At 33.5% G+C, this 144,179-nt stretch overlaps 13 protein-coding genes and 1 pseudogene across 15 annotated transcripts; 5 read left to right on the top strand and 9 right to left on the bottom strand.

Annotated features, from left to right (window-relative positions):
- Positions 1-767: 767 nt before the first annotated feature.
- On the bottom strand, positions 768-1,727 carry LOC115704427 (peptidyl-prolyl cis-trans isomerase). Its single transcript, XM_030631634.2, has one exon. It carries the CDS (start codon positions 1,584-1,586, stop codon positions 1,068-1,070), a length of 519 nt encoding a protein of 172 aa, XP_030487494.2. The 5' UTR covers positions 1,587-1,727; the 3' UTR covers positions 768-1,067.
- Positions 1,728-7,850: 6,123 nt separating this feature from the next.
- LOC133033095 (uncharacterized) lies at positions 7,851-25,141 on the bottom strand. The gene is made up of 32 exons (XM_061107676.1): positions 24,914-25,141; positions 24,636-24,809; positions 24,277-24,372; positions 24,013-24,082; positions 23,727-23,860; positions 22,149-22,289; positions 21,911-22,068; positions 21,539-21,707; positions 21,367-21,465; positions 20,853-20,930; positions 20,713-20,772; positions 20,416-20,573; positions 20,029-20,230; positions 19,362-19,481; positions 18,954-19,039; positions 18,764-18,868; positions 18,102-18,200; positions 17,474-17,562; positions 17,214-17,362; positions 16,755-16,898; positions 16,522-16,629; positions 15,888-15,998; positions 14,960-15,064; positions 14,742-14,852; positions 14,428-14,606; positions 13,874-14,321; positions 12,369-12,476; positions 12,113-12,171; positions 11,236-11,620; positions 9,005-10,522; positions 8,684-8,891; positions 7,851-8,600 (listed from the first exon to the last, which is right to left on the bottom strand). The coding sequence occupies exons 1-32, from the start codon at positions 25,019-25,021 to the stop codon at positions 8,500-8,502; spliced, it is 5,880 nt and encodes a 1,959-aa protein (XP_060963659.1). The 5' UTR covers positions 25,022-25,141; the 3' UTR covers positions 7,851-8,499.
- Positions 25,142-30,363: 5,222 nt separating this feature from the next.
- Positions 30,364-32,714, bottom strand: LOC115717429 (uncharacterized). The gene is made up of 3 exons (XM_061107735.1): positions 32,672-32,714; positions 31,751-32,575; positions 30,364-31,610 (listed from the first exon to the last, which is right to left on the bottom strand). The coding sequence occupies exons 1-3, from the start codon at positions 32,712-32,714 to the stop codon at positions 30,364-30,366; spliced, it is 2,115 nt and encodes a 704-aa protein (XP_060963718.1).
- Positions 32,715-33,427: 713 nt separating this feature from the next.
- On the bottom strand, positions 33,428-39,180 carry LOC133033094 (peptidyl-tRNA hydrolase, chloroplastic-like). Its single transcript, XM_061107675.1, has 8 exons — positions 38,766-39,180; positions 38,582-38,666; positions 38,167-38,234; positions 38,024-38,074; positions 37,822-37,895; positions 35,984-36,042; positions 35,833-35,909; positions 33,428-33,814 (listed from the first exon to the last, which is right to left on the bottom strand). The coding sequence occupies exons 1-8, from the start codon at positions 39,036-39,038 to the stop codon at positions 33,701-33,703; spliced, it is 801 nt and encodes a 266-aa protein (XP_060963658.1). The 5' UTR covers positions 39,039-39,180; the 3' UTR covers positions 33,428-33,700.
- Positions 39,181-42,368: 3,188 nt separating this feature from the next.
- Positions 42,369-44,366, bottom strand: LOC133033093 (proline-rich protein 4-like). The gene is made up of 2 exons (XM_061107674.1): positions 43,759-44,366; positions 42,369-43,510 (listed from the first exon to the last, which is right to left on the bottom strand). The coding sequence occupies exons 1-2, from the start codon at positions 43,910-43,912 to the stop codon at positions 42,702-42,704; spliced, it is 963 nt and encodes a 320-aa protein (XP_060963657.1). The 5' UTR covers positions 43,913-44,366; the 3' UTR covers positions 42,369-42,701.
- A 2,730-nt stretch (positions 44,367-47,096) lies between these two features.
- Positions 47,097-50,032, bottom strand: LOC115704397 (translocon-associated protein subunit alpha). Its single transcript, XM_061107783.1, has 8 exons — positions 49,684-50,032; positions 48,941-49,108; positions 48,791-48,840; positions 48,434-48,523; positions 48,160-48,237; positions 47,868-48,071; positions 47,545-47,616; positions 47,097-47,403 (listed from the first exon to the last, which is right to left on the bottom strand). Exons 1-8 carry the CDS (start codon positions 49,751-49,753, stop codon positions 47,353-47,355), a joined length of 783 nt encoding a protein of 260 aa, XP_060963766.1. The 5' UTR covers positions 49,754-50,032; the 3' UTR covers positions 47,097-47,352.
- Positions 50,033-72,550: 22,518 nt separating this feature from the next.
- LOC115717420 (uncharacterized) lies at positions 72,551-73,143 on the bottom strand. The gene is made up of 2 exons (XM_030646408.1): positions 72,720-73,143; positions 72,551-72,612 (listed from the first exon to the last, which is right to left on the bottom strand). The coding sequence occupies exons 1-2, from the start codon at positions 73,141-73,143 to the stop codon at positions 72,551-72,553; spliced, it is 486 nt and encodes a 161-aa protein (XP_030502268.1).
- A 1,942-nt stretch (positions 73,144-75,085) lies between these two features.
- Positions 75,086-79,064, bottom strand: LOC115704391 (protein XAP5 CIRCADIAN TIMEKEEPER). Of its 2 annotated transcripts, XM_030631602.2 has the most exons (12): positions 78,842-79,064; positions 78,666-78,731; positions 78,518-78,582; positions 78,248-78,360; positions 77,744-77,819; positions 77,572-77,648; positions 77,429-77,490; positions 77,201-77,332; positions 77,048-77,101; positions 76,418-76,483; positions 75,726-75,800; positions 75,086-75,370 (listed from the first exon to the last, which is right to left on the bottom strand). In XM_030631602.2, the coding sequence occupies exons 1-12, from the start codon at positions 79,010-79,012 to the stop codon at positions 75,320-75,322; spliced, it is 1,008 nt and encodes a 335-aa protein (XP_030487462.1). In that variant the 5' UTR covers positions 79,013-79,064; the 3' UTR covers positions 75,086-75,319. The 2 variants fall into 2 exon arrangements, with proteins under 2 accessions (XP_030487462.1, XP_060963745.1); XM_061107762.1 differs by having other exon boundaries at positions 75,086-75,800.
- A 15,500-nt stretch (positions 79,065-94,564) lies between these two features.
- Positions 94,565-98,723, top strand: LOC133033089 (transcription factor bHLH121-like). Of its 2 annotated transcripts, none has more exons than XM_061107671.1 (6): positions 94,565-94,819; positions 95,209-95,330; positions 95,657-95,784; positions 95,885-96,364; positions 96,453-96,635; positions 98,598-98,723. In XM_061107671.1, exons 1-5 carry the CDS (start codon positions 94,722-94,724, stop codon positions 96,609-96,611), a joined length of 987 nt encoding a protein of 328 aa, XP_060963654.1. In that variant the 5' UTR covers positions 94,565-94,721; the 3' UTR covers positions 96,612-96,635; positions 98,598-98,723. The 2 variants fall into 2 exon arrangements, with proteins under 2 accessions (XP_060963654.1, XP_060963653.1); XM_061107670.1 differs by lacking the exon at positions 98,598-98,723 and adding an exon at positions 96,848-96,990.
- Positions 98,724-98,821: 98 nt separating this feature from the next.
- Positions 98,822-101,949, top strand: LOC133033090 (triosephosphate isomerase, chloroplastic-like). The gene is made up of 9 exons (XM_061107672.1): positions 98,822-99,054; positions 99,618-99,644; positions 99,926-99,995; positions 100,390-100,513; positions 100,753-100,837; positions 100,947-101,079; positions 101,199-101,372; positions 101,473-101,555; positions 101,662-101,949. The coding sequence occupies exons 1-9, from the start codon at positions 98,851-98,853 to the stop codon at positions 101,716-101,718; spliced, it is 957 nt and encodes a 318-aa protein (XP_060963655.1). The 5' UTR covers positions 98,822-98,850; the 3' UTR covers positions 101,719-101,949.
- A 1,341-nt stretch (positions 101,950-103,290) lies between these two features.
- Positions 103,291-105,955, top strand: LOC133033091 (triosephosphate isomerase, chloroplastic-like; annotated as a pseudogene).
- Positions 105,956-106,083: 128 nt separating this feature from the next.
- Positions 106,084-107,042, top strand: LOC133033092 (uncharacterized). Its single transcript, XM_061107673.1, has one exon. The coding sequence runs from the start codon at positions 106,382-106,384 to the stop codon at positions 106,808-106,810; it is 429 nt and encodes a 142-aa protein (XP_060963656.1). The 5' UTR covers positions 106,084-106,381; the 3' UTR covers positions 106,811-107,042.
- Positions 107,043-107,653: 611 nt separating this feature from the next.
- LOC115704384 (uncharacterized) lies at positions 107,654-108,333 on the bottom strand. Its single transcript, XM_030631595.2, has one exon. It carries the CDS (start codon positions 108,203-108,205, stop codon positions 107,804-107,806), a length of 402 nt encoding a protein of 133 aa, XP_030487455.1. The 5' UTR covers positions 108,206-108,333; the 3' UTR covers positions 107,654-107,803.
- Positions 108,334-117,550: 9,217 nt separating this feature from the next.
- Positions 117,551-143,977, top strand: LOC115704341 (CO(2)-response secreted protease-like). Its single transcript, XM_030631551.2, has 11 exons — positions 117,551-117,705; positions 126,868-126,980; positions 127,085-127,182; positions 127,361-127,510; positions 133,086-133,200; positions 133,334-133,853; positions 135,424-135,524; positions 135,853-136,080; positions 142,432-142,549; positions 142,668-142,845; positions 143,151-143,977. Exons 1-11 carry the CDS (start codon positions 117,616-117,618, stop codon positions 143,711-143,713), a joined length of 2,274 nt encoding a protein of 757 aa, XP_030487411.2. The 5' UTR covers positions 117,551-117,615; the 3' UTR covers positions 143,714-143,977.
- The last annotated feature ends 202 nt before the right edge of the window (positions 143,978-144,179 follow it).

Genomic DNA, 144,179 nt, shown 5'->3' with positions numbered 1-144,179 from the left:
AATAAACTATAAACCCAATAAACGAATATGGTTAAGCTTCACTACAAGGAAAAAAAAAAACCAATCCACAAACCTATCCAAATATATGGAAACTACAATACTCTAGTCCTTAAACGAAATAGAGGCAAGAGTCTGAAATAGAAAAATAGGCTATTTGGACCTATGGTCATTTTAGGACACACCAAATGCAATGTAAAAAATTTAAGCAAAATATCCCCATGAAAATCACATGCAGAAATGAAAATGAAAGGACTCCATATAGAAAAGATTAAAACCACACAAACACTATAGATTTTTTAATTTATTGGGACATGGAATGGCCACAAACAACCCATTATGCACATTACTGACCCACACTAGAGGTCCCATCATAGCACATGGAGCATGAACCCTCCCACAGCGATGGGGGCTCGCCACATCTCTAATAACATTGGCTATAAATCGTACCACCAACAATGGTGGAGCCTTAATAAAGCATACATATTACTAAAAAAAAATTACTATTTTCTTAGAACAGATTCAAACAGCTTAGGACAACAACACCATTCACCCGTATTCAATATCAAAGTAAACACAACCAATCGTCCTACCAACACTAAAATTGCCTTCAAATACTTCGTAGGTTAGCTTAGAAAGAATGAACTTGCTCAAATTTTGGTACCAAATTAACTTATTTAGCTTGGTTTGAGATCATAAAAGAATATAAATAGAACCCATTTTCAATCGTGAATCATACCCTTATCAACCACAGAACAGAGCAAAGCATATAACAGAAAGGACCTATTTTCTTTTTTTTATTTAAGATAACGGTAATAAAAGTCTCAGAACCACCAGACCCAGATAACATAGAGAGCAAGAAACGAAAGAAAAAGAAAAAGAAAAGAGAACAGTATTCATGTGGTCTCAGTAAGAGAACCCGTTACCGCCATAGTCACATCCCATAAACCTAAAACAAGATAGGGAGATAAAAAAAGAAAAGAGAAAGACCATTACTATGCTGAAATTAACTATTTGCTGAAAAGACCGACCCACAATAGACTTTGTTTAGACCTCCATGGCTGAGAAATCTAAGGGAGCTGTCCACAGTCAGCGATGGTCACTGGCCTAGAGGTCCTACCACTGCTGGAGCCGACCTTCTCGATGGCCTTCACAATATCCATACCTTCAACGACTTTGCCGAAAACAACGTGCTTTCCATCGAGCCACTCAGTCTTGGATGTACAGATGAAGAACTGAGATCCGTTGGTGTTAGGACCAGCATTAGCCATGGAGAGAATGCCGGGACCAGTGTGCTTCTTAACGAAGTTCTCATCGGTGAACTTGGAGCCGTAGATCGACTCACCTCCGGTACCATTTCCAGCGGTGAAATCACCTCCCTGGCACATGAAATCGGGAATCACACGGTGGAAGGCGGATCCCTTGTAGTGCAAGGGCTTTCCGCTCTTTCCAACTCCCTTCTCTCCGGTGCAGAGAGCACGGAAGTTCTCAGCGGTGCGGGGAACGACATCGGCGTAGAGCTCCATGACGATCCTTCCGGCTGGTGCGCCACCGATCGCCATATCAAAGAAGACCTTAGGGTTTGCCATTGAAAGATTAAGGGTTTAGCTTTACTTGGAAAATTGTTTTCAGTGAAAATGAAAGAGATCAGAGTTGCTAGGGTAAGGGCCTAGGGTGCGTGGACGAAGACTTATATAGCGGTCACCGCTGCGAATATCTATGGGGGTTTGATTTTCAACCGTTGAATTAAGACACGTGGCAATATCGTAAGCAAGTTGATTCAACCGTGGTTGGGTTTGAATTGTTAACTAGGGTTAGGTTTTAGGATCCGAGGGGTAAAGATGGGTATATGCTTTTGTCGCTGTTTGATTGGATAAGAGCCTTCATGGGTACAAATTGAGATAAACCGACGTCGTTTAGGAAATAGTGGTCGACTCCTTCCTCGGCCATTTGGGTAAAAAAAAAATTAATAATTTCATAAAAAACACAAAAAAAAAAAAACAACTGAAAAAAATTAGAAAAATACCATTGTATTAAATTTTAAATATTTTATTATTTTTATAATTTTATATACAGAAAATACTTATTAATTTATAAATAATTTTTTGTTATTGATATATTATTTTTTTATTATTACTTTAAATGTTATTTCTTTTATTGAAAAATACCAATATAAAAAAAAAATAAACATAATGTAAAAATAAATTTTATATATTTTATGTAATTATCATGAGAAAAAAAAAAAGTCTTAAGCTGCAGGCTTTTATCACCAACATTTTTTTTTTTTTTGAGGGAGCTTTTATCACCAACATGTCGCTCTCTCTTTTTGGATATTTGATTGGTTAAAGTGGACCTCACTTGGTCAGATCTAACGGCTACTTTTCTCAGGAAAAACAAAAATAAAGAAATAAAGAAAACTCTATAAAGATCTGGAATTTCGGATCACGGTTTTTTTTTTTTTAACAAAAGATCAAAATACTAAATATGAAAAATCTAATCAAAAATATCAAATGTTCATTTAATGGTACATAAGAAGCGGACAACTCATTCAAATATTCATTTGTCTATTCAGCTAAAAAGAAAAAAAAAAAATACTCATTCACTCTTTTTTCTATTATTTTTTTCTTTTGAGAGTAATAATTCTTTCATTATTTATATTTTTAAGAACTTGTATATACCTTTTAAAAAAATTGTTATAAAATCCTTTCAATTACTTTCAATTTCAAAATCCTGTCCAAAACAAATGGTGATTCAATCATCATAAACATAGATTTCAAAAAAAAAAAATCATCATAAACATCAATATGGCCTTAAAAAATAATTTTTTAAATAATTGTAATCTCTTAAATTTTATTTTTTCTAATTAACTTTTAATTATATTATATTTTTCATATACACCCATCTTCAAATTTTCTATCTTAAAAAAGAAGTATGAGGCAGCGTTTTAAAATCATTCAAGATAATTTTATTTATTTTTCTTCAATTCTTTCCTTTAACACTTTAAAATTACTTAAAATACTTTTATCTAATTTTTTAATTTTAATTCTTTTTATAATATTAATTGATTAATTAACTAAAAAAATACTTATATACAATTTAAAAAATTTCTTAACTAACTAAAATAACAATCCGTAGCAACCAAAAAATTATTATTATTAACAATTAAAAAATATATAATAAAAAGAATAGATAAATTCTTTAAAATAATAAAAAAAAAAGGATAGGTAGCAACCAAAAAAATATATTTTTATTATTATTATTAAAAATAATATATATGTGTATAATAAAAAAATGGTATTTGGAAGCATTAGAAAAATATCTTTAACTAATTAATAATAAATAATATATTATAATTTAAATTTTAAAAATCTCTCTAATTACGTCTATCCCTAAAATTAAGATAAAAAATAAATAAAAAATGTCTACCCCTAATAATTTCATAGTATTTCATATTTGTTTGTAATTTTTTTTATTCTCCTAAACTCAACTTTTTTGAAAAAAAAAAATATTTCTCTTTTTTTGTCATTAAGTATTCTTTTTTTAACGACTTAAATAATGATGCAAATAGTTGGAAGATAGTCCGATCTCATCAAAAGGGGTGGCAATTTATATTCATGAGTCATGCCATTTTAACACATGTATTACAAGTATATGGTGTTAATATTGTGTCAAAAAATAAAATCTAAATACGACGCATGTAACCTGTTTATAAATGGTGTAGTGAGATACGATGATGACAATAATGAATTTGAATATAGTAGCAACTATAAGTGAGATACGGTGATGACAACAGTTTGAATTAATGTAGTCCCGACTACAAGATAATGATTCAACAATTTTGAGATCATATAGATGGTCATTTTTATATAGATTTATTGATTATTTTTGTAGGCCTTAATTTTGTATAAGGATTTTTCAAATTTTCTTTTTTACTATAATGCTTGAAGATATATATTTATTTTCTTTATTTATTAAATAAGAAATTGTATGATGATTTTTATTTTATTTTATTTTGTTACATTTCTAAATGAAAAAAAAAAATAGTAAAATAATTACTCATATTATTAAAAAAAAAAATCAAAATTTGAAATTTGATATATATCATTAAATAAAATATAATTGCACGTGCGCTGGTTGTTTCCTAGTTATGTATAAAGCTAAGATAAAATATCATTCTAAAATCATTCCAATTACTTTTATTTATTCTCCCATGAATTTTCTTATTTTTTTAAAAAAAAAAATTATTAGCATTTGACTTGACTTCGATAAGCTCTTTTTTAGTTTATAAAAATAAAAATAAAAATCCTTATAAGTGTGTTTTGATGATAAAATAAAAAAAAAAAAAAAACTTTTTTTCAATTTATAAGTCATTTTGGAAGAAGCTAGGATTTGTAGTTTCTAAGAATTTTTGAGAAACTATTTTTAAAATTAAAAAAAATTACATTATTCATAATTTACTCACAAAAGATCTTTTTTTTTTTAATTATATAAGTTATCCCAATTTTTACACAAAGTGACGTGACATTTTTCTAAGTGACATGTGGAGAATATTTTAAGCCTCAGACGGATAGTACGGTCCTCGGTATGTCGTCCAGAGTGATTTATTATCTAGAAATAACTTATCCAAAGATTAGTATGGAACATCCGCACAGGGTGAATGAAATTGTCTGAGCAGCTTCTAATCCGAACAGGATAAATGCGGTTGAAGCAAAGCTTTAGTGATGCTTTCCTTTTTCATTTGTCAATTGAATATCTATTTCAGTAGAATTTTCACACGATGTTGTTGTAAAGTAGGAAAGTAACCAAATTTCTCCTTTTATTTCTTATTTGTTTTGGGGAACCAAATTAATATAATGTTTTCCCTATAAATAATGGAGTCATTCCATTGTTCAGGGATCCGAGATTATATTTCCTAGAAGAACTCTTATGATGTAAAAGAATTGTAAGGTTTCTAGGGAATTCTTAAGAAACTTACTTAGCCAGCTTCTTGTGATCTTATAAATTCTCTATAGCAATACAATTAAAGGGAGTAGGCTACTATAATAATCACATGGTCGAACCTCTATAAATCTTTGTGTTCTTATTGTTAAATTATTAATTCTTATTGCTTTAATTGACTTAGTGTTATTGGGTAAAAGCGAGACTGTTATCTAAAATTTTATACAGGGTGATGTGGCATCCATCTGGGTGACACATGGGCCAGATTTTGTGGCTCGAGCAGAAGATTCTTCTCGCAAGGAACTGTGCATAGAGATCTAATGCTCAAAGTGAGAAGGAGCTGAACGTTCGAACAAGGTGTACAAGAATATATCCGATCATCTCCATCATGAAGGCGGTGCACATATACCAACCGAGAGGTCACGAAATTTGGATATCTTTAAAGATATATCCTATATATTATCAAGCTTGTAAGACACAACAATATCTTTAAATTCATGGGATAGATTCGTAGTAATGAAGAAAAAAAAACCTACTTAGTTTTTCATTTTGATTATTGTAATTATAGGAAGTAAACAGATTTCTCATTTTATTCCTTATTGATTTTAGGAAACTAATTTGATGTAATTAATCCCTATAAATAGTGGAATCATCTCACTATTCAGGGACACGAATTTTATTTAGAGAAACACACTAGAGAAATCTTATTTAAGAGTAAAATACTCAGAGATCATTGTAAGAGCTTTCATGATAGATCAAGGTCTTCTTGTTTATCTACTCACAAGTCAATACAACTAAAAGGGAGTAGGCTATTACCATCATCAAGGAGACAAACTTCTATAATTCTAGTGTTCTCTTTATTTTACATTATTCATATTTGTTATTTTAATTATTCTTAAATCACTTTAATTTAACTCACTGTTGTTGGCTAAAAACAAGGTGAATATTTTGGTACTTTCATTGAGAGCAAAGAAACACAAGTTTTTGTTTTAAGTCTTTTCAGGACCCAAAATGGTTGTAACAACACGAAAGGAAAATCAAACTAGCACTACGGATCTAATGGCTTTAGATCCAAACGTGCAGACACCTATAAACCCCAGAGATTGAGCCAGGACAGACCCTGATTCGACTAATTCTCAGCCAACAACATGCCCACAAACAGTAGGATAAGGAGTGACTACCCCTCTGGCTGGGTTCACTCTAGGCGTGCAAGAAACTGGAACCACTAGTACTCGGACCAAGCAAAATGCTCCCGATACTAGAATCCCATCTGCTATAAATCAAAGGTCAATCAGTGATGACACCAAACTACAAAACTTACGAGCTGCAGTAGGGAAAATACGAGGCTACAATAACACTCTTCATTACGATCAGCAAGATACTAGAGCAGCTATAAATTTTGCTTTTGAAGAACAAAGATGACAGTTCGAAGAGTGGAGGAATCGAGAGATGATAAATCATGAGAGCCAAACAAGAAGTGATTGGCAATCATTCTAGACAAGTCGCGATACTAATCAGGAGATCCTATCAAGTCATTGGCCAACAGCCAGTAGTAGATGCTTACATTCTCATTGGGCCACAGCACAGGCTAGAAGGGCGTCTAGTTGAACACACATTAATGGGTCGTCCAATCTGAGGCCACATAGTTGAACTGTGGACCACACAGTAGACGAGCAAGTTTTTCCAACTCGTTACTTATGAGGGAATGATCAACATAGCATCTGTCCTCAGACGGAAATGCTGGGCCAACCCCTTGCTCACAATAGCCAAGCACGATGGCCTCTGGGCGAATCAGTCTTTGACCGATTAGGCAGCGTGCCCGATCACAAGAATGATCTGAATCGTAGAAGAAGATTAGACAGACAAGAAATTCCTCCTACCGTTCAGCCAAATAATACAGATTACTATGTACCTCACTGACCAAGTTCTAAGAGATCCTCATGTGATACAGGTCGACGAACAGACAGGTCAAGTTGATCTATTGGTGCAAACACAGATAGATCAACTTAAGAGCCTCGTTCAAGACCCGGTCGACCCAAAACTCACAGATCTAGAACTTGACCGGACTAGAGGATCGTAAATTTTTTTCTAGACATTACACTAAATTATAGTCTTTTTGCTCTTACTATAACTAAGAACTTTTGATCATATTCAAAAATTTGTTGACGTTAGGGTCCTAATACAACCTTTTACATAACGCAGCAAATGTAAAGTTTGATGTGATAATTAGTCAAAATACATAATTCAAAATTATATAAACTTGGGCTTTCTCTTCTCCCTCTCCCTCTTACAAATCATGGACTAAGGTTGAGTTGGAAACAAATTAAAAATGGTTAATTAAGTCCCACAAGACTGCCCATGCAAAACTTTTTCTCCGTAAAAATAACTAATGTACGTATTTCATACTAAAAAACCTACTAGAAGAGAAAGTCTTTCTCTTCCACTTTTTTTATCTTTCTCTATTGCTTACATCCACAAAGATAGAAAATAATATCCATTCTATTTCCTTCCACATCTTGAGCATTATTCAAAAAACTCAACCACTATGCCAATATTAACAAAGTTAAAAGGGAGTAATTACAGAAATACACAAATTAAAGATAATTAATTATTCTGAAACAACTTTTTTGATGATGAGATTTGGATTCTTAATGTTGATAAACCTTTAATTAATGGAGAGAGAGAGAGAGAGAGAGAGAGAGAGAGAGAGGAGGGGGACAACTGAAAAAGGTTTCACAGTAATAATAATGATTTTCATAATATAGGGTACCCCTAATTGGTATCACTTATGACCTCTAATATCACAGAAAGCATGAGGGCATCTAAAGTAGGACCAACTGCTACACCAAATAATTAAATGAATTTCAGCGATAAAAAATAATGAGAAATTTTAAATTTTTACAAAAGAAGAAATCTTTCAAAAAGAGCAGCCATCACATCAGATTATTAAAAATGCCATGCGTTTTAAAAAATAAAAGAAGCATTTTTACTGGGCTGTTGTTTTTTTACACGGCCGTTGAGAAACTTGAAATTAAATTTCATACCTTAAACAATATAGTTTATAGGAAAAGGATTAAGATTAATAATGATAGACCGACCAGTCAATGCAGTTATATGGAACTAGCCTAATAGTCTCACGCCACAGCCCCCACTATCCACTAAAGATAAACAACCATCGGCCCCTCACTCTAACAAAGGAAAATTTTAAGAAAATAAAATTAAAAAAGGAAAAGGACGAGAGAGAATTTCGACCACATAAATGGACATAAGGGGCCAGTCAAACAATAGTTGCAGATTTGCAGCATAGGTTGGACCTATTTTTGTCCAAAGCAAGCTACCTAATTATCACCTTTGGAATCACAACAAAGAACAGCTAATATGGAAAATGCCACCATTATAATTTGTAAGAATAACTTATTGGGGTGGAAGTGGACCCAAATTTCTATACATTGATTTTCTTTTCCCCATATAAAGATTTTAAAATTCCATTAAAAAAAAAATATATTCCTATAATCTTTTCAGCCTAGAGACTAGAGTACACCTGTGTCTACAACAATGCGATTCTCACATAAGCTCCTCGGTCTGTAACAATCCAGGATAGACAAATGATATTATCTGTTTCAAGGACTTAACTGAGGATTTCAGGAAAGCGTGTCCTTCAGTTGCTGCAAAACAATGAACCAAGAAAAATGAGAAATATAATGATAGATAAGGAATTAAACTTGTCAATGGAAAGAAGAGAATTTACCTCTTAACAACTTCTTCACTCCCTTAGAAAAATCTTCAACACGTCCTAGCACGGGTCTCATGCCACATATCTGTAGAACGCAAAGTTCCAAGTACAAGGCCATCTCCATTATCTGTAGTAATAAGCAACACGCATTCTGTATTTCTTTTTTAATCTGGTTCAATTTGTTGGCTTCGCATAGCTCGGCAACAATGCTGATTGCTTGATCCTGCATTGTGTACAACAAAGGGTGTTAAACTATTCAACCTTAAGTTCAAAGCTTCAAGTACATCCAAAGGGTTATAACAGTACATGTGTTAAGAATTAAGACAGGAATGCTACCTGTAAGCCGTGTAAAATACCAGGCATTGGAAGCTCAGGAAAATGAGCGAGATCCACATAACCTACCTCCTCTGCCCTTCTAGCGGCACCATCAACTTGCAAACATAGAAATTTCAATAGTAGAAATGAAATTCTATATATCTCTAGAGAAACAACATCAGAGAAGTACGTTTGTGCAGCATGATTAGCACTTTCGGCTGGTTGACTTCTGATTATGAGAGATGTTGAAGTTGTAGAAACAGCTGAAAATTTTGGTCTCGAGACACAACCAAGAGGTGAAAGGGCAAACCATCCATTTTTGCTGTTCATAAATGACGGCTTATTGCAGTTATCAAACTCCTCTTTTAGGACAGGAGGACATAAGAGTGGCGCATTGATACTGGAAGAGTCTCCTAGACGTTGAGATCCTTTGCTAATGAAGGCTAAAAGATGGATACTTTGTTCTCTCAATTGGGAATCCATTTCTTTGATGGCCTTAACCCACGATTTCCAGTGTCTTGCAAGAACACACATTAACATGATAGTATGCTCAGTTTCCTTGAGAGCTGATAGAGAAATTTCTGTTCTTTGAGTCCTAGGTCTTTTTTTGTCATGATCATCAGAAGGAAAGTCTGGTGCACTGAGATAATAAGAAATAATATACCCTTTCTCTGAGAATAAGTACGGTATCACATTGTCTAAAATATCTCTACATGAAGGACTGTCTCCTAAGGACTCAACCATAGCTGTAATGACAGCCAAAGCAAGGCCCCAAACTTGTTGAGGCTTCTCCAACTTGTCAGTTGAGATAGACAAAGGTCTACCATCCATGTACTCTGTAAACAAAAATCTCAAGGATGAGAGAAAACCATAATTAACAAGCATCTCAGCACCTTCCCTAACACGAGCAAGGGTCAAAAAGAACTTCATAACAACAGGGACAGATGAAAAGGAACTCTTGTCCTGAAGTTTCAAAATAACATCGTTCAGCTGGAGGTGAGACTGTATAACGGGGAACCATGAGTTGGGTGTCAAGAAATTTCTTAGTATCAAGTCAACAGTTGTCAGGGAGAGGGTGCAGTGATCAGCAATGACTATACAGTTGCAAAGAATGGGTAGTAGTCCCAGACACACATTAGAAATTTTAGCCATGTCCTCAACAGATTCCTTATCTATCATGCCACCAAAATGTGAACTGAGACAACAAAACTCCACTGTCGAGAGAAGCAATACAAGTAAAAGCTTAATTGTTATGTTAACCTCAGTAGCTGATGGCCTGAAGTCACACAGTACCCGAAGGCCAGAACCTGCTGTTTTCAACAAATGTACACAAACAGAGAAGTTGAGGCTTTTATGTGCAGATCGCAAAAGATGGAGAAGCAGTTCTGATTGGGCTGAAAGAAAATGAAATGTGTCTTCAGAGCCACTGCCTCTATATGGAGCTAATGATTCCACAGTGTCCCTGAAGCACTTGCATATGTGATCTATACATGTTCGAATAAGTTCATTAGAGATCCCTCCCAATGTGGCATTTTTCTCCTGCAATAACAGAAAATAAGTCATATGCTTAAAAAAATTATGGGTTCTAAAATGAATCAAATAATAAAACTATACACAATATAAAACCCAAGGGAGCAATGCCAGGTGGCATACTTGAAATTGCTACCACACAGGGAAAAGATGTATTATTGCACACAACAAACATTTACATTTTCAGGTTTAGGTTTAGGGGCCTCAACCCAAAAAACATCTCCGGTTCAGGTCCATAATTACTGAAACATCAGTTTAAAGATGGGGACATTTGAGTAAGAACAGCATTTAAAATGAGATACTTTTAGGGTAGATCCCATCTACGCTCGTATCTCATTTAAAGGATAAAAGTAATAGAATACGAAGCTCAAACAGGTGCTAAACTCTAGAACTTTATTGCCGAAATATAAAGTAATTATAAACAGTGATGCATACATGTATTCTCAGTCAATTATGCCAATGCAGTACTGATTAGTGTTGACTAATGTACAGAAATTACTGTAGAATCCTTAACCAATGCAAAGAAATATCACAAAACTTTCAGTTACTACAAACTTCAGTAGATTATGAATCTACATGAATTAATTTCAAAGCAGATAAAAGTAAAAACACTAATTCAACCACCACCGAAATATCCCTAACTTTTAAGAATGCAATTACAGCAGCTACAGACCCTAATTTCACTTTAGACATGCAACAAGACAATCAGACTGATAACTCACATCATTCTCATAGATGGTTAAGACAGTTATTAATGATTTCAATGCAGCAAGCTTTGAATTTCTAAGCAACACCGTCGAATTTGCCCACATCATCTGAGACAGCATTCTTTTTGTGATCTCTTTAGATGTTTTCCACTTCAAATAGTCCCAAAGATCTGACCCCAAATCAGCCCGTACACGCTCGGGATCAAACAAGTACACATCTTTGTAAGTTATAAGAAAGTCATTGTCATACTTATGTTGGTAATTGTGCATAACTTTTGAATCAACCAGGTATTCAGAAAGTTCTTTAAATGGCCCAGCGCTAATTTCACGACCCTCAAGCTCTCCTTCAAGATGATAATAAAGATCATTAAGTATCAAATTATTTAGTTCCTTCCCTTCACTGAAACAAGAAAATGATTAAGCATATAAGCATCTCATATATAAAAGTAAATAAAGTGTACAAAAATTATGAACATGTATGTGCAAATCTAGATTAAAAAAAAATGCATGATTGTGGCAATGGTTAGAAAAATATACAGGGGTTAGAAGCGAGACAAGGTGTGGAAACATTTTTTACTGGCAATGAAGTATATGAATTATAAAAAAAAAGAGATTGCATATCATGTGGTAAAACATGTGAATATCATAGCATACAATACATAAAGTAGATCTAGGCCCACTCATTCTCTCTTACAGTGCTGACCCAACTGGGGCCAAGTAGCACTGCTCCAACCATATCCAGAACCTTTCTAAGGGGGTTTTCACAGAACTAATTCTGTAACTGCAATGATTAAAATCCTAGTAAATGATTGCCAAGGATTTATCACCAATTCCCAACTCGTTAAAAAAGCACACTTTGAACACCGAGTCAAAAATAACAAGGACAGATTACCTATAACCACTCTGTGAATATTGGGCTAACAATTCAGAGAAAGCAGGATGACTTCTAAGCTGCAAAATAGGGAAGAAAGAAAAAACATAGATATTATGGAACCTAAAAATTTCGAAAAACTGAAAGAGTTAACATTTTATGATTATAATTAAAATAAGCCCTCAAAGAGCTTAATACTTCACAACTAATTTTGGACAGCATGGCTGAAGTATTTATCTAAACTATCTACACCGGTCATAACAGGGGAACAGCAAACCTTTTTAGACATGGTGCTGATCTTCTGAAGTATTGATACAGATAAGCTTCCAGTATCACCAGCAGTTACTTTCTCAATCAAATGCACTGTAACTAAACTGGCAGAAACCTGCAAAGATTTACTAGATAAATTTATTAAAATGCCAATAATCACATTAAAGGATCCATCTAAACTTAAAATCATCTCCAAACATATAGTCGCAACAAGTCTCCAATGTACATTTTTAAAAGAGTTTTTGGCGGCTTAACTCTCTAAACTATCATTTTTAACCCTCCAAATTCAAATTTTGGTGGTAAAACTTTCCGAACTACTGAGCCATTAGCAAATTTAAGATAGCATCCATTTACCACAGTTAAGTGCTAACATAGACTGCTTATGTGTATACTTACACGTGGCACATTCCTATTGGTACACCTAATATTATTATTCAAATTTAAATGATAATACAAAGTTATAAAATTATAAATATACATAAATAAATAAAATAAAATGAAAACAAACAAACAAATTAAAAATTAGATATTAAAAGAAAACAAAAACTAAAAAAGAAAAAACAAGCTGTGTTTTCTCGAGGACCCATCTCTTTCACCCTCTCTCTTCCACCTCCCTCACTCATCTCTGTCGGATAGCCACCCCCGCCCGCCGTCGCCGCCGCTAAACCAGTCGCTCCTCTTCTATCTCTCTCACACTCTCCTTCTCTCTCTCTTTCATTATTTCTTTCTCTCCCTCTTTTTCTCTCTCCCATTATATCTTTCTCTCATTCTCACGAGATTTGCATCCCAGATCTGAAAGGACCATCAATGTTGATTGTTCTCGATCTCATTATTTGCTTGTTCAGTTTTCAGGTTGGTGACTTGCTGAGGATGGCGATGAAGACGATGACGGCCGTCGTGACCTCGGCGAGAGCTCCGTCATTGGACTAGATCAAGATGAGTTTTAGTGTGTTATCAATTTCTACCTGAAATTTCCGTAAGAGAGGGACGTTGCGAGCATCAAGGAGCCCACACAAGTTCAATTTGTCTCGATAACCAAACAAATTTTGTTATTGTGTAAGCTTACATTGTGATTTAGATGATGAGTAGTGAGTTCAAAATTAAATAGGTTTAGTGTAACTAGGGTTATTATTATTATTGCTGTTTTATTTATTTAGTAAAAGAGAAAAAGAATATGGAAAATAATGAATTGAAGAAAAACAATTTTTTTTTAATTTTTCTAATTTTGAAATTATTTTTATAATTTTTAAATAATAATATTAGGTGTACCAATAAGAATGTACCATGTGTACAAGAATATACACATACGCAGTCCATATTAGCACTTAACTGTGGTAAATGAATGACACCTAAAATTTGCTAACGGTTGAGTAGTTCGGAAGGTTTTACCACTAAAATTTGAATTTAAAGGGTTAAATGCAAGTGAAATGATAGTTCAAAGGATTTAGCCGCCAAAAACTCTATTTAAAAATAGATGATCAAGTAAAAAGCAAAAGGGGTTAATATCGTTACCTCTGCATGATAAAATGATTTGTTATCATAGTCATAAGTAGTAAGTAACTTGATCAGATTAACCAAGACAGAACCGTGACACCATGTTGATAAAACATCTCTATGATCATATAGATTTGCAGCTTTTGATTTATCAGTGCTTCCCTTTGACTCAGGTACTTGTTTTTTTTGTGACTCCACCTGTGACAACTTTTTTTGCAGAAACATGTCATATGCCATTATTTCCATTATGGAAGATTGACATTGATATCTGTATGCCTGATTTAGAGCTTCCATCTCAGTCAGGCTATCAGGCAAAGAATCCGGAGAAGTTAGTGGAACACATTTTGACAATTGCTTCCAGAACTTCTCAGAGCTTTTCAACCTCGCCAATATATTGATATATTGGGCCGCCCTTTCCCACAATGCCTTTAAAAAGTTGAGCACATTAAGCAGCACAAAGGGTTTGCTGTAATAAAGAATAAACCAATCAAAATATGTAACAAAATAGTTAAAAAGCAACCCGGCAAAATTGAAGGATAAACCAGGCTAAGGATGTCTCTAGAAGAACTTACTTATTGATATGACTATCAGAATTTACAATATAACAAAGTACTGCATCTACAAGACTTGAATCTTTAGACTCTACTGCCCCAGAGGAAACCTCAATTGCTGGCAGCTTCCCACCACCAGCATTACTTGCTTGGACGTCCATATTCTCTTTATTGGCAAATACAGCAATAAAAAAAGCAGGCTGAATAGAGCAGAAGGTTCAACATAAACAGTTAATCAGAAAATCCGAAAAAAGAACAACTGAAAATTACCCAAGAGCGATTCACCTATTGACAGCAGAAAACAGATACACATGTCAAAAAGTAACACTGCACACCTGATAACGAGCAGCAGCAGTGAAAAGATTGACAGTAGCAACAAATAAGTCTTCATTTTCTTCAGATTGCTCGAGTAGAATAAAGCTTACAGAATCTTTCAGATCAGTAACCTAAATGGTGTATTAATAAAAAATATTAAATTAGAAACAATGACTCTGTCATTTAAATATAAAAATTAAAGATCAGTAAAGAAAATGCAGATTCAAACATGCTAAACCTGTTTATCATCCAAACCAAAGCTGCTTGCAGAAAAATATGCTGGCAAGAAATCTGCTGTCATCAACAGCATTGAAAGTACTTTAGTTGCGCCAATCTGTATACCCTGCATGGATAAGCTAGAACTCCTTAGTAAAAATTTCCAACAATGTAGGTATAGCCACTGTTTACATACAATCATAAAACTAAAAATGGAATCAAAAGCATACGGTACAGGCAAGATTTCCATTTTACATGCATAGACCTTCACTTTTTAGTATCCCCACCAATTGAGGTCAAGCACGATGGAACAAATAACAAAATAAGACAACTGCACACACACACAATGTAAGTCTTCCTCAATCAGCAGAAAATTACTACTAGTGATTTTCACAGAATCAATGAAGTTTACTTACGTTAAGAAACAATGATTTCCGTTCGTGTTAAAAGCAAAATTTGATTCCAACAAAAAAGATACACACCAAAACCCTTCTTTTAATATCTACTGTCCAATGGAATAGTGTGATTCAAGTTTATATTGCTTTCCTGTAGCTAGGCAGAGGAAGCCTAGTTCAATCTTCTTCCTCTTTAATAAAAAATCATAGTTTCATTATTAAAGATAGAAACAAATATATATATATATATATATATAATGAAAAAAGAGAAAGAGGTCAATTGTCTTAGACTAATCCCTCCCCCGTTATGTTATTGAAAACCTATATATATAATATACAATTTACATACACACTCCACAAAATGTTGGTGATGAATAGTATGGGTCATAAACTGAAAAGATCAAACTACCACAATGGAAAAAGAACACCAAAAAAGTAAAAGAATCTTCAAGTGTTGTATTTGAATGAATAACTAGCAGAGAAGTTCCCCTCAGATAAGAGGAAAAAACATTGTATGAAAAAAACTTCCAGTTCAAGCACCAAGAGAATACTTACAGGATTGCGAAAATAAGATACCAAGGAGACAACAGCAGCAACTACAGATATTGGTTTTGTTGCAGATGACAATACTGATTGAAGAAAGATGGGGAGGCTGGAAGATGTATCCTGAAAAGTAAAAGAACAGGACATCATCTCTTACAATTACAAAGAGAGACTTATGTAAAAAAATGTACATAATCACCTAATCAACCAAAATCATAAGAGAGAATCCTATAAACAAATGTGCATTTTGCAGATTAAGACAAACAAAATTTTCATTTTCTGGTCCTAAACAAATAGTAGGTAAAAATATCAGAATATAATTACTCTTCTTTGCAACAAAGAAGGTTACTAATATGCTTTACAGTATACCCAAGAGTAACTCAAATGTTTAGCATGTAGTTTGCTTCCAGAATGGCTGAGATTCAAATCCCCCCATGAGCACTTCTCATAGCAATTGTTATAGTTTCACACACCTGTTAATACTGTAAAGTAAGGTGGAAAACCCGGTTTCAAAATTGGGCCTGCTAAGCAGGTCTGTGGGTTTTTCATCATATATCAATAGCACCAAGAATTGTAACACCTGTGTTACTAATTTCCAACTTGGTCAAAGAATAGAAAGTAACTCTTTGTTTAATTAACAATGTACCTTGGGAAATTTGGCAAGCACATTGTATAGAATCTCCAAAACAGACGATATAGCAAGTGATAAACCTTCAATTTCCATAACATCAAAGAGACGGCTAACATGAAGTTTCTGCGAGACGGAGGGAAAAATACAAGACAAAAGAAGAACAAGATTACAGAAAGTATAAAGCTCAAATTAGTGAAGAAAACAAAATTAAATAGCAGACTCTGACCAAATAGAATCAGCATTCAGACCTCCAACGCTTGTGAAGTCGTGCAAACAATCCGAAAAAGAGTACTATGGATTGAAGAATCAGAAAGTAACATGTCCCAGATGACCCCAACCAGCTTTCCAGAGTATGATGTCATCGCAATGCCTTTTTTAATCAGTTCAAGCACCTAAAATATTTTTTGAAAAAAGGAGAGAAAATCAGATTGACCTGTCAAGCACAACCTGCCATAGAATATTAACCTCCAATGTGTAGAAGTAGAACTATATAAAACTTGCAAATCAAATAAAGACAACTATAAATTATAAATAATGGATAAAATTGAATTTATTATCTTCAATAATATATCATTTTTTAAAAAACAAGTTAAATAATCTAACTGCATTATGTTTTCTATACTATTGAGGGACAAAGATAATAATAAAAAAAAAAGGGATGGAAAGAGAGAACCAATTAGAATTCAATGGTAAAACTCAAGGTATACCTTCAATGTTATTCTCCAGCGACTATGTTTCACCTTGAATTTCCAATATTCATGGTTTACAAGGACATACTGCAGAGAAAAAACAACTAATGCAAGAACAGTGTCATTCTCAAATCCCGTTTCCATCAGCTGCATTGTGAAATCCAGCACTGCAACATTTTACATGGCACATCACAACATGTACTACTTTGGTGTCCACACAATATAAAGCATCATTGACCTGATCACATGAAACATTAATTGCATACTCCTACACATACCTGCTGTAGTTAAGAAGCAGTTATTCTCATTCTGCTCACAGTCAATCAATAGCATTGTTGCCAATTTTCCAGAAAGCAACCACGATCCGCTAGAAAAATAAGGTAATATACTTAGACCACAATCTCCATTTTATAACACAGATTTTACGTTTACCAAGACAAAGGATACACATACTGAAAATAACATATATCATCTGCCACTCACAGGGAGCAAAAACTAAGAATTTTTAACCAGATAGAAAAATCTATGAAAATACAAAAGAAACAACACACAATTGGGAACCAATGGAGAAATTAAATGTACTGATTAAATAACATGGAAATAACTAAACTACTGAACTGCCTGAAGTAGAATTAACAAAAAAATGCAAATTTCAGAAAATGGATAAAATAAAGAATAACGTAAATATTGAACTGTTGAACTTCCTGAAATGAGGAACAACAATTGAAATAAAAAAAAATGTAATAATACAGGTTCATTTCACATTATGCATTAGACCACTATACAGAAAAATATGTCGAAGTCAATAAACAAAACTTTTTTTTTTCAAGTCAACATGCAAATTGATGGCATACATCCAGTTCAGAATGGAAATGCACATTCAAATCATAGAACTTAAGGCCTTACCTCAAGGAATTATTAGAGCCAGTATCAAGAATATTTGTATTTAAAGCCACATCAAATAAATTTGCCTTTACAGCTGCTGCAGCAATGTATGAAGGGCAACTGACCAAAAAACAAAAAACAAAAACATATTCATTCATTGTAAAAGTCACCATAATCAGAAGCAAGGCCTCTGGCAAGCAAACTATTTAAGTATATGCCAAGAGGCCCAGAAAATAATTTAAAGCCACGAAGTTCCATGGTTTGTAGCATTCACATCCCTACAGCCTTACTGAAACAATTGCATCAGTAAATCATATGAAACAAGCTGGTGGAAAAATACAGCTACATCTCTATAACAAGCAAAAAAAATCGCCAAAATCAAATGACATGGTTATGATGCTCTTAGTGACCTTTTTTTATATTTGTTTGATCTTAAATCAAACAATGTTCTAGATGAACTTAACTACTATCCTTCCACAGTGAGCATTATGTTTTTAATTACAGTCATTGGTAAAACAGCTAGCATATGGTGTTCACTTTAAAATGCTCAATCAAATTCGCCCCGAACTTCATGCAAAAAAGAGTTATATATAAGTTCTACAGCTAAAATGAGATTAAATGAAAAAGAGGAGAAAATACAACATAAAAAGAAAGAAAAAGCAGTAATATATGAACTAGTTTACCATTTCAACATCTTTGCCAAGATGTTGACACCTATGGCCATTATAGCAGCACTACCAGGATTAGGAGATAATTTCCTGACCAGAGTGCAGATGATCTCAACAACCCTGGGCAAAAGATAAGAGAGAAGAACATTAACGTAGCAAGAAACTAACATAACACAGTACATAGGAAAAAAAAAACAGTACTTACCACACTCGACTTTCCAATTGCCCACTCAAAGCAGTTTCTTGAGCATGAAATGAGTTGCCAATGTCCATTAAAGCAAAACACACAGCCTAGAGCAAAAAGGAAAAAATATAAATAAAAAAGCAAGGTAAACTAAGAAATTTATACAAAATAAATAAATAAATCAAACAAGCCTATCAAGAAAAGGAACTCTTGATAAAATATTAATCAAAACACAACATATTGAAGATTCCCATTTGTGTCAATTCCAAAGAGCAGAAAATAGTTAACAGACCTTAATCCCTACATACGGTAAAATAAAATCCAAAAGAAAATGCATGAACAACCAAGAAGTAAACTAATCACATGTCACAAGTTTTAACAAAAATCCAGTAGGGAACAAGTAAATTAAGAAACACTGGATTTTATCACCTCATTAGAAGATATCATCTGATTAAGAAGATCAAGAGTAAGTAGAGCTTCCTCATTGCCATCCAAATAAAGCCCCTGGGCTAGACGCAGCAGCAGGACAAGCACCCCAGAATGTGTATACTGGACCAAAGATGCATCCATTAGCACAAAAAAGAGTAACATTAAAAGCTCAGGATAAATATTCATTAGATTAGAACGTGCGTAAGTTCCTGATCCCTCAAAAGTAGTTTCCTATCATCATGAATCATAGCACTCAAAATTATCTAAGCTATGTTTTATCCAGGGTGTACCCTACAAAAGAACAAGACACAATTTGTCCATAATTCGTCATCAATAAGACAATTTTTCCATTTATTGATTTCACTTTCATTTTAAAAAGGATTGCCAATAAATCTTCATCAGCAACAATCTACCAACTTCCAAAGACAGAATGCATTCTTACTACAAATGTATAAGATAAGAGCACAAACAAGTGGAGGAAAAGATTTCTTTCGTACCACATTGAATATGTTTCCACCATGCCAAATTTGACACATTTCCACGATACCAAATTCAATACTCATTCAGTAGAAAACACAAAAATACATATCATCTCATTAAAAACCAGCATTTGATGCTAGAAGAAAGAAATAGAAAAACAGATTAGAGAATGCAGTTGCACCATTACCTCCCATCGTACAAGTGCAGTATTTGGACCAATTAATTTCAAAATATGTCCACGAGTGCTACTAGGGATCAGCAGACCTTCAATACCAGGGACATGCAATGGAGCACGTGTTTCAACAATTTGGGATGTGGCATCCACCAAGGAATCATCTGTAATCTCAAACAAGGATGAAATGCCCACTGACTTATCAAGAAAGTTATACCTGTTCACATGAAGGACACAAAATTTGCAAGAATTACGTGACAATTGAATAAGAAGACACATCTTTATATTATTTCAAAAGTATCAAAAACCATTAGTACAAACATTACCAAAAGAAAACCAATTGATGAACCAATCTAATCAAAACCAATGAGATTACTAGAAAAAGCTAATAAAGGAACTTACACACATTCTGCTGGCCAAGTTCCTTCAGATAGGGATGATAAGAGGCGAATAAGTTCCACAATCCGAAAGGGGAATTCACCTTCTAGGCTACAAAGAAGACACCGAATAGGACCATCAACAAAACTTTCTCTGTCCCAAAACTGAATGCAAAGTGATTCCTGAAAAATTAAAGAGCATCAACATCCAATTAGAAACTACGAAGGAAAAGAAAAATATCAAATTTAATAGTATCACCAATGAAAATTCAACAAAATAATCAATGAATGACCCTGAAACACAATCATCATGCAGCCAAACCTCTCCCCGGTAAACTTTGCAGAGAATATCCAGTATCAAATTAAGAGTACTGTCTTCCAGCTGCAACATAGACAACAGAAAATATTAAAACAAACTAAAATAAACACCTTCAGCTCATTCAAGATAATTAAAGTAACTACCTGAATATTGATCTCATAAGATGCAATAAATGCAGAAATAAATGTTCTCAATACACCTCGATAACCAGCAACAGGTCCCTAAGGAAAGAAACAAAGTAAAAAAAATATCAGACTTCAAACTAATATCAAACTGCTTAATAGAAACTCAAGTGAGGAACTAAGGTTGTGTTTGGTTGGGAGGAATGAAAACATATGGATAGGAATGGAAATAGGAATGAAATAAAATTTAAATGCATAAAAAAAAATTAAATTTTTTCTCATATTGCATTAGAATAGTCTTTCCTTCCATTTCAAAATAAAATAGTCATTCCACTAAAATGATGGAAAAATCATTCCATTGGAATGACATTCCAATATTATAAAATGCAACTAAAAAAAGGAATGAAATGAAATTTGATTCCTTTCCATTTCATTACCTCCAACCAAACGCAACTTAAGAGAGAGATTTCTCATATTAGGTAACTAACACAGTTCAACTAACTAAGCAGAAACTAGAAAGACTAAGATAACTTACATCTGACTCATTTAATAAGTAACTCTCAAGGATCTCAAGAAAAGATCTCAGTGAAGCAGCTTCAAAAGCTTGACGAACATAGCTAATATGATCAATCTCCTGCCAGAAACAGTGTTAATTAAATATTGTAACAGTATAGTGCAGAGGGGAAAAGAAGCCAAGAAGAGCATACCATTAGAACATTGTTTTCTTCTTTTCCTGGAAGTGATGAAATCAGACAAAGAAACACTGCCCATGTTAGAATTAGTGGGCCTGCTTCCTTAGTTTCAAAAGCATTAAGACTTGACACTATCGTATCCATCTCTTGGACATCAATCAAGGAAAAATGAGAAGAAACCTCCCTGAAGAATAGTGCGTGCATTTTACATTAAAGGAAGAACAGGTGAAAAAGAGATGGATAGTATTACTTTTATCACTTCATATAGTTATAGATGTGTCCATTAAATTGAACATAAATTTTCTACTTTATTTCTAAAGATCCAATACAGATAGAACAGTACTATCACAAAAACATTGAAGGTGAAACTAATGATCAGCAGAACACCTGAAAGGAGTTTCATCATGGACCATCTGTAAAAGATTTTCCAAGTCCAGAGTTTCTATTAGGACAAGTAACAGTTGGATCTTTGCTTGATAAGAAGACTGTATTGCTTCAGTTGAAACTTCCAGCTTTCTTAAGTTATATGACCCGGACAAAATTCCCTGGTGAAAGAAAGTTTGGAGCAATGATTAAGAATAGAAAAGCTTTAAGAAGCACTTCCAATACAAGAATGACAAAGTACCTTGAAAAGTGAGCACAATGTTTTCCACCTCTGACCGTTGCAAATACAAAATGACTCATAATAAGTGAGGAAAAGAATGTCCAAAACCAAATAGTCTTCAATCAGCGTCTCCTCAGCCCACAAGGTGAAGAGGTCAACATCCTATGAAAATTTTCACAGGAAACTTAGTGTTAAAAACCTTAACTAAGATAACAACAAAAATGATATGAACAGGAAATTATGCATGTTTCAGACCTGGCTGCAACAACCAGTGGCACCATTTGAAATTAAATTTAATCTGGGATAGGATAATGAAATATCACCCCAGTAATCTCAATAACTATCTCATAATTTTCTCAAATCTCACAATATGGTAGCCTTCTGCCACAGTTAGTAAAAATCTTTCACAACCCATGTTTTAAAACCAATTTCATTTGAGGCGTGAAGAAAGGTAGTAAAACTTGTTGGATTTCAAAACCAACTTATGCATAGGTTTTGATTGGGGGGAACCTTTTTTCTCCCCTGTTTTATCACTTAACTTGGGCTTAAAAAATGGTTTATGTTTTTATTATATTTTTGTGGGCCACTAGGCTTGAAACAATAGAAAATTAAGAGAACTAAAAGCAACTAGTAAGACAGTAAAATAAAAACAAAATACAGAATTGTAGACTTTTATATTATGTCTAGTTTTATCCTAGGCTACTAAAATATTACAGTTTTTGCTTTCTTATTATGTGACTTCTATAAACTAAGGTTAAGCTTTAAATCTCATCATTGATTATTAATTTTATATTTTTAAAATTTATGATTTTGAATGGTAAAGACTTACGCCTCAATCCTATGTTTTGATTTGATTAAAGAGATCACATTTGATCCCAATATAGATTTTTTCAAACCTTGCGCAGTACCAATGATAAGAAATTATAACCGACCGCCAAATTCGGTGATGACGTGGAACCGAAAATTCGGTTACGGTCTGGTCGGTTTCGGTTTTTATGAACACCCCTAGCCTAAACTTACCTAGGAAATTTAAGAATCTAAATAACATAGTATAAGCAAATGCTCTTTCTAAAATTACTACTCGTGAAAATCCAATTATTGCAAATATTGTAGTGTTAGACAAAGAGCCTAAATAAAAAATAAATAAATAAGCAAATTGTTGCAAGAGATGGCATCCTAGAAGCTAGAACTAAGGTACATATAGTAAATTATGACAGAACTTCACCAAAGTTTCAGTGGCCTAAATTTACCAAGGACATTTAAGAATAAAAATAACATAGTAACATTTTCAAAACCACAAACACATATGCTACAAAAAGGAGTTCTTGAAGAGTCAAGAATAAAGTTTATCCACCAAACACAAATTCATTATTGAAAGTTAATTAGTATAAGTTTGAAGACATGCTACAAAGAAGAGTTCTTAAAGTGAAGAATAAAGTTTATCCACCAAACACAGATTATTGAAAGTAAATTAGTGTAAGTTTGGAAAAGTGACACCTGAAGCTTATGTTTCAAGGCTTCATTTGTATCATTTTATTCATCATGTTGTAAGAAACTAAAATGGTGAAAATACATCTTTTCTTTTCATAATAAATATACCATTTGGGCAGGGTGACTAGAAGATAGAAGCTCTTGGAGAACAGAGACTAGTTTTTCTTCTAAACCATCAGAAATCAGGTTTAATGCCTCCTTCCATATATCGGCATCTTTTCGAGAGCCGTTTCCTAGAGATACTGCATAAAAATATGAGTTTAAAAAGTAGTGTTTAAGTTAAGCTGTAGAGGGTCTAGCACTAGTTGAAGACACCCAAAAGAAAAAATAAGTCTCTAAAGATAACAGCTGAGAACTTAATAATTAAATCACTCATCATTTATAACAAACTTACAAGCGTGCATGAGAATCCTCCTGGTACACTTCAGCAGGCATTGTCGTTCAATGTAGTATTGTAGCAATGCCTAACACCAAATAAACAAAAAAAAAAAAACAAAACAAAACATAAAAAGTAATGCAATTTCATGAGAGGAAAAATCCATTCCATTCACAGAGAAAATTTTCCTTAGAAGAGAAGAGTCGAAGCCCCATTCCGCTAGACAGGATTTGAAAATGAATTTGATAAAATAGAAAGGAAAAAAAAAAAAAAACAACTAACCACGTGAGGAAACTCTTGAACTATAGAGTCGAGAACTACATTGTACTTCTCGAAAGATCTTTCGACGAGGATATAAGACTGAACCTCATCTAGACACTGTAACAGGAAAAAACTAATTAATCAGATTGTACATAAAAAGAAAAATGATCATAATAATAACTCATTTACATTATTAAAAACTTATATTTTAGAAGAGTCAAACACAAACCCAGAAACACACTTATTTTAGAGTAAAATGAGGGAGGAAGAAGTTGAAGGAAGGAAAGGGATGAGGGATAATTGGATGGATTTAGGCAGGGTGGTTGTGTCCAAGGATTTAGTAGGGAAAGATGTGATTAAAACTGCAATGTAGAACTTACCAACAAGGGACTAATTTGCAAAGCTTTATCTTTCAATTCAGGCTGAATTTTCAGCTGGTGTGACCCAATTTTTAGTTGCTGAGAATTCAAAGCCTCCCTGGACTTCTCATTTGGAGGTTTGAAGCAAGAAACGGTGTCGACAAACCAATAGTGATTGTCCTTCAACTTCTTCACCTAAAAAAGAAAAAGAACGAAAAAAGAGAGCAGCAACCAAGTTGACCACAGTTAGAACTTACAAGAGAATGAAAATGAGAAAGATAACGAAATGAGAGAGTTACCAGAGAAGGTGGAAGATCAGAGGAGGGAGAGGCTTGTTCAATTTCAGTGAGGAGTAGAGAGAAAGGATCCCACCAAAGAGAGGGGTCGACAGACTTAGGGTTCGCCATGGATGGGTCTTGAAAAGCTTCGAAAAGGTAAAGCCCTCTCTAGTCTCTGCTCACTTCAACAAGGGTTTTTATTTCTATGGGTTTCGCGCTTCCGCGCCTCTCGTACGAAGTTTTGTCAAGGAAAACGGTAACAAAGAGAGGGTTTTATCAAACCGCACAAAGAGTCGGCACCGCATCACACTGCATAAAAAATACTGTTGATTTTGCTTTTAGCCAACGTCAGTGGGTCAATTATTAAGCAATTAGAAATGTAATAAAAATAGAACAAAAACCAATAAACGATAAAAAAAACACTAGATTTTGAAGAGGTTCGGTCCCTTTAATACGGTAATAGCCTACTCCTCTTTGATTGTATTAATTTGAGAACAACGAACACAGTGTTTTCTCTCTCAAATCTCTTACAATGAAATCTCTGAGTAATTCTCTTAGATCTCTCTCTAAAACGATTCTTTCGATCCCTTTTCCAGTGAAGCTAGATCACTATTTATAGGGGCTTCATGCATGAGTGAAGGTTTCCCTTTTGATTACAATATCTATAATAGAAAAGAACATTCATTACATAAATAGAATACACAAAATAGGGGATTGAGACAGCCTGCCGTATCCCTCTAACTCAATCCCATGATTGTGGGGATTGTCTTCGTGCTTAGACTACACGATATCATTCTGAAGTAGTCAAGTCCTTATGAATAGTTTGGAAAGCCTAACTTGCTCTATGTTCGGGTAGTCTGCCCTTTACCCTACTCGGGTAAGTAGACGTTATGCGTGCAGATGTGCTACATGAAGTCTGTTCAGGATATTCATCTCTGCCTAGATGCAAGGAATGCTGGACACGTGTCACTTTGCATGTCTTTGTCATGTCATAGTGCAAAAAATGGGATAACATTTGCCTCCCAAGTCTGCGCGGGACCTTTGAGGTCGCACGTGGACTTTACTCGCCCTGAATCCTTATTTGAACATGTGGCACGTGTTTGAAGCGTCTGTTGGCGATCCGATGTGACTCTGACCAAGGGTCTCTTCAATTTTCAGCTCATTAATGCTGATTGACATATACATCGAACCACGCTTAAAAATTAGCATATGTTTTAACAGTTACCATTCAGGTAATTGAGTGTTCCACGTACATTTTTGGGAGGAATTCGAGGCATTCAAATTTTAAAATGATAATTTTACCTCACTAATTAGCTTATAAATAGGGCAGTTAACGCAGATTTTTGTTAACTAAATTTGAGCTTCACAATAACGATTTCACACAGAAAAAATAAAAGCTATAAAAATGAAAGTATGAACACAAGGTTTTTTACGTGGTTTTGTAGTTAAAATTCTGCATAGTCCACGAGTCAATCTTATTCAAATTTCTGATTGTTTTCTCAGGACCTCTTTTGTATGAGTTTTTCTCCTCCCTTTTTTGATCTTACTTGCCACTATTTATAGTCATATAGTGAGTCGTTAATTACAAAGTTGACTGTAATCTTTTTACCACAATCATCCCCTAGAATCATGGGATTTGATTACATATCACGCTAAGTAAATGCAGTTTTTATTTAATATTCACACAGCTGTGAATATCCCGCTTTTATTGGACCAAAATGAACGCGTATTAAAGATATACGGTAACCTTATCTCATTGGGATGCCTCGTTGGGAATGGAGCTAAGTTAACTCGGATGGCGAGCCGGAGCTCGTCATATATCTTCTCGAGGTTCATATTGCTTTTATTTTAATTCTGACAACTACAGTTTCTGGTGTCGAGATGATCTTTCTCGCATGCATGCCCTCTTACAACGAGATGGACGCCTCGCTTATCTATCACTTTGATTCACCCATCTGCTTATACTTAGTTTGTATATGTGTACTATACGCTAAGTATTTCTGTTGTCATTATATCTCATCCACGCGACGAGGTTAATGCCTCGTCTTGCACACTTGCAGCTACATGGTTTCTCATCGAGGCACAAGTCAACAATTAGTACATTTTTATCTCGCATAAGACTGTTCAGCAAATAAATTATAAACATACTCTGCAAATTGTGTTTTTAACGAGTTATTCCACGTCAAGTGTAATTGCAATTACGTGTTTGAGTTCTTTATTCTTCCCAGCTTGACACGTATCTTCCTCTGATGTGCTCGCAGAATTTTGGGTATAACAAGGGCTAAAATCCCTAATCAACCACTTTTAGCCATTTTTATTTTTGAAGAATCAGAGCAAGAAATCCTTTCCTCTCAAATCCTTTGAAGAATCCCTAGGAAACATCGATCAGTATCATCCGAGCAACTCTAAAGCTTCAAACAGTGAGTAAGTTCTTCGTTTCTTTCCTCTTTTATGCTTGAATATTTGATTTTTTGGGTTTCCATTGTAAAAAACTTGATAGTTCTTGAACTTGTTCTAGGAAAACCATTGAAAACTTAGGTTTAGGAATGTGAGATCTTGACTATGCTTACCCATGTTGCTTGATTATGAATGTGCTTTGATTTTAATTCCACGGTATTCACATTCACTTACCCATTCGGGGCTTAGTGAAAATCAACCCTTAATTCGTGATTTTGAAATTCTAGATTGTAAACCTCAATACCATGCAAAATTTCTATTTTTGATTTCTTAACTGGACCTGGTCGGTATAACCAATCTATTTGTGTTCGTTATCCCAGCCAAACACTCATCTTGTGTCCTACCTTTTGTAGATGAACTCTGGTGAGTTTTGGGGAAGCGAACATCGAATCGACAAGGATCTTTTCCAACTTTTGTGCAAGGATCATCCTCGTCTTTGTGCTAGTCTGTCCTCATCTAGTGATGGTCTTTCCAATTCAAGCTTTGAAGATTGGGAGATAAGCAGCGAGCACACACCTTCTCCAGAACCCGAAGTGCAACACCATTTTTACCCCAGCCAGATCGAAGGTGAAGGCTACGGACGTTTCATTTGGGAGCTCAGGAAGGGGTGGAGGCGATATTTACCGTTCAGTTGGACATATATTGTCCGACCAAATATAGTTGATACCTTACCCATAGGCCGTCCAAATTCTACTGCTGCAGGTACGCCCATTGCTACATTCGTTGTAACTATTGCCAGACATATCGATCAGGCTTCGTCTAGGAATAGGATGATGGCTCGCACTAAACAGACAGTGCGAAAGTCTTCTCTAACTCACCCACACGTAGCTCGGCTTGCCACAATGTTGAGTGCAGAGTAGGCCCGACCTGCTGCTGAGGAGGAAGACATTGAGGGGGACGCTGAAGTCCAAGAAATGGATGATCAGGGCGAGGTCCGTCCTGATTCTCCTTCCGAAGTTAAGGAGGAAGGTGCAACTCGGAGGTTACCCTTTGGTGGCTTCAATGAGGACGGACAACCTGTGTCCGAGGCCGGTAATTTCCTGGAGGCCACTAAAGATTACGTTACTGAGGAATACACCGAGGTCGTTTCTCAGAGAAGACAAGGTGCAGCAGGAGTTCGGTGGGTTTCTCTTCCATCCATAGTGACCCAGACAAAAATGAAGATTTTTCAGAAGCACGGTTACTTGGGGGATGTCGAATGCTTCCTTCCCTCTCCAAACCACCGGGCAACCAATCCAAGAGAGGGGTACTGCGCTTGGTCGGGCGCTCACACTAAGCAGGGTGTTATGCTGCCCTTGCTTCCGTACTTCAGGAGAATTGTGGATTACTACCATCTCTGCCCGACCCAGTTCACTCTGAAGGGCCTCAAAAATTAATCTGCCATGTTCATTCTTTATGCCTCACATGTATGGGACGAGCCATCCCCGCATGACACTAATTGGCCTTTTGATCTAAAATCAACTGCCTCTTATACCAAGTTAATTTTCTAAATATTTGGATGAATTTAGATCAACTCAAATTGATATTGATACCATACTTTGCATTTATAGAACATAAAAAATATAAAGGTAATATAATAATACAATCACAACCTTACACGTGATTTTTAATCATTATAAATAAAGAAAATCTTCTCAAAATCAGAGCTAACAATATTAGTGGGACAACTGTGATTGTTGCCTCTGGATTGCTTCATTCCAATAAACTTGGGGACACCTCATAACAATAGGGACCATTCTACACCTCATCCTATAACATTTGGTTCGTCAAAATCTCGTAAAATTTAACATGGAAATATTAAAACTTGAAATAGTCTTATAAAGGTCTAAGAGAAATAGAAAGCAAACCTTAAAACCAATCCTATAATTTTACATTGATTCTAAACCTCACTGCAGAAAATGAAGAGAAATCCAACCAATTTTGAAGCGCTAGATGGAAAGATAAAAAGACTTGTATTTTTCCAAAGTGGAAGAAATTAGTGTGTGATTAGTTATTAACCAAAATGGAATTAACTTTGCTCTATTCTATAAGGAAAAACCTCCTTCTTCAACAAACATTTCCTAAAACCCAAAAGATACAGAGAATCTACCAAAGCAAACATGTTGAAGAATCGAAAGATGACTCATTTTAATCATGGGGAATTTTTACCATAGTAATCAAGTTATAACTTGATTTTAATCATTTTCCCAAGAGGCTTGCTTCGATGTGACGAGATTTAAATTTGTAACCCATCCTTATTATATTTGCATTGATGGATTACAAATTCGCATCTATCATTACGGATGGTTTAACAAATAGCACTCCTTTTTAAAAAAATTGAAAAAAAAAAGGCTTATTTGTGTGGCAGGTCCTTAAACTATGTAAGCTTTGGCAAATTAGTCCCCAAACTCTTTTTTTTGGCAAATTGGTCCCCAAACTTATACTCTACTAGCATTTATGATCCTCTGCCGTTAACAAGCTTGTTCATTGTTAGTTTTACTGCCTTTTCTATTTCCCTCCATTTAATGAAGGGTAGTGATTGGAATTATAAAAAATTTGAAGTAAATTTTAAAAAATCAAATATTATTATTATTATGTTTTCACTTTAAATAGAATATAATAAATTGTTTAAAATATGATGTAATTACATATGGGTTAATTTTTTTTTTAAGATGTAATTATTTTATAAATTTTTAAAACAAAATAAAATTAATAGTTTAGAATATATGTACATTTTAAATTAAAACAGTTATATAAAAAAAATATTACTAAAATATAGTTGTTGAAACATGTATATGTAAAACACAACAGAATGCTCATCCAAAATAATAGGTAAGAGAACCTATTGAATGTCTTGACATCAATCATACTAAACAAACAATAACGATAATTTTAAGCAAAATAAAAGAAATCTAGCCAAACATGCATAGACTGAATCAAGTTTTCATACAACAAAATATTAATGCATACTCATAAGTCATAATAAACTAACACTGAATTGGATCCCTACTTTTAAAGCTCAACTTTGGTGAGATTTATCCTTGTCTACTCTTTTTAGTAACTTTTGAATTTGGCTTGCCACATGTCTTGCTGTTATGACCAGGCTTTCCACATTTTTTGCAGTGTATTATAGTGCCAAACTTTCTCACTTTATTACTAGCAGGAACCTCACCAGCTTCACGGTTTCTAGCTTTCTTGGGACGTCCAGGTCTTTTCTTTACTAGAGGAAGTTTCAAAGGATGTGTTCTTGGATTTGGCCATGATTCTGGGCCATTTGTACCTTTGATTATTTCAGCATAGGTCTTCTCATACGCCTGCTTGGAGTAGTAAGCATCAACAAAAGAAATTGGATTTAAATTTACCTTGAGTATGCAAGCCAAAGCATGTACACAAGGAATCCCAGTTAATTCCCATTTTCTACATGCACATGTTTTAGCATTCAAATCAACCACATACTGCTCATTTGTATGAGTAACTCCAAGTTGAAAATGTAGTTCACCTGACCATTTAATTCCACAAAATCGAGCCCATTCTTGATTCTTAGCTATGATTTCCATGGCTTTGGGTGAAATTGGATACTTCCACTTCTCCATTGACTTTCTTTTATCTACCATTCGCTCCATCATATAGTTCTTGATCCTCTCAAGCATAACTATTATAGGACTATCTCTAGCTGGAAGTATAGACTTATTGAACGCCTCACACAAGTTGTTAAGTAGAATATCACACTTGGGACGAGTTCGAAAGTGTGATCTACTCCATGCAGATGTTGGCTTATCACTAAACCATGCTAAGGCAGTAGCATCAGTGCCACCCAATGTGGCCATGTGTTGTTGAAATCTTGGTATAGTTGTTGTTCTTGCTGCAGCCCAAACCATTTCTTTAAGTGTCAAGCTAGGATGTTTAGTCTTGAAGTTATTGTACATGTGCCTTACACAGAAACGATGTTCAGCGTCTTCCGCATGCTTCTTAACAGCTTCCAAAAGGCCCTTTTGTCTATCACTGATGAATGTGAAAGATAAACTATTGTTCATTTGAAGGTCTTCTTTCAAAATCTCTACAAACCATTCCCAGTTTTCTTTATTCTCAGAATCTACCACAGCATATGCTATGGGAAACATGCAATTATTAGCATCTATACCAACTGCGGAAAGTAGGATTCCTTCATAATACCCTTTCAAAAAACACCCATCTAACCCGATTAGAGGCCTACAACCAGCATTAAACCCATTTTTGCATCTTTGAAAAACAACAATACAACCTCCAAAATTCGTTGACTCCCCTACTATGAAGCACAATAGTACTGCCTAGATTACTTCTCTTCAATTCTTCACAATAATCCCATAACAAAGCATATTGATCTTTGATATCTTTTCATTGCTGTAGCCCTTGTTCTGTAGAATTTTCATCGGGAGACCTCACTTTCAAAGTCATCCTTTACTTGGTCAATGAAGCCATTGCAGGTTGTTCCAGGTTCTGATCTAAATATTTCTTTGTACCTTTCAGCTAACCACTTTGCATCTATTCTTTTATTGTTGTACACCCGCTGGCAGTCATGTTCATCAATAAGTTTTTTGATTTGGTAGCCAATTTTGTCCTTCATTACACTAGCATAGAACAAAAATGGGCAACTCTCTTGGCAAATTACTCTAATTCTTCTCTTGTCATTCTTCACAAATCTAATCTGTCTACCATTCTTTATGGCATATTCTCTCAAAGCTTCCTTAACAACTTTCTTAGACGCAAACACCATACGTAAATGAAATATTGGATTCTTCATATCAATTGCAGGATTAAATACAGGGTAGCCATCATCTTCAAGATCATTTATATTACTCTCAACATCAACTTCATCAGTGGCCCCATCTAAGAGCAAATCACTATCCTCAATCAATTCAGGCCATGTGATAGGTTGTCCTAGTGTCATACAGTAATCCTCAATTGATTGTTCATAATCCTCATCTCGTATTTCTTCTTCAGTACTATTTTCTTCATCTGAATTTTGACCACTCTCATCATCACCCTCATCAACATCCTTACCACCATCCTCATCAATACTTGCATTAACAAGGAAGTCAACACTTTTCTTATTCTCTTCACTTGGACTTGGACCTATGAAATTCAAAATGTCATCCCATTCTCCATAATTAGTTTCAATATTTGGGTTTGTGTTTAAAGTGTTTGGAGTTGAGTTTGAAATGTTTGGGATTGTATTTGAAATACTTAAAGTTAGGTCATCACTCTCACCTGACATATAATTATAATTTTTAACTCAATATACAATTACACATATAATACATAATAAACACAAAATGTAATTAAAATAAAAAAAAAATGACTCACTGTATATAGGCTGCAATTCATATTGATCTTGTATAGCCACCATAATTGAGTGAATAAATAACCTTGTATGTCAAATATAGATATTTGATTATAATCACAAGTATTAATATTTATCAAAAAGAAAAAGGATATGGTAGTATGTATAGATAAATATAGATACCTTATATTTCAAGAAATTTTTTCCTTCCTCACGTTGGTTGTAAAGGAGCGATTTTACAGTTGTTGATTGGAGTTCATCAATGTTTAGCTACCCACAGTGCTCCTCTAGACAATGGCATTTTCTCTCTTGTACCTTGTCTTTTCTTCTTCCTCAAGCTGATTGGGGTTTTTAACTTGTGTTAATACGTGTCTTTTCTTCTTCTATACACTTAAGATTCATGTTTCAAGCATACCAATTATGCCCATAATTTATTGTTTTGAAAATTCCTATCATACCCTTATTAAAAAGAGAGGAAAACATGAAATATATCATTTAATATGATAGAGGAGCTAAAACTAACAGGAATAAAGTTTGTTAACGGCAAAAGATCATGGATGCTAGTAGAATAGAAGTTTAGGGACCAATTTGCCAAGAAAAAAAGTTTGAGGATCAATTTGCCAAAACTTACATAGTTTGAGGACCTGCCACACAAATAAGCCAAAAAAGAAATAGCATTCCACATGTGCTCCCAGGATTGTGAGAAAAAATAATAATAAAAAAATGAGGTTCCTCATATTACTAGGAAAACAAAAACTATGGGGGGCACAAAAGAATTGTAGAGACTCCAAATATTAGTATTGAAAACAATTAAATACACTTTAAAATAAAGAATTTATGTTACATTACAAATTGCCTTTAATAATTCTATAAAAGAGAAAGTTGGACAAAAATTTTTGCTGCAGCTCCTTGAATGAATTGGCGTTTGAAATTAATCTCCAGTTTCGTAGTAACAGTCAAACCTGGTCTCAAAAAATCATTGAATCTGTGTAGGATTTAATCATTTAGGCTTTAGCATGAATATAAGGTTTACAGTATTATCATATGTCCAATTAACCAAGTTGTTTCAAGGGTTTGGCACTATTAACAAATGTTGCACTTTTATTGAAGCCCTGAAGAAGAAGGATCCGAATTGCTTCTATTCCATCTTGGAATGTAAAATTTAACTGCAAAACAATTCATTCGGACATTAGAAGAAACAAATAAAAGAAACCTTTGGTTGTTAAAATTCAGTAACAAATTTCATGTTATTGTTAGGCCACCTGTGCATCTAACACGAGAGTCTCCGCCTAAAGAAGATTGATGACATGGCAACTTAAAGTGTTCTATTATTTTTCAAAAATCGTAATACTACCGATTGAATATTTTCCTTGTAAAATTACTGGATAAAATTCTAACTTATTTCAGAAGCTTTACTGACATATGTCCTTTGTAAAAGATTTCAAACACGTATGAATTCAATCGGGATTGACAGCTGCGTTCATTATTTCTCTTTTTTTTTTTTGGCTGGACAAAGAATAAAAAATGAATTCTTTGTAAATTTATTGGATAAATACCAATTTTTTTTCAGAAACATATAAAAACATACGTCCTGTTAAAAAATTTCAAACAAGGATTGTGTGATGAATTCTATTAGGGATCGACAAAAAATAAATAATTAACAAAGCTGTTCATCTGGATTAGAACTCATCACACGTGTTTATTATTTTTCTTAGTCTTGATTAATTTTTTTTGTGTAACCCAATATCTGGGCTGTCGATCAGAGTAGAGAGTACTAAATTAATTGTAATCTGTAAAGATTTCCAAGGTCTCAAATACTTGGAAACTGTAGCCCGATTTCTCCTTAGGATCAATAATGAATTTCTTCAGCCACGACCCTGTACCTATGGAATGATATCTGGTATCAGAGCCGTACACGGCATAGAGGACAAGTCTATAAGTAAGAATAAGGAGCTGAGTATTGTAATTGTGCCTGATATTGAGGGGGCTGAGAATGAGGAATTAGACCCAGAAATTAATCAAGATCCCATTTTGGATGTATCTGAAATCAATGAAGCAGTGGAACAGGTCTCACAACACCCAAGAGATGATAAAAGGCACGATAAATGAACCAGTGGTCATTTTAATAGACCCAGGCGCAACCTATAATTTCTTATCAAAGGAAGTGATCCAAAATTTGGGATTAACAGCGACTAATACTGGTGCTTATGGTGTGATTATTGGTTCAGGAGACTTGGGGATGAGAGAGGGCATTTGCAAGGCAAGAGCACCTCAACTTCAAGGGCCTTTAAACCTTGGAAGTACGAACTTGATATTGGGAATTTAGGAGGCGTTTGGTTGGGAGGAATGAAAATATAGGAATAGGAATGAGAATGGGAATAAGAATAGGAATGGAATAAAATTTAAAATGCATAAAAAAAATTAATAAAAAAATAATTAATTTTTTTTTCTTGTTACATTGGAATGGTCATTTCTTCTTTTCTAAAATGGAATAGCCATTCCACTAAAATGGTGGAAAGAGCATTCCATTAGAATGCCATTCCAATACTTTAAAATGCAACCAAACAAAGGAATGGAATGAAAATTATTTCCTTTCCATTCTATTCCATTTCATTACCTCCAACCAAACGCCACCTTAGTGGTTGGCCACTCTCGGAATGGCACATACAAATTGAAAACTTTAGACAGTGAAGTTTCAGCTGGGAATGAGACTGTTGACACTGCAAGGAGAGACCCTTCTCTTGGCAAGACATTAGTTTCTCTTAAAACCATGCTGAAGACTATTATAAGTGAAGGTTCGAGAGTTTTAGTAGAACCAGACCAAGTCAACACGATGATAGACGAGACACCAACGATAGCAGATTTATGAAGGATTTCACTGCTGAGTTTGAGGACATAGCAACTTTGGTGTTCTATTGGTTTTCCTAGTCAGCTAAGTAATTCTTAATGAATGTTTTTGTGTAAGCCTATTTGGCGTGGTAAATGGGGAGAGTTGTTTATATTTGGGGTATCGATCATGAGTAGGAGTACAAAAATGATTGTAATCTTGTTAGAAAAAAGTTTCTCGGTAAAGATATCCAAGGTCTTGAGCACTTGGAACTTGTAACCCAATTTCAATAAAAAAATTCTCCAGCCATGACCTTGTACCTATCAACTATGCCAACCAAAATTAGACTTTACAAACCTCTTCACGTTCTTGTTTATTGAACGGTCGAAGAACAAAGTTGACAGCATCCATTTTCCCAGGAGGTCGCCCAATACCTAGAAAAGTTTCATTATATTATTAGGGGGAAAAGAATATACAAAGGGCCACTTTGGTGCCTATACATACATACCAATTCTCAAACGAGGAAAGTCGCGACTCCCTTGAAAATGATCAATGATACTCCTCATCCTACAACAAGAAAGCAAATCATAAAAACCTAACCTAGGACTCCTTTTTTTGTGCATATCATCTTATGAGTTTAAGATCAATGGAAAAGTATATTCCTTGTATTTAACTTTCTTTATACTTGTTTGAAGAAATTTTTGTACACATCAAAAAGAACAAGAATAAAGAGTACGAATAAAAATCTCTTTTCTTACAAGTCTCCTCCCTCTCTCACCACTCAAAATTTGACAAATCACTCATACTTTGACATATTAACTTAAATAAGCATCTTCCTAGCCAAATGATGGTTTGTCAAATTTTAAGTGTTGGGACATAAAAGAGTAATTTGGAGAACATTTCTATTCCAATTTAAAAAGCAGGCACATATTTCAATTTATGATTAAACTACTTTAGACGAGAAAAACAAATGGCTTAACCAGGTCATGTTATGTTGGAAATAGACAAGAGAACCAATAAATAAATAAACACAACACAAGAGGAAAATCCAAATAGCATGGGGTGGAAAAAGGAAAATTACCAGAGAAACTACGATCTAATCACTGCATACTTAGCAAAGGGTTGCAAAATATGAGATAGGGGATGTAACTTAAATTTTTTACAATGTAAGACTATCTCCAATGCATGCACATTTGACATTTCTATTTCCAATTTAAAAGAAGGCACATATTTCATTTTATAATTAAAATACTTTAGTCGAGGAAAACAAATGGCTTAACCACATCATGTTATGTTGGAAATTGACAAGAGAACCAATAAATAAATAAAGAGTTTTTTTGCAGCTAAACTCTCTCAACTATCATTCCAACATGGACTATTTATGTGTACATCTTGTACACGTGACACGTTTATATTGGTACACCTTCAATTATTATTTAAAAATTATAAAAAAAAATTCAAAATTTATAATATTTTTTTATTTTTATAATTTTAAAATGAATTTTGATATAATTGTAAAATAATAATAATATTAGGTGTACTAATATAAACATGCCACATGTACAACAGTGTACACATAAGTAATTTATGGTGGTAGTTAACCAGATGCACCTTGAATTTCCTAACAGTACAGGTTTTACCGTTAAAATTTGAGCTTAGAGGATTAAGTGCAAGTGAAATGATAGTTAGGAGGGTTTAGCCACAAAAAACTCATAAATAAACACAACACAAGAGGAAAATCCAAATATCATGGGTTGGAAAAAAGAAAATTACCAAACAAACTACAACCTAATCATGGGATATTTAAAAAGGGTAGAAAAATATGAAATAGAGGATCTAATTTGAATTTTGTACGAAGTAAGACCATCTCTAATGCATAAGGTAAAAAAGTGATAAATTTGGCACAAAAAAATGAGTAAATTTTATATTTAGCATGATTTTCGCAATTGTGCTCCAATGCACAATAACAAATTAAGTTGCAAATTGACATAAAAAGTAATTATCATTAATGATAATTTATAAATTAAATATATTTTCTTAAAAATAATGTGAATATTGTAATTAAAAACGTGTATTAAAATCACCCGTCAATGCTAAATGACAATGTTGTAAATGAAAAATGTACATTTAAAGATGTGCCAAATTAAGCAGAATATTATATCTTCGTCCAAATTTTACTCAACTTTTAGCATGTACTAAATTCAAAACAACTTTTGCCATTGGAGAAGCATTTTTTGTAAGTATAGTTAGACATCACAAATTTAACACTCCATTAGACATGCTCTAAGACAATAGTGCATACATAGGGGGTAAAAAATATCATTACAAAAGAAGCATGAAAATTACCCATTGTGCCCTCCATGTCCACCCTTTGGCAACAATTTCATTTTGGCAAAAGGCAAATCTAGATCATCATAGATCTGTAAAATATAATCAAAAATTGAAGTGGTGGAACAGAGCATCTAGTTAACAGGACAAAGTACATCTCAACACAAGGAAATTAAGAAACATAGTAGTAAAGTTAACAAGAGAGAAAGAAACTACATACCACAAGTACTTGCTTCAGTGGAATCTTGTAATATGAGGCTATGGCTCCAACCTTAATAAACGGGAATAAAAACCACCAAATTAAAAATTACAAGAAAAACAACATTGACCACTTGTGCAAATAGAATTCAGGTAGCAACTTACAGACTCACCGCTTGCATTCATGAAAGTTTGCGGTTTGGCAATCATAACTGGAACATCTTCAATATAACCTGGATAACAGAACCGCCCTATGAAATTCAGTATCGACCAATTGAAAAGGAGTATAAAATATGTGGGTATACTGATCCTCTAATGGCAATTGAAATACAACTATACACACAAACATCATCATTCAGCTAATTTGTCAGATTGTGCAGTGGATACTTTGCAAGTAGAAACAAGCAAAACACGCAATATACATATATAAAATTGGCATACTCATGCATAGTGATCCCACTGAAAACAAAACTGTTTCCAGTCAATAAGGTCCCCAACAAAGTCATTCGCAGGTATAATATGCTATGGTTATAAGAAAATATCAACGTCAAACATATATATCTAGTAAAAGGTTCGGAACCTTTGCCAAGAAGAGCTTTGAAAGAAACACTGGTAACACATATCCCTTCAGCTTCAGCAACAGCATCTACCAATTCAAAACCAACCTACAAATCAACAAAACCAGTTAAGAAAAATAAATTATACAAACACCTAGGGCTTGCCAAATTCTCTGAAAGCAATTGGTCGATATTGTTCGTACGGACATTATGGCGAGTTCCGTTGAACTTCTTGCCGGGGTTTCCAAGACCAACGATGAGCCACGGCTTCCGAGGCTGTTTGGGCTCCGGAGACATCGATTCCGGTGCCGAAATAGAAGCGGTGGTCGAGAATCGGGAGAATGTTGAACGAGGAAGAGGAGCCGTTGAAAGGGAAGACGGAACTAGGGTTTCGGAAGGTCGAAAGCTATGGCGGTAAGCAGGCTTCCGAAGGGCGGCGATAGGGGAGAGCGAGATACAACTACCGACAACAACTCTCATATTTGATTTTACTTTTAGTTTGAAATTGTCAAATGAGAATTGTACACCACAATGAGCCAAGAGAGGTGGGCGCCGCCGAGTCCCCTGAAGTTCAGTCTTGGAAGTTTTGTTGGGGTTGGGATTGGGTATTTGTGCGAGGTGAGTGGGTGGGGGTAATTTTTTATAAACTTTAAAAAAGAGAATAAAAATAAAGGCTAATTAGGATTTTTTCCCCTGAACTTTTACATGTACCAAATTATGCCTGAACTTTCAAGTTTATTAAAAATGCCCCATGAACTATTGAGATTGTTGGATTTAAGGATTTTTTTTCTAATTTTAATAAAAAAGTCTAACATGGATGAAAGTTCAGGGGGCATAATTTAGTGCATGTCAAAGTTCGAAGGGCATGATTTGGTAGATATTAAAGTATGGGAAACATGGTTTAATACATAAACAATCATTGCAATAGTAAAATTGAATAAAATTAGACAAAAGTCCTTAAATCCAACAATCTCAATAGTTCAGGGGGCATTTTCAATGACCTTAAAAGTTCAGGGGGCATGATTTAGTACATGTCAAAGTTCAGGGGGCAAAAATTTTAATTAGCCTTTATTTTTATTCTCTTTTTTTAAAGTTTATCATTTTTTTTAACATTGTACTAATTTTGCCCTTGTCATTTCAAGATACTCTCTATGTGACTCACTTATATCAGAGTATTTTAGGTACAATACATATAAAAAGAGGTATGTTTCAATTAAATATAAAATTAGAGGTAAATTTAATTAATTGATTAATAAAAATGATATTTTTCAACTTACCACGGGTTATTTTGAGGTTGGGCCTCAGTTGGTTATACTGTTATAGGAGAAGTTGAGGACTACATTTTCTTTTGGGATTTTTACATAAAATGTCATTTTTTTTTTCTTTTTAAACATATATACGGTTATATAGTTTCAGTTTTCATTTTTACCATTTTGTTTAAACACATATACGGTTATTATTATTTAAAATTTTACAAAAAATACGGTTTTGCTTATGTTACTTAACTGCCTACATGTTTCCCTCCATTCTGTCAAATATCAATCACTTCTCCTGACAGTTATCACTCTCTAACCCACTCTCTCCTTATTCTCTTTTTATTTTGAATTTCTTCTTCTTCATCATTCTCATTCTCATCATCGTCTTCTTCTTTTTTTTTTTTCTTTATTTTTTTGTTTCTGAGTGTTCATTCTTCGTTTCATCTTTATTTTTGAGTAATGGCTGTTACTCGATCTCGTTTGAGTTCATTGTCCCCTTTTCTTAAGAAACCCAAAAAAAAAGCCTATTAAACAATCTAAACCCAAATCGGTTGCTCAAAAAATTTCAAAACCCCCTAATCATAAATTTAAAGTTGTTGTTGATGTCGGTGAGCCATCATCTAAGCTTCGTGATTATACATCTGGTGATGCTAGGAAAACTAGAGGAAGAGAAATGATAATGACGATGATTTCGTTGTTGTTCGTCCTAGAAAGGTATTTATGAATTTTTTTTTTTTGTTGTTTTATTGTTTTCTTTTTGTTGTTCATTTTTAATTCAAATAATTTATTTTCTATTTTTTTTTTTATTTGATTAATTTTTCGGGTTTAGAGTTTTTTTCTTTGTTGATTTGATGTTGTGGGTTTCAATCTTAATTTTTCAAATTATTTTTGTATGTTCAATGCTCTTTGTTTATTTGTTTAGTTCATATTTCTTCAAACCTAAGTCAAGTTTTATATGTATTATATTTTTTTGTTTATTTTTTGTTTATATATTGTTATGAGATTATTCATGTTTTAACTTAGAGTTTTTTTGTCATCTATTTTTTTTTCCATATTTTTCTTTAATTTTTGTTGGAATCTTTCTTTTTAGGCATTTTTATCTAGTATGTGATTGTTTTCATATAATTTTGTTATTTTTTTGTTGAATTATATGTTATTTGATTATTTTTTGATTTTTAGGATTTTCTATTTATATTTTGGTTATTCCTTGTTCCTTTGATGTTGTGGGTTTCTTTTTCCATTTTTATTGGCTTTTTTTTTTTAATTTTTTTTCCCTGTGTTTGGTTTTTTTAAAGTTTATAATTTGTTTATTTATTTATGTATTATTTATTTATGTTTATTTTATAATAGTTGTTGTTTTACTGTTTTATTGATTTTACTATTTTATTTTTTCAGTTATGGGATAATAAATTTAGTAATGAAGATTTTCATACTACACGGGTGATTTCTACTTGCTCTTTTAAAATTATTGAGACTATCAACTCTATTTTGTCCCCTAAACAGAAGAAAATGTTTGGACAAACTGTTTTTGGATGCTTTTTAAGAAATCCTTCTTATGTTTTGCAACACTAGCTGTTCCGTTTGTTGTTGAGGGAGGTGGTCCAACCGAATGATAATGAGATGTGGTTTATTGTTGTTGGTCGGATGCTAAGGTTTAGCATTGAGGAATTCGCTTTGGCTTCAGACCTTGATTGTTCTGGTCAATATGACAAGTTGAGGTATAAACAAGAAAAAAAATTGTTGAAGGAGAAGATTTTTACTGGTTTTGAAGAAATAAACAAGAAGGACGTGGATAACGCTTTTATTGGAAAAAAGTTTGGCGATGATGATGAGCTTGCGTTGAAAGTTATTGTCTTATACTTTGTTCACTGTTTTGTTTTAAGTGATTCAGACACTAAAAAAGTATATGACTTAGAGTTGAATATTATTGATAGTGAGAGGTTTAATGAATATGCTTGGGGCAAATAGTCTTATTGTTTATTTATTGATTTGGTTAGAAATGCGATTGTAAAGAATTTTGTTAAAATAAATAAAGTTGATAATGGAGAGAAAATAAGTTTTTATAGGTTGAGAGGTTTGGCTTATATTTTTCAAGTTTGGTTCAATGAATGTTGTATTTACATTGATGGCATTCATTGTTCTGAATTGCATGCTCGTATTCCTAAAATTCTAAACTGATCTAATGATACTGTTCCTTTTGTTAATATTTTTATACAACGCCAACCAGAAGCTGTTACTTTAGTAGGAAATTGTTATTTTTAAAATATTTTTATAATTTTTTTAAAGAATTTTGTTTTTTTACAGTTTTTACGTTACTTTTCCGTAGTAGCAATGTAAAAACAACGTTGTTTTAAAAATAACAAAAAAAAATAGCACTTTGTATTTTTATTAAAAAAAAATAAAATCTATTAAAATTTAATAAAATATAAAAAAAAAAAAACCTGTAAATTCCTAAAATGTAAAGTTTTTGTAAAATAATCCTTAGATATTGATTGGAGAAAAAAAGGTAACAATATTAATTATATATTGCAAATAAAAAAAATAACAATATTAATTGATTCCAAATTCATAAGCATTTGTCATTAAACCTTTACATAAACAAAACCAAAAAGATCCCCCAACAAATATAATATAATTATAATTAATTAAAGAACAATCTGACTCCACACAAATGAACCAGCTAAATAATGAAAATCAAAATCAACACAATTATTCCCTAAAACTTCATCCCAACTCTATATGTCTCTCATTAAGTCACTTTCTTCTTAAAAAAAAATAAAAATATATATATGGAGCTTGGCAATCTTTATTAATTAGGATAACAACAAGAGAACATGCTCCACCAAAAAACGACATATCTTCATCCCCAATTACAAGCAAAACGACACTAAGGATGTTGGGTGGCGGGTGTTTTTCCAAACATGGGATGGTCAAAGAAAGGAGGGAGCTTGAGCTTAGGGAAAAGAGGGTGATAAGGGATCTTAGGGAAAGGTGGGAGATGCTTAAAGAAAGGATGCTTAAAGAAAGGGTGCTTGTAAAAAGGGTGCTTGAAAAAAGGGTGTTTGGGCTTGTAATAAACTGGTGTTGGAGGTTTATTATAGACAGGAACACTTGGTGGAAGAGGCTTTATGTCTGGTTTGGGAGGACAAGGCTTCTTCTTGGGGACCTCTTTTTTTGGAGGTTTATTGACTTTTGGAGGACAAGGCTCTTTCTTTGGAGCTTTCTCTTTTGAAGGGTTTGGCTTCTTTTGGGGGGAAGGAGTAGGGAGTTCTTTCTTTGGCGCTGGTGCTGGTGGGGGCTTTTGGGGGGCTTGTTCAGGGGTTTTAGGAGCACAAAGTGGGTGTTTTTTGTGGAAATGGTGCCAAAAAAAGGCTGAAGCGCATGTTATAGGTGAGAACTTGAGTTTTCCCTTAGCTAGTCCAAAAGTGTATTTGTTATGATCATTGTTATCATTGGTAGAAGGGGGTTTAATGGTTTGGGAGAGTATTTTAGAGGACTCTAAGCCATCACGGGCAGGACAAGGTCCATATGATGAACTATGGAGTTGTGCATAGCATTCTTCATTAAGTTTTGATTCCTTATCTAAGATGTCTTTAGGGAGTGACACTTTGAACTTTCCTTCTTCGTCTAACTCCCCTGATCCTCTTGTTTTGAAGTGCCCACCTGGTGTTTTACAGTCTATTGTTACACGAAGACCTGAAAATGACAAAACAATGAGAAAAATTAATAAAATTATTATTCTTCATTTGCCACATGTTTTATATGTGTGCATGGCAAAACAATTATAAAATACACCTCTTTTTCATGTATGGGCTTAATTGACAGACCAACTCGGGTCAAAAAAGATCATATGTACTCATTTTTCGGATATGTAAGATTGAAGTTGATCTTGACATGATACTCATACAATACAATTGGACATTTTTGTGTTACACATTATATACCTGAAAAGGCAAGTTTTGTGTCGAAGTTATGCTGAGAGCAGTCGGCACATTCTCCAATCCCAACTACCTCAACTGTCTTGTCATCATCACCGTAGCAAAAGCTAACTACCAAAGCCAAAGACACCCAAAAGCACAACAGTGCTAAAATCCGCATTGGGAATTGTAAAGAATATAATACCAATAGAGAGAGTGTAGAAGAGAAAACTCACTCCTTGTTGTTATAAAATATTAAGGTTAAGGCACAAGAGAATGGAGTGCTTGAAACCTTGTTATATAGTGGTGATATATTTTGATTATTTGAGAAGTCTCAGACTCACTCACACACCGACTCTGACTTAAGCTCTTCACATGATGAGGTTAGGGGACCCATTTAAGAGGCCTGAATATGACAGCAACGTGATCACCGGCTATCATTCACTAAATGACATTAGTTTTCATTGAATGAGCTCCCAACTACACAGCTCTCTTATCTCTCTTTTAGACCTACTAACCATCACCTATTAATTATAACCTTAAGCTTTTAACAAGAAAGCCAGCCAAGTTTTGGTTACTAAAAAAAACTAGCAATTGGGTGTACTTTTATAATGATTTTTATTTGTAATAAGTTGCATACTTTTTTTTTTCTTTGGTTGGATAAGTTATACATAGTTGGGGAGTTCGAAAGGAGTAAGTAAATGTACAAAAAGCATTTTCTATATAATTAAGGAATATATCAACTTCTCGTGAACCAACTAAATTTGTACATACCAAATTTTTATCTGTCTCAATTGCTTATCTACTAAATTCAAGGCATAGATCTTCTTTGAATTCCAACCAGAAACAGAAATATAAACCTCATGACTTGTGACATAAGGGCAAAAGGGCTATTGTATTGGATAAATGGATTGATAAAAAATGGTAAAAGAAAAGTACAATTAAATTCATAGAAAGAGCTAATATAGACCCCACAATTTACTCAACTCTTGGGAACCTATGTACTTAAAAGATGGCTATACAGCTCCCTCTTTGCTGTAAAAGTTATAACACATGCCACATTAAAAGCCAAGTTCTCAAACACATTTATACTTATAAATGAAATACAGATGTACTTATAATAAACAAAATTCTGTCTACTACTTAATTTCTTCATTTGTCTTAATCGTCAAAGCCATTTTTTGCAATGATAAAATTATATTGTCACACATCAATTTTGATTGATTATATACTTCCCATATTGTCTTTATCAGTCAAATTATTATAATAATAACTTAATCTCACGTGGGCATAGTGTAGAGTTACCACATCTATACATTTAGTTTATGCCTTAGGCTCCATAATCGAGTATTATTATGACATTTGGCAAAAAAAAAAATGAAAAATTAGTTAGGCTCAAGAGTAGTTGTTAAATTAGGCAAAAAGGTTTCCTACAATAGAGTAGTGAGTGCACATGCATACATTAAAAGCCAATTGCAACTGTTGTTAAAATTAGTACTGAGAAAATTTATGGCAGTGATTTATTGCTCACAATCTTCTATGGAATATTATTTTGTGTTAATGGAATGGTTTTGAGGTGTAACTTCCCCACATGCCTTGCATTTTTCTATGAAGGATTAATTGAATGACTAAGTTATGAGCTTTCCAAGTGTTGTTCAGTTCGGTGGCTTGTGGGACTCTATGGCAACCTGTATGGGGCTTTCCAACTTTGAGTAATTGATGCAAGACTTGAGAAGTAATAATAAGCAATAAATTCCAATCAAGTGAAATAAAGCAAAAAAGAGCAATGAAAAAGATTCTTTAAAATTTACTTTTTCAGTTTAACTTGTTTGTTTTGGTACGGTAGTGTGAAATGTGAACTACATTTCGTTCTATTGTGGACAATATCCCACATGGAATAAATAATAGAGAATTGAGCCATATATAAGAATATGAGCTACTCCACTCATAGCCAATTGGTTTTGAGATGGAACCCCATGATTCTCAACATGGTAGAATATGTCCCACATGGAATAAATGGTAGAGAAACCGCGGTTTAATCCGCACCACTTCAATCCGAACCATTGTAAACCGTAACTGGAGAAATCGTTTTTGGTGGTTTGGTCAATCCGGACCGTTTACGTCGTAATGGTTCAGTTGCAGTTCGTAATAAATAATTAATAGTTAAACCAGACCGGACCGTTTATAATAAATAATTAATTTATATATTTTTTATATATGACTATATGTATAATTTAGAACTTTTTTGTGTGTCAAGTTTTTTATTGCATGAATTTTAGATTTTTATGTTATGTTTGACTTTTGAGAATGTTTTTATATTATTATTTATATCTTATAGATCTATTACTTATCATGTTAAATATTTATTTTAAAAAGTAAAATTAAAAACTTAGTAAAAATAGTACAATTACTAAAAAATTATGAATAATTATCAATTCCACATAAACCGTGGTTTCGAACCAAACCAAACCGTTCTTAATGGTTTGGTTTGAAATTTTTTTTTGTCTGGTTTGGTTTCTAATATTGAAAAAACCGTTATACTGGTTTGGTTCAAAAACTATGAAAATTCGGACCAAACCAATTCATGAACACCCCTACTAACCACATTACAATAATGCTTTGAATCTTATCAGTCTTTTTGTCTGTACCCAATTAAAAATGATCGCGCAGACCTTGTTAGTGAAAATTCCCTTCACTTTATGAGTAATAATAAAAATACTGTTGACCCGGGGGTGGGTTCTAACATCACTAAAGAAGAAGGGATCTTCTTCATCCAAAAAAAGCTCATCTTCTAAAATGGAAGACCCATCTTAAAAGAATACAAATTATTTTACAAAATATTGCCACATAAGTTATCAAATTTGACCTATTATTTGTGCTTCTTCTGGCTTTCCATGATTGGACAATGAAGCAGAAAGTAAGTATTAACACTTGCAAATCCAATACATCAAGGGGTCGTATGAACCAAATTAGACAGGAAATAAATTCTAAAAGAAAAAATAAAAAACAATCTGCACCAAATCCTCATGAAGCATAAAAAAAAAAATTAAAAAAAAAAAAAAAAAAAAAAATCTAAATTCCTCTTTTTTTCAGTCGTCATGAAGCATTAAATTTAAATGTCTATACACCTCTCTTCATGGACACAATATACACAGAGAAAGAACCATCTGCACCAACTAAAATCTAAGGGAGACATGAATCTCAATTGAGTATATTTTGATAAAGCCTTTCAAACTTAAAATTGTATGGCACATATGCCTTGAAAATGATCATATAGATAGGAAATATAAAAATAAATAAATAAAGAAGTTTTGACAGAATAAAATTTAGATGTGATGATATCTAAAAACAATTTACAAAAAGTGTAACCTTCAAACCAAAAAAAGGTTTCTCCTCATTAACTTAAATATCCGTTAGTTTTACTTCAAAAAGGCTCAAAGTCAGGTCCAAGATATTGTAAATGTAAAAATTTCCATAAACTACAGCAGAAGGTAAAAATTCTGGTTGAGTTGTCAAAACTAATTCAACTTTTATGATTCTAGGAGCCCTAACGTGAGTTAGGGGAGCTTGAACCTTCTATGTATTCTCATTCGTAGTAGCAGAGCTATGACAACGTTTAATCTACTTCTTCTTCTTTGATTTGCTGGAAAGCGACTGAGTATATGCAGTTCCCTACATATCAACGGAAAAAATGGAACAGATTAGCACCAATCCTCATTAGGCTAAAGGGATTTGCTGTTCAGAGAATAATCCGCAACTAATCTACACTAGATTGAAAATTAAAAAGGTGGTGCTTCAGCATTAACTACGTACCTGAAGCCACTCATCCATTGATGCATCAGTGGTCCTGGTCCCAACTTCCACCTTGGGAGCTCTCTTGGTTTTCTGTAAATAAATAAAAGACGTTGGAAAAGGTTTTATGATGAAAATATATACATAAATAAATGACTAGTTTGCCACAGGAACATCCTAAGGCAAAAAGTACAACATTGTGAATGATGTGAAATTTGCGGAAGACACAATTAGTAGCATAACACAAAAGGATCCAATTCATATTGACTGCAAGTTAATAGGCCTATAAAAGTCATACCGCATCCACATCTATTGAAATAGATAGAACATTAAATTGCTAGTACCTTCGAAAGGTGCTGTATTTGACCATGAACCCACAAGACAAGGAGAACAAGAAGAGCGATTCCAAGAGTAACAAGGAAAACAGATTCAACGCTGACGAATCCACCAGACTCAACAACTTCAATAGTACCATTGTAGAAGGTGTTTTGATAAGGATGTTGGTCAATCTCATAAATGATGGTACCAACAAGATCAAAAGTTCCAGGCTGCAATCAAAAAAAAAAACTGTGTCATCCTAATAGAAATGATTAAAGAAACTGAAAATTGATGAAACTGGCAATGAGATTTATGAACCTGCAAGTACTTGCTGACAGCAAATATGTAGGGGAAAGTAGCCTGGGCTGAAGCTGGGATCGATGCATTGTTGAAGGTCTAGAAAAGATGAATCACATATGTAAGAAACAAGATAACTAAGGAATGAACCAAATCAAACAATTTAAACAATTAAAAGTTCTCCTCAACTTGACCAAAAAAAGAGAGAAATTGAACACTGGGAAGCAAAAAAATTATGATAACTTATATTTGATTTTTTTAAAAAAAATAGTCAAACTAAGAAACCCAAGCTCACCATTGTAGTCAAATTTTGAACCAGCATTTTATGATCAAATGGGAGATGAACACTAGCTTTGATTGCAATGACAGTGACGCTTGAGTCCCCTGTTTAATCATCAAGAAAAGCAACTAAGATCCCTCTTTAACATTGAAAAAGTAAAATGAAAGCATACACCAGTACATCCCAAAAGAAAAGGGAATAGCTTGGTAGTTAAGAGGACACAAAATTACCAAATCTAAAGTCATCAAAACGATATAGCAATACAGAATTATTAAAATCAAAGCATAAGAACATAATATCAAGTACACCGAAGAACAAACAAAACTAAAAAAGCTAATTATAATTCCAAACATCCATAATAATTTTATTAGCATCATTTTTCACACCAACCAGTAAGTCGGTCTCTTCTCCAGCTGTAACCACTGCCAAAAAAGAGAGAGACATATATCAACTCCAAAAGTTTATGCCACGCAAAACCTAAAAATTAACTCTTCTTTCTTGATCATTTAAAGGCAGTCTAACCTCGTGCGCTATTCTTTGGGAAGACAGACACTGTATCAATGCCAGGAGCTGGGTTGAAAATTTCATCACCAAAGTCCTGGACATCCTCACCAACAATCCCAAGATCACTGCTCTCATCTACAGTCTCAGAAGCAGCTTCATCCTCCGCACTCGATTGAGCCCTAGCAACTGAAGAAAAGAAAGCTCAACATGTTAAAAGCATGTCCATTGCCAATCTAAACAGGTCAACCCAACATCCACCAAACAATTAGATTGAAATTCAAATCTGCAGAAAATTAAATATAGAAAACCCCATGCATTCATTCATCGATCCAATATAAAATTTGTACAAATGTTATACCCCACGATTGAAGTCCCTACGGAGAAACTAAAATGAAAGAATATTTTGACTGAATGCGTTGACTAATTAGCACTCCAATCATATCAAAGTTCACATTTAAAGAAATCAAACACTCCAGTCCCTACCCCTTTCCCCAAGCAAATAATCCCTAATTTCAAATAACAATAATTCGATATCAATATATAGCGCAACTATTCAAAACCCAACCCAAGAAAAAAATGTTACGTAGTCCAATAGAGCGAGTTGAATCAGATCTCATCGATCGAACCAACCAACCATGCATGCACGCAACAAAATCTAGCAGATAATATGATTTATACAATAAACTGACAAAACACAAAGGTAATGACTGGTAAGTCCATAGATCTAGATCTAAGAAATAAACAAAAATAAAAATAAAAACCTCGAACGAAAGGGGATGCGACGAGAAGAAAAGCCAGGAGGAAAACCCTAAATTGGTTCATCGTCACCATGAGGGAAGGAAAGGAGAGGTTGGGCTGTACGGCTTTTCTCTTCTTCTTCTTCGATTGAGAGATTATGGAACACAGAATCCAAGCAGAAACAAAGCTTTGATAATCGAGTCAAAATTGACAAATTTGGGATTTTATACTGTATTTGATTTGCTACAAATGCTTAAACGTGGCGTCTACAGCCTCAACGTCGTCGTTTTATAGCTGGTGCCTCTCTCAAATGTCCACCTAAAAGCCCATGGATAACTTCACACCCACTCGAATAAGTATTTCAATTATACCTATGTTACTATATAACAGAATTTATTATTTGGTAATTTTTTTTAAAATAAAAAAATAATAAATTATTAGATGTTACAATTAATCTACGTTGCAATTAATAATAAATTTGTTCATATTGTTTATTTTTTTATTAAAAATTATTTTCAAATTTTGATATTTAAAATTAATTAAATTTTAAATATTATTTTAAATTAAATTTGAATGTTTTAATAGTTTAAACAGATGAGAATTTTCATTAATTGCGAAAATAAATTTCAGAAGGATAATAATTTTTTTTAATTACTATTATAAAGTATAATAGTAATTTTTGTTTTTATTTAAATCACTATTATGCTTTTAAATTTCAATAATTATCACTACATTGAATATTATTAGTTTTAAAATTATGATATTAAAAAAAACTAAAAACTAAAATAAAATTAACATACGTGACTTGACACGTAACATCTATTTAATTTTAAAATATATATATATGATGTTAGAAATATTTTAATTTTTAAATTTAAATATTTAGTGATTAAATTATGTATTTTAATATTTTCAGTTTATTATTTAATTATATATTTGATTAAATACGGAATAATAAAACTGGTACTGGTACTGAAAACAGTTTTTTCGTAGCTACAGAAAACAACTTTGTAACTCTAGAAGAAACCAGAAAAAGAAACAGTGCAGAAAAGTAAAAACACACAAGATTTTTGTACGTGATTTCAACAATCCTTTCAGATTGTTACTAGTCCACGGGGTCACGCCCAGAGATAAGATTTATTAGATAGGTTTCAAAAATACAAAGTAATTGACTTATGCATAAATAGACTCCCTCTTATTATATACGCAAACTTGATGTATTCTACCTTCTAACCGAACCTTGATGAAATTCCAAGAGCTCGAAATCCCTTCGATCTCCTTGAAGAGTGCTTGCTTCCTCCCGATGCAAGACTTGAAAAGTAATCTCCCGAAAGCTTTGTAAAACCTTCTCCCGAAGGTAGCACTGATGTTCTCTCCTTTGTAGACTTGAATACAGAGTCAAGACAATACAAAATACATATAAACAGAGTAAGAGTCATACAAGCTCTTCTCTACAAAACAAAGACACTTTTTCCTTAAGATATGAATACAATTCAAAGTGTATGAAAGAGATACTAAACCTAGCTGTTATAAAGTGTATTTATAATCAATATACACCTTATTAACAGCTTACACACGGTCTGAACAAGACCCCAGCCTACTAGAAAATTTCCTAAAATAAATCTTCAATCAGCCCAAGAATTTCCACTTCTGTACCTACAGAATTGTGGGCAGTAAGTACAACTTTTCTTCTTTAGTAAAGAAAAGTTTAGCTCCGATTTTCTCTTCAAGAAATCTGATCTAACAAAATGGAAAACTCACACAAGATCAGAATATACCAGCTGGTTAGATAAAAATAAATTCTGTAATCAAACTTACTATTTTTACCTCAATTTTTATAAATAGGAAAGCTAGACAACTTTCCTTCCAAGTTTAGATACACAAAATATGGACACCAATTTAAATACTCTAGCCGAAAATATACAATAAATAATAAAATATTTTTGTTAATTAAATATGTCAAAAATAGAATTAACAATCTCTCCATTTGACACTTTGATTGACAAAATATTTTATTTAGAGAAAACTTGCATCAAGTGTTAGAAACAAAACAAAAGAGTATAGAAAATACTCCCCCTGCATGAAAGCACTCTTACATAAAACAAAATAACTTTTTTTATACGGAAAAGCTTACAAACCACAAACAAAGCAACTTTTTAAACGGAAAACTGCACAAACCACGAACAAGACAACTCTCCCTAAAAACAAGGCTCTAGAGTTGTAACACACAATCCAAAATATAAATACCACTCCCCTTTTTTGTCTATCAAGGAGCCAAAGATAACAAAAAAAAAACATGAACAAAGTCATAATAGTTCAATCACACATAAATAAAAAACAAGAGTTAAAAAATGGACCACTTATTCATCATCATTGGATTGGAAGAATTTCATGATGTTGTCCATCCTCTTAAGAAGTAAGGCTTAACTTGTCTCTATTCTTCCCAAACGCAAGTTGAATCCAGCCATTTCTGTAGAAGCAGAAGTGGAAGCAGATGCAGAAGCAGGTTCATCAGTAGCACTAGGGGAAGGGGAAGCAGACTGAGCCTTTTTCTTAGCAGATTTTCCTTGAGGAGGTTTCTCTGGAACTTTGAAATCACTAATACTTTGAAAAGTAATTATATTTAAACTTTTTAAGCATGTATCACATTTTTGTACTTTCTTTTATATGTAAATTAGAAAACAAATCGCACTTCGCGTGCAGTTATTTTTTATTTAATGATAATTAAGTTATATTACTACAGTAGAACCTCTATCCAATAATACACTTGGAACCAAGTAAATTATATTCTAATTGAGAGGTTATAACTAAATACAGTTACAGTAGAAAAAAAAAACTTAAAATACCAAAAAATATTAATGTAACAATAATAACAATAAACAATTATTAATACTATATCATAATAAAATTATTTTAGAGTAAATATAATGTTTATACATGTATTATAATTCGGAATTAAATTATTAATTTTACATAAATAAATTTACAAAATATATGTATATATTTTATTACGATGTAATTATTCTTATATAGAGGTATACTTTGTTAATACGGGACTTAGAAAATGTATAACTAATTATAATTTAGAGGTTATTCTTATTTATAACTGGCCCAAATTATGACTTAATTTTTTTTATAACAAATTAGAGGTTATTCTTGAATAGAGTATTCTTAAATAGAGGTTATTCTACTGTACATTATAAGGCTAATTAGTATTATTTCCCCCTAAACTTTAACATGTACTAAATCATGCCCCCTGAATTTTTTTGGCCGTTAAAAATTTCCCCTGAACTATTGAGATTGTTAGATTTAAGGACTTTTGTCTAATTTCATTCAATTTTACTATTTCAGTGATTGTTTATGTACTACACCATGCTCCTCATACTTTGATATCTACCAAATCATGCTCCTCGAACTTTGACATATACTAAATCATGTCCCTTGAACTTTCATCCATGTTAGAATTTTTTTACTAAAATTAGACAAAAGTCCTTAAATTTATCAGTCGTCCTTGGAGAAAAAAAATAGTTATAAAAAAATATTACTACAATATGGAGAGAAAAAAATAGTTAAATGATATACTTTTAGATATATCAGAGGGGAGAATGGTCATCTACCACTCTCTCTTTCCTTCTGAGTCTTAGTTCCCACTTCATTTCATTCCTTTTCTTTTCCTATCTCATCTCCTTTTCTTTAGGTGTTCAGTGTTTCATTTCTGTGGGTGTGTGGCTGTGTTTTGAGTTATCCTCTTTCTCTTTTGGTGGTTGGGCTTGGTTTGGTCTTCTTGGTTTTCAAAAATTCTTGATTTTCAGTTGTGTTTGTCTCAGGGTGGGGTCTTCTGTTTGTGGGGTTGGGTGTTGTAAAGGTTTGGGATTCACGTGGGGATTGTCTCTGTGTAGGTAGTGTCTTTTTTGTGGTTTTGTCATTGTGTGGGTGTTATCTTGTTTGGCTGCTTTTCCTCTTCTTTTTCTATTCAATGGCACTAGTAAATGCTACCTACTCCTCCAATCATGGAAAGTGCTTCACGTGTGAGGAAGCTTCTGTCAAACTCATTCCTTGTGCATCTTCTCAGCAGGCTTTACATTCCTTTTGTCTTCTTGGGAAAGTGGTGGCCCCGATGGTAGTTAATGAAGCCACCATTATTGACTTTGTGGAAAAGGTTTGGAAATTTAATGTAACTGTGGTAGCTGTTAATGAGGGTGCCAATAACCGTAACTGTTTTGAGCTTGGTTTCACGAGTGCGGGGAACCTTATTTGGGCTCTTGAGAATGGCCCTTGGTGTGTTCGTGGGTATTCATTTCTGTTGAAGGTTTGGGAGCCTCTAAAGGATCTATCTGTTGTGTTTAACAGTGTGAAAATCTGGATACATATTTTCAACCTCCCTAGGGACTACTTCTCAGCGGATAACGGTAAAATATTGGGGGCAAAAGCTGGTCAGGTGCTATATGTGAAAGCTGATGAAGGAATATCTGCACTCTGGAGTAAGGCACTCAAAGTTTTGGTTAGATTGAATGTTAATCAACCCCTGTTCGCTGGATGCTATTTCGGTCTGGAATCGGGCTCCCAAAGGTGGATTCAATTCAAATATGAGAAGATGGGCATCTTCTTTTATAATTGCGGCGTAATGGGACATCAAAGAAGAGGGTGCACTCTGTCTTCTCCGATCACGGTGGCGAGCGTTGGCGGGGTTCCTTTCCCTTTGTACGGGCCGTGGATATCTCTGGAGTCGACATATCAAGACGTTTTCTCGGGAGCTTTCACTTTTACTCCGGCGTCGACTCCAATGGACCGTGCGAACTCGATCTCTGCTAGACCTGGAAGCCAGCCGTTGGCCGTGACCACTGGTTCGAAGGGCCATGGGAGGAAGACGACCGCTTGTTTGTCGAACCAAGCTATGAAGGTGACGGCTCGTGGAGGTCTGGTTCGAGGTCAGATGCGCAGAAAGGTCTGGGTGCCCAAAGCAATCTCTGCTTCACGCACGCCAGTTTTTTCTATAAATGGTAACCAAAAATACGTTGGAATTCAGGATGGTGGAAAGGAGGTTGTACCACTTGCTGGTTTTAATTCAAAATTTGAAAACCGTGAGTTGAATATTGGGAAAGGTAAAGGGCCTCGTTTTGGGTGTAGTAAAGTAAATGATGGGCCAGCTTTTTCTTGTTCTGGGCCGGTTTCCAAGTTGGGCCTTTTAAATGATTGTGCCTCCTCAAATGGACCAAGGAAAGAATTTCATGGTCAGAATCATTTAAAAGGTGGTGGGCCGATTGCTGAACATAAGGAAATAGGTAAGCCTTATTTAAAAGGTGGTGGGCCGAGTGGAATAGCTGGGCCCTTAGAGCTTTCACATGCAATAAATGAGGGTAAAGAGGCTATTGGGCCGGCCATGTCCAATTCAATTGAAAGCTCTATTTGTGGTCAAGAAGTTAACTTCTATCATGATGAACAATTAGCTTTGACTAACTTTTTTCAAGCTCAAGGCACTACTCTTCAAGAACTTAAGAAATTTGGGAATTTGGACTTATATGAGATTAAATCAATTGGAGGTGACATTGGGGTTCCTACTACCTCTGAGGTTAATGAACGAACTACTCCTTTCAAAAAGAGAAAGTTTGATGAGACAACCGCTTCGCTTTGTTCTCGTCCTTGGAAGCTCCTTCGTCCTCATCCCTGGGCTATCCGTGATTTTCCCTGGGATTCCAAGGATCGCGCTAATGATACTATGGAGTCGAAAGGGGAGCCCTCAGAGGAGGTCTCCCTCTCTAATAATGTTTTTACGGGCCCGGACGAGTGGAAGACAAAAGGCGAAAATGTGATTTCATCAAGACCAATGGAAGGCACTTTTGTGATTGAAGACTCTGGTTCTTTTGGGTCGGCTCACTCTCATACCCCTGTGGAGGAGAATACTACTCCTCCACAGGAGCCATGAGAGGCATTGCTTGGAACTGTAGAGGGTTAGGGCAGACCTCTACAGTTCGTGAGCTGAAGTCCCTGATTCGGTCACGCTCGCCGGATGTCATCTTTCTGACCGAACTAAAAGTGGATGCTTCTTCTGTGGTACGTATGCTAAAATCCCTTCATTTTTATTTTAATATTACTGTTCCAGCTGTGGGTAATGCGGGAGGTATTATTTTAGCTTAGAAAATTGGGTTTGAGTTTGAATGTATTGAGTGCTCCCGTAATCATATATCTGGTTTAGTGTTCTCGGACCCCCCCTCGCACCCTTGGCTCTTATCATGTGTTTATGGTCCTCTGTATTTTCATGCAAAAAAAAGCGTTTTGGGAGAAACTAATGAAGATAGGGGATCGGTATGGTGGTCCGTGGCTTTTATTGGGAGATGCTAATTTTGTCCTTAGTAGCTCAGAGCGAGAGGGTTCAAAGGGTAGAGACCAATTTATTCCTATAATCTCAAATCTGGTGAATACCCGGGGGCTTATTTCTCTGCCCATCCAAGGAGACAAATTGACCTGGGATAACCACCGTTCTGGGACTAACCATGTCAAGTCGGCTTTAGATAAAGGGCTTGCTAACGGTGATTGGATCCGGCTTTTTCCGAAGGCTGTTCTCTGTTCTGTTCAGACTGCTAACTCTGACCACCGCCCTCTGTGTTTGTATTCTGGGGGTTTCGGGGAGAATGTCAAAAGAAATTTTAGGTTTGAGGAAGCCTGGACTAGGGATGAGCGTAGTAAACTGGTGGTTGACTTTGCTTGGAAGTCTGTTTCCTTTCCTTGGGCTCCAGCCAGAATCTTTAAGAAGATTGGGGCAACTCGGGTGGCTCTTATGCATTGGAATAGAACCCAGTTTGGTAATTTAGATGTCCGAATATGTGATCTAGAAAAAAGACTGGATTGTATTCAGAAGCGGCCTGCGGGATCTAGAGATTGGGAAATGGAAAGGGAGCTTCGATTATCTCTTAATGAGGCCCGGGCCAGGAAAGAAGTGTATTGGAAACAAAGAGCTAGAATCTCCTGGCTGAAAGAGGGGGACAAGTGCACTAAATTCTTTTTCCTGACGGCTTCTATCAGAGGCCGAAGGAAAGCCATTGAAAGCATCCTCAATAAAGATAATGTGTGGATATCCAAAAGGGAGCTCATTGGGAAGGAGTTCTTGGAATTCTTCCAAGGCATCTTTAGGGGCTCTGATAACGGGATTGCTCCTAATTGCACGAACCTTGTCAGGAATCGCCTGTCCTTGGAAGAACAGACTGACCTCACCAGAAAGCCTTCTCTTGAGGAAATTCGAAATACACTGTTTGCTATGAGCAGTGGCAAAGCTCCAGGCCCTGATGGTATGTCGGTTCTGTTCTTTAAACACTACTGGGAATCGGTGGGGTTTGACTTCTGTGATGCAGTTTCCAACTTCTTCAATTCTGGGCGTATGCACAAAGGAATTAATGCCACTAATATCGTCCTGATCCCCAAGGTGCAGAACCCGAAAAGACCTAACCACTTCCGCCCAATTTCTCTGTGCAATGTGGTCTACAAGGTAATCTCTAAGATAATTGCAAATAGGATCAAGCCTCTGCTTCCTCAGATTATATGCCCTACCCAGGCTGCTTTTGTTCCAGGCAGAGCTATTCAAGATAATAATGTGATAGCCCAGGAAATAATTCACACCTTTAATAGAAAGAAAGGCAAAGAAGGTTTGTTTGCAATCAAGATTGATCTAATGAAAGCTTATGACAAGATGAGCTGGGGATTTATTGATCATGTTATGGAATGCTTTGCGGTTCCCCAAGAGTTCAGATCTTGGGTTTCCCAATGCATTGCCACCACCTCCCTTAATGTCTGCCTGAATGGAGGATCGGTTGGAAAGATTATTCCCTCTTGTGGTCTTAGGCAAGGCGACCCCTTGTCCCCTTACCTGTTCATCTGGGGTGCGGAAATTCTTTCTAGACTTCTAGAGGATGCCCTTAACTCAAAAACCATTAGTGGAATCAGGTTAAGTAGAGGAGGCCCGACACTTTCTCACATTTTCTTTGCGGATGATCTAATCCTTGTGGGCAAAGCCAATTTAGAAGAGGCCAAAGGCTATTGGGATTGCATTGAGAAGTTTTGTGCTTGGTCAGGCCAAAAGGTAAATAAAATGAAGACCTCTATTTTCTTTAGTAAAAACACCCCTAGTGCCATGAAACAGAGGATCAAGGAAACGATGGGAGTTGGATCACCAGAAGGTAACGTTAAGTACCTTGGGCTCCCCTTATTCAGATCAAGACAAAAAGACGCTGATTTTAACTTCATTCTGGATAATCTGACTGAGAAACTTCATGGTTGGAAGGCAAAGACGCTCTCGAAAGCGGGACGAGCGACTCTTATAAAGTCGGTGGGGTTATCTTTGCCACTGTATGCTATGCAAACTACCAAGTTGTCTAACCGACTTGCAGCTAAGGTTGATGGGCTGGTGCGAGATTTCTGGTGGGGCTCGGAGAAGGGGAACCATGGTTTGTACCTAAAAGCCTGGGATAAACTTTGCCTTCCTAAGTCGTTAGGAGGCCTAGGTTTTCGCAAATCCAAGGAAATGAATCAAGCTTTCCTTGCTAAATGGGGATGGAACCTCCTTTCAGGTAACAAATCGTTATGCTGCCGTATCCTCGAAGCTAAATACCTGAAGGGCAAATCCTTCCTAGAGTGTGATCCGAAGCCTTCTGATTCGTGGTTTTGGAAAAATGTGACTAAGTCCAAATCTATTATTCGAAAAGGTGCTTGCAGGCTTGTTACTAATGGTCAGGAGACGAACATCTGGTCTGATCCTTGGATTGCTCATCTAAAAGGTTTTACTCCCACGCCGGTGGGGCGGGTTCTGAATAGAGAGTCAAAGGTTGCTGAGTTATTAGAGCCTAATGGTGGATGGAACATCCAAAAGCTTAATTGTTTTTTCGATCGTAATACTGTCTCTGCAATCCTCAAGGGAGGAAACCCTACCGGCACGGGCAAAGACAGCTGGTTCTGGACCTTGGAAAGTAATGGTCGTTTCTCCTGTAAATCAGCCTATCGTGCTCTGGCCGAGGAGAGAGTGAATCCAATTGAGGTGGCCCCCTCCATGTGGAATAAACTTTGGAATTGCAAAATACCTGAGAGGCTCAAGGTTCTTTGGTGGTGTATTCTTTCTAAAGCCCTTCCGATCCGCTCGGTTATAAGTATGAGATTTCCTATCGAAGATGAGAGGTGCCCCCTGTGTGGAACGGAAGTAGAAACTATGGAGCACCTTTTCCTATCTTGTAACTTCGCCTTTCACCTTTGGCGGTCTTCTCCTTGGGGTATTTATCCCATTTGTGACACTGGCATTCGGGTGTGGGATTGGGTTAAATTCTTATGGGATCTAAACAAAAAAGGCTTGAATGTCCAAGAGGTTTCCCTATATGCCTCGCTGATAGTTGACACAATATGGCGGACTCGGAATGATAAGGTACATAATAATTGTCCTGCAGATATTGTTAAATGTATTGACTATGTTCAGTTTTCTTTTGCAGATCATCATGCCCTCCTGCTCCCTTGCCCCATACCGTGTCCAACGGAGGTGTGGCGCCCCCCCCCCCCCACAGGATTGGTTGAAGCTGAACTGTGACATCAGAGTGGGATTGGATAGCATGTGTGCGGCTGTGGTTGCAAGGGATCATGTTGGCAAGGTGATCTGGGTGGTTACTTCTAAGATGGACTTTTCCAGTGCTCTCTGTGGGGAAGCAATGGCGTGCTGTCTGGCCCTTCAGGAAGCAAAAGTTCGAGGTGTCAAGTTTCTTATTCTGGAGAGTGATTCGAGGGTGGTGATCAATGCTCTTAATGGGAAGGAGTCCCGGTGGGAGCTTGATAACTTCGTCTCCTTTTGTAAAATCACCTCCCCTTTCTTTATTGGTTGTATGTTTGATTATGTTAGTAGACGTTGTAATTTTATGGCCCATAATGTGGCTAAGTGGGCGTTTTCTCATCAGAGGTTTGGCATTGTGCCTCTATCCTCCTTGCCCGAAGCTATTCTTTGTAATGACCGTGAGGTCTGACAGTTTTTTATCAATCTATCGCACGTACGCTTTTCTTCAAAAAAAAACAGTCTCAATAGATCAGGGGGCATTTATAACGACCTTAAAAGTTCAGGAGGCATGATTTGGTACATGTCAAAGTTCGAGGAGAAAAAAAATCCTAATTAGCCATATTATAATATTTATAGATTGTTGTATCATTGTCTCAGTTCTCCATTCTAAAAATTAAAATTGATAGATAAAATTATTTGAATATTGTATTTTGATCAATATATGTCTAAAAAAATATTTTCAAGATTGTATTTGATCAAATATTAAAATTATTTATAAGAAAAATCCATATTTATTGAAAATTTTATATTTTAAGTAAAGATTAATACTATATTTTAACCCTATATTTTGGCTAAAAATAACAAAAAATTAAAATTCTACTCTAACCCTTTATATTTTTAAACTCTAAACTGTAAAGCTTAGTCTACCCAACTCAACTATTTTTAAAATCATAAAGGTGATTATCCAAATAGTTTATTAGAGTTGTTCAAAAAAAAAAAAAGTTCATTAGAGACTTACATATTTAAAGTTATTGACCCTAGATTAAGAGCAAGAGTCTCCTTCTATAGTTTTTTGCTCCTATCACAATGCACACTCATTAAAAACCATAATAAAAAAAAATAAAAAGGTGCATATCACAAAAGTCAAAATTATCTCTCCTAATTCATAAAGGTAATATAAAACCAATAGTAATTAAGACAGAAAATAAAAAATCATCTACTAATAAAGCCTTAAAGATGTGTATTCAAGTCAATAAATTAAACTAACACATGTGTATTCAAGTCAATAAATTAAACTAACACAAGTATGTGTACAGTTTAAAGAATAAGAAAACACTAAAGAGAATAATATAATAATAACTATAGATAAACTTTCCCTTCATAATAATAAATTTATCATCTTATATGAATTATATTGTATATATGCATATATGCATATATATATATATGTTGGGTTTTTTTTTACCTTAAATAAAACTCATTTTAATATAATCAGATTTACTAATTAATAAAAAATCAAAAATTGGTGTTATTATTCTTATTCTTGAAGACTGTGATGTTATCTTGAAAAAGATAAAACTCAAGCTTCATACCTGGGCAACGAGGCACCTTTCTTTTGCTGGTCGGGTTCAACTTATTCATTCAGTCCTTCTAGGGTTAAGGAACTATTGGATGAGTATATTTGTGCTTCCTCAAAGTGTTGTTAAAGAGGTTGAGAAACTGTGTAGATGATTTCTTTGGGGTACTAAAGGGAATAGAAGTAAAGTGCACTTGGTCTCTTGGGAAAAAGTTTATCTCCCCAAAGTGTTTGGAGGGATTGGTTTTAGAGATGGAGCTCAATGGAACAAGTCGGTTCTGGCAAAGTACATTTGGGCCATAATGGAGAAGCATGACTTGTTATGGGTGAAATGGGTCAACTCTATTTACTTAAAGGACGCTGACTTTTGGAATTACACTTTAAGACAAGATACAAGCTGGTATTGGAGGAAGCTTTGTAGACTTCGCCAAACCTTTTGTAGAGAGGATATTGCTGCTGTTGGTATGTTTGGGAAATTTAGAGCTGCAAAACTCTATAATAACTTAGTGTAGCAACAAAAAGTGTTGGGTTTTGTGCCCTAAATAAAACCCATTTCAATATAATCAGATTTACTTATTAATAAAGATCAGAAATAACATTTAATGTTACGTGCTTCACATGATTTATTTCATGATTATATGTACATAATGTATGAATTCTATTTAAGTCCAGAACATATAAATTTGTTAATGATTATAGCGTTGTCAGCACAGTGGAATATAATCTTAATTATATGTTCGAAAGTTTATTCCCTGATTTGTCAGTTCACTGGATTTAGACTGACATGATAATCAGCGATAGGTATTCTTACACCTTGGATAAGTGTTATGTCCTTTCCAGGGCATTGGCAAAGTTTACCAGCATCGGATGTATGGAGTATACATCGGAAGGGGCCGATATTGAACTTTGATTAGATATATTAAAATTTACCGTAATATCTATTCAATTCAATGTCACATGTTGATCCTAGATCAAATGATCTTAATCCTGATATGTTTAGGTTCGATCTCAAGAGTATTATACATGTTCTTTGATTTGTTAGTTAAGTCTACTTTTGGGTCAGGGTGATACGTACATTTTGGGAACATGATAGTGCAATTTGTGGGAGCGCTAACATAAATATGGAATCTATAGCTTCTATCTGACAAATAGAAAGTAAAGGATGATTTCCTTCGGGCTTGACCAAACGAAAGTAAATGATGGAGTACTCATTTCACTTAGCTAAATTATCATTTATACGGGGTTAAGTGTTTTGAGGATAAAATACATTGTAGGGTGTTACGGTAATCTAAACCCTTTACAGTGTAGATCATCTATATAGAGGATCATTGATCAAATTAGGATTATAACAATGGATAACTAATGACGTATCTATATCGTGGAACATATAGAGCGTTCTATATACTGAGAGTGCAATTCTAAGTTCTATGCGTGGATTCAACGAAGCATTAATAAGTCAGTGAATTTAAGATATAAATTCTTGATTTGCTTATTGGAAGCTTGGATATATAGACCCATGGTCCCCATACTAGTTGAGACCATACTGCTTGTAAGACTCAGTTAATTGATTTTGATTAATCAATTATAATTCTAAAATTAGACTATGTCCAGTTTATGAATTTTCACTATGTTATGGCTTGATTGTGAAGAAATAATGTTTTGGGGTTTATTTGTTAATTAATAGACTTTATGGAGTCTAATTAATAAATATTATAAATGACAATTTTATTTGATAGTTATTTTAATTATTAAATAAATAGTTTGATATTTATAAGGTTGAATTGGAAAATATGGTATTATTGAAAAGAAGAATAAGTGGTTGAAATAAAGTGGCAAAATTGTAACTAGGGATTGGCTCACTTAAGTGTACGGCCAAAAGTGATTTTTTCCCAATATTTTATTCTTTTTTAATCCATTTAATTCAACCCTAACCCTATTGAAGAATAGTATAAAAGGAAGGTTATGGTCTCATTATCCAACTAATGCCTCCAAAGCTAAAAACCTAGATGAGATCTCTTCCTTCTTCTTTCTTCTTCAATTTGAAACACCAAGCCTTTCTTCACACTAAATATTTTCAGCCATTAGTGAATGAGTGAGTGCCAACACACATCAAGTGGTATCTCAATCATAGTGTGTAAGACTATAGGAGATTCCAAGCAACAAGAAGGAGATTCAGCATCAAAGGAAGGAGATAAAGAGATCCAGGTTCAGATCTTGGTGATGCTCTGCTACAGAAAGGAATCAAGGGCTAGAGATCTGAACGGAAGGAGTCATTATATTCTGCTGCACCCAATGTAAGGTTTTCTTAAACCCTTATGTGTTTATTTCATTGTTTTAGAATTCATATTAGGATGTTAATGAAACATACTTGTTAGTAAATCTAGATCCTGGTAAAATATTTCCAACAAAAAGTTGAGTATCAAAAGAATGTGTGGTGACGTTTAAGTGTCCCTAAGCATAGGTTTATTCTTTGGCAAGCTTTGAATAATCACTTGCTTACCCGAGATCATCTTCCCAAACTTAATATCTTTGTTGAAAACTTGAAATGGCCAGTTTGTGAGCTTGATCATGAAAACCACTGCCATTTATTTTTTGATTGTAAGCTGTCTTCTCAGGTTTATGACCAGCTAGTTTGTTGGCTTGGAGATGTCCCTTGGCCTAGTAGGTACAATGGTTGGACGGATTGGTTGAACAACAAAGGGAAAGGACTTGTTGCTGCAGTTTCTAACTTCATACTGGCTGCTGTTGTTGGAATTTATTTTACCAGGATCTTAGATCTACTCACAAGTATGTTGTTTAACACCCTAAATATGAACTTTCTAAAACGACTATTAAACACATATAAAGTTAAGAAAACCTTACATTGGTGGCAGCGGAATAATGTCTCCTTCCACTCAGATCTCTAACCCTTGTATCCTTTCTGTCGCAGAGTATTATCAAGATCTGAGCCCGAATGTCCTTCTCTTTGTGTGTGATCCTTCACAGTCTTCCAATCTATGATTGAGGTACCACTTTCTGTGTGTGGGCACTACTCTATCACTAAGGTTTCGAAATTATGAAGAAGAAAAGAGAGAGAGATAGGGTCGGCTATAGAGAGAGAAAGTGGAAGGCTCAGTTTTTCTGAAAAAAGCAATCTTTGATTTTCTGACAAAAAACTTGTTGAAAAAAACTTATTTTTGACTGAGCCATCACTTTCTATTTATAGGCAACTACTAGGTTTAGGTTGGCAATTATTTGGCATTAAAATAATGAAAATATTAATTGGAAAAAGCTAACCAAGTGGCCGGCCATAGGTGTTAATGGGCCTCACTTAGATTTTGCAGTTTTCACAACTTTTATTTCTATTTTCTCAAAAACGCAAATTTTCCAATTCTAACCATTTAAATGCCAAAACTAATTATTTAATAACTAAAATAGATTATTAAATAATATTGTCATTTAATATAATTATTAATTAGACATATAGATTCTCTTAATTAATAAATCAACCTAGAATCTCTTTTCTTTACAATTTCGCCCCTGCTTAGTGAAAATTCACAAATTAGACATAGTCTAACTTTAGAATTATAATTGATTAATTACAAATCAATTATTGAGTCTTACAAGCAGTATGGTCTCAACTAGAACAAGGACCATGGATCTATATACTGAGCTTCCAATAAGTGAACCGAATTTACTAAGTAAATCCCTACTTATTAATTCCTCGTTGAATCCACTCTTAGAACTTAGAATTGCACTCTCAGACTTATATAGAGCATTCTATATGTTTCACGATATAGACATGCTATCTCATTTAGCCATTGTTATAATCTTAATGTGATCAAAGATCCTCTATATAGATGATTTACACCGAGATGGGATAATTTTACCGTTTTCACCCCTCAACGTATTTGGCCCCTTAAAACACTTAGCTACCTGTAAATGATGTTTTAGTGATCTATGAATTAGTCACTGAAACAAGAGCTCATCCATTTACTTCTATTTAACTAAGCTCGAAGGGAATCATCACTTGACTTCTATACACGAGTAGAAGCTATAGATTCCATATTTATGTTCAACGCTCTCACTCAATCATACTATCATGTTCCCAAAATATACGTATCACCCTGACCCAAAAGTAGGCTTAACTAATAAATCAAAGAACATGAATAGCACTCCTGAGTTGAGCCTAAGCATATCAGGATTTAGATTCTTTTAATCTAAGATCAACTACTGATATTGACTTGGAAAGATACAATGGTAAGCTTATAATATCTTACTAAGTTCAATATCGGTCCAGTCCAATGTATACTCCATACATTCGAAACTAGTATACTTTATCAATGTCCTGGAAAGAACATAACACTTACTCCAAGTGTAAGTACACATCATCGCTGATTATCACATCAGTGTAAATCCAAAACACTGATGAAACAGGGACTTAGTCTTTTGAATCATATAATCACAATCACATTACACTTTGTTGACAATACTGTAATTGTGAATAAATATATGTTCTGGACTTAACATATTTTGTGCATATATTAAAACAAATTAAACCATAAGCATGTAAAAGTCATGCAAACGTAAATCACTTCAAATTTCTTATATCGATAACTAATCAGATTGTAATGGGTTTTATTTAGGGCACAAAACCCAACAGTTGCAGTTTATGAGATTTGGAGGAATAGAAACAGGTGTATATTTGAGCATTTCTCTCTTTCAGCTGCCAGTTTAGTGGCTGGAATAAAAAATATGCTATTGATTAGACTTCATAGCTATGTGATAACTCTAGACATTAGAGTTATTTTCACATTTTTTTAAACTAAAATTGGCTTAGTTCTTAAGTTTTTAATTAATTTAGTAAGTTTTTAATTATTTTTGAATTTATTAGCTTTATGTTCATTTTATAGTTTATTATATGTTTTTAATAATTATTTTGCTATAATATGTTATGTGTTATTTATTTGAAATTTTACTTAATTTAATTGATTTTATGTATTTTTAGGTGTGTGTGAGAAAGAGATTAGGATTAAATTGAAGAAATATTGGAGAAATGGAGCTAAAAGTGCAATTTTTAAAAGAAAATCAGATGAGGCCCTTTGCAAAGCCCACTCTCGGTCAACTCTTTGACCCAATCAGAGTCGTCCACCTACAGATCTAACGACCCAGGTGGCGAGTGAGATGCACCCCAGACAAGAGAGAGTGAGAGCAATCTCCTATTGTTGCTTTTCTTCCACGCGGGGCCCACGAGCAGCTGCCAGCCCTCTCCTTCCGCCACGCGTGCAACCAACCTCCAACCAGCTCGTGCCACGTGAGCTATCCGTCAGCTTCCTTCCAATCAAGCTGCGCCAAGTGGCACCTGCTGAGCAGAAAACAAAAAGAAGAAAAAAATGCGGATATTTGTTTATTTCTCATCCGAAAATTACAAATAAAATCCAAAAAAAATCCATAATTTTCTCCCACACTTTACACCTAAATATCCATTTTATCTTCCCAATTTATTTCACCTAAATAAACATTCCCATTTTATTTTACCCTATCTTTTTCACTATTTTTCCATCCAAACAAACATTTATTTTTTCCAATAATCTTACACATACTCTATTTATCCCTTCTCTTCCCAACACTAATTAAATTAATCATTTTATTTATTTTATTTTGATTAATTTAATCCTCAAATTTTGCCTATAAATATGGTGTTGGAAGACCATTTCAAACACATCTCTTCACCCCCCTAAATACCTCTTCAACCCTAAACACTTCTCCATTCCACACCATTTCATTCCACACTCTTCATACTTCTACCATTTCATTTTTACCATTTTCTTTCTACCATTTTTACATTTTGAAGAGCATGTCAAGTATGTTTATCTTTTGTAATTTTTATCTAGTTATGAGCTTCTAATCTTTTTTCAAGATTATTACGATGATAATGAAGCAAAATGTAACTAGATAGTGTTTATTTTTGTATGTTGATTTCCAATTTGTGCTATAAAGTTCATGGATTTTTCTATCAAAAATATGTCTTTTTCATCTTCAATATCATGTATTTTTGATTGTTAGAGCATGTTACACTTGGTTCTTCATTATGCAAAAATATGATATTCTTTGATTAAATGTCTTCCATTAAATTGTTTACATCTAATTCTTAGAACATAAGTATCATATTTTGCCTAAACATAGTTTCTTTGATTTTGTGTAGTTCCATTAAATTGTAACACATTTAATGCTTAGAAATTATACATTTTATAAGTGAAGAAAAATCCTACCTTTTTGAAAATAACTTGTACTTAAATGGAAAATATATTTTGGAAAATATAGTGTGATTTATTTCAACTATATCTAAAACTTGGGAATCAATATACTTAGAAATATTATTGAACTTGCATTTTGTGGATTCTAATATCTTAATAATCTTATTTTACACATCTTATTTGAAAATTATTTTCACACTCACTCATCTTTAATCTTAAGTATTTTAGTTACTTGCTTTCATTTTATTTTCAAAACCAAAATCCCATCAAATATTTGGAACTAGGTTAGAATATCCTTGCTTTGTTTAGAAAAGTTTCTTTTGATGTTAGTCAACTCCCATGGGTTCGACCTTGCACTTACATGAACATTATATTCCGAAACAATTCGTGCACTTGCGAGTATAAATATTAAAACACTCACTTTTGGGTAAAACACTGTAACGCCCTAAATAATTAGGCACGCTACCCAAAATGCTTATGAAACCCTAATCCCCTAATCGGGATTACTAATTAAAATAGCGCAGAATTTAAACTTTTATATTTAACAGACTGAAAATAAACTTGTAATATATTTAAACTTTTCAAAATAGTTGGGATCCCAAAAATATTTACAAATTTATTACAAGTTCTTTCTTACTAGCCGACCTAAGCGGCAAAACAGAATACAAAAGTCAACACTGTTAGACCCATAACCCGCTTGGTCTGAAGTGGCATGAACATGTACATTCTTCCTCCTGCTCCTGAAACTCATGGTTGATCAGTTAATGCCTTACCCTTTCCTGCACAGTAGAGCACCCGTGAGCCAAGCCCAGCAAGACAGTATAAATCATAACAAATATAATAGGCTCATTCATATATGTGTCTGTATAGCACAGACCTGATCACTATATCAGCATGCCCATTTATGTCTACGTGGCGTAGACCTATGTGTTGCGCTCACACATCTAATTAAATCTACGTATCGTAGACCCACGTGTTGCTCTCACACGTCTAAATACATTAAGGCCTTAGAAGTGGTTCATCTCGGTTATGTGTACTGAGTCCTACCTGATTATGCCTTGAGCGCATAATCCATAAATTTCATTTCAATTAACATAGCATGTCATTTATACACATACTTCACTAGGGTAATAACCCTAGGCTAACAAACCGTTCCTATTAGGGTAATAACCCTAATTCCGGTTACAATAACTCACATATATCATATTCAACATAAGCGCCACAGCGCATATCTACGTGCAAACTACTGTCTTACCTGTTGTCCAGCAATAGAAGGAGATTCCGAATCCCCGGGTGCTCCTGATCAGGTGCCGGTAATCCTAGTCACACAAATCCGGGATAATTCATACTTAGGGTTAATCATGGCATTTACAATTCAGATAATCATACAGATCTCGGAACGAGCTTTCCAACGGTATAAAGAACTCCCAAATCGGAGTTCGAAATCAAAAGTTACGAACTTTCGAAAATCAACTCAAAACTGCCCAAAAACACGAGGGCGGGCCGCGGCATGCCCAGAGCATGCCGCGGCATCTGGGTTCCAAACCCAGAAACCAGCAGCCTGAAACACGAAAATTCAGCAACCATTCCAATCTTTTCACCACAAATCACAAGCAAACACCCAAAACATATTCACAACTTATCAAGCTCAAAGCTAGGGTATTAAAATACACAATTCAAGCATTAATATCCAGCAATAATCCCATAATTTCAGGTTGCATAAACACTTAAAATTCATGCATCAAACTCAACAAAGTTCAAGCTCAAACACATGAACTTCAACCTAAACATACCCAAACTTCCAGCTGCAAATACACCAATTAAAACATATTTCCACTAAGAAAATACCTTATACTCTTATTCCAAGATCAACAACATAAATTCCCACCAAATCATGCAAATCCATAAACAATTCACCAAGATTAAAACCCAACACCAAGAACATGCAACCCCACAAACTCAACAATTTAAAATATGCTTTTCATCAAAAATTCAGCAAGATACCACCATTAAAATTCTACAAAAACTCAGTAAGAGGTTACCTAAACTTCAAGCTCAAGAATCCAAAATTCCAAAGCTCCAATTCACACCCAACTTCAAGCAATTCTCAACAATCAACTTTGAAAATCAAAAGGGCTTTAGGGAAAGACAGGGGTCGGGTGAGAGAGAGATAAAACCAGAAAAATAATTCCTTTTCCTTTCAAAAATCCTTTAATTCAAAATAAATCCCTTATGGTCAAATGACCATTTTGCCCTTAGGGCTATATAACATACATACTCAATTTCAAGGGCATAAATGCCATTTCACACTCAAATATTGCCAAATAAATTTCAGATTATCACATGTCAAATAAAATGCCAAATAATCAATTCAATTTACATTTCGGGCCCGAACCCGGTTCGGCCCGAAATTCCCGATACCGCGCCAACCTGTCAGAACACACCTGAAAAGACAACACAGGCATACTGTATAATAATATAGTTCTATTAAGCATGTAATTAAATTAATCTCAACAATTTACCCTTCTCGGGTCATAATTACCAAAATGCCCCTGGCTCACCCACGGGGTCTTTAACATGTTAAATTTCATATAATTTCACATATATTGAATCATATAATAATATAATTCCTGAATTAACTCATAATTATCTAATTAGGATTTTGTTAATCCTTTTCTTAATTCCAGGTATTACAAACACTGTGTTAAGAGGAAAATGAGTATCAATGATCAAGTGTATTTACATAAAATTTTTAGCTTGTTGAGAACTTGAGGTAGGGGCGGTTTGCCTTGGTGCCTTGTTGCTTGTTGTATTTGTTCTAGTGATTAATGAAAGCTCCTTTCTTGATCAAAAAAAAAAAAATTAGAAATTATTTTATGTTGCATGGTTCACATGATTTCTTTCATAATTATATGTTTAATGTATAAATTCTATTAAATCCAGAACATATAGTTATTCATGATTATAGTGTAGTCAACACAGTGGAATATAATCATGATTATATGTTTCAAAGTTTAAGTCACATGATTTGTCAGTACACTAGATGTAGACTGACATGATAATCAGCGATAGAGCTTACTTACACCTTGGATAAATGTTCCGCTTAATTGTGTTATTTATGGTCTTAGAGTTGTTCGTTAAAGCTCGGTTAGCCAAATACTTATATCTTGGGAACATGATAGTGCAATTGAGTGAGAACGCTAATCATAGATATGAAATCTATAGCTTCTATAAGTATTTAGAAGTGAAACAATAACTTTTTTTAGCTTGGCTTAATAGAGATAAATGATTGAGGCCTCATTTCAGTAATTATATTAGTTTACTGAAATATCATTTATAGTTAGCTAACTGTTTTAAGGATAACATACATGGAAAGGTAGAACGATAAATTTGTCCTTATTCGATGTAGATCATCTATAGAGGATCTTTGACTATTTGGATTAGAATGATGAATAATCCATAGCGTATCTATATCTTGGTACATATAGAGTGTTCTATATAATTGAGAATGTAATTCTGAATCTTTAATGGTGCAAGGAAGAATTAATAAGTTATAGAATTTACTTGGTAAATTCTAGTTCTACTTATTGGAAGCTTGATTATAGGCTCATGATCCCCACACTAGTTGAGATAATACTGCTTGCAGACTTAGTTAATTGATTTTAATTAATCAATTATAATTTTAAAATTAGATTATATCTTATTTATGAATTTTCACTAAGCAGAGACTTAATTGTGAAGAAAAGAGGTTTTGAGGTTTAATAAGAGACTTTATTAAGTCTAATTAATAAATAAGATAAATGACAATTTTACTTAATAATTAATTATAATTATTAAATAAATAGTTTTGACATTCATATGATCAAAATTGGAAATGTGACATTATTGAAAGAAAAGATAAATGATTGAAATAAAGTGGTAAAATTGTAACTAGTGAGGCCCACATGTGTGGCCAGCCACTTAGTGTATTTTTTGCCCATTATTTTATCTTTTTTAATCCATATCATTAAATCTTAAACCCTAATTGAAATACTATAAAAGGAACATGATGCTTTCATTCTCATCTAACCTTCAATCAAACTAAACCTAGTTTTTTAACTCCGTCAGACAACTAGTAGATGAGAGGCTCATTTCATAGTGATTTCGAATCCTTATTATTATTCTTCATCAATCTTCAAGTCTTTAATGATAGAGTACCATGCCCACACATAGCAAGTCAAGTACTCAATCATAGCTCGGAAGACGGTGGTTAACCAAACCGAAGGAGAGAATATCCAGGTTTAGATCTTAATAATCCTCTGCTAAAGAAAGGATTCAAGGGCTAAAGATCTGAACAGAAGGAGTCGAATTATTCCGCTACCATCAATCTAAGGTTTTCTAACTTTATATGTGTTTATTTCATCGTATTAGGAAATTTATATTTAGGATGTTAATCAACATACATGTTAGTAAATTTAAATCTCGGTAAAATAAGTTCTAACAATATATACATATTTTAAGAAAAGTGATGCGATTTATGATTTAGAATTAATGTATATATAGATAATTGTTATCTCATTTAATTTAAGAGTTTGGTAGAAGATTTTTTTCTTAAAAAAAAATAAAATAATTTTTAATAAGCTTAATAAGCCAAAACGTGGCCAAGTGATAGAGAAAAAAAAAACTAATAAATAAAATATCAATTTTTTGAGTTATCATTTTTTTAAAAAAAAAATATAAGCTTAATAAAATGTGGCCAGTGATGAGAAAAAAAGCTAATAAATAAAATATTATTTTTTTAAATAAATAAATAAAATAAAACAAAAAAATAAACAAATTAAGGTGAAAATAAATATATTTTGTATTAATTTACTAATTAATATTTATAAAGCTAATAAAAAATTAAAGAAAAGAGAGAATTAAAGAGAGAACAAATAATACTCATTAGAGAGATCTTAGAATGTCACATCACCGTCATATACTTCTCTTTTATATTTACAAATTTAGATATTAAATTTTTTTAATTCATAATTACAATATTTATAAAAAAAAATATAGCTAATAAAATATTTTTATTTTTTTTAAAATTAATATATATTTTAAATTTTATATTTTTGAAAAAATTAAAAAATTTAATTCTAGGATTTGTCATAATATTTTTTATTTAATTAATTATTTAGTATAAATAACAAATATTTTATACGCATTTTGTAATTCGTAATATTTTACACTTTTTTTTATAAAATTAAAAATTTCATAAAACAATAAAATAAAAAATATAAGTAATTAAGCAAGATTGAATTAATCATAAAAAATCATTCAACTACATACTAATTTTGTGATAAATAAAAGTAAAAAATAAATATTTTACTTATACATACAAATATTGCAGCCAAAATAATGCATAAACTATGTGAAATTCTTTTCAAAATAAACACCATAATTATATCAAATTTGTACACATTATTTGTTCACAAAATGTGAAAGCCTCCAAAATTAATAAAAGTAAAAGAAAAAATATATACAATGTCACCTAACACTCTTTGTGCTTTTTTTTTTTTTTTGAGAGAGGAAGGATGCCCTTAAGGGAAGAGAAGAGCAGCAAGATTACAAGGGTCATCTCCAATCCAAATTGAAGCTTCATCTAACCTCAAAGCAAATTTTGCTAGCTTGTGAACAAATGTGTTAGCAGAGCGCTTAACATGAGTGATCAAGACATTGGGGAAGTGAGATAAAACCAACTTAATTTGCCTGATGAGATCTCCGAAGAGAGAGAGAGGTCCTCTTTGGTGGCAGCGAGAGCATCTATGATAGCTTTACAGCTGGTTTCTACCTGATGAAGATGGAAGCTTTCTTTTATGCACCAGTGAAGAGATTTAAGAATAGATTTTGCTTCAAGGATTGCAGTATCCCCGCCTCTTGTATGAGGAAAAGCTATGGCAGCGACTACTTCTCCATAACTATTGCGAATAATTCCACCAAGACCGACTTTAAGGTGGTTCTTCGAGGAAGCCACATCTATATTCAGCTTGAGGAGGCCTTGTGGAGGAGGTGTCCAGCTGATTGTGGCAACAGGCTTGGCTTCTGGAAGTGGTGCATTGTGAACAACAACTGTTGCTTTATATTCGGCCAAGTAACTTTCAGCGAGGTTGAGGATAGCATGAGTTTGATCCATTGTCAGTTTCTTAATCTCCTTGTTCCTGTTATGCCAAACAAACCAAGCTATACAAAGAAAAAATTTCACCTCTTCTTTTTTCATGTTAGTAAAAATATTAAAAATAATTTCATGAAGAGACAGTATTTGAAAAAGATAAGTAAGGATAGAAAATTGCACATTTCCAAACTCTTCTAACTTACTTGCAAAAGAATAGGGCATGTGAAACCGATTCAACATCTCTACCACAGTGGACACACAAGGGGGACTGGGTAATTTTTCTATAGGCAAGGTTCTTGTTGGTTGGTAGGGTGGATGTGGAGGCTCTATACGCAAAGTGTTTTAGTTTAGAGGAGAGATTGAGATGCCAAAGGGATTTCAACTAAGGAGAGGGGGATGAGGACGGAGGGATGTCAGGAGGGGAACTGGTTGAATAGCTTAAGTGGTATCCAGTTTTGATCGAGTAAGTTCCCGATTTCGTGAATCTCCAAATAAGGTTGTCATCAGTAAGCAATAGAGGGAGAGGAATGGAAAGACTATCTTGAACAATATGGGGAGGATAACTCTGGTTGAGACGATTGATATCCCAAGTCATGTTGTCCTTTATAAAAGAAGCAACAAGGCTAGGGATAGGATGGTTTGGAGGGACTTGGTTGAAAGAGGGAATCCAACAGTCATGAGTTGGGGATGTGTTTTGTCCATTACCTATTTTTGTGATGAGACCTTTATGCAGCAATTCTTTTCTTCGGTGAATGCTACGTCAAACAAAAGAGGGGGAGTGGCCAAGGGAGCAGTTGGTGAAAGGGGTTCGAGGGTGGTATCTGGCTGCAAAGACTCTAGCCACGAGAGAGTTTGGATGCTTAAGAATTCGCCAAGCTTGCTTAGCAAGCATTGCTTGGTTAAAATGAATAATGATCAAAAACCTAATCTGCCATCCTTTCTTGACTTACAAAGTTTTTGTCAGCTATGCCATGGACCTTAGGTCTATTGTTAGCATTGAAATCCCACCAAAAATTAGCCATGATGGACTCCAAGGAATGACAAGTAGCTACCGAGATACAAAAGCAAGCCATTATGTAAGTAGGAATTACTTGAATGACCGATTTGACCAAAACCTCTTTGCCACCTTTCGAAAAAACCTTGTGTTTCCAGTTACTAAGGTGATTCCAAACCTTATCTTTGAGATATTGGAAGACTTGTTTCTTAGAACGGCCAAAATGTTAAGGAAGCCCCAAGCATTTCTTAAAGAGGCTTTAACTGGGATACCTATGTAATCCGAAATAAGGTTTTGATCCCTGATAGTCGTGTTTGGGGAGAAGTAGAGAGAAAATTTTTGGGGGTTCGCTTGTTGTCCCGTGGCTTTTTTATAAAGATGGAGAACCTCCTTAATAGCATTGTAGGAATTAATAGAAGCATGATAAAAGAGGATACTATCATCCATGAAGAAGAGATGGGAAATAGCAAGGACAGTCCTAGCTACTTTGTACCTATTGAGAGCATGTCTTCTTTCTTGTTGACGAATAAGGGAGGAAAAATCTTAGAACACAGCAAAAAGAAAGAGAGAAAAGATCGCCTTGACAAATACCCCTTGTGGGAATGACATTGCCAGAAACATTACCATTAAGATTAAATTAAAATTAAAATGTAGCAGTTGTGAGACATTTAAAAACAAAGCTTATGAAACAACAAGGATAAATATATAAATATGTATTGATTGATGAATATTTTGGACAATACAGTATCATTCTATTCTCAAATCAAACCTAACCATATAAAATAATTCTCATTCTAATTATTATTTTCGGGATAAACAAAATTTCTATTTTTTTTAATAGATTTAATTACCAAAGTAGCATTTATCAAAAAAAAAAAAAAATCAATTTTATTTTAAATCATTCCATTACCTTTTTATTGGCATGCTTATGTCATTTGGTAGAAACCATACAAAAAAAAGGGGAAAATAAATCAAATAAACTGAAAGAGTATCAAATTATTAGATGGTAGAAAAGATTAAGATACATATCAGTATGGGTTAGCAACTAGGTCCAAAAATCTGTAAAAATACATATTTTCTTCCTTAAAGTGCAATTGAACTACTACTGAAAACTGCATCACATGATACTCAGCTAAATAATTTATAAAAAAATCTAAGCAAAAGCTGGGGATATGAGAAACCAAGTCCTTAATAGTAATCCTATCAGTCGCCGTGGATGGTGTATCGCTCCCATTTCCTTGTTGGATCATATATCTGCCATAATAGATTAAGTAAAAAGAAAAGGCAATGAGAAGTCTGTTGGATTCCGATCATTCTCATTATCCAGTTCTATGTAATTGTAGAGCTGTTGATTAAAAGTTATAGTTTACAATTAGGCAAGAAAATCGTGCGTCTTTCTACATCCCCATAACTCTAGTTTTACTAAAAGTCCCTTGTGTTGGATCATATTATAATGAATGATTCGTTAATTTAGAATGAGCTTTTTCTTTAATTTTATTAAATGAAAATTTCACCCTAAAGAGAAAAAAAGATGAAATCTATAGAAGAGTTTGATTCACAATATCAACAATTGATACTTGTTCATTTCATTGAGAGAGCAAAAGAGTACCTCCCATCTAGACGCGGGGAAAATATGCTTGTTCTTCTCATACCAGTGTCTTTCAACCACCTTCCCAGCATGAGACTGCAGAAAGGTCACTTAAGAAATGATCAAATGAATTTTCCCAAAAAAAGAGTACCAACAATATAAGAGAATCAATACACTATTATATGTAAACGATAAAGAATGTTCATTTAAAAAGTAGGCTCCCCAAAAGAAAAGTTGCTATAGATAGTCATGTTTTGGTTTCACAATCAAAGGCATCCATATAAAATAGCATGGCAAATAACTTCTCGGCAAATCAATTATCATAAACTAATTTTAATATTGCTATAATCAATGTCATCATTGTTGTTGTTTAAAATTTTATCTCAGCATTATGGATGAGAAACTAACACCCATATAATTACTTGTGAAACAGGGACTTATTATGGTGAGTATAATGCAATTATAATAGGTATGAAAAGATGATAAGATATCATTTTAGACCGAAGGTCATTCAGAGTACTATAAATATAAACAAGGCCAATTGTCACATCTTCATCTGTCATTCATGTTTAGATGGAAAAACGTTTGGAAATTTGGTATAATTTGAATAATAACCATTTTTTACTAGAGGGAAAAGGATCAGAAAAATGTGTTTAGCTAGAGAGCAATAAAATATTTCAAAACACAAAAGATATAAGGAATATAAAGTATACCTCATCTTTCTCTATTGTTGCATCAGCAATTGTTCGCACATCCTCGTGCACATCAAAGTGAAACAGCTGTTAAAAAAAATAATAGTTCAAGTCACAAAGGACATTATAATAAGTAGCTAGCTCCTACAAAGTGATCATCTACCACGAAAGAAATAACAGAACATGTGCATGCAAACGGACATAAGAGAAACACTATAGTTTTGCTTTAAAGAATTCAGTTTTATGTCACTGTAAGTGGATGGGATGTTACATTGAAAACTCAAGACATAAGATAGTCAATCCACCTTAACACCACTTGCAAGTTTATTGAAAAATTTTACTAGCAGAATTACAACATTACCGTTTGGCAGGAAGAATATAATTATATACTGATTACAAATTTGTTTCCACTTTGGTTTGTGAATCTTACACATGAGATTGGATTTACCATTGAAAACAAGTAAAATATAAAGATGTACTACACGATTAAAGTACAAGGAAAATATAATTTTCAGTTTTTGTAAACACACACACACCATAAAATATTATAACTTATGAAAAAAAAGAAAAAAAAGATTGAAGCTCTTATTTGTCCTCCTCAATCAGAGTATCAATTATGCTATACAAATAAATAAATAAAAGGGTTCTTACCGGACCACTTTTTCCCCTAGCCTTGTTAACAATTAGCTCGTAGAAACTATGCTGCTGTACTTCCACAAAAACAAGAGATATCACTTTGTTAACAAAAGAGAGAAATCTTATGCAGGGATTGCATTTAAATACTTTCACAAATGTAAATCTTACATGTGGAATAATAAGATCTTCTTTCACATAAAGCAAGTTTTCCACAGAGGTGGTTCGAATTTCTCGAAATTCTGGTGCAAGTTGTTGCTGAACACCCCGAAGAAATTCTCCTATAGTGTCACCCTTGCGTACCTGAATGGAGGGATAAGAATATGAAGATAAACAGATTAGAAAAAAGAACCACCATAAGAGATAAACCAATCAAAGTTGGACAGCTTCTATACTTGCCTGGATCGTTCGCCTATGGCCTGCCCCATCCCAATAACTGTAAGTAATTTCAAGGGGCTCATCTGAAATTATAAGGGGTCAATCAGTATTAAATTAAATTTTAAAATCTGAGCACCAAAAACCAAGGTAATAAACCCAATTACTTCGTATTTGCTCTTGCTCAAGTTGCCACTGTTTCCGCAACCTTTCACGCTCAGCTTGTTCCTCAGCCTCACGCTCACTGAAACAGCATCCTCAACAACTCTAAGCTCAAATGTTAGACCAAGGTCACAAAGAGATAGACAACAGACAGACAAACAAAGAGGGATACCACACCTGTCTGGTAGAAAGCTAGTTTCCACAGTGGGATCTTTTCCCAATTTACCACGAAATTTTGCTGGGTCAGAACTTTCTGCAGAAAGAATGTGATGAACCAATTCATTAACATGAACGCGAGCATATAAATTCAAGCAATAAGAGGTTTAGATCACAAGTAATCATCGTAGACCCCAAACGTTCATTCAAGCTCAAATTGTAGAGGGCGAAAAGGTTCAGAACTACAATTCATATTCAAGGATACGCAAGTGAACCTCAATGTATACAATCAAATACATTAATAGAACTCATTAGTTTTCACAATACAATCAAATATATTAATAATTTTCATCCTGGTTAACGAATAAGAAAAAAAAAGATACTAATGCATACGTACTGTCAAATCTCTATTTACTTTAGCACTCTGCTAAATCATTTTGGATTTTGGTGCCTTTTTTCACTAAGGGTAACAAAGCCATAAGAGAGTTCCCTAAAACTAATAAGAGAGAGAGGATAGATAATTACTGTTTTCCCCATCTTCGTCTTCACTTCCATTCTCATAGTCATCTGCAAATGACAAACGAGAAGTCCCTTTGATCTTTCTCTTTTTACGCTTTTGTAATTGGAGCTCCTCCTCCCTAAGAAATTAAGAGCATCAATATCAAACGATATGAATTTTAATTTAATTCACTTATTTAAAAAACTAACTTTCATGACTAAAAATCAACGGAAAAAAAAATTTTAATTTTGACATAAATTTCACAAACATATCAGAGTCACCACTTGAAAACTCACTCCTGTTGTAGTTTCTGAAGTTTCTCCTTCTCTTCCTCCTCAATTTTGTTCCGAATGTTTACTCTCTGCAATGCATATCAACGGAAACCCTTGATCCATTAATGACTTAACAAAAATAATAGTAAAAAGCTTAATGCTAAATAATTACCTTCTCAACATATTGCTCCCTCGTAACCAAACCAACAGTTTCCTTCTTAAACGCGGTCTCAAGAATCTGAAAAACACATGAGCCAGAAGTGTTAACAAAAAAAATTACTAATTGAAAAAGAGAAGTGGAAGATTAAAAGCCCTAAACTTTATAAAAAAAAAAAGAGTAGTAGGAACCTCAGAGGTACTAGAGCCGAATTGGAGGAGACCGGGTTGGCCCTGTTCCGATTGGGACTTGGTCTTGAGCTCTTGGATTTTCTGGCGCTCCGCTTCTCTCTGCTTCTCGAGCCTACGGATCCTGACGGCGTCTTGGGCGGTGCCCACGTAGCCGTCTCCCATGCCCGACATCTTCTTCACACCCTTTTTCCTTGTTCTCCCTCGCTATTTAAAACTCAGTGGCCAATTTGGTATATAAATGATAATAATAGACTACGCCAAAAGATTTTTCTATTTTTTAGAATAAAAAAAAATAATTATCATTTTTGTTTGGATAAATACCATTTTAGACCATGTGTTTTGCAAAAGTTACAGATTGGACCCTGTATTTTCTTAAATGACAAAATGGACTTAGTATTTTCTAAAATAGTAAAAATAGAACCCTAAGCTTAATTTTTGACAACTTTTTTTTTAATACAACCAACTTGAAGTCAATGCTTAATACGAACATATACAATAAATGTAAACAGTTTTGTCATAGCACGTTTAGATCGGATTATAATTAAACTTTATTTTGACAAAAAATCAATTCAGGGTCCTATATGTACTATTTTAGAAAATACAGGGTCCATATTGTCATTTAACAAAACACAGGGTCCAATTGGTAACTTTTGTAAAACAGAGGGTCCAAAATAGTATTTACCCTTTTTGTTTCCTCAATTTTTGACATCATACTCCATAAAATAATAAAAACTAATTAGGATTTTTGTCCCCTAAACTTTATCATATACCAAATTATATTCCTGAATTTTTTTATTTGTTAAAAATTCTCTTGAACTATTGAGATTATTAGATTCAAGAACTTTTGTCTAATTTCATTCAATTTTACTATCTCAGTAATTGTTTATGTACTAATCATGTTCTCCAGACTTTGATATCTACCAAATCATATTCCTCAAACTTTGATATTTATTAAGTTATGTCCCTTGAATTTTCTTGTTAGACTTTTTTTATCGACAGATAAAAATCCTAATTAGCCAATAATAAAATATACCTAACTTAAAAATATCCACTAAAATATAACAATTACATACTTTTATTACGTTTTGTTTCTTTTATTATTAAAAATTAACATTTTTACTTCCTAAAGTTTAATCGATAATAAATTTTACCTCATTTTATTAAAAAAGTTAATTTCAAAAAATATAATTTTCTATTAATTCTAAAAAAATTAATAAAAAATTTGATAAAAGTATTAAATTAGTTAAAAAAAATATATTTAAACTTAAAAAATCTAAATTATTATTAAAAAAATATTTTTAAACTTTAGTTTATTTATAAACACATATCTTGCATTAAAAAAAATACATATTTTAAGAAATCAAACCAATATTATTAAAAATCTAATAAATAATCTAAACAAAGTAAGATATTGTATAGAGAAAATTAAATTTATTTATATTTACAAACTCATATCTTAGAAGAAATAAAGAAAGTTATTAGAAATTCAATAAAAATATAAAATTATTTTAAGAAAAATAAAAATTAAACTAAAAAATATTATATTTACTTAAACAAATTTAGATTTTGGGAAAAAAAAATAGATTCAAACTTGTTTCTATAAAATTTAGTTTTTACAAAAATTAAATTTCGAATATACTTTTTTATATCTAAATAGATTTTTTTAATAAAAATAATTAATTTTTTAAATCGCTTAATTAATTTTAAAATTTAATTTTTTTTTAATTTATGAATCATTTAAAATGATTTTTTTAAGATCTAATTTTTTTTTTAAGATCTACCAAAAAAATGTTGAATCTTTCTTATTTTTATTTGGAGATGATACAATTTGATAGTTGTCAAAGTTTAAGGAACAAAATTGTTACTTTATAAAAACACGCCAACATTTAAACGAAATAATATGACGAAACATAACAAAAGGACTAAATTTTTATGAATGTAATAGTTCAAAGGAAATTTTTAGTAAGCTTTATATTTTAGGGGCAGGATGAAATATTGTCAAAAATTCAGGGTGCAAAATTACTTATTATTCTAAAGCAAATGTTTATTATTACTGATTTTTTTAAGCAAAAAAAATGTTATTAGTGTTAGGAAAAGAGTAGGTTTTATAAGAGTTTGGGCATTTTTTTAGGGTTATCACAATAATTTGTATTGATTTCTCTCTAAAATTAGTATACAACTATAAAATTAGTGAGAATAATAATAAAAATAATAGTTAATACATAATTAATTAATAATTTCAATTAAATTATATTTTTTGTATGTATCTAAGAGAAATAATGTAATTTTTTTTTTTTAAAAAAAAAGAGAGAAATAGTGTAAATTAATACTCACAATATTAATTAATAACATTATTTAAATCACATATGTTAATAATTTATAAGTATTGATCTCGTTTCTAGCCAACGATAGTGAATTAAAAATAAAACGATTAAATAAGATAAGTAAAAAAAAGCAAAAACAGAAAAATAAAGTGAACACCAAATTTTAAAGAGATTTGGGCCTGTAAGTGTTGGAATTTATTTTACCAGCATCTTAGATCTACTCACAAGTATGTTGTTTAACACCCTAAATATGAACTTTCTAAAACGATAAATTAAACACATATAAAGTTAAGAAAATCTTACATTGATGCAGCGGAATTAATGTCTCCTTCCACTCAGATCTCTAACCCTCGTATCCTTTCTGTAGCAGAGTATAATCAAGATCCGAGCCCGAATGTCCTTCTTCTTCAAGTTTGATCCTTCACAGTCTTCCAATCTATGATTGAGTTACTGCTTGTTGTGTGTGGGCACTTACTCTTTCACTAGGGTCGAAATTTATGAAGAGAGAAAAGAGAAGAGGGTTTCAGCCAGGTATAGAAACTAGGGAAGACTCAGTTTTTCTGAAGAGAGAAATTTCTATCAGAAAGGCTTATTAAAAACTTATTATTTGACTGAGCCATCACTTTCTATTTATAGGCAACTACTAGGTTTAGGTTAGGAATTATTTGGCATTAAAATAATGAAAATATTAATTTGAAATCCCACAATAAGTGGCCGGCCATGGTGTAGATTATGGGCCCCACTTGATTTTGCAGTTTTATCAAATTTTATTTCTATTTTCTCAAAAACGCCAATTTTTCAATTCTAACCTTTTAAATGCCAAAACTAATTATTTAATAACTAAAATAGATTATTAAATAATATTGTCATTTAATTTAATTATTAACTAGACATATAAAGTCCATTAATAAATAAATAAACCTAGAATCTCTTTTCTTTACAATTTCACCCCTGCTTAGTGAAAATTCATAAAATTAGACATAGTCTAACTTTAGAATTATAATTGATCAATCACGAATCAATTAATGAGTCTTACAAGCAGAATATTCTCAACTAGAATGGGGACCATGGATCTATATGCTGAGCTTCCAACAAGTGAACCAAATTTACCAAGTAAATTCCTACTTATTAATTCTTCGTTGAATCCACTCTTAGAACTTAGAATTGCACTCTCAGACTTATATAGAACATATTATATGTTTCACGATATCAATATGCTATCTCATTTAACCATTGTTATAATCTTATTGTGATTTAAAGATCCTCTATATAGATGATCTACATCGAGATGAGATTTCTTTACCGTTCTCACCTCTCAATGTATTTTGCCCCTTAAAACACTTAGCTACCTGTAAATGGTGTTTAGTGATCTAATAATTAGTCAGTTAAACAAGAGCTCATCCATTTACTTCTATTTGCTAAGCTCGAAAGGAATCATCACTTGACTTCTATACACCAATAGAAGCTATAGATTCCATATTTATGTTCAGCACTCCCACTCAATCATACTGTCATGTTCCCAAAATATACGTATCACCCTGACCTAAAAGTAGGCTTAACTAATAAATCAAAGAACATGAATAGTACTCCTGAGTTGAGTCTAAGCATATCAGGATTTAGATTCTTTTAATCTTAAGATCAACTACTGATATTGACTTGGAAAGATATATATATATATATATATTTATATATAACGGTAAGTTTGTAATATCTTAACTTAGTTGCAATATCGGTCCAGTCCAATGTATACTCCATACATTCGAAACTAGTATACTTTACTAATGTCCTGGAAAGAACATAAAACTTACTCCAAGTGTAAGTATACATCATCGCTGATTATCACATTAGTGTAAATCCAATAACACTGATGAAATAGGGACCAAGTCTTTTGATTCATATGATCACAATCACATTCCACTGTGTTGACGATACTGTAATTGTGAATAAACATATGATCTGGATTTAACTGATTTTGTGTATAAAAGTAATGAACATATTAAACCATTAGCATGTAATATTCATGCAAACATCAATCACTTCAAATTCCTTATATTGATAACTAATCAGATTGTAAAGAGTTTTATTTAGGGCATAAAACCCAACAAACTCCCACTTGCACTAATATAAAACAAACTGTGCAAATAGGTCAATCTGATGTCTTGATCTTCAGATCAAGTGTAGTATGTTTGAATCCACCCAAACTTCTGGAAACTAGTTCATAAATTCACTTATGAAACATCCTTTACTATATGCTTTACTCATCAAGGGATACTGAAATCTTTACTGTTTTTAAAAGGTACATCTGAATTAACAGAATACATATCTCTCATATTTTAAAATATGTAATTGAGATAATACAGTGTAGATTTTTCTTCAGTTATATAACTTTCTTGGATTTTCGAATACACAAAGTTATAATTCATCTCTGGTAGAGCTTGAATTATTATACAATAATTCCTCCACCCCAAAGTAAGCACCATCTCATAAAATCTCGAAATGAGTTGGTGAGATACCAGGATAACTGATACACAGTTCCTTAATATCTAACATATAGATCACTTTCATAAATCTTTCTTGAATATCTTCTAATGTTCCATATTTGATTACATCTCAGATAGCTCCCACTCAATAGCAGATGTCTGGTTAAATAATACTTTTAACCTCTGATTGTTTGGAGAGTTACCTAGTTGTGACTTTTGTATTAGTCTGAAACATTAAGTTAAGACTAAGTCATCAACATAGCAGACTAGTATTTGAAGTGAAAAATACATGCCAGAGATAAAGTAATCAAAATTAAGATACCATAAAATTTTATGAGGATTAAGAATTCTAGGTTCAAGTCATTCGAATGGACTGAACTAGAGTTCTTTATCTTATTCTCATAATTCTGATAAGTTATTCCTATCCATGTAAATGGTTAGATTTACTTTTCAGTAGTGTTCTTAAGTATCTATCACAAGTATCAACCTGATGAAGATGGGTATAGAACTTTAAAATTCTCCCACTCAATTAAGGTAGTGTGAAACTTTTCCAAAGAACTTTCATAGGTACCAAAATTTTACTTACAACAGTAAAATGAAATGGAACATACAATCAAGATCAAGAATTTACATTGATAATAGCTAATTCATTATATTACTTCCATGTTTAAAGAAAATACGTGTCACATAGGGAATTGTGGAATAGACTCCACCCCTAAGAATATAGAGATTATGATCCATAGGGTATTGTGGAATAGACTCCACCCCTAAAGGTTGTAAAGATCATTATTCTCTAAGTGTGATAGAGTTTATGTGGAGTTGAATACTATCCAGAGTTCATTAGATATAAAGGATCGTTGAACTGCATAGTTTTCTTAACTTTTCTCCACCCCTATCAGATCAAAAGATCCTTTTATTAAACAAATTCTTAATAATTGTATCAGAATTAACAATTATTAATAAACATAGAATTAATTTCTAGTGTTTATTTAATATAACTCTATGAAGAGTTGTAAATATTATAGAATTTGCATCAATAATAAAAACACTTACACATACAAACATATAAATATAATGTGGTAATAGTTGATGAAGATAAAATAAATGAAGCTCATTCTCATAAATTGCAATTGTTGAATTTCGAAAATTAGAAACTTTATTAATAAAAAAAATGTATTGCAACAATATGAGAGAAACAGGGATAAATATCCCTAACTAAAATTTGAAATCCAAATTGTCTTTAAACTAAAACAATTAATTCAAAAATAAATTGAAGAGCTTCATCTTCATCTGGACGATTTCACTGTTGGTCCAGCTTTCTGATCAACTCATCTGAGTTCAAGTAGCTTGGCCTATATGAAGAAGAAAACAAATAAACAAAGTTAGTCCAGAATTATAAATCCAAGTGGATAATAATTCACTAAAACTCCTAAAGTTTATAGATAGAAATACCTTGTTTCTTTGCAAGAAGTTTAGGACATTGGGGTTTCCAATGACCTTTCTCATTGCAGTAGAAACACTTTCCTTTAAGTGTAGCATCACCAGAAGGAGCAGCCTTTTTATTCTTCATGGCTTTTGTTCGCTTCTTGGTGTTCTTCCACTTCTTCTTCGATTTGGGTTTCGAAGCAGAGGCAACATTTGCTTCAGGTTTCATCGTCCCATTACCATTCCCAGGATTATGAGGTTTACTCCCTTTCTTCTTGGGTCCTCCAATCAAATTTTCATAAGTTTGAAGGTCATTGACTAATTCATGAAAATCAATTTCCTTCTTATTCATGACATAATTTGATGTGTATGGTAGAAATGCTGGAGTCAGGCTATTCAAGATAAGGCTTACTTGAGTAGCACTGTCCATTTCAGCACCATGATCCTGGGCTTCTTGGAAATAACTCGACATGAGGAGAACATGGTCACGCACGTTTTGATGAGGTTTCATCCGTGCATTAATGTACTTCTTAGTCGCGTCAAAGCGTGACTGAAGTGATGCCTTACCGAATAGCTCATTTAACTTCGTCATAACTTCAGCAGCCTTCTCGGTTTTAGAAAACTGAGTTTTGAGGGTGTCAACCATGCTAGAAAGCATAAAGTATAGAGCTTTGTCATTTGCTTTCTGCCAACGCTCATACTTTTCTTTCACAGCTTTGGATGCATTGTCCCCAGGCACTTCAGGTGACGGCTCAGTTAAAACAAACAAGGCACTTTCTCCTATGAGAGCAATATTAATGTTCTCATTCCACTTAGTAAAGTTAGATCCATTCAGCTTATTTTCAGTCAACAATGATAACATGGGATTCATTTTGATAATACAGGATACTACAAAATAATAGAAATCAACAAATAGAAATTAATAATGGTTTAACACAAAATCAATTCAGAAATTATAAGCACATAGCAAGTAGGAATGATATGAGAAAATACTTAAAAAATTCAATCCTAAATAATTTCCAAGGTTTTTCAACAAACTGATATCAGTGTCCCGTTTAGGCGAGAGTCAAAGCTACCATTCATTGAATAGAGTTGTCAGCTCATTTAAAATGTTAAACATTCTAGCAACCTTTTATTCGATCAAGATTGGAATCCAGCGTTGTCCCGTTTAGGCGAGAGTCAAGGCTATTCTATCTTATGAGCTTCTACCATTGTTTCACAATTTGCAAGTCAAATATGGTCGCCACCATTAGGGTGATTCATACCATATAAAACACTTACAAACTACTTATCTTTCGAGATTAAACGGTGCGAAATTGCTAATGAACGTTCCTCCATTAGGGAGGATTACTCACTAAAACAAACGCGATGTAAAACCAACTATGGAGATCGAATATCTTAATAATAATAAAGCTTATTCTTTAAAATGTATTTTCTTTGTTATTCTAATAAATATACTCATTAAATTCAAAATTTAGAATTAAAAAAGAATTCAAAAATAAGAATTTAATATAATATTGGGTAAATACCATTTTGGACCCTCTGTTTTACGAAAGTTACCAATTGGACCTTGTGTTTTGTTAAATGACAAAATGGACCCTGTATTTTCTAAACTAGTACAAATAGGACCTTAAATTGATTTTTTGTCAAAATAAAGTTTAATTATAATCCGATCTAAAAGTGCTATGACAAAACTGTATATATTTTTTATATCTGTTCGTATTAAGCATTGTCTTCAAGTTGGTTGTATTAAAAAAAAAGTTGTCAAAAATTAAGCTCAGGGTCCTATTTTTACTATTTTAGAAAATACAGGGTCCATTTTGTCATTTAACAAAACACAGGGTCCAATCTGTAACTTTTGCAAAATACAGGGTCCAAAATGGTATTTACCCTATAATATTTATAAAATTATACTTAGATGGTGATTTGAAATAAAATTAATTATTTCCATCTTAGTAATAATCTTAAATATAAATATTAAGGAAATTAATTTAAGCTGAATTAAATTAAATTAATTAGCAACTTAAAAATTTCCTTGCGAATATATTTATTGTATTCGAAAAATTAAAGTATAAAAATTATACAAATTTCGAAAATAATAAAAATTAGAAAAGAAATACTTCAAGCAAAAATATCACCTATCTAGATTTTCTTTTGACTAGTTAATTCAATTTCTAATAATATATATTTTAAATTAATCAATCAAATGAAAAAATCATTGATTTAAGTTGGCCCAAGAATTAATTAAAATAAATAATTAATTTACAACTCAATCTATTTTTCAAGATAAAAAATTCAAAAATATTGCATAATTAAAATGCAAATTTTGAAATTGATTAATAAAATAAAGAAATATATATATTTTGAAAATTATTTAAATTTAAGTTGAAAAATTAAATTTCAACCTAAAAATAATTTTCTATTTAATTAAGTGTCATGAAAAATAAATATTTAAGTATCATGATGAAAATCAACTTAGATATTTAAATTTTTCAATTTAATTAAATGTATTAAATTCAAGAAATAAATAATTAAGTGTAGAGAAGGCTTAATTATTAATTTCTAGTTTAATACTAGAAAAAAATATACTTAAATAAAATTGTACCAAAATTAATTATTTAAATAATTAATTTCACAATGTATAAAATTTTCCTATTTAAATATTAGAAATAATAAGTAGTCTAGAAATAACTATCTAGAAAATATCTTATTTGACTAAGTATCTTTTCAACAAAAATTTGAAAAATATCTAATTTAAGTTGTATAGAAAAAATCTAAAACTTAAATAATTTCAAATTTAGATTTAATTAAATATCAAAAATTAAGTTATAACCACTTAATTTGAAAATATTCCATTTTAAGTTAATATTCGAAAAGATATTAACTTAAAAAATATCTTAAGAATCTTTAATAACTAATGCCTAGGATTCCTCAACTTGATTTAAATAAAATATTCAAATTTAAGTTAGATAAGAAAAATCAGTTAATACAACTAATTTGTAACTTAAATAGGAATATTTAATTAAATAAGTTCCAGAAAGAATCTAGTTAGTTAAAATTCTATATTTAATTAAATACAAGAAAAATACAAATAGTTTGTCTAGAAATAATATCTAAAACTAAAAGTGTTTTTCTTAAAATTAACTTTAAAATATTAAAATAAAAATAAATTTCATATATTTTAAAAGTTAATTATGTTGCTAATTCAATTTTATTAGGTCAAACTAATATAATTAACCTAGTACAGTTATTCAAATCAGGCAAATGGGCCTTCACAATTGGGGTAGTTCATGTGAGGGGGTGCTGGGTTCAGTATGTCGTACCCACTTCTATGGCTCCCAACTCTCACACAAGGCCCAAAAGATAGGAATTTAACCTTAAAATAAATAACTGTTATTAATTGAATAGGTCCAATAACTAAATGGACCTAAATAAAATCTATCATGATTATTTTATTTAGCAACAACCTATATGCATCTATATAATAAAATAAACACATAAGCTCACACAGGTACACATTTGGATGGATCCTATCATGTTGCTAGGTCATACACAGATGAAAGAAGACTGTAAAATTTACCTGTTACAAATTATTAACTTGACCAAGGGAGCCATGAGTTAAAATCAGATCATTGGATCTCTCAACAAGTTAACCATGAGTATTTGCAATCAAGTAATAATAGGTTTTGAAAACTTACAAACAAGTTAAAACCACATATTCCTGCAACAAGGTTAGCTGGATAGTTGGAAGTAGGATTTATTTAATTTTAAATAAATAAATTTCGAAAATAAAATAAATATTTAATTTAAAAAAAAATATTTATTTTCGAAAATAAATAAAAAAATATTATTATTTTAAATTTCGAAATTATTAAAAAAAAATAAATATTTAAAATTAAACCTATAATTTTGAAAAATTAGATTTCAACTAACCTAAATATCATTTCAAAATTTGCTAACTACTTTTAAAAAAAAATTAAATGTTATTTTATAAATAAAAATCAAATAAAAAATTAAAAAAGATAAAATAAATATCTTTTTCAGATTTTAAATAAATAAAATAACAAAATTTAAAAGTTAGCAAAATATCTTACATCTATTTAAAATTGCATGATTATAGTTATCTTATTTTAAATTTAAATAAGGTCAAATATTTTTTTTAAAAAAATAATTTAAAAAAAATAAATATCTGACCTTAAATTTAAAAATAAGATAAGATATAATTAAATTTAAAAATAAGATAAATAATTAAGCAAAAAGATAGATATTTACTAATTTCAAATTCAAATTACACTAATATCATGAATTAAATTTAAAAAATATTAAATTAATTCATTATGATAATTAGAATTGAATTAGGAATAGTAAATCTATAAATACAAAACTACACAAAAAATCGGAACTTAATTCCATGAAAAAGCATAAAAAAACGAAGAAAAATGAAAAATTTGGGAGCTGTACGGACGGTATGCAACGCATACCGTCCGCGCGCGCACCCAGAGTGATTGGCTGAGAAACCTCGGCGGACAGGGTGACTTGCAGCCTTCCAGCGCGCGAAATGGGATGTCATCAGACATCCGTGCGCGTGATTCATACAAAAACCTGTCTGAACACGCGTGTGACCGAGAAAAACTTGGTTCCGCGCGCGCGTGTAGGTGCACAGCCACCTTACGTTTTTTCGAATCTTCAAAAATCATAACTAATTCAAATTAAATCGAAATTGAGTTCTGTAAAAAAGTAACTTGCTTAATTTTTTTTCCATACTATCCAATAAAAATAATTCCAGAAACAAAATTTTAATTATTTTTCACGAAAATTCACAAACATCAATCAATCATCATATAACACTCAATACAACATGAAACCATCCAAATAACAAACAATCGTTTTAAAGTCCAAATTTCATGCAAGTAAATCAATTACATGGCTCTGAGGCCAGTTGTTGGAATTTATTTTACCAGCATCTTAGATCTACTCACAAGTATGTTGTTTAACACCCTAAATATGAACTTTCTAAAACAATAAATTAAACACATATAAAGTTAAGAAAACCTTACATTGATGCAGCGGAATTAATGTCTCCTTCCACTCATATCTCTAACCCTCGTATCCTTTCTGTAACAGAGTATAATCAAAATCCGAGCCCGAATGTCCTTCTTCTTCAAGTTTGATCCTTCACAGTCTTCCAATCTATGATTGAGTTACTGCTTGTTGTGTGTGGGCACTTACTCTTTCACTAGGGTCGAAATTTATGAAGAGAGAAGTTTCGGCCAGGTATAGAAACTAGGGAAGGCTTAATTTTTCTGAAGAGAAAAATTTCTGCCAGAAAGGCTTATTAAAAACTTATTATTTGACTGAGCCATCACTTTCTATTTATAGGCAACTACTAGGTTTAGGTTAGGAATTATTTGGCATTAAAATAATGAAAATATTAATTTGAAATTCCACAATAAGTGGCCGGCCATGGTGTAGATTATGGGCCCCACTTGATTTTGCAATTTTATCAAATTTTATTTCTATTTTCTCAAAAATGCAAATTTTCCAATTCTAACATTTTAAATGCCAAAACTAATTATTTAATAACTAAAATAGATTATTAAATAATATTGTCATTTAATTTAATTATTAACTAGACATATAAAGTCCATTATTAAATAAATAAACCTAGAATCTCTTTTCTTTACAATTTCACCCCTGCTTAGTGAAAATTCATAAAATTAGACATAGTCTAACTTTAGAATTATAATTGATCAATCACGAATCAATTAATGAGTCTTACAAGCAGAACATTCTCAACTAGAATGGGGACCATGGATCTATATGCTGAGCTTCCAACAAGTGAACCAAATTTACCAAGTAAATTCCTACTTATTAATTCTTCGTTGAATCCACTCTTAGAACTTAGAATTGCACTCTCAGACTTATATAGAGCATATTATATGTTTCACGATATCAATATGCTATCTCATTTAACCATTGTTATAATCTTATTGTGATTTAAAGATCCTCTATATAGATGATCTACATCGAGATGGGATTTCTTTACCGTTCTCACCCTCAATGTATTTTGCCCCTTAAAACACTTAGCTACCTGTAAATGGTGTTTAGTGATCTAATAATTAGTCAGTTAAACAAGAGCTCATCCATTTACTTCTATTTGCTAAGCTCGAAGGGAATCATCACTTGACTTCTATACACCAGTAGAAGCTATAGATTCCATATTTATGTTCAGCACTCCCACTCAATCATACTGTCATGTTCCCAAAATATACGTATCACCCTGACCTAAAAGTAGGCTTAACTAATAAATCAAAGAACATGAATAGTACTCCTGAGTTGAGCCTAAGCATATCAGGATTTAGATTCTTTTAATCTTAAGATCAACTACTGATATTGACTTGGAAAGATATATATATATATATAACGGTAAGTTTGTAATATCTTAACTTAGTTGCAATATCGGTCCAGTCCAATGTATACTCCATACATTCGAAACTAGTATACTTTACTAATGTCCTGGAAAGAACATAACACTTACTCCAAGTGTAAGTATACATCATCGCTGATTATCACATTAGTGTAAATCCAATAACACTGATGAAACAGGGACCAAGTCTTTTGATTCATATGATCACAATCACATTCCACTGTGTTGACGATACTGTAATTGTGAATAAACATATGATCTGGATTTAACTGATTTTGTGTATAAAAGTAATAAACATATTAAACCATTAGCATGTAAAATTCATGCAAACATCAATCACTTCAAATTCCTTATATTGATAACTAATCAGATTGTAAAGAGTTTTATTTAGGGCATAAAACCCAACAGTAAGTATGGTAATAGCCTACTCCCCTTGTATTTGTATTGACTTGAGAGAAGAAAAAAAGTGTTCTTCCTCTCAAAAGCTCTTACAATTTGATCTTTGAGTAACTTTCTCTCTTAGATCACTCTTTTCTCTCTTGAATGTATTTCTGAAGCAATTTTCTCGATTCCTCTCATAGTGAGGTTAGGCCACTATTTATAGGGAATTCTTACATGAGGGATGGTTTCCCTTTTGCTTATAATAAGTAAAATAGAAAACTACATTAATTCTATAATTACAATGCTAGAAATAGAAAACTAGAATGTGTTGATGTTATTCTTTGATTCAATCCCATAATTACAAGGATTGTCTTCGCATTTGGAAACAACAAGATTGATCTTTGGAATTGCCATCTTTCATGCTTTGCTCGGCATAAGCACATCTGCATCTTGGTTGGACATTTCTTCAAGCATCCTGCTCGGATGTCTAAATGTTACAGATGCTGAGTAGTCATTTATGGGCTGCTAGGGATATTTTCCTCCGCCTATGTATTAGAATTATGGGACATATGTCATCTATCCTTACTGCCATGTTAAGGTGCAAAAAATAGGATAACATTTGCCCCCAAGTCTGCGCGGGACCTTCTTGGTTGCATGGGACTTCACTCAGCCTAGGGTCTTATCCGGATGGGTGACTCGTGTCGTCAATGTCAGATGATGAACCGATGTGACTCTAACTAGGAGTCTCTTCAATATCTGTCCATTTAATGTTAATTAACCGTTGTACCTCAAATCACGGTTTGATACTTGCGCATGCTTGACGGTTACACTCCCTACAATAAGTGCGTAACGTATACTTTTGGGGGGGAGTTTGAAAAATTTGAATTTTGAAATGATTAATTCTCTTTCCAAATTGCTTATAAATAGGATTAAGGATCTCTAGTAATCCTTTTAGCCATTTTAACTCTTAAATACCAAAGCAAAAGAATTTTAGCCAAATTTCCTCCCAAATCCTTTGAGGAATTCACATGTCAACTTCTGATGATTCCATCTGAGCAGAGCAAGAAAGCTTCAAATCAGTGAGTAAGTTCTTCATTTCTTTCCTTTACACATTTGCACTGAAATGCATGTATGATTTCTAGATTTTGTTGCTATGAATCTTGCCTATTCTTGAACTATTCTAGGTTAACCATAGAAAACATAGGTTTAGGACTTGAAAATTTCATTTATGTTTAACCATAACATCTGATTATCTGACTGCGCTTCAAATTTAACCTTACAACCTTCATTTCCACTCGTCCATAGAGTTTTAGTGAAAATCAAATTTTAGTTCGAAGTTTCAAACTTCTGGGATTGAAAATTTTATTTCTGGGTGAAACCTTTGCTTTTGTTTCTTAGTCGAACCTGGTTGGTATATACAACCTGGTTTTCATTCGTTACTCCGACCAACTCTCACTTTCTTGTCTTCTACCTTTTGTAGATGAACCCTGGTGAGTTTTGGGGAGGCAAGCATCATATCGATCAGGATTTGCTTCAACTTTTATACGAGGATCACCCTCATCTTCGTGCTAGCCCATTTTTGTCTAGTGACGATCTTTCAACATCATTTCTATCCCGACCAAATTCGAGGTGAAGGATAGGGTTGTTTCATCTGGAAACTCAAGAAAGGTTGGAGGTGTTACCTTCTTGCTAATTGGACTTATAGAGTTCATCCGAACGTGGTCGGCACTTTGCCTGAGGGCCGCCCAAATCCTGTTGCTGTGGGAAAACTCGTTGCCAATTTTGTTATGACCATTGCCAAGCACACTTCTAATAAAATTCCACCCAAGCGTAGGATGATGGCGCGAACTAAATAGACTGTTAGGAAATCTTCATTGAACGACTCGCACGTTGCCCATCTAGCCACTTGGGCTAGGACAGAGCAGACCCGTCCTGCCACTGACGAGGAGGATATTGTCGTGGACATTGAAGTCTAAGTGGAGGACCAGGGCGAGGCCTGTCAACTAATTTCTAAAATAACTTATAAGAAACTAAATTTTGAAAATTGACATCTTCTCTGTTGTATAGGATGCGTTGATGTTACTTATTTAAAGTAAATTTACTTAGATACTAGAAAATTTTTAAATATACAATATTATAATATTTATTGTAGTAACCAATAAAATTAGATGACGTGACACGTTAGTATTTTTGCAAATAAATTTGTTAAAGGTATTTTTATAAATAAAATCAATTTTAGGTATAATATTAAAAAAAATCCCTTATAATAGGATTTAAGAGACTTGTAGTGATAAAGATAATGTAAATGTAATTTAAGTATTTAATCCGCCAGAAATAAAAACATGTGATATATAAGTGTATGAAATTTAAAACATCAAGTATTTATACCGTTAATACTCTATGTTTGATAGGATTTAACAGAAGAGTAGTGACAGAAGTAACGAAAATGTAATTTAAGATATTTAATTCGTCGAAAAAAACATGTAGTATTTAAGTGTATAAAATCAAAAACTGATATTTATGCCACAAATATCCTAAAATTATTTAGAAACTAAAATTAAAATTTGACGTGGGGTAAAATTTTAAGCATGGTTAGTGATTTTTTATTTTATTTTTTTATTATTTTTTATTTTATTTTTTAAAAAAAGAAAATAAAAAAAGAGAATAAAGTGTTTGTAGATATTGTCGTCCAAGTATTGTATCCATGTTAATTAAAAAAGAGTTCAAAATTACCGGTAAGAAGAACAACGGCGAAAGACCAGATATTTGATAGATAAGCTCTTCTCTTCTACTGCGTTAAAGGTCTCAACTTGCTCAACCCAAACAGTTCATCTCCTAGCCTAATGAATCAGCTTCAACACGAAGACTTCATCCAATCCCCAAATCCACCTTCAGATCCGGGCCTGCCTTCTTCCTCCGCTCGCTCCCAACCCACTTCCAGGTTTCTTTTAATCCATATATGGGATCAATTCACCGATTGACCCTTGATGTTTCCTTTTTCTTTGTTTTTTTCTCTGCTGATTAATATATTTTCATCAATAATTTCAGTATGTTTAATTGTACCCTATGCAGTAGTCAATGCGGATTATCAATTTCATAGTATTGATTATTGTTCGTTGTAGTCAAAATTGGGGGTATGGTTGAGTGAGTGAAATAACAATTGTAATTGTGTTATGCACATTACTTGTGCATGAAAAAGTTAGTAAATTTGATTAGATTGGCACTTTTTTTTTTTTTTTTTTTTTTTTTTTAATTAGGTTAGTGGTATTAGTGTTTGCTTATTTTAACGTAACTGTTTCTCATGCTTAATTCATGTACAAATTTTTGTAGTAAAAGACCTGAGGGGGAAACCAAGGATGGCACAGTTGCAAGAAAGCTTCAGAAGGCTGACAGAGAGAAGTTGAGGCGGGATCGATTAAACGAGCACTTTATCGAATTAGGAAGTGTTTTAGGTAGAAAAACTATGTTGAAAATTTTCAATGGTTGTTAACTCAATTAGATGACATGTGATGATTCTGATTTTAATTTTTGTGTGGCTTTGAACTTTATTTTATTAAATTACATTTTGCAAAACTTAAGGGGATGAAACTCTAGTCAGTTGCTGAGGTTTAAGAGAAGTAGTTGAGAAACTTTGGCCAGATTTTACGGAGGTGTCTGTTGTTGACAATTCTAGTTTTCCAAGTTCATCTTTGGTTGTAAATATGATAATGGTACATCTTTGTGATGTTTTCTCTTTGCATTTTTGATTTATTGTCATGTTTTTCATTCTAACATGCAGATCCTGACAGACCAAAAAATGACAAAGCAACTATCTTAACCGATACTATCCAATTGCTGAAGGATTTGACATCACAGGTTGACAAACTTAAAGCTGAATATACTATGCTAAATGAAGAATCTCGCGAGGTGATCCATTTATATATTTTTTTTTTCATTATTTGATAGATGGTTTCAAATCTTTAAACTGACTTGATATAATTGATCGATTTATTGTGTTTAAAAACAGTTGACACAGGAGAAAAATGATCTCAGAGAAGAGAAAACCTCTCTCAAGTCTGACATTGAAAACCTTAACGTTCAGTGTCAGCAAAGAGTGAGAACGATGTTTCCTTGGGCTGCTATGGATCACTCAGTTGTCATGGCACCAACTTCATACCCATATCCAGTTCCAATATCAATGCCTCAAGGGCCCATTCCTATGCATCCGCATATGCAGCCATATCCGTATTATGGAAATCAGAATCCAGGCGTCATTCCTAACCCCTGTTCAACTTTTGTTCCATATATAACTCCGAGTACCCTGGTTGAGCAGCAGTCTCAACAGTACGTGTCTCCAGTTGTTCAACCAGTCCGCCGGTCCAATGTTTCTGGCAAACAAGATTCTAGAAATAAGTCCTCAGGAGAAAGCAAGATTGAAAAAAGTGAGGATTCAAGTGATGTTGCCACAAATCTGGAGTTGAAGACTCCTGGATCTGCAACAGATCAGGTTAGTTGCTGACTTTATAAGAAGTTTGGCACCATCTTGAATGTAAATCAGAGTCATTCTGTTTTTTCTTTTACAATTTTATTTGCAGGATTCAGGTCAAGGGCAATCTCAAAGATATGTGAGTAAGGAATGTAAAATCACTGAAAAAAGCTCTTCAAGTAGATGTTCTTCTTCTCGAAGCGTGCAAGACAGCTCATCTAATAGCATAGTTAGCAGCAGAAAGCCCGATAACCAAAAAAAAGATTGAAGGCAAAGATTACAACAAAAACAGGTTTTTATTTTTCATTTCCATTCTCGAACTTGTGCTTGTTGATTTAATTCTATTGCCTGCTAGTCTAATATATTTGATTGTTGTGTACATCCTCATTGGTTGACATTATTTAACTTCTTTGAATTGGTCACTTTTAGTTAAACCACATAATATATAAGTCAGGTTTATTGCTTTTGCTATTATTGATTAGTTTAACCTGGATACTTTTCCAGGTCTCTCTTGCGTGAATGCAGCAAGACTGGCGGTTTGTATTTAGAATTCTAATGTTGTTGACAATGAATATGCTTTTAAGATAATTTGTAAATGCACAATTCACAATGACGTAATGAGAAAAGATTCTTAATATTGATTTGCTTCTTGTGATCTTTGTATTTGGATACAGATACTCTAGGTTGAAATCCAGTTTAGGGTGGGAGGAATATCTTATAGATGGTCATTTCTATGATTAATAGCAGTCTTGAATCTTGATATAATGTAATAGCTATAACATGGGCTATAGGAGTTTTTATTGCATTTGTTTTGAGTTCCAACTTCTTTCTCTAAAGGGTGACAGTGCTAGATAAAGTATGCTGTGCTGTGAAAGAACCATAAATGATGGCTCTGATAGTCCAATCCCAGAAAAATGGTTCTTGAAAGCTGGGAAAAGATGTGTGTGGGGTTTGTCTAAATTAAGGACCTAATTAAAACAATGATGAAATGATGGGCATTTGATATTTGGATTGATTACCATTATGCCAAAGTAGAGATAAAGTTGAAATACATAGTTGTTTGTTCTACATGAAATTTTGTCTTTTTGGAGCAACAAAAGAGGTGACCAAGGCCAAAAATCTTATCTCATCATTACAAAATTAATAACTGTTTCTTGGTATGCACAGAGAGTGTTCTAATGAAAGCTTCTGATAAGGTTTGATCAAATGTCTCACTTATGTGATTGCTTACATTCATTTGATAATATGCCAAAGAATACAGTTTAGATCTATTGAACCAAGTTTTCAAATCAAAGACATCTGAACCTTGATCTCTACTCTACCATCTTGTTCTTTAATTAATATTGTACCAATTATTAATTGAAACAAACCGTTTTATAGAAATATTTTGATCATAGAAGGGGAATTTGATTTGATTTTTATGAATATCTGTTATGATTAGCTTTTGAAAGAGCATTTGAACTTGGATGAATGTATTTATATATATTTATATACATATATGTAGAAACAGGTCCACAATCCACATAAGCCATTGACCACATATTTGCAGTGAAGATTCACACCACTCCATCCACATCCTTCGTACTCTGGTTTTATTTTTTACCTTGTATCACCACGTGGCAGAATGAGAAGGATCCTTACTATTATCTTGCTGGAATGGACGTTTTAGAAAGCAAAGCAGCAAACGACGACGTTTTGTGTGTAAATCATAGGCCACCTTCTCGTTAAAGGACAGTAACACCTGCAACCGTGAGCGACTGAATATTATTATTGCGAGGAAAATTTAAGCTCCAACCGCATTTTAAACGCGTCGAGCACTTACCTCAAAAAATATAAATATAAGTCACCCATAAAGATATTTTCCTTTTAGCAATACTTTGCACTGAATTCCAAATTTTTTCCTTTTTCTATTTTTTTTAGCGAAAGTTGATGATTTTTTTCAATTTAAAGGGAAATTATTTTATATATTATTTATTTATTTTTTTTATACGATTTTTTGTTGCGATTTAGATTTCAGCACTAGTTGCAATAGGAATTCCTATGTAAAATTACAAAAAAATTATTTTGAAGTGTAAAAATGAAAAAACTCATATTTTAAATCACTATTTATATTAAGAAAAAAAACATTTTTGGTGATTGATGTAATGAAAAAAATTAGTTGTGAGAATTATATAATATACAAATGTGCGAAGATAATTTGTGACTTCATCGACATTATCTAAAAATTAACCTAATTAATTAATGTCTATTTCAGCTAATCCCAAGAAAAGAAAGGGTTTGGTGGCGTGCGTTAAACGCGCTAAAAGTGCGCCTAGGGGGAAACATGTCTCCTTCTCGCTAACGTACGCTTGGCCATTTCATCAAGAACCTAAAGGCGGACACCACAGGTAAAAGAGCTAGTCTTTCTCTCTCTCACAGTGTTCTTGCTTCAAAAGTATACAAAAGTAGTCCTCTCCTCAACCCTCCAATCCAACAATCCCCGATTAAAAACTAAGCTCGAGTCAGCCATGGCGGTAACCTCCACATCTCTAGCTTCCCAACTCGCGGGACCCACAAACTTCTCCGGCCTCCGACGCTCCTGCTTCAAGCTCGACCACTCCAACTCACTCTCACCCACTCAATCCCTTTTCCAACACCTCCATTCCCATCTCCGCCTCTCTTCCTCTCGCAAGGGCTCTAGAGCCGTCGTCACCATGGCCAGCACCGGAAAGGTTTTCTTTTTCTCCATTAAAGAACAAATAAAAACAAAACTATGTCGATTCTTAAAAAAATAATTATTCTTAGATTTCTGTTCATGGTTTATTTATTTTATGTTTGTATTAAGGAGGAAAGTACTAAAGATTCATTCTTCATTTGTATTTTTTTTGGGGTTTAGAAGAAGTGAAGAATTTTTAGTACTTATGATTGAAGAAATGAAATAAAATCAATGTGTGTTTATAGACTAAGCTTTCACAAAAACAAAAGCCTAAAGTATGTAGTGGCCGTATTTCTATTTGATCTTCAAATTAGGAACAATTTTTAATTTCTTTTCTTGCTGCAGTTTGTTCCAACTCTTCAGATTTATAGTTGTGTAATCTCTCTCTCTCTTTAAATAATGGTTTGATATATGTACTTATGAACTTGTAAGATGCAATTCTGAAGCAATTAGACAGTTTTAATCATAATTTATTTATTCTGGTCTGTTCTGTTGAGTGTTTTTTGTTTTGGAATGTTTGGTATTTCTCAATTCTCATGTTTCTGTATTCTAATTTGTCTTCTCGTATTTCACTTGCAGTTTTTCGTTGGTGGGAACTGGAAGTGTGTAAGTACTAAGTACTATCTTAAAAAAGATTCATTTATTATACCACCATTTTATCTTTTTATAGCTTTAGTGTAAAATTTAACACCCTCTTTAAAAGGTTGTGTATATAATACTGTTAATAGTAGATCCTGACTTTATCAGTAGAACAAGAAAGTCAAAATAGAATGTCCTTTGACCACGAATTTTAAGATGCATGCTACCAATATTATTTGCATATCCGCTTCTGTTCTACTTTAGAGATACAAATTAGTTGATGATTCTTTTTCTTTTTTACAATTTAGAACGGCACAAAAGACTCAATCACCAAGCTCGTCTCTGATTTGAACACTGCGAAATTGGAGGATGATGTCGGTATGTTTAAAATATTATCCTGCAAATTTTAATAGCCTGCGTTGTTAATCTTTTTTTAGGGTTTTTTTATTTATTTTGTGGGATCTCTTGATACATGCAGACAGGAGAATAGTTCGTGTGGATGAATTATAATATTGTGCTTGTAGGTATTGGATAATGTTGTAATTAATATTTTAACTACTTAAGCTCCTTGGACTTTTCTATGTTATGTTGAAAAGGATCAAAACATGGATATTTGATTGTGCTCAAAACTGCTGTTGGATGTGTGTGTTTCTATGGCCAGTTTGTCTGATTAGGGTTTCCTAAGCAGTAGAATCTTAGAAGTTGGTTCTTAGTTTTATCTAATTCACAATTTTTCATATCAATAATTTGATTAGTTTCATCTAATGTGCAGATGTTGTTGTAGCACCACCCTTTGTGTACCTTGATCAGGTGAAGAACTCATTAACTGATCGCATTGAGATTTCTGCCCAAAACTCTTGGGTTGGAAAAGGCGGAGCTTTCACTGGGGAAATTAGGTTTGTTTCTACTCTTTTTTTTTTTTTGGAAAACATATTATTGTTTCATTACAGCATAATACATTTATTTTCCTGGGCCTTTTATAACGCTGATGTAGTATTCTATCAATGTTTATTCTCTACAATTATCTAGATAGGAAGTATGTCTAGAGCTTTTAGTCATCAGGACAATCACCATATACTTACGTTTGTGCAACTTTGAACTTGCATGTTTTTAATATGCATATTTTGTTTTATAGTGTCGAACAATTGAAGGATATTGGTGCCAAATGGGTTATTCTTGGACATTCCGAGAGAAGACATGTTATTGGCGAAGATGATCAGGTGATACATTAAAGAACTTTAGTTTTAGTGAGGTTTCTCGGAGAACATATCTGTCCATTATATTTGATAGTGTGTACTTGGAATCACACTCAGCTTTTGTTGCCTTCAGTTTATAGGAAAGAAAGCGGCTTATGCCTTGAGCGAGGGTCTTGGAGTAATAGCTTGCATAGGGGAACTATTAGAAGAAAGGGAAGCTGGAAAAACTTTTGATGTCTGCTTTCAACAATTGAAAGCTTATGCTGGTAAAATTTTTGTGCACTTTTTTCTTTTTCATGGATTATCTGTTCTTGTGGAAATATATTTGTATTTGTGCTATTGTATCTCTTACCAATTTTGATGTTTTCTTGTCCCTATTTTGCAGATGCAGTGCCTAGTTGGGATAACATAGTCATTGCTTATGAACCTGTATGGGCTATAGGTACCGGAAAGGTGGCTTCACCTGAACAAGCTCAGGAAGTGCACGCAGCCCTTCGTGACTGGCTCAAAAACAATGTGTCAGCAGAAGTAGCATCTAAAACAAGAATTATTTATGGAGGTTATTATATGCAACAACTCCATTTTGTTTGTCATTACTCTGTATTCTATGTATTTACAGAACTTGCTAATGATTCCAACGATTTCAACTCTTGTTTTAGGGTCTGTAAATGGTGGAAATTCTGCTGAACTTGCAAAAAAGGAAGATATTGACGGTTTTCTCGTCGGGGGCGCTTCTCTCAAGGTAAAATAATACCTTACATTTATGAAGTTTGTTGATGATATTATTTTTCCAATTTGTGACAACTTCAGGGGATAAAATTATTTTATTTTTTGTGTTTTTGTTGCAGGGTCCTGAATTTGCTACCATCATAAATTCTGTTACCTCTAAGAAAGTTGCTGCCTAATTTTACTCTGTTTTCACCTACAAGTGCAAAAATAAGGGAAGAGAACTCAATCCAAGCATAATATGAGAAATGTAAAAGTACGAGTGAGTTTCGTTGTATGGGGTTTTTGTATCAATTTTGAATGTCTTCCTCCTCATTATGAGGAAAATATTATTTGATTTTTCATGTAACAACATAATGAGCATAAATAATTCCTGCACAATATATATTGGGAGTGTATTTCAGGGTTTCTGTTTTCTGGTTCAATATGAACAAATTATTTGATTTCTAAAGCACCAACACAGCCTAGTTATAGTTACATGCTATTGCTAACATCCTCACACTTGTGCTATCAGCTTAACCTTTCTCTTCTTGACCCTAATTCTCTATCCCACGTGGGAATTGTCAGCTATTGCCCCTTAGTTTACTTTTGCTCGATGAGTAAAGTGACGAAAGTTTTAGCTTAATCCTTCATTTGGGGATACAAAGTGGGCATCAAATCCTTGAGTGGGCATCAGTCCAAAGTGAAAGTTTGTCAGGTAGATCCTTCACTCTAAGCATATATGCCAAAGCAAGGCATAAATCATATAAAATGTACACCCTGCTTGTATTGACATCATATATAAAACCCTTACATTAACATCCATATTTAGAGATAAAAGAGTGTGAATGAGAAAAAAATGGACTGGTTGTACCCTAAGAGGAGAGGTCCACAATGGAAGCAGGGATGGACAAGCCAAACTGTGTCCTCAATCTCTGCCCCATCTTTTCATTTAATGGCCATATTTTCCATTGTTATGATATTACTGTGGTTATCTCAATACACTGGCTACAAAGCTCAGATGCAGCAAACAGCAGTGAACTTTCAGCTCTTCATGTTTGTGTTGCCTGCTTTGTTGATATTTTTCATGGCTTCATATTCCTCCTCGAGCGGGTTGTTAAACTTTCAGTTTTGGCGTCCACGGCCTGCAACACCAGCAAGAACATCACCACAAGCCGGGAGCTCACCGTGGGGAGTAGCCATCTTCCTTGTGCTGCTCTTGGTTTTGCTTTCTTACCAGTCTTCGTTTAACTCCAAATGGTTTAGTCCTCTTCGGAGTTCAGGTTTTCTTTTTCTCCATTAAGGAACAAATAAAAACAAAACTATGTCGATTCTTAAAAAAATAATTATTCTTAGATTTCTGTTCATGGTTTATTTATTTTATGTTTGTATTAAGGAGGAAAGTACTAAAGATTCATTCTTCATTTGTATTTTTTTTTGGGGTTTAGAAGAAGTGAAGAATTTTTAGTACTTATGATTGAAGAAATGAAATAAAATCAATGTGTGTTAATAGACTAAGCTTTCACAAAAACAAAAGCCTAAAATATGTAGTGGCCGTATTTCTATTTGATCTTCAAATTAGGAACAATTTTTAATTTCTTTTCTTGCTGCAGTTTGTTCCAACTCTTCAGATTTATAGTTGTGTAATCTATCTCTCTCTCTCTCTCTCTTTAAATAATGGTTTGATATATGTACTTATGAACTTGTAAGATGCAATTCTGAAGCAATTAGACAGTTTTAATCATAATTTATTTATTCTGGTCTGTTCTGTTGAGTGTTTTTTGTTTTGGAATGTTTGGTATTTCTCAATTCTCATGTTTCTGTATTCTAATTTGTCTTCTCGTATTTCACTTGCAGTTTTTCGTTGGTGGGAACTGGAAGTGTGTAAGTACAAGTACTATCTTAAAAAAGATTCATTTATTATACCACCATTTTATCTTTTTATAGTTTTAGGGCTCGTTTGGAACGCCGTATTAGGTCGTATTGTATTGTAATGTATTATATTGAATTGTATTTTATGCAATATTTTTATGTAAAGCTATATGTGGTAATAACTTTTATGGACACCTAAATATATAATATTTTAGTATAAATTAAAGTTTAACATAGTATTATATAAAAATATGATATATAATCCAATTCAATATAATACAATACAATACGACCTAATACGGCGTTCCAAACGAGCCCTTAGTGTAAAATTTAACACCCTCTTTAAAAGATTGTGTATATAATACTGTTAATAGTAGATCCTGACTTTATCAGTAGAACAAGAAAGTCAAAATAGAATTTCCTTTGACCACGAATTTTAAGATGCATGCTACCAATATTATTTGCATATCCACTTCTGTTCTACTTTAGAGATACAAATTAGTTGATGATTCTTTTTCTTTTTTACTATTTAGAACGGCACAAAAGACTCAATCACCAAGCTCGTCTCTGATTTGAACACTGCAAAGAGGATGATGTTGGTATGTTTAAAATATTATCCTGCGAATTTTAATAGCCTGCCTGCGTAGTTAAGCTTGTTTTAGGGTATTTTTATTTATTTTGTGGGATCTCTCGATACATGCAGACGGGAGAATAGTTCGTGTGGATGAATTATAAAATTGTGCTTGTAGGTATTGGATCAAGATCAGTAATTAATATTTTAACTACTTAAGCTCCTTGGACTTTTCTATGTTATGTTGAAAAGGATCAAAACATGGATATTTGATTGTGCTCAAAACTGCTGTTGGATGTGTGTGTTTCTATGGCCAGTTTGTCTGATTAGGGTTTCCTAAGCAGTAGAATCTTAGAAGTTGGTTCTTAGTTTCATCTAATTCACAATTTTTCATATCAATAATTTGATTAGTTTCATCTAATGTGCAGATGTTGTTGTAGCACCACCCTTTGTGTACCTTGATCAGGTGAAGAACTCATTAACTGATCGCATTGAGATTTCTGCCCAAAACTCTTGGGTTGGAAAAGGCGGAGCTTTCACTGGGGAAATTAGGTTTGTTTCTACTCTTTTTTTTTTTTTTAGGAAAACATGTTATTGTTTCATTACAGCATAATATATGTATTTTCCTGGGCCTTTTATAACGCTGATGTAGTATTCTATCAATGTTTATTCTCTACAATTATCTAGATAGGAAGTATGTCTAGAGCTTTTAGTCATCAGGACAATCACCATATACTTATGTTTGTGCAACTTTGAACTTGCATGTGTTTAATATGCATATTTTGTTTTATAGTGTCGAACAATTGAAGGATATTGGTGCCAAATGGGTTATTCTTGGACATTCCGAGAGAAGACATGTTATTGGCGAAGATGATCAGGTGATACATTAAAGAACTTTAGTTTTAGTTAGGTTTCTTGGAGAACATATCTGTCCATTATATTTGATGGTGTGTACTTGGAATCACACTCAGCTTTTGTTGCCTTCAGTTTATAGGAAAGAAAGCGGCTTATGCCTTGAGCGAGGGTCTTGGAGTAATAGCTTGCATAGGGGAACTATTAGAAGAAAGGGAGGCTGGAAAAACTTTTGATGTCTGCTTTCAACAATTGAAAGCTTATGCTGGTAAAAATTTTGTGCTCTTTTTTCTTTTTCATGGAATATCTGTTCATGTGGAAATATATTTGTATTTGTGCTATTGTATCTCTTACCAATTTTAGATGTTTTCTTGTCCCTATTTTGCAGATGCAGTGCCTAGTTGGGATAATATAGTCATTGCTTATGAACCTGTATGGGCTATAGGTACCGGAAAGGTGGCTTCACCTGAACAAGCTCAGGAAGTGCACGCAGCCCTTCGTGACTGGCTCAAAAACAATGTGTCAGCAGAAGTAGCATCTAAAACAAGAATTATTTATGGAGGTAATTATATGCAACAACTCCATTTTGTTTGTCATTACTCTGTAGTCTATGTATTTATAGAACTTGCTAATGATTCCAACGATTTCAACTCTTGTTTTAGGGTCTGTAAATGGTGGAAATTCTGCTGAACTTGCAAAAAAGGAAGATATTGACGGTTTTCTCGTCGGGGGCGCTTCTCTAAAGGTAAAATAATACCTTACATTTATGTTGAAGTTTGTTGATGATATTATTGTTCCATTTTGTGACAACTTCAGGGGATAAAATTATTTTCTTTTTTGTGTTTTTTGTTGCAGGGTCCTGAATTTGCTACTATCATAAATTCTGTAACCTCTAAGAAAGTTGCTGCCTAATTTTACTCTGTTTTCACCTACAAGTGCAAAAATAAGGGAAGAGAACTCAATCCAAGCATAATATGAGAAATGTAAAAGTACGAGTGAGTTTCATTGTATGGGGTTTTTGTATCAATTTTGAATGTCTTCCTCCTCATTATGAAGAAAATATTATTTGATTTTCATGTAACATCATAATGAGCATAAATAATTCCTGAACAATATATATTGGGAGTGTATTTCAGGGTTTCTGTTTTGTGGTTCAATGTGAACAAATTATTTGATTTCTAAAGCAACAAGACAGCCTAGTTATAGTTACATGCTATTGCTAACATCCTCACACTTGTGCTATCAGCTTAACCTTTCTTCTTGACCCAAATTCTCTATCCCACGTGGGAATTGTCAGCTATTGCCCCTTAGTTTACTTTTGCTCGATGAGTAAAGTGACGAAAGTTTTAGCTTAATCCTTCATTTGGGGATACAAAGTGGGCATCAAATCCTTGAGTGGGCATCAGTCCAAAGTGAAAGTTTGTCAGGTAGATCCTTCACTCTAAGCATATATGCCAAAGCAAGGCATAAATCATATAAAATGTACACCCTGCTTGTATTGACATCATATATAAAACCCTTACATTAACATCCATATTTAGAGATAAAAGAGTGTGAATGAGAAAAAAATGGACTGGTTGTACCCTAAGAGGAGAGGTTCACAATGGAAGCAGGGATGGACAAGCCAAACTGTGTCCTCAATCTCTGCCCCATCTTTTCATTTAATGGCCATATTTTCCATTGTTATGATATTACTGTGGTTATCTCAATACACTGGCTACAAAGCTCAGATGCAGCAAACAGCAGTGAACTTTCAGCTCTTCATGTTTGTGTTGCCTGCTTTGTTGATATTTTTCATGGCTTCATATTCCTCCTCGAGCGGGTTGTTAAACTTTCAGTTTTGGCGTCCACGGCCTGCAACACCAGCAAGAACATCACCACAAGCCGGGAGCTCACCGTGGGGAGTAGCCATCTTCCTTGTGCTGCTTTTGGTTTTGCTTTCTTACCAGTCTTCGTTTCACTCCAAATGGTTTAGTCCTCTTCGGAGTTCAGATTAGTTACATGACATGTAGTGTTGGTTTTTTGGCTTGTTTTCTTTTTCTTTTTCACTTGTTTTGGTTTTGGCCTTTAGGTTAAGGTCACTTTCATTGATTAGGCATATAATTTGAATGTGGCAAAACCTTCCTCCTTACTATTGCTATTGTAGTTGTGGGCATGATGAGAAATGGACCCACTGAGGGCTGTGGGTAGGTTTGCATAATTTAATAAACAAATATAACATTGTGACAATTCTCTAGTGATTGAAATAGACCTATTTAACCATTCATGTATAACATTCACATTCTAAAAATATTCCTGGAAATTCTGTTTCAACCCAAAGAAGAAAAAAATTTCGCCATTTAGATTGCTGCCATCTGTTTAAATAGTAGTTAGGAAAAAAGTGGTTCAAGTTTTGATTCTTTTGAACTGAGTACATCTTTCTCTCTCTCCCTCTCCCTCTCCCTTTACCATGATCTAATTTCATAACCATTTGGAATAGAATTTAGTTTTTTCATTATTTTTTTTCGCTTGATCTTCAAGTTAGTGATTTTCTTGTCTTTTAGACAATTATTTCTTCCAAAATAAAGCAACCCACTCAAGCAAGCATGCTAATATGGTCTCGACAATGTTTTTCTTACTACTCATGTACTAATTTTTACATAATTTCACTTCCAATTGTTTTTTTTACATAATTACTGAAAGTAACTAGAAGAAACTTTTATTTCATGTTTTCGCAGAAAGAAAATCTAAATGTATTGAGTCAAAAGATCAAGATCAGTACTTCGTGTTCTGTGTTGATTAAGGCAAAAAAAAAAAAAAAAAAGAAAAGAAAAAGAAAGACATATATAGATACAGAGATGTAAACAAAGCCATCTATGACCTCATTCAAAAACCGTAATTTCAAAAAGAAAAACCCAAGTTCTTAAAATTGCGTAATAAACATAAAAGAAATATGAACAAACTAACACTCTTCTTCTAATAAATTATATAAGAAATTACCTATATATATATTATATTAACCAACTATCACGAAAGACAGAGTGGAACTGAAGCAGAACCAGTAAGAGAAGGATGAGAGCAGCCACGCCCCAGGGCGAGCTACCCTCCGACGGTACGTGGTGGGTTCTCCGGCGACGGTCCCAGGGTGAGATGGCAAAAAGGGCATCTGGGTTTTCCATAGATGAGAGCCAACGAACGATGAGCAAAATAATAATTGGGACTACAAAGAGAACCCAATTGATTTGTTCTTCGGCGGTTTCGACGGCTTCCTCGTAAGAAAAGTACCAGGATGTACCAAGAAAGATGAAAGCAACTGCTAGAATGAGGAGAACAGGGTACGGCAGCGGTGACAGAGTGAACCCTTCTAAGATTGATGTGGTTGTTGAGCTTCTTCTTCCGTAGTAGGAGGCCATTGTTGAGGAGGGCCCTTCAGCTGGTTCTTAAATTCAAAATTACTATATATGTGTCTGTGTATGTATTTATAGCAAACAAGTATGGTGTAAAGTGTCTTCTAAGAAGGCATAAAGTATTAAAGATGTTATGTGTGAGACTGTGAGTGTGTGACTGACTATTTCAACATTTCAGTACAATCGATACAAATGCGACATCTGGCAAACTATGGTTAGCGTGTGAAAAAATAGCTAATTAAAATTTCTGTTTCTTAAATTTTTACATATATTAAATTAGGGTGATTCTACAATGCATCCCTTAGGGATGTACTGATGCACTCTTGACTTGTTTCGGCATCTAAGAGAAATTTTTAGTCTAATTTTTTTTCATATTCATGTACGTTATAGCTATTTAAGATAACCTACAAAATTTTAAGAAATTCAAAATAATTTATAATATAGAAAATAATGTTCAAACAGTCTATTTTACACGCGTATAAAATAAAATAGTCACGCGTGCAATACACTGTTTGAACGTATTTTTCGGCGTGTTAAATTTTTTCAAATTTCTTAAAATTTTGCAGGATGTCTTAAATAACTATAACGTACATGACCATGAGAAAAAATTTAACTAAAAAATTATTTCGGGTACTAAAATAGATAAGGGTGCATCAATGTATCCATTTTAAGAGGGTGCATTGTAGAATTTTCCAATAATTTATAATATAGAAAACAATGTTCAAACAGTCTATTTTACACGCGTATAAAATAAAATAGTCACTCGTACAATACACTGTTTGAACGTATTTTTCGGCGTGTTAAATTTTTTCAAATTTCTTAAAATTTTGCAGGATGTCTTAAGTAACTATAACGTACATGACCATGAGAAAAAATTTAACTAAAAAATTATTTCGGGTACTAAAATAGATAAGAGTGCATCAATGTATCCATTTTAAGGGGGTGCATTGTAAAATTTTCCTACTAAATTATATCTGTAAAAAAAAAATTCCCTCAAGCTGTTTTTTTAAAAAAACTATTCAAGTTATTAGATTTTTTTTATTTAATTAATTTAATTTTACTAGTTTAGTAATTATTTATGCGCTAATTATATTTTTTTTAAAATTTAAAATTTATCAAATTATGTTTCTCTCAAATTTTAATATGTACTAAATTATATTTTTAAAATTTTTCATCCATGTAAGATTTTTTATTTACTAAAATTAGATAAAAATTCTTAAATCTAACCATTAGCATAATTAAGAAAGATTTTTAATAGCCTTAAAAATTCAAGAAACATAATTTGGTATATATTAAAGTTCGTAGGCAAAAATTTACTTCTTGATATATATTAAAGTTCGGAGGCAATCGATGGAACACCTGTTCCTCTATTGCAACTTTGCATACCATCTTTGGAGGTCCTCCCCGTGGGGGGTGTTCCTGGTCCCTGACACTAGGGGTCGTGTTTGGGTCTGGGTTAAATTTTTTTGAAATTTGAAGTCGAACGGGGTGGACCCTGACAAGCTCTTCCTCTATGCTTCAATCATTGTGGACACAATTTGGAAGACCCGTAATAACAAGGTACATAATTCTCATCCGAGTAACATTGATATGGCCATTGACTCTATTTCTCATTGTTATACAGATTATGTTTCCTGTCTTTTCCCTCTGACGGTTACGGTGGCCTCCCCGGCTTGGACCCCTCCGCCTGAAGAATGGATCAAAATCAATTGTGATGTCAGGGTCGGTGGAGACTCCATGTGTGTGGCAGCCCTGGCTAGGGATCACTCTGGTACTGCTGTGTGGGCGGCTGTTAACATGCTCAACTTCAGAGATCCCCTGATTGGGGAAGCGGCGGCTTGTAGACTTGCCTTGGACTCGGCTAGACTCAAGAATCATAACTATATTTTGGTGGAGAGTGATTCTGAAATGCTTATCAAAGCGCTTAAAGGCCTTCACTCTATTTGGAATATTGATAATTATGTTTCTTTATGTAATCAACTCTCTAAAAACTTTGTATCTTGTTATCTTGTAATTTTTCGTTTATTTAGTGTTGTTGTAATTTTGCTGCCCATAATGTAGTTAATTGGGCGTTCGCCCAGAACATCGCAGGTTTTGTGGAACCCTCCTCAATTCCTGATACTATCCTTTGTAATGACCGTGAGGTCTAATTTTGATATCTATCTAACGTTTTATTTCAAAAAAAAAAAAAAAGTTCGGAGGCAAAAATTCTAATTAAAAAAAAAAAAGAGAGAAACTGTTCTGTTTGTGTTTTGTTTTGCAAAAGTATTCATTTGTATTTTTAGATTTCCTTTTTTCAAATGGATCAAAGTAATACTCACTAAAAAAAATTGAGTTGATTAAAATAATTTTAAATATAAGATTAATTATTACATTCTATGCAATAAAAAATAAATTTAGACAATCGAAAGGAAAGAAAAAAGTGATTGGAGAAGAAGAAATTATAATTAAATTTTTGAATAAAAAAATTATAATTAAATTAATTTGGCTAAAATTGTGTAACTATTTTTATTTTATTCAACTTTTTAAAGTAGGGGATCTCAAATATAATTTATGATTATTTATTTATTTTTGAACAAAGAAAATTATTATCTATTGTTGTGTTAAATTACCTCATTTTCAATTTGTTTGTGTAAATCTGAGTGTGGATTATGGAAAGTTTGTCCGAAACTATGTGACTTGGGTTGGTTTTGTTGTTATAAAATGGGGAAAATATGTATTAATATTTATTATAATATCATGTTTCTGGAGATTTGAAAGCTAATTTGGTTTTTTGCACACGTATTAAGGCCTACTTTAAGGAAAGAGATCCTACGAGATAAAATAATTACAAACCGACTACCAACTTAATGCCATACTCTGTTCTTTTGAAAGGATTAATGCCATTAATTTATAAATATTATATATATTATTTTGTTTTGACTAAAAATAAAATTGTCTTTTACATTTACTCAAGTTTCTTTTATATAAAACTAGATTTATTTTCCTTTGTAAGGATAAAACTAGAGTTATTAGTAATAATATCATTAACATTTCCTTTCAAGAAAAAAAAAAGTAATAACAATACAAAATTAGTGTGCTCAATGAGGCTTAGTGATTACAATGAAGTTTAACTTCAATAAATTAATAATTTTAATTAAAATATATTTTGTCTGATTCTGACTATTAATTTGTAAATTTTTACTGGTATATTACATATTGTTTTCAATTATTACTTCATATTTTCAAATGCATATTATCTGTATTGTCCAATTGATCGTATCTAAACCTTTTTCCATAGTAAATAAACAAAGATAAAATGTGGTCACATCAAATACATTCCAGTATTCTTCCACCTCGTTTGTTTCTTGTTTTTCCTTCCAACAAGCAAAGCAGTCCAAGTTGTATGATTCTATAGGCCATGTCTCGATGCACTTTAAAGTATCACCATATTTTATTCTTTAGCCACAAAAGAAAAACCACTAGAGCTTCATGTTTTATTTTTCTTTCAAAAGAATAATAATATAAAACTAGTGTGTTCAATAATTGAGTTGATATGGACCACCTTAACATTTTATGATGGATCAAATATAAAGGTGGTTGTGCCTTTTTAATAGTCTCTCTTTCTCTATATCTATCTATCAATCCATCTTGGTTAAATTTGCTTTTATCTAATGACAAAAGAACCAATTCAAAATTTGCAATTGCCCAAATTTTAAAATTTCAACCTCAAAGGAGCTAATTATAATTCTACTTTAGTTTTCCATGAACTGAAAAGATGAAACTCTCAAAAAGCTTTCTAACTCTAAAAATAATATCTACATTAATTCTCGAATCTGATAGGGCACATAGCCCAATAAAAAAAATCACCTGGTTCAAGATAAGAGATTACAGATTATTACTGACTATTTTATAGAATATTAATGCATCAGATAAGAGAGGACAGGATACTCCTGATAAAACAAAATAATGAAAAAAAAATATCTGCTGTACTTAGAATCTTTCTGTTTCTCATCACTGATTACCAAGTTTATATGACTTTGCATATCGTTTGAATTGTAGAGCTACACATATAATAACATTGCTACAAAGATTCTAAAGACATAAATGCCAATCAGTATATAAAGGCAGCAAAGTTTTGATATGGTATAATAATCTGATTCTGGGTTTGTATTTGAATATACTAAAAAAAGAAGAGAAAAAAGAATCAAACAAAAAAAGAGACTGAATAAATAAGCAACTATATATTTAATTAATTATACTATTGGAATGAACAATTAGAGTTACAACAAAAGCATATAATTGTACAAGAGATCTCAGACAAAAGCATATAACACACAAACATACAATACTACTAGTCTACTGCAACAACATAAAAATTCAGAGCTAATAACAAAGAGGGTACTTATTAAAGTGGCCACATGAACAACCATACTTTCCTCTGCAGGGACACGTGGCATAATAGTAGGGCGGTGGCATTGGACAAGGCCTTCGAGTCTCAGCAGATGAGAGCCAATGCACCATGGCTAACAGCAACAATGGTGTGATTATTAGAGCCCAATTGATCTGGACTTTTGGGGTTTCAACCTCTATCACTGGCTCTTGTGAGACCACCCATGGTATAGCCAATAAAATTGCCACCACTGATAAGAATACCACAACTGGGTATAAGGGTGGGCTTTCATTTCTTCTACATGCACAGTAACCCATTATAGATCAGAGATTTTTTCTTGGGACAATTTTCAAAGAATAGTTTGATTTATATTATAGATAGGAATATTTATTGTTGAGGATGATATTGTATCAAAGTCTACCACAAACTGTTATGTCCACTTTTTTCTTACTATTATTAATATTTTTTTAAAAAATTAATTTTAGTGCTATTGTTTGGTTTGGTCATAGAGCTATCAATCAAATTCAAAGCCATAATGTCATTTATCAATAAAGTTAAGCCATTGATAGCCTTTAGGTGAGTAGGAGACAAAAGTGGAGGGGACAAGGCCATTAGCTTGAAAGATAATCAACCCTATCTCTATATGATTTTTGTTTGTCCTGCTATTTAAAATTTCTTAAACTTTTTATTTTTATATTTTACTTTTTAGAGACTGATCTGAATCACAGTATGATAACTGTCGATGCAAATAAACTTCGAGTAAACAAATTAATTATCTAGTCAAAGATATATAAAGTCAAATTATGAGTTACTACAAACAAAACGATTTTTATAAGACTAAATTATTTCAAAAATTTAGACAAAATAACTTAAGACAACTTTCAAGAGACATTCGATGTACAGAGGCAAAATTTCCCCAATATCGTATCTAGATAGTTTTCCTAAATCCCCCACTTGATATCTCCTAAACTTGTCCTCCAGCTCGTTTATCTGCAATTGGATTGGATCCTCTTGCTTTGGACCAAGCTGTTGGCGAAGGTCAGGTTTCTTCTGATTCAAGTGCTCTCGCAGATCCGGTTGAGAGTAATTGCTGGCAGATCTTGTCTTACTCATAGATCGCGTCTTACTCATTGACTTTGTCTTTGAGTGGCTCACAGATTTACTGGTTCCCATACTTTCTCGATCATTAGCTCGTTGAGTACTTTCTCCTCTTCGAGTTGATCGACTATGGGTTCTGGATCGCCTCTAAGTCACACTTGCTTCTTCACGCTCTGTTTCTTCCTCCCGAGAGCGGTTTGTCGCATTTTTCCCATCAGGGTATGTACGAGTCCTCGCTCTATGGATTTGGGATGAACGTGGTGATTTCTAGCAGGTGATCCCCGTTCTTCCGGTTGAGTCCCAAGATCCTCCTCATTTTCATGAGGGATTTCTCGTTCATCAGTTTCCGGTTGGCTCCCATCTGGCTGTTCGTCTTGATTTTCAGGGGGTGTCTCATTTTCCCTGGGTTGTTCTTCCCGAGCCTTTTCCTGTCTCCTAGTTCGTGAGCCACGAGGTCTACCCTGTGGTCTTCTCACTCCAAGTTCAAGTTGATTTTGAGCATCCGTCCCTTGTGCTGCCTTGGCCGAGGCTGCCTCACGTTGTAACTCAGCGTTTCGATGTTGCACTTCTTCCAAATGGCGTCTCAAACAACGACTTTCCGTTTCATAAGTTCTTTCTCCCACAGATTGGGCACCTCCACAATTGTGCTCTTCATCCCTCGATCCGAGGTTCTGACCATTCCCACGCTGAGTTCTCCTCGAGCGTGTTGTCCGTGTACTGGGACCAACGTTGGGTCGAGTTCTCTGGGAACGCGTGGTCCGCGCACTGGGGCCACCCTCAGGTTGAGCCCTCCTGGAACGGGTGGTCCTTCTGGACTGCCGGTTGGTAGATCTTCTGGAGCCCATGGGCTCTTTCCCAGAATGATGATTGGTTTCCTCATATGGGGTGTTAATATTTTCTGGATTTTAAGCCATGAAAGAGATGATTTTTCTTCAAAAGAAGGGAGGGTTTTTTCTGAGCTTTTTTACAGAGGCTCTCAATGAAAGCACCAAACTATTAACGCAGATTTTCGTTAACTAAATTTGAGCCTCACAGTGATGATTTCATACAGAACAAATTAAAGCTATAGAAAAGTAAAGAATATGAACACAGGGTTTTTTACGTGGTTTTGCAGTTAAAATTTTGCATAGTCCACGAGTCAATCTTATTCAGATTTCTGAGTATGTTTCAGGGCTTCTTTCATATGAGTTTTTTTGTCTCTTTTTTGATCTTCTTTGTCACTATTTATAATTACATAGTGGACATTGAATTACAAAGTTGACCGAAATAATTTTACGGCAATCATCCCTAAAATCGTAGAATTTGATTACATATCACGTAGTGTAAATGCGGTTTATGATTTGAAAATCGTATAACTGTGATTTTCCTGCTTTTACTGGGTCAAAACTATTGTGTATTAAACACGTCTTTAACTGTTGAATTTGGAGATGTCTCGACAGAAACTTTGATTATAGTGATCCCAATAGTGAGCTGGGGCCATTCTTCCTTCCAAGGTCGACAATGTATGTCTTGTGTCGACCGCGGTTATTTACAGAGAAGTCTTCTGACTCGCCAGGGTTGTAAACCTCGCTCCCGTTAGCTGGATGAAGCTATAGGAAGTCTTCCCATAGTGAGATGGTCACCTCGCTTACTTGTTCTTTGAGCCAATCCTATTTTTACACTTAGTTTGTTCATTGCATGCTAAGGACTTTCATGGTTGATACATGTCGCTTTCTCTGGTGCCTCGCTATTTATATTTAGCGACATATGGTTTCTCGCTAATACACTGAGTGCCAGTTTGTACATTGATTCATCGCCTAAGACCTTACAGTCAGCGGGTTACAAATATACTTTGATACTTACGTACGTAATTAATGAGTTATTCCATAAAAAGCTATTGCACCGATTCACATTCCCTTTATCGATCTTGACACGTGTCCTCCAATCGAATTTCGGGTATAACAAAAGTCACTCCTCTTCAATTCACCTGCCAAACCAAGAGTAAGCCACTAGTTGGCATAACTAAAAACTAAATTAAAGTCACTGCAAAGTAACAACGACTTTACTGGCATTGGCAATCCAATAAGCTTTAGTCACAATTCCTGTATGTCAACCACATTATTACTCCCATGTATAAAAGTAAGACAAAATTCCTTGTCCTAACTTGTCATTCTAACCTTGCAGTTAATAAACTGAGTGTTTTCCACCATAATATCAACTATAACAATGTTTTGAGTCACACAAGCGAAATTTTACGCTATCGATAAATAAGGTGGAAATACCTTAAATATCCCTAAAATATAAAAATCGAGGTGAATTCGAGAGTGACCAACTGGTTAAACAGAATTACCAACCGATCTACTGGTTGACACACTGCCAACCGGTTAATCGGTTAAACGGATCTACTAGAGAAACTACAACTCAAAAATTTTGAGTTCTTTCCTTCTACAACCTGCTCAAAACTGAATCAATCTTGTTCAAGCTTCTCAGATCAATATAATATCACTAGTACAGCATATCTAGAAGCTTGAAACACAAATTAATCCAAAGAAGCAAGAATTGCCATTAAAATCCTAGCTTGAAGTTCTAAAACTCTATATAACACCTCCTTCAAACTTAATACCTAGCTATTATGCTCACAATTTCTAACTCCATAACAGTTTGAAATTCATCCAACACACAAATAAAAGAATTAAAAGTCAACACTAAACTCATACTAAAATTACTAATACAAGTCCTAATTTTCTTGTACCTATTTAATATGTAAAGTAAGAGTAATTACCTCAATTCTCCACTTGATTAAAGCTTGAAATTTCCTCCTAAGATTTGCTCTTAATTTTCCTTGAGTTGAAAAGGGATTGAAGATGAGATGGGAGATAAATTTTCAAAGTATATGTGTGTGTGTGTGCATATGGGTCGGCCAAGACTTCCCATGCAGGGAAGAGAATTCCCAATTAAATCAAAGTTTTTTTCTTATTTATTCTTTGATGAATAATCTAAAAAGAAGTCTAAATGTCATCTCCACCATAACTCCCTAAAATCATCTATACCTCTAATATAAATCAAATAATTTATAACCAGCAACATTGAATTTCAGCAAATTGGCAAACAGTCACAACGAGATAATTTTAGTAGTATAGTAGTAATACCACAAAAACTATCCAAATTCTCATATTATAAATCAAATATAATATTTATTTTAATTGTTTAATACTTAGTAATACTTTAATCATATTATTATTATTATTATTATTATTATTATTATTATTTACTAAATACTCTCTACTGCTTCTCCAAATTCTCATAATTCTTTAGAATCTACATAACTTACTAAACTCACCAGTTTTTCCCCTTGGACCCTAATTAAGCACTGACATTAGTGTAACTAAATAGCTCATCTTTAAATTTTTACCTAAAAAATAATAAAATAGTGCTACATCAAGTGAGCTAAATCATTCTTCATTTTAGCTCAAACACTATTCCTTGTTTACATGTAGAGATAATTTTCTAAATTTTTAGGATTCTTCAAATATTTTTCTTCAAGATATGATATTACAATGTTGTAAAAGAAAATATATATAAAAAAAAAACGGATGTATGATATAACATAAAAGTGTGAGCTAAAAAATAGATAAAGTTAAATTTTAATGAAATATTTTGAAGAATAAAATGAAAACGCTGATGTGAGTACTCTAACACGACATTTGCAACAGTTTTTTGGCCCCTGCAGAGTACCAGCCCTATATGTAATCAATAATTAGGAAAGCCTAATAGTCTTATGTTTATTTAGTGTGCATGTTGGCCTAATTTTCATACCAAAATTAATGCCTTACGCATTGTAAATATCGATCGGTTTTTAATAGCTGCATATATAACTCTCGATCTCATATTCAAAATATACACATATACTACTTAAAATATATACATTAGTTTAATGTATAGTTTATATTATAATTAATTATTTCCAATGACTAATATTATTGTTTTTCTACTACCTTTTCTCTCACTGCAATGGCTTCTCATTTCTGGCTCCCCCACTACAAATCAGATTCCCAAGGTACGTAAATAATAATGCTGTACTTATTGCTGATCAAAACTGAAGATGTAACTCTTGTACTTCGCTCGATCTTATTATTTAAACGGGGATAATAATAATAATAATAATAATAATAATAATAATAATATGTGTAATGTAATTAAGAAAATTCTTAAATTTACAACCTAATTAAATATATACGTAAGTCTCATGGGGTCATTTTGTTCACCTCAATTATTATTATTATTAAACTAATTATAATTTTGTTCCTGAACTTTGACATATATTAAATTATGCCTCTTGAACTTTTAAGGTCGTTAAAAATACTCCCTCAACTATTGAGATTGTTGGATTTAAAGATTTTTTTTTTCTAATTTTAGTAAAAAATTATAATATGGATGAAAGTTTAGGGGACATAATTTAGTACATGTCAAAGTTCGATGGGTATAATTTAGTATATATAAAAGTCCGGGGAGCATGATTTAGTACATAAACAATCACTGAAATAGTAAAATTGTCCTTAAATCCAATAATCTCAATAGTTCAGGGGCATTTTTAACGACCTTAAAAATTTAAGGGCATAATTTAGTACATGTCAAAATTCAAGGAACAAAAATCCTAATTAATCTTATTATTATTATTTTTTAAAAGCAAAAACTAATATCATTGAAAACCAACTATCACCTCAACTTTTGATAATATAATTTTTTGTAAATTTTAACTATTTTTGACTCCATACAAATAATATTTTTTTATTTATGTTGTTACATGTTTCTCCTTATAAGATTTACATTTTTGTTTATTAACTGTCCTTATAAAAGTTATATTTTTTATTTTTATCTTTACAAAATTTATATTTTCTTTTTATATTTTTAGTTTTTATTTTTGTTAGGTGTGTTTTGAAAATTTTATAAATTAAAAGAAACCCTTTATTAATTTTTTTAATTTTATTTTTTTTTTAAAAAAAACAATAATGAAAGTTTTAAAAATTTGAGGAAATAAATATAAAATTTAAAAATATTAAAATTGAATCACAACATTAAAAATAACAATGAAATAATAATAATAATAATATAAAAAATATATTAATATTTATATATTTTAAATTAATCTAAAAATTAATATAAATTCAATTAACTTAAAACAAATAATATATAATATAGAGACAGCAAAATATAAAAACAAATTGAGAAGTATTCACAGGCTCTGTTTCTACATAACCAAATAGAGACTAAAATTAAAGGTTAATATATATAATATAATATAATATAATATAATATAGATACACAGCAATATATAGAAACAAATTTTACTAACATTGGTACTAAGGTGGTGTGAATTTGTACAGTTTGTTAAATGCACATGTGTCATTTTAATTGAGCTATGTCAAAATATAAATGGTTGAGACAGTAGTTGGAATAGGGATATGAGACAGAATTTTCATCCGTTAGTAACTTGCACCACAGTTAATCTAACAGTATCTAACAATACTTCCCTTATTTATCGATCTTATTATATATTATATAATGATATTTAATCTTTAATATGTTCACCGTGTACATGTTTTGTAAATATAGAAGCTTTTATTATACAACTGATTAAATATATAAAGGGAAATTTGAATATCTATGCATTAATTGGAGGATAATTTTTTCCCTAATTGAATACATATGGAAATTGAAAATATGTGACAATTTTATCTAAAACCCAATACTACCCCTCCCATATCTCAACCCCATCTCTCTCTCTCTCTCTCTCTCTCTCTCTCTCTCTCTCTCTCTCTCTCTCTCTCTCTCTCAACTGACCGAACCACAACCCCCAATCCCCCTCACCACCGCCCAAAGCGCCGGCCCCTCACCACCACCCAAAATGCCAGCCCCTCACCACCGTCCACAACACTGTAAACACGCACCGACGGAGACCCAAAGCACCATCCACGAACCGAACCCACGCCCACTCGACCGAACCCACGCACGCACCACGCCATCTCGACTGAACCCATCACGACCGAACCCACGCACGCACGCCGGCCGAACACCACTGGAGAAGAAGAAGGTCCGATGCCGCGCAAAAATTTCAATGTTTTTTGGGTTTTTAAGGGCCCATCGGACCCCATCGGACGGGCATCGCGCCCATCGGGCCCTGACTTCAAAAGCCCAAAAAAACCCATCAGACCCAAAAAAATTGGCATCGGGCCCATCGGACGGGCATCGGGCCCATCGGATCCCATTTCAAAAACCCAAAAACATGCCCCATAGGGCGGGCATCGGACGGGCATCGGGCGCCATCAGACCCGACCCATTAAAAGCCTAAAAAAAATGAAAAAAAAAAGAGTTTTTGAGAGGGGTATTTTTGGAGTTTGGAAAAGTGGTCATATATTTTCAATGTAGAAAAGTATTAGTTTAGGGAAAAATATTAGGTATATGTAAGTATAGAAAATCAAATTTCCCTATATAAATATATATTGTTGATGTCTACTAAATCCCTACACCAACTCGCCATACACATTACATCATCAAAATCATCATTGATCTTTGCATTCAGTCAAACAAGTTATAATCATGACATAATAGATTGCACATACACACACTTGAATTCAAAACTTTAAACACAAACTGATATGAACAAACTTCGAATGATCAATTTTCTTATAGATAAGTTAGAAGACTACTACAAAAAGGAGTATTCGCGACGGTCTTAAAAACGTTTTTTTTGGAGAACCGTCACTAAAAAAATTAAACGAGTGTTTAAAACTGTCAGAAAAAATAAGGTATTATCGACGATTTTAAACTGTCTGGAGGTATAGGCGACGATTTTTAAACGTGCCATAAAAAATCTCGTGTATTTTTAAATGGTAATTGCCGACGGTTTTAAACCTCCGGCAATTCCTATGTTTAAATTTAACGCGTTACGGATCTAAAATTTAATTTATCGCATCTTAAATTTTATTTTCCGCCTCTTAAGATATAAACCCCTCCCAAAAAAATAAATTAGATCTCATTTTTTCAAAGTTATTCTCTCCTTTGCTGCCACGAGCTGCGCCATCCATTTGCTGTCACGAGCTGTGCCATCCATCTCCTCCACTCTCTCTCGCTCTGTCCCTCTCCTCCACTCTCTCATGGCAGCACAAAGGTAAGCAACATTCTCTTATTTATCATTTAAATTTCTATTAGCCATGATTTGGTTTGTTGATCTTGATCTGTGCGTGTGCGTATGCAAAAGAATTCTGAAGCTTACAATCCGAAGAAAGTTTCGAGGATCGTCAAGTGATCGCAATCCGAAGCTTGTAAAAGAAAGTTCGAGGAAGATGAAGACGAGCACAATGACAGTAGAGGAGGATGAAGCTTGTGAAGGTTTTGGAGTGGCTACGACATATGCGAGTAGTGGTTTCGAGGAGGATGAAGACGATGATTTTCTTTGGGGGGAATCCACTGTAGTGACAGTTTAAAATCGTCGGCTATACTATAGCCGATGGTTTTAAACCGTGGCCTATAGTATCGACTATAGCCGACGGTTTTAAACCGTCAAAAATTCTTTTCCCCGATATTTTTCTACCATTGCCTATTCTACCTAGTATTTGCGATGGTCGTATAAGCGATGATTTTATAGATCGTCGGGAATTTTTTACCCGACAGTGTAAAACCGTCAGGAATTCTGGGGTTGTTAGTGGTGGAATTAAAAATTCAAACATGAAACAAACATAACAATCATAGTAAAGAACATACACAATAATACAGAAAGTTGAAGAGAACAAACATAGAGATTTTCCAGAGGTTCACCCTAAATTATAGAGTTACATCCTCGTTGAGCCCGCCATAGAAATTGGTATGCTCTTGCACTATAATCAATATTAGATTACAACAATGGTGTGGAAATTCCAAGTCACAATCTGACTGGCAATTTCAGCATCTCACTCTTTCTCTTTCAATCTTTCTTTACAAAATTGTTCCCCACCTTCCCCCCTCTTACTCTCTTCTATTTTCTCTCTTGAATTACTTCTCTCTAGCTCTGTTGAAGCTCAATTCTTGCTCAGGATGCGACGATCTAATTTGAGTTGAGAAGGCAACTATTTGTAGTAGCCTTGGTAGTTTAATAAGTCGGTTAAGTTGGTTAGAACAGTTGAATTGCAATCTAGATGTAACTAACTTAGATTGAGATGAGTCTAGTTATATGTCCACGTGTTCAATGAGTTTGTAAGGATATTTAATCAAATGATATTCTCCTAAATCTCCTTAAAAGCTTATTGTCATAGTGCAAGTCTATTCATATGTGTCATCTCTTTTAGCAATGGTTTATCCTCCATTGCTTATGCCTAATAGTTCCAAGGAATGCTTGAACTTTGTTAGGTTCAAAATTTTTGTTACCTAACCAGATTTCCTTTGGTGTTTTGAGATCAATAGCACTTGATAGGCATCTGTTGACAAGGTATGCAGTTGTTAGTATATCTTCTCCCCAAAATCCTTTCGATAATCCAGCTTGCATCAAGAGGCATCTGACTTTGTCCATTAATGTACTATTCATCCTCTCTACAACTACATTTTGTTGGGTGTCAACCTAGCAGTTATGTGCCAATTGATTCCCATCTTTGCACAATACTTGTTAAATTCATCATTGCAAAACTCCAAGCCATTGTCAGTTCTTAGATTTTTAAGTCTAAGATTAGTCAAATTCTCCATAAGTGTTTTCCATTCAACAAATGTATTCAATCATCATTTCTATGTTTATGTAAATACACCCATAACTTTCTTGAGTGATAATCTACTATGGGCAGAAAGTAAACACTACCACCATGTGTAAGAGTTTTCTCAGGACCCCACAGATCTGAGTGAACATACTCAAGAATTTATTTTGTCTCGCAGATCGCAGTTTTGAACTTAATCCTATGATGCTTCCCAAGAATACATGACTCCCAAATTTCAACCTTACTCACCTTGTCCTTATTACATAACAGGTTCTGATCACTCATAATTTGCAAGCCTTTCTCACTGATATGGACTAATTTTCTATGCCATATAGTATTGCCTTCTGATCCTCTAGGGAGTGTATTATTGTGTTGTGGCATTTTGAAACCAGTTCCCCTTGTAAGTAGTAAAGACCTTCATGTTTCTTTCTTTTGATTACTGTCATGGAACTCATGCTTAATTTCATAGTTTTGTTTCAATTTTGTTCAAAATACCCAAATCATCAAGTACACTAATAAAAATCAAATTTCTAGCAAGATTATGTGCATATTTGACCCCTGTCAAAGACCTTACAACCCCATTAAAAATTTTAAACTTACAGTACCTAATCCTTCAATTTAGCATGATTGATTGTTTCTCAAGATGACTTTCCCACCTTTAGAATCCTTTAAATTAGACAACAAATGTTTATTGTTAGTCATATGGAAAGTACATCCTGAATTTGAAATCCAATCATCCCTGAACTCAGTAGCAGCAAGATAAACTTCTCCACCATCATATCCATAACTATCATTTGTAGATTGTTGGTCAGATTTGTATTTGTTATCTCCTCTTTGAGAGTTTGAGCCTTGTCAAAATCCCTTGTAGTTGTTACTTCTTTTCCAGAAGTAACAATCTCTTCTCATATGTTCCAATTGACCACAATGGTAATAACCATTGGGATCTTTTGGTCCCTTTGCTGGAGATCTTCCCTTTCCAATACTAGGTCCTTTGTTAGGCTCTCTACTCTAGCTTCTACCTCTATAAGGATTCATGTATTTGTTCTTTCCTTGACTGGAATTCAGTTCACAATTTGAGGAGCTTGGTCTTTCATTCTTCATTTCAAGATCTTCTAATTTAAGGGCTAAAATAACCTCTTCCAAGGTAATTGATGTTCTACCATATTTGATAGTAGTCTTGACTTCCTTGTAAGTCATCTCTGGGAAGGAATTTAATATGATGATGACCTGGTTCTCATTACTCGAGGCTTCTTTTTCTCTTAAGTTTGCAATTTCAATGTACATTCTCAGAAACTTATTAAGATTTTTTTCCAGGGATTTGGATTGACTCATCTTGAAGCCAAAAATTCTTTCCTTTAGAAAGATCTAGTTAGTGAGTGACTTTTGTTGAAATTGTTCCTCCAACTTCTTCCATATCTTAGCTAAAGTTTCTTCTTTATCAACCAATAGAATGATTTAATATGAGAGATTGAAGATTATGATTCCAATGGCTGTCTCCAAGAGTTCTTCCTTCTAAATCTTGGTAATGTCTTATGGCCACTAAATAGGCTCTTTAAGCACTCTCAAGAGCTTTTGTTCAGTTAGAAGAAATCTAATCTTCCTTCTCCATATCAGATCCATCAAACCTGTCAATGTCAATGTTTACATTACTCATGCTAACACAATCAAAATCAGATAGAGATTTAGTTAGAGAGGGTTTTGTCAGATTGTTCAAATAAGGAATATCCACAAATCTTCTATGTCACGTACTCTTTGTTGGGGATCAACTTCCTCTAGCCTTTTTTTGATTCTTGATCATTTCTTAAGTTAAATCTTTAGCCAATTTGTGGCTTTGATACCATTGTTGGGATTAATCTACTCAATCCCTACACCAACTCACCATACACATTAGATCATCATGTTGGGAATATTTTACCAGGATCTAGATTTAGTAACAAGTATGTTGAATTAACATCCTAAATATGAATTCTTTAAAATAATGAAATAAACACATAAGGGTTTAAGAAAACCTTACATTGATTGCAGCGGAATATAATGACTCATTTCGTTCAAGATCTCTAGCCTTTGATTCATTTCTGTCGCAGAGCTTTATCAAGATCGGAACCTGGATCTCTTTCTCTCCTCCGGGTTTGGTTACCGCCGTCATACTCACTATGATTGAGTACTTGACTTGCTATGTATGGGCATGGCCCTCATTCACTCAAGGTTTTGAATATGGAAGAACAATGAAGGAGGTGAGAAATCACTAAGGAAGGAACTCTCTCATCTACTAGTTGTCAGAGAATGAAAAATAGGTTTGATTTGGTTGAAGGCATCAAGTGTATGAGTGAGAGCATCATGCTCCTTTTATAGTATTTCAAATAGGGCTGAAGGCTGAATTATATGGATTAAAAAAGAATAAAATATTGGTCAAAAATCCAACCCTAGGGCCGGCCTTAAAGGACTATTTTCTAGTTACAATTCTGCCACTTTTTTCAACCACTTATTCTTCTTTTAATAATACCATATTTTCCAATTCAATCCTATAAATGCCAAAACTATTTATTTAATAATTATAATTAATTACTAAATAAAATTGCCATTTATGTTATTTGTTAATTAGACCATACAAAGTCTCTTAATTAACAAATTGACCCCAAAAACTCTTTTCTTCACAATTAAGCCCTTTCTTAGTGAAAATTCTTAAATAAGACATAGTCTAATTTTAGAATTATAATTGACTAATTAAAATCGATTAACTGAGTCTACAAGCAGTATTATCTCAACTAATGAGGGGACCATGGGCCTATATAATCGAGCTTTCAATAAGTAGATTTAGAATTTACCAAGTAAATTCTCTAACTTATTAATTCAGCCTTGCGCCACTATAGATTTGGAATTGAATAACACTCTCAATTATATAGAACACTCCATATGTACCACGATGTAGATAGTAATGATTATCCATTGTTACAATCCTAATAGTCAAAGATCCTCTATAGATGATCTACACTGAATAGGGACAAATTTACCATTCTACCCTTCAATGTATTTTATCCTTAAAACACTTAGCTACCTATAAATGATATTTCAGTAAACTGATATAATTACTAAAATGAGATCTCAATCATTTATCTCTATCAAGCCAAGCTCAAAAGAAATCATCGTTTCACTTTTAAATACTTATAGAAGCTATAGATTTCATATTTATGATCAGCGCTCCCACTCAATTGAACTACCATGTTCTTAATCTGTATGTCACGAGAAGATCCAATTGGTTGACTTTAACGAACAGATTGAAGAATATAAATAATACAACTAACCTAACCATATCAAGATTATGATCCATAGATCTAAGATCAACTATTGATATTGACTTAGAAAGATATGACAGTAAGTTTATGATATCTATCCAAGATCAATATTGGTCCCTTCCAATGTATACTCCATGCATCCGATACTGGTAAACTTTGCCAATGCCCTGGAAAGGACATAACACTTATCCAAGGTGTAAGTATACCTTATCGCCGGTTATTATGTAAGTCTAAATCCAGTGAACTGACAAATTATGGGAATTAAACTTTTGAACATATAATCATGATTATATTCTACTGTGCTGATGACACTATAAATCATGAACAAATATATACATATGTATATATGTTCTGGACTTAATAGAATTTATACATTAAGTATAATCATGTGAACCATGCAACATAAAACGATTTCTAATATTTATTAATTAGTAAATCTGATTATATTGAAATTAGTTTTATTTAGGGCACAAAACCCAACACATCAAGGTCATCATTGACCTTTAGATTCAATCAAACAAGTCATAATCATGACATAATAGATTTCACACACGCACACTTGAATTTCGATCTTTAAACACAAACTGATATGAAAAAACTTTGAATGATCAATTTTCTTATAAATCGGTTAGAATTAGAAATTCAAACATTAAACAAAGATAAAAATCACAGTAAAGAACAAAAACAATAATGCATAAAGTTAAAGAGAACAAACACAATGATTTTCTAAAGGTTCACCCTAAATCATAGAGTTACATCCCCGTTGAGCTCACCATAAGAACAAGTCTGCTCTTGCATTATAATCAGTATCAAATTAAAACAATATGGTGAGGAAATTCCAAGTCACAATCTAACTGGTAATTTCAAGATCTCACTCTTTCTCTTTCAATCTATCTTTACAAAATTGTTCCTCACTTTCCCTCTCCCCTTCAAACTCCCTTCTATTTTTATCTCTTGAGATAATTTCTCTCTCTAGCTCTCTTGGAGCTCAATTCCTTCTCAGTCTGCGATGATTTAATCTGAGTTAAGAGGGCTGCTATTTATAGTAGCCTTGGTAGTTGAATAAGTCGGTTAAGTTGGTTAGGACAGTTGAGTTACAATCCAGATGTAACTAACTCATATTGAGATGAGTCTAGATATATGTCTACGTGTTCAGTGAGCTTGTAAGGGGATTTAATCCAAAAAAAATATATTTTTCATAATAAACAGCATTATGTGATATATATGGGAGCATCAACAGCATCACCAAATGTAACTAATGAAGATACTAAAGTTGCTGATGAATTATCTCATCTGCAGTTACTTTCCTCCATCATCCCAAGGTTAATTATTTTATATATTTACATCAATATTTAAATGTTGTACACTACATATAAACTTAAATTTAAATATTACGTATAATATATATACACTAAATTTTTGGCAGGAAAGAGAAGGAAAGAATATCTCTAATCCACCATTACCACCATGCGATTAAAGGATTCTCTGCTATGCTTACCGATAATGAAGCTTCTCTTTTATCAGGTATTTGTCTCTTTTAATTTTAACAAAGATCGTTTGAATTTAGTTTTTATTAATAAATTAATATTATTTATATATATATATATATTCATCTTTTGGAAATACAAAATAGCAACTCCGTCATAATGAATATTTTTCTGATAACAATGATGAAAATTAAAAATTGAAAATGGGAGAACAGGTCACAGTGATGTGGTATCAGTTATTGAGGATGAAATAGTAGAACCACAAACAACACGTTCATGGGATTTCTTAGAAGAGGGAATGCAATCAAAATGGGGTTTGGCTAAGCCTGTCACCAGCAACATGATTATTGGGGTCATTGACTCAGGTATGTAATACGTACACACGTCGTATAATAATATATATACATCTTATTAAATTATATTCTCATGTCATCTACATATTATTTTGCAAGATTATTATACTTAATAGCATAAAATAAAGCAAGATGAACAACTCATTGACAAGGTTCACCCCTAGAAACAAATTCTAGGTTACTATGTTCTTGGGTCCCCTAAAGAATGAGGGTAAATAACATCCAATTAGAATTAAGGTTAAGTTACAATTTCCAGTTTGTAAATTAATTATAGAGTGTAAAGCAATACAACATTGATTTTTACAACAAGTTTACCCTAGGATCTTCATAGATCAATCAAGATCACAATCTATGTCCACTTAGATTCGAAGTCAAGATCCCCTTGATTCGGTTCTGTTGAACTTCCTTCATCAACACATCTGAAATCCCTTCAGGTTAAACAGGTTCCATTACCACTTTATCCCTAAAGTTTGATCACAATTAATGGAGAAACTTGTAACAACAAAGAGAAGGAGAGAAGAAGAATAATTTGCCCTAGAAGAGCAAAATCAATGTCAAAGTTTCTACCAAAATGAGAGTTAGTTAGAATTTGTTGAAATCAAGAATGTATAGTATTAATACTCCAGTAACCGACCCTGAAACTCAAAAAACCAGTTCATCATAGATGGCAAAGATATTTTATCTTTGAATGCACGCTGACCTGGCAAAGTAACGAAACTAAACCCACAAAATACAAACTTAGATGCAATAGATGACACTAACACATAGTTTGCCAAACTAAAAACTATGGTTTTTACAATTGGGTTTGTACATTTTTCTATCTACATGATTAATTTTTCTTTTTTATTGGGGTAAAGAGAAGATTCGAACTTGGGACCTCCTCTTTGTTAGGAGAGATGTAAAACCACTACCTCATCTACATGATTAGTTAAAACATTTATTTATTTTTCATTAAAATAAACATATTTATATTTCTTATTAATAGATAGATGGTTTAAAAAAATTGTAATTTATTTTGCATGTATAAATTTTATACACTAACTAATATATATATAATAGTTTCACTAGTTAATCATGTTAAAATAACGATTACTCATAATCATTAAAGTCAAGATCTAGTATTTATTTAGAGCATCAAAGACAATAAAACACATACCTCACATGCCATCCACGAGAGCCATCACCACCAAGATCCTTGAGCAAAAGTTTTGGAGAGAACACTTGTGGAGCAATTCTTTTTCCTTTCACCACACAAAAACCATCTCACCCCTTTACCACACATAACACATATATATACATGCTATTGCCCTTATAAACCTACGGGGTTATTAACCAATTGGGCTTATGGGGTCTTTTATGGTGTACTATAATTTAATGGGCCAACTATAGTATTAAGGGTGCTCTCATGTGCCTCTAACACATAATTAAGTTGTTAACCATCCCATTATGGTTATTAGCAACATTAGGCACATAATTAATGATTGTGTATTATGAAATTAAACCTATGATTGTATTAGTCCAGTATAATAATTCTAACATTCTCCCACTTGGACAATACAATCACGCCACCATAATAATATCTATCACACATAAGGTAACCAATTAAGATGTACATAATATCATATCGACAGGATACATGCATTATGTATGAATTGACCTTGTAGACATTTATCCATTAACAATCATTAACAATCAAACTAAACATGCATGATGTACGACAAAATTTAGATTATGCGCATTCATCTTGTTTTGTACCTGTCACTTCCTTGAACAACAACATATATGTATAAGCGTACATATGTAACAACAATAAAGAAGTCACTTCAGTATCATAATGCATGTTCTTAACAAAACACAAGCCATAAGTAATCCGTACAAAATACTAGCATGTTCAATACATAAATAACAAACTCCCACTAAGCTTAACAAGCTAGGCTTCCAACAATCCCATTCGGGCAACATGCTCTAAAAATACACATATGGGTAAGCCTTTCGTTAGTGGGTCTGCTAACATGCCAGTGCTAGGCGTGTATTCAATAGAAATAAGAGACTCTGTAACTTTCTCTTTAACAAAATATTACTTTATGTCAATATGCTTTGAGCGAGAAGTACTTCTAGTGTTCTTAGAGAAAGCTACTGCTGCAGAATTATCACAATATAATTTCAGCGGCCTCGTGATAAAGGCTACAATATCTAGTGCTAAAATGAAATTCCGCAGCCATATTGCTTGACAAGTAGCCTCATAACACGCCATATACTCTGCCTCTATCGTGGATGAAGCTATGAGTGTCTGCTTGACACTTTTCCACAATACAGCTCCTCCAGCCATCATATGAATGTAGCCTGAAGTGGACCTTATTATCGTCCACGCATCCCACACAATCGGCGTCACTAAACCCAACTATATCTAGAGTGTTAGCTCGCCGATAGGTCAACATATGATCCTTGGTACCCTGAAGATACTGCATGACCTTCTTAGCCGCTTTCCAATGGCTAAGTCCGGGATCACTCAAGTACCTACGCAACACGCCAACAAAAACATCAATATAAGGGCGTTTGCATACATAAGGCTACCAACCAGTGACGCATAAGGAACAACTTTCATTTCATCTCTCTCTCTCTCTCTCTCTCTCTCTCTCTCTCTCTCTCTCTCTCTCTCTCTCTTTATCATTTTGTGGACATTAGGCTTTTGAGAACTTGTCACCCTTCACTATCGGTGCCTTCCCAGAAGAACAGAATGCATGTTGAATCTTTTCAAGATCCGATCAATGTAAGTTTTCTGAGACAAACGAAGAATACCATTGGCCCTATCTTGAAGGATTTGAATCCAGAGCACATAAGAAGCATTGCCTAGGTCTTTCATGTCAAAATTGTCAAACAAGAGTTGTTTTGTCTCAACCAACAGGTCAGAATTATTAGATGCAAGAAGGATGTCATCAACACACAGTACCAAGAAAATAAAACTGCTCCCACTGACCTTCATGTATATACATTGATCCACCATGTTCTCCCATTGACAATCATATCAAACTTGAGATACCACTGCCTTGATGCTTGTTTAAGCCCATATATCTACTTCTTGAGTTTGCAAACCATCTGTTCTTCGCCTGACTTCTCAAAACCTACAGGTTGAGTCATGTATATCCTTAGATAGGTCACCATTCAAGAAGGCATTCGTTTTTCTCACTCTTTGAGAATTTCTTGTACTTCTCCTTGATCGCATTGACAAAATCTTTTGCAATCTTAGTTTGGGGAATACTATCACGAATGGACTCATCCATGTGATATCTCATAAGCATCAAACAACAACAATTGGAATGCTCCCAATCCTCATAGGACTTTCTATCTTTTTCAGTGGTATCATTAGTAGGTTTCAGAGGTGCAGAAGTTCTCAAGGCCAAATCCACTCTCATAAGAGTCAAATTCATCATGAGAGATTCTACCCACTGCTTGTGGTTAGTTCCGTTCATCGTCAACATGGCAGAGGTTCTTGGATTGCTTAAAGCTAATGAGAAACAATAGCAATAACCATTAAATGCATGTTATAACATAATCATGCCATTTGTGCTCTTTTCTCATAAATAAATGATCACAAAATAACAAACGATCATTATGCATGCTAGAGTTCTCAGACAAATTAACAAGATGGAACTCATACACAGGTAAGAACAATCTATTAAATATTATAATCAAATACATTAATTCACTATAGAAAGGATAGATAAATTGTGATTCATAATATTTAATAATTTTCTTCACCATATTAAGCATCTTTAATAAGCAACTATTATCGATAGGATAATTAAATACTTATAAAAATCTTAATGATATTTGGAGAAAAATACAATACTTAAATAAATTAATATTTAAGTGTTCCTCATTACCAATTAATTTTCCATGCTTAATCTTACGATAGGCAAGAAAATAAGCACTAATTGTTGAAATAAATCACAAAATTTATGTTACAATACTAAAATCATTAATCAAATATGAATAATATTCATGCAATTAGTATTGTGCATACCAAAAAATAATAGAGAATTAAAAAACATGAAAATGGTTGAAAACTGGCCCAAAAACACCCTTGCACGCGCCCCCACGCGCCTATTTTCCTCCTCTTTTTTTTTTATACTGATTGTACGACATGTCGTTTTGCAAAAACGACATGTCGTTTGGTGGATGAACGACAAGACAGAGGATCAAAACGACCCGTCGTTTGCGTTGAAGGGGGGCTGAGTCGTTATGCGTACAACATGTCGTTTTACGGAGACAACATGTTCGTTTTCCTGAACGATAGCCAAATGGTTCAGAAAACGACCCGTCGTTTTTCTCCGTGGGGGCTGAATCAAAAGGGCGAACGACATGTCGTTTTGCCCGATAGAGGCAAACGAAATGTCGTTTTTCAGTCGTCCCTATCGCCCAAAATTGTTCAGTCGGGTCCGTGGGTCTGAAATCTGGATCGGCGCGACCCGATTCGTGATCCGGCCATATCTCCCACATCCGGCCACCGAATTCGACGCCGTTTGAGGCGTTTTGTCCCATTTTTAATCCTCTATCATTTTTCAATACCCATTTACTCAAAAAATACAAAATAGTACATCATAAAATGATGAATCCAAAATGGGTTTCCATTGTTAAAGCTCATATATATCTCAATAAAAAATATATAAAAGATTGTTTTCAAGAGATATATATATATATATATATAAATGAATACATTTAAGAAGATAAAACACATATCCATTCACCATTAAACTTATTAATCTGAAAAAATATCATACATTTCAGATTTTGAAAATGGGTTTATGGGAAAAAAATTTGAGCCCTAAAATCAATAACTTTGGCTCTTGATACCAATTGTGAAAATAACGATTACTCATAATCATTAAAGCCAAGATCTAGTATTTATTTAGAGCATCAAAGACAATAAAACACATACCTCACATGCCATCTATGAGAGCCATCACCACCAAGATCCTTGAGCAAAAGTTTTGGAGAGAACACTTGTGGAGTAACCCTTTTCTCTTTCACCACAAAAAAACTATCTCACCCCTTTACCACACATAACACACATATATATACATGCTATTGCCCTTATAACCCTAAGGGGTTATTAACCAATTGGGCTTATGGGGTCTTTTATGGTGTACTATAATTTAATGGGCCAACTATAGTATTAAGGGTGCTCTCATGTGCCTCTAACACATAATTAAGTTGTTAACCATCCCATTATGGTTATTAGCAACATTAGGCACATAGTTAATGATTGTGTATTATGAAATTAAACTTATGATCGTTTTAGTCCATTATAATAATTCTAACAAATCATTCATTAAAAATATAACACAATAAATTAACTCCACAAATAATATGCTTGTTTAAACATGAATAATATAATCTTTATGTGTTCAAAACATGTAGCCTATTATTAAACTAAAAAGACTTAATGCATGCTATTTAGATCATAAAATGTATAATGTGGAGTGCAATATCAATATTTACATTAATTTACAAATAATTATATATATATTTGTATGTACGTAAATGACAGTAATAATAATTGCGAAAAATAATGATATATGATTAGGGATCTGGCCGGAGGCTGAAAGTTTTAACGACAAAGGAATAGGGCCAATACCTTCAAAATGGAAGGGAGCTTGTGAGAGGGCATCAGACTTCAATGCTTCCTCCAACTGTAATAGGTGTGTCATATAATAAAATTATATTTAAATAAAGCAACTTTTAATTTATTTAAATTATAAACATGTATATATTCTAACATACTTTATATATAAATTAGAAATTTTTGTAGACATAATTTGATTATATATATAGGAAGTTGATAGGCGCAAGATTCTACGTTCCCGATCCTAAACAAGCGGCGAGTAAAGAACTGACACCAAGGGATTCAACTGGGCATGGAACACACGTGGCCTCCACTGCAGCGGGTGCAGTAGTTCCCGGAGCTTCAGACTTGGGTTTAGGCAGTGGGACAGCGAGAGGTGGTGCACCATCAGCAAGGATTGCCAGCTATAAAGTGTGTTATAGTGGAGGTTGTTCATCAGCAGGAATATTAAAAGCCATTGATGATGCAATTAATGATGGGGTTGACATAATCTCTATGTCACTCGGATACTCAACACCCTCCTCCAACAGCTTCTTGGAAGATCCACTTTCCATCGGTGCTATTCATGCTGACCAAAATTCTATCTTGCCAGTTCTTGCAGCCGGTAATGCCGGCCCTACTCCTTCCACAGTTAGCCACACCGCACCCTGGACATTTACTGTCGCAGCTTCCACCATTGATAGAGATCTCAGGTCCATAATTCACCTTGGAAATGGCAAAATTATCCATGTAAGTTTTTATATATATATATTTTATATAAAGTGTGCCTATATAATAGAATTCTTGGTTTATAAGAAATTTATGGGGACTTTTTATTTATATTAAAAATAAAATGGTTTATGAGAAATTCATGGATCACTTTCTATTTATATATAATAAAATAAATAAAATAAATCCCATTAAATCCAAAAAAAAAAAAATATGATTGGGTTTTTGCTGTTGTACATCTACGATTGAGTTTTCTATAATTATTTATTGTATTCCTTTTCCTATTACAATTTAGACATTCCCAAAGGATCACGCATAATATTCCAATCCGCACTTCTCTTTTTTCTTTTTCACAACTTAATAACAAAATATATAAGTAATAATAATAATAATAATAAAAAAGAAGCGTGACTTTTATCAAAGTTCACAAAACTTAGTATCAATAGCGAAAAAAACCCAATAAAGTTTACAGCTAACAAATGATTGTAAGTGCTCGGCATATACATTAGTTTCCAGGAGCAAAGTTTTTTAAAGTTACGTAATAATTTACATATATGCTGCAAACACAATATACAAAAAATAAAGAAGAATATAGAAGAAAGAAGAGACCATTATTCCCATCTAGAAAGGCAGTAGAGATAATTATAGAAACTTTTTATTTTTTTTTCTTTTTTTTATCAATTTTTTTTTCTTTTTGAATAAAGATAAATATGAAATTTTAACCGTATAGAGTTTTATTTTAATAAAATATAGTATTTTAAAATAATTTAAATTCAAATAATTTAATAGTATTTTGTTATAGAATACTGTCACTTTTTGTTAAACATGATTTTCACTTTTTTGTCGACACTACCATATTCAATTTGTCAACGAAAAAATAGACAATCCAGATATATGCAGACCCGGCTAAAATGAAAAGTACAAAATACAAAAATTACACTATTGTCTCTATCGAAGCAAATGAAGATTGAAATCTACCAATGACTATCATTAGTTTTCTTATCTACAATTTTTAGACAAATGCTATATTCAATTATCAACAATTTAGAGATTGATTTTTAATTTTTTTTTTATCTTACACCCATTTAAGTAATGTTTCTTTAAGTATTGGAACATCAATTTTTAATTTATTTTTGGATTAACTTAAGAACATATATTTAAATCAATCATCAAGCTTTCTTAAATACTAATATATTGCATTCGGTATTCACTTTTAATTGACAACATTATAAACTATAATATTTAGATACACATAATAATAATCTCACCTAATAACTAATAATATTGTTTCTTTAATTTTTAATTGTATCACTTTCAAATAACATAGAAAAAAACTAGCATAAAATTTAATATACGTGTCTCGCACGTAACTTTTTACTAGTATAAATATATATACGATGAATATTAATGTGAAAGTATTGCTACTCTGTATTTTAAAGTTGTTACGCATATGGTTATTATTGCAAATTAAATGTATATTGATTTAATTTGCCAAATCAAAAATCTAGAATATTATTGAGGTAATAAGCTTTTTTATTTGGTTTGTTAAAAGTATGGAATGTAATATTTTTGTTTTCTTTCCTTTTATTAGGCACTTGGCATTAATTATTCAAATCTTTCACGGTCAGCTATATATCCATTTGTAATTGGAAAAGAAGCTGCTATTAATTCTTCAGTTGTGTCAATTGCAGAGTAAGTGTCATCACAACATCAAAACATCAAGAAATGGTTAAAAACATGTAACTAATTAATTAGATCAATTGACATGTTATGGATGATAACATTAATAAACATATTATACATATATATATATATGTCATAAATACACATTTAACATATTTTAAAATGAAATAAAAAACATTATTAAAGAAAAAGCATGAAATAAAGTAAAATAACATTATTTACGAATTAAAATATATATATTATTTATGTAATAATATCATATTTTACGCACATAGAGTAACGTTGTATTTGTAAAAGAATTTATTATTAAATAATAAATTATATACTAAATGTGCAGAAAGTGTTATAGTGGATCTTTGGACATAAAGAAAATCTCTGGAAGTATTGTAGTTTGTGTTGATGGTGGAGACCCTTCACGTTTAGACGTTGTGCCTTTAATAACAAGCAAAGGACTAATTATGTTTACGGGAAAGACTGTGCTCGGTTCTACATCCACATTCCCATCAGTACAAGTAAACAACATCGCAGACTATGACATTCTTGTAAACTACTTTCACTCTACCGCGTAAGTATATATCTTCAATCTCTATTACTCGCTAACTAGTGTTGACCATAATAACATGTGTCACTCTGTCATGGGTCTAAAACAGTTAAATTGATATTTTAAATTATAAAATTAATATATATTGAATTTAAAATTAATAAATAATTTATTTCTCAAACAATTTAAATAAAAATATGATAACAAATAAAACCCAAAATCATTACCAAATTACAAATAAAACCCAGAAATCACCCTCCCTAATCTCACCCACCATCCATGATTTGACCTTCATCACCCTCACCATCAAACTCCCCAAACCACACCGACCCACACCCACACCCTAAGGTGGCGTTTGGTTGGAGATAATGAAATGGAATGGAATGGAAAGGAAACAATTTTCATTCCATTCCTTTGTTTAGTTGCATTTTAAAGTATTAGAATGACATTTTAATGGAATGCCCTTTCCACCATTTTGGTGGAATGACTATTCCGTTTTGAAATGGAAGGAAAGACCATTCCAATGTAACATGAGAAAAAATTTAATGATTTTTTTATCAATTTTTTTTATGCATTCTAAATTTTATTCTATTCCATTCCTATCCCCATTTCCATTCCCATTCCTATGTTTTTATTCCTCCTAACCAAACACCACATAATTTCCTAAACTTATAAAACCCTAATTTCTTAAAACTAAAATGTATGGATGGCTACAATGTTTGGGGGATTGGTGACGAGATGGAGGTCGAAGATGGGTGATGGGTGCCGAGATTGAGGTCGTGGTCGCAGATGATGTTGGCCAACATGGGCGACAGTTGTCTTGCAATCTTTAGTGAGCGACAAATCTTATGATCTCCAATGGAGAGTGGCTGGTCTGAAGCTCACAGAAAAACTCAATTGTTGATTTCGTTGTTGGGTTAAATATGGGAGATGGATTATGGGGGAGGATTAGATATGAGAATGATTAATCGATCACTAAGTTTGATATATATATTATTTTGATTTATAACTAATAGAAAAATTCCAATGCCTATTTTGAGGTGCCAAGCAACACAAATAATAATAATAATAATAATAATAACATACCATTATTGGTTGAAGGTGCTTACCAATATAGTCTCACCAGAATTCAATTTATGAGAATGCAATTCAAAGACTTGTAAATGATATTGAGTCTTTGTGTGGAGTTTTATTTATATAGAGGATTTACAAGAGATGAAGCTATACATAATATCACTGTAACATAATTTACAACTTGTAAGAACAAGTAATTATATTAAACTAAAAAACTAACTCAAGACACTAAGTAATAAGATTAATTTCTCTATCATCCCTCCTCAAGCGAAAGAGTATTGTACACACTTGAAGCTTGTGCTTGCGATAGTCAAAAAGATCGGTAGACACCGACTTTGTAAGAATATCAACTATTTGATCATGAGTTAGAACATATCTCACTTCAACTTTTCAACTTGTTTGGTCAAGATTTAATCACGAATGAAATGTAAGTCGATCTCCATGTGCTTGGAGCATGCATGAAATACTGAATTCACAACTAATGAAGCAGCTCCTTGGTTGTCAACCCAAATAATTTGAGGAGAGGTTAGAGTGAAATTTAGTTAAGAAAGAACATAACACAACCAATTCACTTCTGCAGCTGTGTTGGCAAGCACAGAAAACTCGCTTTTAGTATTTGATCTTGCAACCACCTGTTGCTTTTTGACAAACTAAGATATCATATTTCATCCAAAGTAGACTGTGTATCCCCTTGTTGAGCGTCTCTCATTGGGGCAACTTGCCCAATCATCGTCTAAGTAAGCATGTAAATAGAGTCTTGTTGTTGGTCTGACATGAGGCCCTTCATTTATGGTACCTTTGAGATACCTAAATAGTCTTTTGCAGGCTTCCCAATGTATGGTAGTTGGGGCATGTATGAATTGACTCAGTTTGTTGACTATGAATTCCACATCTGGCTAAGTTAAAGTGAGATATTGTAAGGCTCCTAACGTGCTTCTGTAGAGAGATTGATCTGTAAAGGGTTCTCCACAGGTAAGAGACAGCTTGTGTTGAGCTTGTAGGACTTAGACTAGGTTTTAATCCTTCCAGATCCAACATTACTAACATATTAGAAATATACTTTGTTTGACACAAGTATATTCATGTATTGTCACTTGCATTTTCCACCCCAAGGAAATAGTGTAAGGAGCCAAAATTTTTGATAGAGAACACCTGATTCAGTTCACCAATAAGGTTGGAGATATCATCTTCATTGGGACCTGTAACTATTATGTCATCTACATAAACTAGTAACTCAATCAAGGTCTGTCCAAAACCTTTTATGAAGAGAGATGTGTCTGACCGAGAGGCTTTAAACCCTTTGGTGAATTGGGTTTGCTTCAACTTACCATTCCAAGCTCTGGGAGCTTGCTTAAGACCGTACAAAGTTTTGTGTAGCTTGCAGACATGAGTTGGCTTGGTATCATCCACAAAGCCAGGTGGTTGGGGCAAAAACACTGTCTCTTGTAACAATCCATTCAAGAATGAATTGGAAACATCTAGTTGATTGATTTTCCAATTGTTAGATTCAACTAGGGTGAGTAGATCTCTAACAGTGGCTGGTTTTACAACCGGACTAAAGATGTATGTGAAGTCAATACCTAGATTTTGGTGGTATTCTTTAGCAATAAGTCTATATTTAAAGTTGTCTATTGTGCCATCAAAGTTGAGTTTGATTCTATCCACCCATTTTTTGCCCACTAAACGCATGTGAGGATCATAAGGCACTAATGTCCAAGTACCATTCTTCTTTAAAGCAAGGTTCTTCCTTTAGAGTTGAACCACCTTGGATTAGTAAGAGCTTGCTTGAGAGTTGTGGGAGCCTTGGGTAGAATGCACTCTTTAAGAGGATGTTTGGTGGCATGATAAGATTTAGGCTTTTAAACTCCATATTTAGATCTGGTTGTCATTGAGTGATCATTGACAGTGGGTGGGGGACTGTCATGTTTGGAATAACACTGGTGGATGCAATAGGTATTGTTGTAGAAGATGTTGAAAGAGCTAAAGTGGATGTTGCAAGAAGTGTAGTTTGTGCTGCGGGAGCTATTGTTGTGTCTGTAGGAACTAGTAAGGCTATAGCTTCAGGATTTGTGGTCATAGGAGATGATTGATTAGTGCCAAGCTGGGGTGGCACATGGACAACCTCCATAGGCAATGGTGAGAAGAAGCAGTAGCAGGCTCAACTCTAGTAGTCACATAAGTTGAGGACCTTAAGTGGTAAAATAGGAGCATTAGCATCTAAGGGAGAAGTGTAGAAACTTGTGGTTGGAAATAGTGATTTAGGAGAGGGAGTGCAGGGAAGTCCAACTCATTGAATTTCACATTTCAAGCTATATAGATTCTCCCTTTACTATTCTGAGATGGATAGCCTTTATGATGTAGTGAATAGCCAACAAAGATACACTTCACTGATCTGATGTCCAACTTGTGTGGTTGATAAGGTCTTACGTGTGGAAAGTAAGCACATCCAAATGGTTTTAGACGGTTGTAATCTGGTAGCTTATGAAAGAGACATCCATAGGGAGATAAGTCATCAATAACATGGGTTGGCAATCTATTGATAACAAATACAACATGTTGATATGCTAACCACCAATAAGAAAAAGCTAACCTAGATTCTACAAGTAGTGAAGACCTGTTTCTATTATGTGTTTGTACTTTTGTTCAACCCTACCGTTTTGTTCATGGTCATAGAGACATGCGTGTTGGAACTGAATCCTATGTTGAATGAGAAACTTAGAAAAGGATATGTATTCCCCACCCTAATTGGACTGAATAGTTTTGATTAGAAGGCCAACTTGTTTTTCAATAAGATTTTTAAATTCAAGAAAAGAGGGGTATGCTTAGGACTTTAGGGTAAGGAGAAAGATCCATGTAAACCTACTAAAATAATCAATGAAAATTACGTAATATTTATGGCCTTCTATTGATGAAACATGAGATCGAGGGCCCCTAAAGAATTGGGTGGAGCAGTTCTAGGGGTTGAGATGCTCTCGAATTAAAAGTTGGGTAAAGAGCTGACTTATGAATTTTTCCCATGTTCCAAGCCTCACAAAATTTTAGGTTTTTTTAAAGTGGTTGAAATATTAATTTTAGATAGTGTTTTGTCAAGAATTCTAGGTGTTGGATGGCACAATTTTGAGTGCCAAATATTGACATCAGAGTTAGTTTGCAAAAAAAAAAACTTTCAGAAGAATAGGAAAACACATCTTTATTATTTGCCGAAAGTACAATTATTTTCAGCTGATGGACCAACTTTATTACAATTTGACTAACAAGAAGAAGACTCTGAATCTTTAGACAAACAAGAAGGAGACACTGAGTATTTTGGCAAGGATGTGGCTAGATGACACTAGAGCTCCACATATGAATCATAATAGGAGATTTTTGAGAGCATGTAGAGTCTATTCATAACTCTCCCTTTGAGCAAACATTCAGAACTGGCCCAGGCACCAGGTCAACATGGGCGCTAGGTCCAAGTTGTGCCCATCAAATGCTTTTGTTTGATTCCCGAAAACACTCGTATATCAGTTATCGGTGAAAATAGAGAATAAGCTCAAAGCCTTCTCAAAATTTTTTTTGGAAATGGCCCATGGTGACAATATATGTCAACCTGTGGCCTTTGGGTCCCACTCGGCTCCCAAATGGCTCTATTTGTTTCCCGAAAGCACCCAAATCTTAATTGTTGATGAAAACAAAGAATATTCTTGGAAGACGTTATTTGAACTACTGTTGCAAATGGCTTAGGTTCATAATATGTCAACCTGGGCACTAAGACCTAGCACTAGGTCAACTTGGTCGTTGGGTCCCAATTTTGGCCTCCAAGTTGATCCATTTCTTTCCCGAAAACACTTGATTCCTCATTTTGGATGGAGACAAATAAAATGATTAGCATACTTCTTATTGTGGTTGGAAATGCTCCAGGTTGACAATATGTCAACCTGGGCGCTGGGTGCAACACCAGGTGGCCCGAGCACCAGGTGCTCTAAACGGAAAGTGTTCCAATTTAGATTCTGATGCCTATAACATGGTTGCGACAGGTCTTATGCATGTCTAAGTACAAATTTTGAGCCATGTTTACTAAGACGGACCCGAAAACTGAAATCCTACTTAGGAATGTGAGCCTGGGCACTGGGTGAAAAGCCTAGGCGTCTGGGTTGACTTCTGATGTGATGTTTCATTTCTTTTCAATTTCCAGGTCTCGGACTTGGATTCTTTTTGTCTTCTTGGTTCAAAATACTTAAAGATAGTGAGTTGGAAAAATTTGGCGGGATCCAAACACCCATACTGGAGTTCTCTGAGTCAACCTTGACGCGGGGCTAGGGACCCCTACTAGGTTGACTACTACGATTCGGGACTACTTAACTACTCTGAGATGTTTTTTTCTTGCCATGTGTTAAACATTGATGTCCACATCACCAGGGTCAATTTCCTGGTAAACACCTAGCTTTCGATTGACTGGAAAATCTTGTATCAAGGGCTCTCCAAGCAATGAAGGAGGTATTGTACTAAGCTAAAAGGCCAAGAACTATCTCGGACATTGATGATTAGAGCCAGCTGAGGAGAAGATCTTTCCTTCTCCAAGTGGTGAACTTGGGGTTTATCTGGCCATTGAGTAATCGTTCAGGTGGAGATACGCAAGTGAGGAGAATATCATCAAGTCCATGCCTAATAACAATTGGGATGACCTGAGATTTCCAACCAAGAAAGTTGGAGCCATCCAATTTGATAGTGAGGGAGGAGTTGATGGAATTCTAAAAAATAATTACATGGTTAATTGGCCAAAATAGGAGTCGAAGTTGCAGTGGGGGGTTGTTGAACTGTGGAGCGAGGTGGGTTTTCTGGGCGAGAAGGATTCATATCAGACATTGTACAAAGGAAATCTGATACCGTGAAGGAGCTTATCAATACAGAGTCTCATCAGAATTCAATCTATGAGAATGCAATTCATCGTAGACTTGTAAAAGATATTGAGTATTTGTGAGGAGTTTTATATATAAAGAGGATTTACAAGAGATGAAGCTATACAAAATATCATTGTAACAAAATTTACAACTTGCAACCAATAATTTTGTTAAACTAACAAAACTAGCTCAAGATATTAAGTAACAAAATTAGTTTCTCTAACATTGGTACAATTTAATATCGATTCACACATTTTAATTTTATATATAATATAGGAAACTACTAGATGGTGTTGGATATCTTTAAGGTAGTAATGCTCTAACAATAATATGTGGTAAGATATATAATTCAACTTTACCATAATAATAACATATTTGTTAACATATATATATATATATATTGTTTGTAACACTACAGGAATCCAACAGCAACAATTTATCCAACAGTTGAAGTTCCAAAATTGTATAAATCTGCACCAGTGGTGGCTAATTTTTCATCGAGAGGTCCTGGACAGTTTACGGAAAACATTCTTAAGGTCTCTCTCTCTCTCTCTCTCTCTCTCTCTCTCTCTCTCTCTCTCTCTCTCATCTATTATATGTATATGTATATGTCCTAATATAATGATGTGAGTGTAATAAAATTAAAAAACACAGCCAGATATAATGGCTCCCGGAATGGCAATTTTAGCTGCTGCTATGAACACATCAAAGTATGTATTCATGTCTGGAACCTCTATGGCTTGTCCACATGTATCTGGGGCTGCTACTTTTATCAAGTCTGTTCACCCTACATGGACTACTTCTATGATCAAATCAGCACTTATAACAACTGGTATATAAATATATATATGCCCCTCTCTCTCTCTCTCTCTCTCAATATATATAGCTTTTAATACTGGGTCGGCAAACTTTAAATTGAGTAGGCTTTTTTATATTATTTATTAAATTAAATCGGTAAGAGCCATGAGTAGTGTAGTGTGTGCAATACCACGAAAAATGTTACTATAGTATGGTTATATGTATAATTTAATATATTGCGTCTCACATATTTTCTTTTAATACTGCAATGCATAAAACCTATAAATTTACACTAGCTATGACCTGAATTTTTGTTTCTCATTTGGGCACAACCAACAGCAAGTGCATATGACAACACAGGAAAACCAATAAGAAATGAACTAAACCTAGTGGCAAGCCCACACGAGGCTGGATCTGGAGAATTAAACCATATGAAAGCTCTAGACCCAGGGCTAGTCTTCGATACAACCACACAAGACTATTTCAATTTCCTCTGTTACTACGGTTATAAAGAGGCAAAAATAAAATCCGTACTTAAGGGAGCAAATTTATTCCAATGCCCTAAAAACTCAAAGCCAGAACTGATCACAGACATTAATTACCCATCCATCTCTATTGGCAATCTAAAACGACAGCAATCAAGTCCTACAGTCGTCAAAAGGACTGTGACCAATGTGGGAGCCTCCACCTCAACATACACTGTTCGAGTCAATTCTCCCAAAGGCTTAGTTGTAAAGGTTAATCCTGATAGGATTGTGTTCAGCAACAGTTTGAACAAGACTTCCTTTGAGGTGTCGTTTGATGGCAAAGGGGCTGTTAGTGGGTATAATTTTGGAGATATTACTTGGTCTGATGGTCTTGATCATTCTGTGCGTGTTGTGTATGTTGTCAAAGTAGTATAATTTTACTTTGCCAATTATATATAATATAGTAATATATCTTAATCTTATGTAGTGATAATTAATGTAAACAGTAAATGCATGTCATGATTCATGCATGCAGATATGTTTTTACTTTATAATTTGGCCAAGGAATTGCTTGACAGGCAAAGTGGCCATGGAATAGTTCTATTTAAATTTTGTAGATCACTATTGTCTACAACTTTTGAATTTATTATCAAAAGTTATAACAATATATTATTGAATAAATAAAGAGTTGTTTTTTTTCTTACTTCTCCACCTTATTATTATTATTATTATTATTATTATTATTATTATTATTATTATTATTATTATTATTATTATTATTATTATTATATTTAGAATTAATTATCTTCCTTAACACACCCACCCACTAGGGTCTCTGTGTTTAAAAAACCATAACCATCACATTCCTTTCCATTCTAGTAGGGCCGACACTGAGAGTAGG

Source organism: Cannabis sativa, unplaced genomic scaffold (assembly GCF_029168945.1).
Source record: "Cannabis sativa cultivar Pink pepper isolate KNU-18-1 unplaced genomic scaffold, ASM2916894v1 Contig3, whole genome shotgun sequence".
NCBI classification, from domain to species: Eukaryota; Viridiplantae; Streptophyta; class Magnoliopsida; order Rosales; family Cannabaceae; genus Cannabis; species Cannabis sativa.
Note: the sequence above shows the minus strand (reverse complement) of the source record. Positions and strands in the feature narration are given on the sequence as shown.

Bases quoted from the DNA above. Each gene is read 5' to 3' on its own strand.
- LOC115704427 (XM_030631634.2), bottom strand. From the start codon at position 1,586: ATGGCAAACCCTAAGGTCTTCTTTGATATGGCGATCGGTGGCGCACCA.
- LOC133033095 (XM_061107676.1), bottom strand. From the start codon at position 25,021: ATGGCGAACCCTAAGTCTGTCGACCCCTCTCTTTGGTGGGATCCTTTC. The intron at 23,861-24,012 runs GTAAGTTTGTTA...ATTTTTATGCAG, and splicing joins GAGGATTCTCATGCACGCTT to TATCTCTAGGAAACGGCTCT. The intron at 15,999-16,521 runs GTACATTGTTAA...TTTACTTTTCAG, and splicing joins TGCTTGCCAAATTTCCCAAG to GATACATCTTCCAGCCTCCC.
- LOC115717429 (XM_061107735.1), bottom strand. From the start codon at position 32,714: ATGGTGGCTATACAAGATCAATATGAATTGCAGCCTATATACA. The intron at 32,576-32,671 runs GTGAGTCATTTT...ATTATATGTCAG, and splicing joins TGAATTGCAGCCTATATACA to GTGAGAGTGATGACCTAACT. The intron at 31,611-31,750 runs GTGAGGTCTCCC...GCTTCATAGTAG, and splicing joins AGTAAAGGATGACTTTGAAA to GGGAGTCAACGAATTTTGGA.
- LOC133033094 (XM_061107675.1), bottom strand. From the start codon at position 39,038: ATGAGAGTTGTTGTCGGTAGTTGTATCTCGCTCTCCCCTATCGCCGCC. The intron at 37,896-38,023 runs GTATGTAGTTTC...TATATTTTACAG, and splicing joins CACTGAAGCAAGTACTTGTG to ATCTATGATGATCTAGATTT. The intron at 36,043-37,821 runs GTAATTTTCATG...TTCTTGTTGTAG, and splicing joins GGACATGGAGGGCACAATGG to GATGAGGAGTATCATTGATC.
- LOC133033093 (XM_061107674.1), bottom strand. From the start codon at position 43,912: ATGCGGATTTTAGCACTGTTGTGCTTTTGGGTGTCTTTGGCTTTGGTA. The intron at 43,511-43,758 runs GTATATAATGTG...TGTCATTTTCAG, and splicing joins CACAAAACTTGCCTTTTCAG to GTCTTCGTGTAACAATAGAC.
- LOC115704397 (XM_061107783.1), bottom strand. From the start codon at position 49,753: ATGGTGACGATGAACCAATTTAGGGTTTTCCTCCTGGCTTTTCTTCTC. The intron at 48,524-48,790 runs GCTAATAAAATT...GATGATTAAACA, and splicing joins TGGTTGGTGTGAAAAATGAT to GGGGACTCAAGCGTCACTGT. The intron at 48,072-48,159 runs GTTCATAAATCT...TTTTGATTGCAG, and splicing joins CTGTCAGCAAGTACTTGCAG to CCTGGAACTTTTGATCTTGT.
- LOC115717420 (XM_030646408.1), bottom strand. From the start codon at position 73,143: ATGGATCAAACTCATGCTATCCTCAACCTCGCTGAAAGTTACTTGGCC. The intron at 72,613-72,719 runs GCAAATTAAGTT...CTTTGAGGTTAG, and splicing joins CTCTTCGGAGATCTCATCAG to ATGAAGCTTCAATTTGGATT.
- LOC115704391 (XM_061107762.1), bottom strand. From the start codon at position 79,012: ATGTCGGGCATGGGAGACGGCTACGTGGGCACCGCCCAAGACGCCGTC. The intron at 77,491-77,571 runs GTAATTGGGTTT...TTATAATTTCAG, and splicing joins TGAGCAAGAGCAAATACGAA to ATGAGCCCCTTGAAATTACT. The intron at 75,801-76,417 runs GTATACTTTATA...ACCTTTCTGCAG, and splicing joins CAACAATAGAGAAAGATGAG to TCTCATGCTGGGAAGGTGGT.
- LOC133033089 (XM_061107671.1), top strand. From the start codon at position 94,722: ATGAATCAGCTTCAACACGAAGACTTCATCCAATCCCCAAATCCACCT. The intron at 95,785-95,884 runs GTGATCCATTTA...GTTTAAAAACAG, and splicing joins TAAATGAAGAATCTCGCGAG to TTGACACAGGAGAAAAATGA. The intron at 96,365-96,452 runs GTTAGTTGCTGA...TTTTATTTGCAG, and splicing joins CTGGATCTGCAACAGATCAG to GATTCAGGTCAAGGGCAATC.
- LOC133033090 (XM_061107672.1), top strand. From the start codon at position 98,851: ATGGCGGTAACCTCCACATCTCTAGCTTCCCAACTCGCGGGACCCACA. The intron at 99,996-100,389 runs GTATGTTTAAAA...TCTAATGTGCAG, and splicing joins GAAATTGGAGGATGATGTCG to ATGTTGTTGTAGCACCACCC. The intron at 100,838-100,946 runs GTGATACATTAA...TGTTGCCTTCAG, and splicing joins TTATTGGCGAAGATGATCAG to TTTATAGGAAAGAAAGCGGC.
- LOC133033092 (XM_061107673.1), top strand. From the start codon at position 106,382: ATGGACTGGTTGTACCCTAAGAGGAGAGGTTCACAATGGAAGCAGGGA.
- LOC115704384 (XM_030631595.2), bottom strand. From the start codon at position 108,205: ATGGCCTCCTACTACGGAAGAAGAAGCTCAACAACCACATCAATCTTA.
- LOC115704341 (XM_030631551.2), top strand. From the start codon at position 117,616: ATGACTAATATTATTGTTTTTCTACTACCTTTTCTCTCACTGCAATGG. The intron at 126,981-127,084 runs GTTAATTATTTT...AATTTTTGGCAG, and splicing joins CTTTCCTCCATCATCCCAAG to GAAAGAGAAGGAAAGAATAT. The intron at 142,846-143,150 runs GTATATAAATAT...CACAACCAACAG, and splicing joins ATCAGCACTTATAACAACTG to CAAGTGCATATGACAACACA.